The following is a 140,763-nucleotide window of genomic DNA, read 5'->3' on the forward strand; positions in this document are numbered from 1 at the left end:
GACTTAGTGAGGATCTTATTACAATACAGATAATAAAATACTGACTAACACTGTGACCGAACACACAAAAAAATATGTGCTCATATATTTTTTTCCTCTCCACAGTGAAATTCCCAGGAGTTTCCGTGGTAGCATCCAATCAGGTAAATAATCTTAAATTCTACCTACATGCTCTTGCTAACAACCTACTAGATTTCACGCTCATGGTTCAGATAGCTGTGATCTAAAATGAATATTTGTGTGACCATTCTCACAGGGCCGTGATGCAGAGGACCTGAATTACGCTGCTTTACATTTCAATAAGAAGAACACCAAAAGAGTGATAAGAAAGAGAGAAAAACCTGAAGACTGTGTTTATTCTGAAGTCTCATCTGCTACCTAGATAATACTTCTAATTTAATTAGTTTAATTTATTAATTAGTTCTTCTTTTAATGTTTACTTTTCAGAAGTAAAGTTTATTACACTTCTCTGGTCAGTTTTCTCATGTGGAGTGATGGCTGACCATAGAGCTGAGGTTAAAATCGAATATTTATGAAATGTAAATGCAAGTGTGTGATTCTTTCAATGCAAAGTTCTGTACAGCCATTAAAACATTATCTTCATGTGGTTAAACTTTGTTTATGATGAAGTATAGAGATACTTGTACTCAAAAGATATTTTATATGTACCTTGGAACATTTTCTAAGGGCATGTCCTGAAGCTTTAATACCAAAATTATCCACACAGCTACAACATTTCCTGCCCTTGTGGCTAACTGCTCTAACGACGTATGAAACAAATCAACACTATCTTTGTACACATATATTTTGTCAGTCTGACAGTCGAAGGTTTTTGAGCAAAGTGTATTAACATGTTTGGGTTAAACATCAAGAAATAAATTTCTCGAATTAGAAAGTCTAAGGTCTAAGTGAACTATTGTGAATAAATTTTAAGGTAACTTACAGTCTCACAGTAAATGCATCACCATACAAGTGCAGTTAGTTTTAATAAAGCACTTTTTAAGGGTCAGGAAAGACGGTTGCAGTTGAAGGTGAGGCTTATTAAATTCAGGCAAAAATCTAAAATGTGAATCAAGGTCAGAAACAAGCAGAGATTCAGGTGAACCACATAGACAAGGCAAAATCCAGAAACTGTGAAATCAGGTAACAAAGAGAAACAGAAGGGGGGGGGGGGGGGGGGGAGTCAGGCAACGAGACACTGAATGTTACTTTGCAACTGGCTGAATGGCTATGATCTGTTTATATATACAGTATCTCACAAAAAGTGAGTACACCCCTGACATTTTTGTAAATATTTGATGATATCTTTTCATGTGACAACACTGAAGAAAGGACACTTTGCTACAATGTAAAGTAGTGAGTGTACAGCTTGTGTAACAGTGTAAATTTGCCGTCCTCTCAAAATAACTCAACACACAGCCATTAATGTCTAAACCGCTGGCAACAAACGTGAGTACACCCCTAAGTGAAAATGTCCAAATTGGGCCCAATTAGCCATTTTCCCTCCCCGGTGTCATGTGACTTGTTAGTGTTACAAGGTCTCAGGTGTGAATGGGGAGCAGGTGTGTTCAATTTGGTGTCATCACTCTCACACTCCCTCATACTGGTCACTGGAAGTTCAACATGGCACCTCATGGCAAAGAATTCTCTGAGGATCTGAAAAAAAAAAATGTTGCTCTACATAAAGATGGCCTAGGCTATAAGAAGATTGCCAAGACCCTGACACTGAGCTGCAGCACGGTGGCCAAGACCATACAGCAGTTTAACAGGACAGGTTCCACTCAGAACAGGCCTCACCATGGTCGACCAAAGAAGTTGAGTGCAGGTGCTCAGTGTCATATCCAGAGGTTGTCTTTGGGAAATAGACGTATGAGTGCTGCCAGCATTGCTGCAGAGGTTGAAGGGGTGGGGGGTCAGCCTGTCAGTGCTCAGACCATACGCCGCACACTGCATCAAATTGGTCTGCATGGCTGTCGTCCCAGAAGGAAGCCTCTTCTAAAGATGATGCACAAGAAAGCCCGCAAACAGTTTGCTGAAGACAAGCAGACTAAGGACATGGATTACTGGAACCATGTCCTGTGGTCTGATGAGACCAAGATAAACTTATTTGGTTCAGATGGTGTCAAGCGTGTGTGACGGCAACCAGGTGAGGAGTTCAAAGAGAAGTGTGTCTTGCCTACAGTCAATCATGGTGGTGGGAGTGTCATGGTCTGGGGCTGCATGAGTGCTGCCGGCACTGGGGAGCTAGAGTTCATTGAGGGAACCATGAATGCCAACATGTACTGTGACATACTGAAGCAGAGTATGATCCCCTCCCTTTGGAGACTGGGCCGCAGGGCAGTATTCCAGCATGATGACGACCCCAAACACACCTCCAAGAGGACCACTGCCTTGCTAAATAAGCTGAGGGTGAAGGTGATGGACTGGCCAAGCATGTCTCCAGACCTAAACCCTATTGAGCATCTGTGGGGCATCCTCAAACGGAAGTTGGAGGAGCACAAGGTCTCTAACATCCACCAGTTCCGTGATGTCATCATGGAGGAGTGGAAGAGGACTCCAGTGGCAACCTGTGAAGCTCTGGTGAACTCCATGCCCAAGAGGGTTAAGGCAGTGTTGGAAAATCATGGTGGCCACACAAAATATTGACACTTTGGGCCCAGTTTGGACATTTTCACTTAGGGGTGTACTCACTTTTGTTGCCAGCGGTTTAGACATTAATGGCTGTGTGTTGAGTTATTTTGAGGGGACAGCAAATTTACACTGTTACACAAGCTGTACACTCACTACTTTACATTGTAGCAAAGTGTCATTTCTTCAGTGTTGTCACATGAAAAGATATCATCAAATATTTCCAAAAATGTGAGGGGTGTACTCACTTTTTGTGAGATACTGTAGGTGTAGGTGTGATTGGGAACAGGTGTGCATAATTAGAAATCTAATGAGCAAAGGGGAGCAATGGGAATTGTAGTCCGTGGTGGCCATGTTTCTAGGAACTGGAGTTCACAGCCAAAACACTTGCATGTTTTTTTTTTTATATCCATAATATCCTGAACACAGCAGATCAACATAGTTAATCTACGCTGTGCTTCTTCACACCACTCTAGTTATAAAAACGAGCAAATTATATCTTATATTCTGCGTTTATTTGATTTATCTATTCATTTTTCTATTTGAGCTCATTTACATCTTTATTTTTATTTTTTTTTACACTTGTTTATTTTTATTAAAGTCAACATACAGTAGGCGCAATACTAAAGTAATTTTATTCCGTTTTATCACGCGTGTTAATTGTTAATAGAGGTTAACATTTGCACAAAAAAACGAATAAATAAAAAAAAATTCTTTAACCATGTGTACAGAATTAAAAACCTGTAATTATTGATTGTATTGCAGAGAACACAGAGTTTTATTTCACATGAGCGTACACACAATCCTCCGATGAGCCAGTTTTTCTTTTTTCAGCTTCGGCTTTCCTCTTGGTGAACTGCAAGCCTGCATAATTCAGTGTTTCAGCATCAGATTGCTGGAAATTAAAATAAAAATAAAAACACGCTTTGTATGAAGCTGAGCATATTGACTGTATAAAATCATTATACGTAGCAGTATATGACTGTAACAACATTTAACCCTCTGATTATGTTGGAAAAAAGTTACATCCATTATGTTATGGGATAAAATGACTCCCACGGGTCAAATACACACAAAAAACAGCAAAGAACAGCTTCAAACAGTAAACCTTTATTATAGCTCGTCCGAGACAAGCCATACGAAGAAATGTTTGCATATAAGTTCATATGCAAATAAATGAAGAGTATAAGAGAGATTAAACAGGATTTCAGATGTGGAAATGAGTCAAATTGGCCCATAACATAACAGAAGGGTTAAACGGTCAGAAGTGAACAATGATCAGTAGGAAGATGCGTGACTAAGTTAGTATCTACAGAAAATAGAGAGTTACTCAGACAGTATATAACAGTATTAAATAGATATACTATTTTCTTGCACACATACCTGCGTCATTCCTGGAGAACCTTCTATAGAAGTGTTCACTATTAACATAGAAATGCATTTATTTAGTCATTTTAAAAGAACTGAAGTGAAGTACTTTGAAGTAATTATCTGATCACAAAACACTTACTTTTATCACATTTTCTTCTCCTCAGTATGAAATAAATGAGACAGAAAATCAGAAGTGCGCACAAACCCAAAGCCGTTCCCAAACCGAGCACTGTCGAATGTAGAGATCTGGTCATTTCTAAGAATGTTATTTCAGTACACTGTATTTACATTAGTACAAATGATTTTCATAGTGAATTAAGGGTAATTAATTAATGTTGAATAATGAGACATCTTACCTGTCTTCTCGTGTGTGTTCATGTTAGTGTTGTTTCCATGCAGCGTTGGTTCACACACCACTGAATTATCACACAGAGCTGGTTTAGATGTTTCTGATGAAATAACATCATGCCCAGCTATGAAATTTTTTATGATTCACTGACTAAATATCTAAAAAAAAATATCAGTGAAAATTTGCTCCCAGAACAATTCACTTACCAAAAAAAAAACAAAAAAGGTTTAACCTTTGTGATGAATAACACAAAATCACTACATTACACCAGTTGCATAATCAATTTTAGTGGAAATCCTACCTTTAATTTTTAAATAAGTTCCATCTCCAAACACAATGTTTGGAGATCTGCGTGCACAGTAGTACATGGCTTCATCTGACTGAATGGTTTTTAAAATCATCGTATTGAAACAGTTATCATGTGTTTCTATTTGGAAACGAGAGTTTGCGGATTCCGTATAAAACGTTTCTTCACCACTTTTATATACCGTGACTATAGTCTGAGGTTTTTTTCTGTTTGGTTGCTTAAACCAGACAATTATCCCGACTATATTTACAGAAACACAACACCGTAGAGTAGCCGAGTCTCCGATATTCACAGTGAGCTCTTTATCAGGCTGATAAACTGGGGACTCTGTGGGGGATTGTGCAGTAACCCAGCGTCTACCAGGTTGGACTGTATCTAGAAAAAACAAACGCATCAATTAAGTATCAAATGTAATTCAGGTATTATTATATATGAAGAGCTATTAAAGATGCAATTAAGTATTAATGGTGTTAAAGGAATCATATTGGTATGTCCTTCTAAGTGCAATGATAAAAAAAAAATGTGTATAATTTATTTATAGATATATATATATATATTTTTAAATACATCAAACTAGATGGGAATAATTTGCTCATATTACTTACACATGGTGCTGAAGAACAAAACTAAAATCCCGAAACCAGTCATTTTTCATTTCTCAAAAATTCCACAGTGCTTATATCTCACTTATCAACAGAGCAGAACTTGCAGAGCATGGTTTAAATTTACACTTATACTTTAGGTGGTCTGTACTGAGCACGCCCCAGAATATGACGTGATATGCAAGCATATTGCATTCTGACCTACATCAGACCACATTTTTTTTCCATATTGATGTTTCAGTGTTGCACAGTGATACTGTATCATGACAAACGTAAAATGACAGAGTGGAAAAATGATGTTTAATTATATACTCACATGTACCTACAATAACATTTCATGCCTATATATTTCTGGTCATCTGAGCTCAAGTAATGCATTTGAATTTTGGCATTTGACAGGGGAATGTATAACTGAAGGCCTTATAGCAGTGTTCAAGTTACAGGGGAGCCTAAGTTTCTCCCTCAAATAGACATGAGATCCTTTACAATCTGACATTTGGAGGACAGGTATGGGGTTACTGATGATTTATAATTCAAAATGATTATTCTTTTGCAGTGGATTATATACAAGCTATTAATAAAATCAAGACCCCATCTCTACCCCATTTTTCTTTGTAGTTATAGCTTATCTACAAGAGCACAGGGGTCACTGTTCTAAACAGAAAGTTGCTCATTCACTTCTGTATTTTATGCAGAGGTTTGTATAATGATTATATATTTATTGTTCTTACAGGCCTGTTGTATAAAAAGTCCAAACTGCCGACTCTGCTGAAGCTTTAATTTTAGCATTCAAGTGTACAAGAATCGTATTGTACATCAATGCATGTAACGTCATTGATTTGATCTGTTTTTATAGTATTGTTTGTTTGTTTGATATCAGACGGGATCTGTATCCCTGACTACTGTGTTTAATCTGTTTGGCTGCTTTGGTGAACTCATTATCTGGCTACAGCAAGTGTATAAACCACATATGAGAATCTGTCGGATACAGAGGGTTTGCATGGTTTATTATTATGGAGTAATTATATAACTGTTCAAGTAATTATATAACTGTTTCAGTGACTGCAGTGAACTAAATAAGACATCTGTAGTGGCCCATGCAGGTCATCATTGGAAATGCTGAATGAGCTTTCCGGACTTTATACTAAAACGCAACAACAACATTTTAATCATGTAACAGGCCAAATCATGGCACATCCTGGGAGCCCCCCACCCCCATCTCCCCTAAGATACACCAAGATGTCATCTCTGTCAGCTGAGGAAGTTCCACATCTCCTCAGCTGTGTGAAAAAGAAACACTTGAATCTTGAATAATAAATCTTGATATCAGTAGTGTAAACCACTGGTGGAGCATGTCATAGAGCACCTGGTTAACAAATATCTGGAATCCAGTTGGGGCATTTGTCAAACCGTACAGCGTCATCAATTATTCATGGTGTTTAGTTTCTGCAGAGAAGACAGCCTTTCATTCATCCCACTTCCAACTGTGTATGTGGTTGTACTTATTCTATAACTTGAAACAGTGTGGATGGCACCAAATGAAGGATGTGCTGGGGTTTTTCTGTGTGACCTGGTTATTTCCATGGTAATCAATGCATAAACACAGTCGTCTGTCCTTTTTCTCCATGAAGAAGATGAAGCCAGCAGATGCAGGTGAAATAGAACATCAAATGAACCCCAGTCTAAGGCTTTCCTGGATGTAGTCCTCCATAGCAGCAGCCTCTTTGATGGACAATGTTAGATATGGTAACTAGGAGAACTGGCCCCTGGTAGCAGGTTGAGAGCACAATCCCTGGGTCTGTATAGCCAGATGATGGTGCTCTTTAGGCTCAGTCTTAATTTCCTTTGCTTGAAGACAATATGTATGACCAGATAAGTGAACAGCTATCTCAATCCTCTTAATTATTCTTGGGATGACAGTATGTCCATGTGAGTCAACAAGAAAACTGCTAATAGTCTGTGAATTGATAGGGTGAATCTGGACTGTCAGTGGCTGGGTTTAAAATTGAACTCATTGTGAGCCCAGGTATCTACCGTCCACATCCTGGACTTGGAAAGGAGGAGAACAGGGTCTCACATGGATTTTGCAGACTCACACAGATATCCTGCTATAAATCTACCTGTAGTCCTAGAGTTGGTCATATAAGCAACATGTATAGTAACATCATCCCAACTGAATCACATTTTAAATGTTAAATGAGTTAGATTAATCATGTGGAATGTTTCTCCCCAACTGACTCTGAGGACCAGGCCTCTTCAGACAGATAGCACGCTAGCATATATCTAGACTAACCGTATTAAAGACTTTTCCATATTCTTCTGGCATGTCTTCTGAGGGCAGACAGGTTTGGTCCAGTTCCATGGACTCTAGGGTGGTTGCATTTTCAGCCCAAATCTTGGTCATGCTCATCTTTGTCACACAACACTTTTGACTCATGTCAATATGAAATCTGTGCTACCTAATATCACCAGCATGTGTTCTGTCCAACCAGGAACACCAGCATCACAACCCTGCAGGAATTTTATCCTCTCTTGTACTCATAGTACATCCCTGACTGTACTGTCAAATACAGCACCAAAACTATTCTAAAGTTTGATAATGACCTTAATGATAATGAGTCTTTATTGATCACATATACCTTTATAAATTTATACCTTTAATGATGATGAGTCTTTATTGATAACATATACATACATAGTGAAATTCTTTTCTCCACATACCGCAGAATGTCAGTAAGCTGGTGTCAGAGCACAGGGTTAGCCATGATACAGCACCCCTGGAGCAGAATTGATTAAGCACCTTGTGCAAGGGCCCAACAGTATCAGCTGGGCAGTGCTGGGTCTTGAACCCCCAGCCTTCCAATCACTAACCCAAAGCCTTAACCACCAAGCCACCACTGCCCATTTATTACAGCCACCATTATAGTTATAGATCTTATATCAAGTCGCGATGAAACAGCTTAGAAAGAAGAGGTGTTCCCTCTCGCATCTTGGTGCTCATTAGAAATCTGTAAGTGTTAGCAAAACCAAGGAAAGTATTGTTGAATTCAGGTGACAGTAACCAGAAAACACCCAACAAACCATCTGCAGATCTTCTGCTGAAAGCATCCCAAATACAACTTCCTGGAGATGCACACTGCCTTAAACAAACCACCAACACAACCCTCCTTGTCAAGAGAGCCCAGCTACACCTATACTGTCTCAGAAAGCTGAAGAAGTCAAAGCTGTCATAGCTTTGACCCCTTATCAGGAATCTACCTCCAGTATTGGAAAACAAGAGCATGTACAGTAGAATAAACAAAATTTCTATCCATCCCAAGCACAGTCTTTTCTGCCTACTAGCATCTGGTAAGAGGTACTGCAGCATTTGGGCCAGAACCAGCAGACTTGTAAATGTTAGGCCGTCAGGACTCAAAAGCAGATATACCACTTGGCTCATTTACATTATGTACTGTATAACCAGCACTATTTAAAAATGCTCGTTTTATACCTTTAAACATTTTGTGATAAAACAACAAAAACAACAACAACAACAACAACAACAACAAATCCTAGACTGCACAATAAATAATTATGGCTTATTATATACTTTCTTGTTTGATGCTTCAGTTTGTTAAAGTAAAATATGTTTGAAGAATGTTGCTCAATACTCAGTGATAAACAATATTACTTTGCTATTTCTGGGCACCACATCCACAAGACATGATTTTCTCTGTCTTTCACTAGTACCGGAAACACAAGCACAGGCGTGCAGGAATAAAATAAGCCCCGCCCCCAGTTAATAAAGCGGTCACAATCCTTGACTTATGTTTAAGGCCAACATACATCCTTTCTAAAAATGCACCAGTAATAGAATGTAACTGCTGTTTAAACTCAGAAATTTTAGGATAATCTTTAAGGGTCTTTTTTTTATTTCTTTAATTAAATTTGTTGTACATTTATTGTGTAAAAATCAGAGTCATACAGATGATACCACACAATCTCCACAAAGGGCAACACTGTAGTCATATAAAGTTAGCTAACCTTAAAAAGGTATTTAATGTTAATAATAGGACAATAGAAAGAAAATAGATAAAACCTGTAGCATGGATGTTTAGCTACAGTGCTTTAAAAATATCATGAATACGGGCAAATTTACTTATTATGTATTATAATGAGATTAGACTTTTTAAATAAATAAATAAATACTGGCATATGAAGTAATTTTGTTTGTAGAAATGCATTCATCTGTAAGCAGATAAATGATCTCGCAAGCTTGAAATGAACAAAACAGTTGGTTTAATAATCTTTTAATGATTATAAGCCTGTAATGAAAAATATGGAATAAATTTGCATAGTCGATATATTTAACATGCTAAAACATTTTCAAGTGTTTCACTGTGTACACCTTACAGTTTTATTCACATCAGAGTACACACACTCATCTGATGAGCCAGTTTTTCTTTTTGCAGCTTCGGCTTTCCTCTTGGAGAATTGCACAGCTGTGTAATTCAGTGTTTCAGCTTCAGATTCCTGAACAAAGAAATGCCAATACATAATAAGTCCAGCTCAGCGTAAGAACCATACAATATAGGTAACAGTATTATATACAATAACTACACAGTTAGTGTGCATCAACATAAAAGCTTGGGATTGTTGTGCAAATCTTGACTGGATTGAATTGACTGTATACATGATACCTAGAACATTATAAGGAAAAGTATCTGAATGTAGCATTTCACAAGCAGGAACGTTTGTAGTGAGACTCATGCGTAAATAAATGAGATATAGTGGTATCGATAGAAAAAAAACAACAGAATTATCTGTAGAGTATATAATAGTAGAAGAATCTGAATTTTTTTTTTTTTTTTTTTTTTTTTTAATGATTGCACACGTACCTGATTTCTTCCTGGAGAATGTTCTACAGAAGCATTTACTATTAATACAGAAACACACCTATTAATGATTTTGATTGAAATTAAAGTAACTGGAATTATTATCAGAGGACAAAAGCACTTACTTTTATCACATTTTCTTCTCCTCAGTATGAAATAAATGAGACAGAAAATCAGAAGTGCGCACAAACCCAAAGCCGTTCCCAAACCGAGCACTGTCGAATGTAGAGATCTGATCATTTCTGGTTCTGTTATTTCACCATGTTATATTTACATTAGTACACATTATTTTCTGGGTAAATTATGCTTTATGAATTAAGAATAATTAATTAATACTAAATTATACAACATATCACCTGTTTTCTTGTGTGTGTTCATGTTAGTGTTGTTTCCATGCAGTGTTGGTTCACACACTACTGAATTATCACACAGAGCTGGTTTAGATGTTTCTGATACAATGGTAACATGATCACCTGTAAACATTTATCATGCTAATAGTAATAAGGAAAAATATCACTACATTAAACCTGCAGCTTAATCAATTTAACTCAAAATCCTACCTTTAATTTTTAAATAAGTCCCATCTGCAAACACGATGTCGGGTGTTGTCAGTGCACAGTAGTACATGGCTTCATCAGACTGAGTGGTGTTTAAAATGGTCATGTTGAAGCAGTTTAAATGTTTTTCTGTCTGGAAACCAGGACTTTGGAATTCAATGGAAAATGTTCCTCCAACATTTTTAAAGAGTTTGACTATAATCTGAGGCTGTTTTCTGTTTGGTTGCTTAAACCAGGCAATCATCCCAACTACGTTTTCAGAAATACAACACTGCAGAGTAGCCGAGTCTCCGATATCCACACTGAGCTCTTTATCAGGCTGATAAACTGGTGACTCTGTGAGGGATTGTGCAGTAACCCAGCGTCTACCAAGTTGGACTGTATCTAGAAAATTAAATGCATTAATTAGGTAAAGAATGTATTTCAAAATCAATATATGCAAAGAGTTATTAAACATCACATTAATGGAATAATATTGGAGTTCTGTCTACATGCAGCTTACACAAAGTGGTTTAGAGTAATAGTTTCCATAGGTGTTTTTCAAAATACATCAAACTAGATGGGAATAATTTGCTCATATTACTTACACATGGTGCTGAAGATCAAAATTAAAATCCAGAAACCAGTCATTTTTCATTTTCTAGAAATTCTACAGTGTTTGTATCTCATTTATCAGCAGAATATGAATGCACTTGAAGCATGGTTAGAATTTATATTTATACTATAGGCGGTCTGTACTGACCACGCCCCAGAATATGACATGATTGGTTGTAATAAAAAAAAAAAGTCATGATGAGCAAGCACATGGTATTCTGATCTGCCTACATCTACACCACATATTCTTTTCCATATTTGTGGTTTAGTTTTGCACCAAACAAAGATGACAGAATGGAAAATGTGATTTAATTGTACTCTCACGTGTGCTTACACTAACATCTCATTGTTGTTTATTTTAATTGCTCACAAGCTAAATAATATGTACAAAATTCCAAATAAATAGCTGTAAATAATGTAAATGTGAATAAACAGTTACACATGTCCTTGGCCATATACGCACTATAGTCACCATCCTGGAACATGCGAGTGTCAGTGTTGTGTTCTGCTTGAACATGAAGCCAAATATTACCTCAAAGTCTGAACAAAATTGACCATGTGCATTTTTTTTTGCTAAATTAAATCTGTTCATGTGCACAAACTACTGAGTTTGTATTGTATTGTGCTGTGTTGCATTGTACTGTATATTGTACAAATAGGCACTAGTCTTTGTCACTTTGCGGTGAATTCGCAACTACAGTTCCCAGAATGCAGTGCCAACTACAAACATGGCCGGCGAGAACTACACTTCTTGACCATGCATGCGCTCACGTTCACCGGAGTACTGAGTGCTAACACCTGTGCTGCATCATATGTTATAAATGGCCTCATTAACTTCAATGCCTCGTGAAGTAAACGCTCAGCAGCCTCGCCCGATCGCCTGACCTACTGCTGTCTTCCGTGTTTCGTCTTCTGCCTGATCCCCGCACTCTAGTCCTGTTCATCCATGCTTGCCTCCAACAAGGTATCGTAACAGATTACTTCGCCTACTATGGAGGCAGAGGACGTCCCAGAGTAGAAACGCCACATCCTGGAGCAGAATCGAGTGATAGCTGTACAGCGGGACCAGATATCACTTTTAACCGAGCAAGTATCATGCCTGTGCCCTTCCACGTTTCCGACCGTGACCCTGCTTGCTCCACCACGTACATTCCGCCTCTAGCACCAGCGTATGCTCAACCAGTGCCAGCTGCGCACATTCCCACTGCGCCGCCTGCGCACTATCCGCCTCTACCTACACTGGAGAGATATGCTGGAGAGCTGGAACGATGTAAGGGTTTCCTGCTACAGTGCTTGTTGTTTTTTGAGAGCTACCCTGACATGCCGGAAGTCCGTAAAGTCACCTACTTCATGGAGCTCCTCACTGGACGTGCCCTGGCATGGTCTATGAGTGGGAACGGGGGGCGGTACCAGACCCTCGCTAGCGGACTTCCTCTCCCGCTTCCAACGTGCTTTTGTTCATTCCCCTGATGGCTGGGAGACCGACCAGGCTCTCGTGACGCGGTGGAGTATGCTTTGGAGTTCCGCACCATCGCTGCACGGAGTGGGTGGAATGTGCCGGCTCTCAAGACCATGTTTCGTCAGGGTAGCATGTCGGGGCGTTAGCATGTCGGGGCGAACAGCTCACCCTCGACGCCCTCATAGATCTTGCAATACGGCTGGACCGTCTGCCCCGAACCAACCGCCCCACGCTGTGGGGTCCCCTGCCACCAGAGCCAGCACCCCCAGCCAAGCCCATGCAGCTTGGCCAGACCCGGATCTGCGAGGAGGAGAGGGAGAGGCAACGTCGTGAGTCTCGATGCGTTTCTATTGCGGCAAGGGCACCCACCTCATCCATCAGTGCTCCCACAAGTTGCCATGACCAGCCGAGGGGAGCACGGACCGTCAACCTCGTCGCCAAATGGTGAGTTCAATCCGCATACATACTCCACATATATTTGTGTTACCCGTTAAAATAGAGCATTCAGGCCAGCCTTTTGTTCTTTCAGCTCTAATCGACTCAGGAGTGGCCGGGAACTTCATAGATCAGAAGATGGTGCAGAACCTCGGCCTCCGCGTACATCCCCTGCTCCAGCCACATCAAATCCAGTCCATAGACGGGTTCCCCATGGGGGGAAAGTCATATCCCACTGCACACTGCCACTAAGACTGCAAGTTAGTGTCCTCCACCATGAAACCATCGTCCAGTACATCACGGTCTCTGCCCGGCACCCCGTCATCCTCGACCTACCTTGGCTGGAGCTTCACAACCCCCGGGTCTCTTTGATGGACAAGCAGGTTACCCAATGGTCCCCGTACTGCCTGAGCAACTGCCTAAAGGGCCCCGCGGTCCCTTTGGCAGCCACGACAGTGGAGAGCCCCATGTCTCGTGTTCTAGTCATGGTCCCTCCCGAATATCGTGACCTCAGCGAGGTGTTCAGCAAGGAGAAAGCAAGCGGTTTACCACCACACTGACCCTACGACTGCGCCATAGACCTCCTTCCCGGAGCCAGTCCACCTCGGGGTCGTGTGTACTCTCTCTCCCAAGCTGAACACCGAGCCATGGAGGAATGCATTCAGGAGGCCCTCCAACAAGTGTCCATTCGACCCTCCATGTCTCCCGCATCCGCCGGGTTCCTCTTTGTGTAAAAGAAACGACCGTGTATCGACTACCGGGGCCTAAACAAAGTGACAGTCAAGTACCGGTATCCCCTGCCACTAGTTCCGGCAGCCTTGGAACAGTTAAGATCCACGACCATTTTCATGAAGCTGGACCTGCATAGCGCGTACAACCTGGTCCGCATCCAGGAGGGGGATGAGTGGAAGATGGCTTTTAGCACCACCTCCGGGCACTACAAATACTCGGTCATGCCGTATGGGCTCGCTAACGCCCCCTCGGTGTTCCAGAGTCTAATCAATGAAGTCCTGAGGGACATGCTGGGGAGGAGCATCATTGCATACATTGACGACATCCTGGTGTATTCGGCATCCGTAGAAGAGCATATCGACTATGTCCAGCAGGTGTTGCGCTGCCTGCTACAACATCAACTTTATGTAAAAGCTGAGAAGTGTGAGTTCCACCAACACATGATCTCCTTCCTAGGATACATCATTGGCCCACGCCCTGAACCGTCAGGGAGTTGCAACAGTTCCTTGGCTTTGCAAACTTTTACCGATGGTTCATTCGAGACTTCAGTAAGATAGCACAACCCCTGACGTCCCTCCTGCGTGGCAAGACTAGGCGGCTCCTTTGGACCCCAACCGCCCAGGAGGTTCTGGACAAGCTCAAGTGGGCCTTCACCATGGGCTCCATCCTTAGACACCCGGATCTCTCCAGACCTTTCGTCGTGGAGGTTGATGCCTCTGAGGCAGTGGTAGGGGCCATTCTCTCTCAGAGCCTCGGAGATAAACCCAAGCTGCACCCAATAGCGTTCTTCTCCCGCAAGTTGTCACCAGCGGAACGTAATTATGACATGGGGAACCGAGAACTCCTGGCAGTTAAACTGGCCCTTAAGGAGTGGAGGCACTGGTTGGAGGGTGCCACCCACCCGTTCATTATCTATACATATCATAAAAACCTGGAGAACCTGAGGACGGCCAAACGTCTCACGCCCCGCCAGGCCCGGTGGTCCCTGTTCTTCTCCAGGTTCATGGAGACTTCTGTGTTTCGTCTCCTGCCTGATCCCCACACTCTAGTCCTGTTCATCCGCGCTTGCCTCCAACAAGATATCGCAACAGTCTTGGTGACTCATTTTTCTCTGAAGAGCTATATAATATAATTTTTAATATAATTTTATTAACTTCTGAGGTAAACACATGGATCAACAATAAATTTATAAATTAATGCAATTCTCAATTCATTATGAAAGGTGTCTTAAAGTCCCCGTGAGCTTCCTTGAAACGCGTAGCATTATTCGATGTGTTGATGTAATTTACACTGAAACGGGAAGTCAGGGCAGCACGAGTAACTATCAAGTAACTCCTCCCACTTTTTAAATAGACAATAGTGGTTAGCTTACTTCACAGCCAGGAAACCTACAGCTGTTAGTGGCGGGACACTTCAGATTTCTAGAGAGCATTTGATTGAACAGAAAATCTGATGAAAAGCTTAATTGCAGAATGATGTCATCAAAATTGTTGATCCATATTGGTGGAGAGAGAGACTGTAAATGTTGAATGTATATATCTTCTAAATTTATTATTTTGGAACACACTAACTTACAGATAACCTAAAAGTTAACATATTCACACTAAAAGCCACAAAACTTTCATTTTGATTTCATGGGGACTTTAAGTACTGTGATAATGTCACTGACACTAGACACAAGAATGGAAAGAAACAAACAACCAAACAACAACAATAACAAAAATTGAGTACATTTATTGTAAAATATGAACTCATATCAAGAAATATAGTTCTATCTATCTATCTATCTATCTATCTATCTATCTATCTACAATATTTAGACATCATTTCAATGTGAGTTTGACATTTTATTTTATTTTATTTTTCACATTTATTGTACCTTCTGCAAAATACAGACTTAAAATTGGGCCACAAAAAATCTGTACTAAACACAGCAAGGGTATATCACTTTTATTTAATTTGCAAAGTGGTTGAAATCATACATAGATTTGTGTGGTTTTTTTTAATTATTATTTGATTGAAAGTAATAATTTTGAAGGTCTAATAATAATAATAATAATAATAATAATAATAATAATAACAAAAACAACAACAAAACAACAACAACAACAATAATAATAATAATAATAATAATAATAATAATAATAATAATCCGAAGAAGAAGAAGGAGAAGAAGAAGAAGAGGAAGAACCAGTTGCGTAATATATTACAGTTTCTCATACATCACTTCAGTGTACACCAACTTCTCTGATAAGCAAACTTCACTTCCCTTCTTGGAAAATCTCAAGGCAGCATAAGTCAAAGAGTCAACATGAGATTTCTGAAAAAAAAATAAAAATAGATTCAAGATTCAATCATGGAATAAGTGTTAAATTGTACAGAGCAACAGATGCTATTCAGTCTGTAAGGGGTTTGTATAATGTGAGTTAATCTTTAATATACACCATTATAAATAGCAGTACATGAATGTAGCAGCATATACTGTAAAGTGTACGAATAATAATTAGGGAAATGTGATCAGTGGTGAGATTTCCCCATAAAAAAAAGGACATATCCACATCAAACCAGAATAGCCAAAGAGTGTATACATACTATACAACCTATAATCTACAGTACACAAAGTTGACTTATCTGCAGACATACCTCCATCGTTATTGAAGAATCTTCTACTGAAGCATTCACTATTAACATGGAACAAATAAATGATTAGTCATTTTGACATAATCGAACTGAAATAATTATTATCTGATGACAAAATCGCTTACTTTTATCACATTTTCTTCTCCTCAGTATGAAATAAGTGAGACAGAAAATCAGAAGTGCGCACAAACCCAAAGCCGTTCCTAAACCGAGCACTGTCGAATGTAGAGATCTGATCATAGTCAGTTCTGATACAGTTATGAGCACAAAGACAATTATTTATTATGAACTGAGGACAATTCATCAATACAAATGATAAAACATCTTACCTGTCTTCTCTTGTGTGTTCGTGACTTTACCATGCAGTGTTTTATCACACAGAGCTGGTTTAGATGTTTCTGATGCAGTGGTAACATGCTCACCTACAAATATAGGTGACCTAGAACAGTTAACACTTCACTACTTCACATGCTAACAGTAATTAAGAATGAAATTTTACTGCGTTTAACCAGTCACATCGTTCATTTTAATATAACTCCTACCTTTAATTTTTAAATAAGTCCCGTCTGCAAACACGAGTGCACAGTAGTACGTGGCTTCATCAGACATCGTGGTGTTTGAAATGGTCATATTGAAGCAGTTTCCATGTTTTTTTATTCGGAAACGAGGATTTTGGAATTCATTGTAAAACGTTTCCCGAGCAGTTTTAAAGAATCTGACTATAATCTGAGGCTGTTTTCTGTTTTGTTGCTTAAACCAGATCATTTCTTCATCGTCTATCCCGAAAACACAACACTGGAGAGTAGCCGAGTTACCGATATCCACACTGAGCTTTTCATCAGACTGATAAACATCTAGAGCTGGGCATTGTGCAGTAACCCAGAGTCTACCAGACTGGCCTGTATATGGAAAAAAAAAACAACAAACGCATTAATTTGCTGAAGAATGAAATATACAACATTAACATTACTTTTTCATACAATTTGCAGAAGACTGTGTTAAACTCATCATTTTTTAGATATATAATTTGTTAATTAAAAATCATCCTAAGGGATCATTTAACAGAATGGAAAAAAAAAAAAACTTACACATCGTGCTAAAGACCATCACTGAAAACCAGAATCCAGTCATTTTAAATGTATTTATGTGTCTCACTTATCAACAGATTATGAACGTGCCAGAAGCAAGTGTTTAATTTATACTACAGCTGGTCTGGACTGAGCACGCCCCAAAATATATATCATGTGATTTGTTCTAACAAAAGGAAGAAAGCAGACACAGTAAACCACACAGTCTTTTCACCCAACCACATCTCACCCCATTCAGCTAAAGTGGTTTACGTCTACTCTTATATGTAATGCAAAACTTAGTGATGTTCATTTTAAGTCTGTATTAATAACCTGATTTACAACTAACTTGTAATAAACACAATCTAGTGAGTCTACACAGCGTTATGTTATATTATATACTTCCATAGCACTGACCTCTGATGGACCTACTACTGAGATATAAAGGAGTGTAGACACAGACCGCCACTCATTCAGCAGTTAATTAGTAAGGATATAAATACTTGGGGCATGTGTTTATAGGAAAGCAGAGTTACTGCTACCAGACTAAAGTTAATTATTTTCCAACAACAGCTTGTCCTGAAGTGTTTAGTGATTTATTTTTCCTTCCTCTAGTACGTTTAGAGGCGCTGGTAGAGCAGTTTGCCTCTTATAATTCTCACAATTCTTTAAAAAAAAAAAAAAACTACATTGCATTTTTTTTTTTTTTTTTTTTACACTTTTACAGTTATGTGTAATTTTGTGGAACGTCCATGAAACGAGTGAGTTCCTGTTATCACTTAGCATCATAACCCGGCCTTATTTCACCAACTTTCTGTCATGCTACTGAGAAACCACACAGCGTAAACACCTGTGACCTGAAGATCTCAGAAAATGTAAAGTTACAGCTTTACTTAACCCAGATTTTCACATACTATGTAGTGTGCTGGAAGGTGGTTTGGAGCTGAGTCTAAATAACTATAGATTACATAACACACACAAAAAAACAACATTACTTTAACTTTAGATAATTTAAATTGTAATGCATCAGTCATTGCAGACACTCATAATCTATCTATCTATCTATCATGTTGGTAATATATAATGTTGTATGATGTTTAGTTTCTGTTACTAGACATGTATGATATGAATATAAACACAGAAAATGTTAGCATTAAAGGCAGTAAAATTTATTTCTATGTGATTAAAATGGGACATGATCAAGGTAATTAACTCACTTTGTTGCTTCACTTGAGCTTCAACACCATGGACAGCGGCAAAATCCTGACCAAGAGCTAAAATAGAGGCATGTAGTCTGAAGGCTGCGTCACAAACCACATACAACATAGTGTGCTAAGTAGTGTGATAAAAAGTATAGCCTCTGGGAGACTGGGAAACTATACATAAATAAATAAATAAGCTACTACTACTACTACTACTACTACTACTACTAATTATAATAATAATGCTCAATGTTAAAGCAAAGGCAGACTAAATCTGTGTTGATGCCCATTTGGAATGGGCACATATGAGTGTGATGTGTGTAGTGTGTAGTGTGTGTGTGTGTGTGCGTGAGTCAGAGGGGTGATTAGGATTTTCAAGAGGTTTATTAAACACACAATCCAGTAAGCAACATTAATATCATATACAAAATACATATACACTTTGCTTCAGATCCAGAGTATGATCCACAAACATAGTCAGGAAAGCAGGCAAAGGTCAGAACAAAGAACAGGAACAGGGTAAAGAGGGCCAGAGGATAATCCAATTAACCAGCAAAGCAGGAACAAGAGCAATGGGCCATACATGAAATATCTAACAGAGTTCTCAACAGCTCAGTATTCACACAGCTCACAAGTAGTGTGCTTGTCCATGTGATTTATATACATACTGAACAGGAAGTTCAAGTGACAATTAAAGAGGAGCGTATCATTTGGGGGAGGTTGCCCTAAGGTGGTGTGATGGTGAATTTTCCTGGAGACATCAACAAAGATTTAGGGCTCCCTATTTACTCAAACAGAACTGGCCACTGCCTGCAAAATAGGGTGGGGCCGCACTTTTTTGTGGGACTACATGCGTTGCTCCGCCAATAAGAGTGTTATGGGTGGAGCGACAAATGTAGCCCCACCCACACTTTTCAAACTTTAGCCAGGTCCTTTTGTTTTTACTCTGGTAAAGGTCTGTGGTTTATATATATATATATATATATATATATATATATATATATATATATATATATATATATATATATATAAAATCAAAACTGAAAGAGGTCTCTGGCTGCAAATACCGTGTCACTAGGTGGAGCCAGTGTGGTATGTCAGTGCTCATAAAGTAAAAATCTGACATACAAAAAGTTTAAAGGGTGTGAGAACTGAAGTGTTACAGTAACAGAAGAGAATTAGAGATGAAGAAGAAGAATGCACTTACAGAAAACTCTTACAGAACCATTACCTCATATAAGAAAAAAACAGTAAGAGTGTATTTCACCCACATAAACCTCGTGATGATGGAGGTAAATTAGGGGATTGTTTAGGGTTACTCTGGGTTTGGTTTGTGGTTACAGGGCGGTGCTGTGGCTTTAAGTCATGTCAAGACAAATCCATTGTTACTGCTATATAAAACTGTGTTTTCGGTATCTCAATAAGATGAACTGTCATTACTTCAGCACTAGAGTATGTGACAATACGTGTGTTCTGTACATATGGATAACGTTATGAAAACAACTGTTAGACAGGAAGAAATCCACCTCAGTACAGTACACAGTGATGAAGCAGAGTTACTGTTACCACCGTTAATTTGATTCTTTTCCTATAACATCATGTCCCAAAGTGTTTAATGAAATCAGAAAGAATCATCTTTGTGCCCTGAAGTGACTCGGCAACTGACGAGTGAAAAAGTGAACAGTTTTTGATCTGGTGGATTATAAGAAGCTCCGCCCACAAGCCTCTAATCAGGAAGTTCATTGCAAGTTGTTGGGCTGCTGCTGGATCTCGGCCTCTCGGCCTGACACGTGGAGGGGGTGAAGACTTTTACACATAAAAAGACATGTTGGGCATCAGCAGTGGGTTTAATATTAACACCACCTCTCGGCACTACAGCTGATTATGGCTACGGTCTGGTGGGTGGGAATTGACCAAATTGGGGGGAAAAAAGTTGGTAAAAAAAACCTCTGAATATTCTTCGGTGTGTATTTCCCCTTGTTCTGGATTGTTTAGTGTACAGTAGGAAAAACCCACACTTTTACATTTAAACTTTTGGAATTTGTTTTTATTTTATTTTGAACAGTGTAATATTAAAGCACAGGCACATTTGTTCTTTTTGTTCTATTCAAAACCAGGTAACACAAACATTTGCACTCAGCTGTATACAAACTCCGGCCGTGTGATTTTTTTATCACCTCACTGCAGCTTTTCACAGCTCGTGCTCTCATAAGAAGCTTGTTAACCATCACGGCTCCTCAGCAAACGCAGAATGCACACACAGGTCTGGTCTGGAAAGTTAAAGCTGAGAGTGGTGTGGAACATTCAGTGTGGTTTTCACTCGCTGTACCTTCCTGTTTACCCGAGCAGAGCGCTTTATACTGCAGAGAGGACCAATCGAATTATAAAAAAAAAATGTAAAAATAGGTCACTGCCTACCACAAACCACACACACTTTTATATATATATATATATATATATATATATATATATATATATATATATATATATATATATATATGTATTGCTAAATTATTTAACTGTAAATGCATCTTTAATTATGGGCCGAAACGTCACATCTCTTAATATGAGTGAAATAAACACTTCCTTATCATATCAGTGATTATACAGTCTTCTAAAACCTATTTATGTCGAGTAACCACCATGCAAGATCCTGTGTAAATGATGAATATACAGTAGAAACTATAATGTATTAGAACAAGCACATTACTATAAACATTAGCAGCTGTACTACTGTGAGAAATGCAGTTATAGAAAATTTATCAACATCTTCTGACCAATCAGATCAAGAATTCAGTAGTGCTTTGGTATAAATGTACAATATATAATTATTCATACTTAATTACTCTCTCTCTCTCTCTCTCTCTCTCTCTCTCTCTCTCTCTCTCACACACACACACACACACACACACACACTACAAGAGTGATGTACACAACTCCACTTTTATGAGCATGCTCAGGATTAACTGAGTGTTAATCGTGATGAGTGCTAAACGGTGTAAATAACATTACGTCTGACAGCTGTTGTGTGTTTAGACCAGATTAAAGTGCAGGGTGAAATCTGGTGCTTCAGAAGAGAGGTATTATAATATTACACATCTATATGAAGTCTAGAGATGTTTCTAGTTGTGCAAAAAGAAAAGAAAAAATAAGAACAACAGTGTGGCCTGAGAGAAAGAAATATAGCCACACATCCTGTGGAAAGTTTGAGAGGTGAGAAACTGATGGTGTTTCTGAGAAATGCGACTCGGCGGTCAGAGCGGCCTGCAGAGATGAAACTCTCAGAGCTGCAGTGTGTGAAGGGGCAAAGAGACAAACAGAGCTACAAAACCACACACATACCTCACTCACACACACACACACACACACACGAATACACACTCTACTTACTAATCTAAAGGCCAGTTTGTTAATAACTGTAAGAAAACTGAATGTAAAATAACCTGAAAGCATTTAGATTGATTAACATAATTTTATTCCACTAAAATATTAGGAAATAGTACATTTGTGTATGGAAATTTGTCAAATTCTCTTGAGTGATATTTTTTCTTTCTTTGATCATGATTCTTCAAAGCTCATTTCCAGAAAGAGTATGAAACCTGTACCATGTGACAGCGTATGATAAATCATTTAGACTTGTTTTAATGGTATCATGACGTGGCTTGGATGGGTTGGAGAGAGCAAGAGAGCAAGAGAACATGTGTGGGAGAGCAAGAGCGAGAGAGAGAGAGAGAGAGAGAGAGAGAGAGAGAGCAAGGGGGAGGGGAGATAGAGAGAGAGCGAGAGCGAGAGAGAGAGAGAGAGAGAGAGAGAGAGAGAGAATATGATTGGTTAGTTGTGCACAGTGGTGAAGGTGGAGCCACATTGAGGCCTGAATAAACTCCGCCCATATCGACACATGAATCTTGCATATGTTCATGATCATAATTCAGAAAAACGAGTATTAGACGTGCCTAAAGCTTACTTACTCGATTCATGTTTAATAATAATTACTTGAGTATGCAAGTTATGAGTATATTAAATTAGATTATTATAATTTACAGTTTAGTTATTTCAAAGGTCAACATCTATACTTAAGTCTGTATACAGATGATGATATTCCTTATAACATATTTATCACTGGCAGGAAAACACAGAATCAGGTCTGTTCTGTAATCTGTGACTACATACTGAATTATGAAATATCACTTGATTCAGATTGATGCTGTAAGCCTTTTGTTTGGTGCAAGTCTTTTTTTTTTATTGTAGTTTAGAAAATCTGAAGAATAATACTTCTAAGACATTACAATATATCCAGGGAGAATTACACTGCTGGTGAGGGAGAGAGGTTGGTCACGTTCAGCAATCACTCAAGGAAGTGGAAGCTTGTAGGGGCTTGAAGTGAAAAGGGTTTTTTTTGGAGATATTAATAGCTCTTATGTTCATAAAAGGGGTGCTAGTAGGAAATCTTTTCTGATAGAGAAACACCCAGTTGTACATTTCTGCAATGTACACTCTATGGCCAAAAGTATGTGGACACCTGACCATTACACCCACATGTGGGTTTCTCTAAACTGTTGCCATAAGGTTGTGCACACACAATTAATAGAATGCTGTATAGAATGTATAGAATGCTGTACACTGTAACATAAAAATTTCCCTTCACTGGAACTAAGAGGCCCAAACCTGTTCCAGCATGACAATGCTCCTGTGCATGAAGCGAGGTCAGTTAAGGCCAAGGTTAATGTGGAACTCAAGTGACCTGCACAGAGCCCATTGGACACCTTTAGGACTGAAGTCCAGGCCATCTCACTCAACATCACTACCCAAACTCACTGATTCTCTATACGATGTATGAGCATAAATCCCCACAGCCACACTCTGAAATCTAGTGGAAAGCCTTCCCAGAAGACTGGAGACTGTTATAGCATAAAGGGGAACCAACTCCATATTAGTGCCCATGGTTTTGTAGTACATATGAGCGTGATAGTCAGGTGTCCACATACTTTTGGCCATATCGTATAGAAGTGCTTAAAGGTTGTATATTAAATCCTTTTTCTAAGATTGTAGGATAGGAGCAGGAGTTAATTACTCAGGAATTCCAATAAATTGTACCTGCAACTGAAAGAGAAATAGTAAATTATAAATACTGCACAAGTGCACTTTATACATTACATTAATTATTAAAGTGTTACATGATCCAACTTCCCTGAACCTTCATAATCAGTATATTAATTTACATTTAATTGAACTTTTATACAAGACTGCTTACAGGAGAATGCAGCGAGACCAAACTGAAAGACCAAACTTCCATCAGTGAACCAGAAACAACTCTAAGACGTCTACTAGAAAAAAAAGACATAACAATTTACAAATACACACCCACACACACTTACTGTACACACATGTACATACACCTACACACTCCAACACACACAGCCCCAAGTAAACATGATGGTTGGAGTAACTGTTGTTACTCATCAGTGCTCAGTGATTTGTTATGGAGAATGGACCAGAATCACAAAAATATTTTATTTCTACCAAATTCTACCAGTTTTCTACCAATATAACTGGAACAACTTTTAGAATAAAATAATGAAAACTTAAGAATAAACATTTGATTTAAACCTCTAATCTCAGTTTTGAATGAGAAAATCTATACGATTTTACATTAATGCGAGAACAAACATTTCTGTTACAATTAAAATGTTCATATCAGAAATCGGCGTTTAATAACTTCCTCCTCTCTTTTATATTTTACACTGAGTACACAGTTTATTTGGTAAACTGACCTACTAATGACCCAGGTTTGAATCTGATTATTAAATTATTTTATTCTCATCATGAAAAATTAGGCGAACAAATGATAAAAAATTAAATTCTTACAAATTTCAAGCCATTTGTTCAACCCTATTATTCAAATTTTGGAAATATTGTTTAAATGTACAAAATATTTGAACTTGTTAAAGTAATAATATAATGATTAGAATAATTATTACTACATTACAATTAAGATCAATGAGAAAATCTGAGAATACATAGAAATGTCAGATAAAACATGTCTGATATTAATTTGCTCAAAAACCTGACACAAAAAATATCCCAAAATATCAAATTTCCTGTTGTTTTATGTAATTTTGGAAAGTATCACTACCTATTTGAAGAAAGGTTTAGAAAAATGTGAGGAGGGGCCACAGTCTGTTTCCTACTGCTAGCATGCTAGTCTAGCTTGTATGTAAACATAAAATACACTGGAAGTCTGTGATGTCAGAGTTTCCCATCATAAATCTGCCATGCTCTGCTCAGTTCAACCATCTGACAGTGTAGCAAGAGGAGACATGTTATACACAGACCTCAGACTGAAGATGCTGATGCTGATGTGGATTACAGTGATGCTTTTTAATAAAACGGGTAAGTGAGGATTTTTTGATTTATAGTTATGTATTTTACTTTCATAAAGATCCTGACACAAATACAAGAACATTGTCAAGGTTGTCATCATTCTGTATATTGAAAAAAAAAGTGTTTGAAAAGTTTCTTATAGTATTACACACTGAACTGCCATTATTTCTTTATTTCTATTATTCCCTAAATATTGGTACCAGGGAATTATTTGGAGTCGTACAACATTTTATCAATACCCCAATGGAAATCTCTGTGTATTACAGACAGAATAAAGCTTTGATACAGTTGCTCATATTTCATTCTTTGGATTTTGATATTAGATTCTGCACAGACAATTGATGTCAATCAGCCAGATCGAGTGATCACTGCTGATGTTGGTGAGAACGTGACTCTGCACTGCTTTCGACTGGGAGAGAATAACAATGAACCTAACATTTGGTACAAGCAAAAAGTCGGACATGAGCCTTGTTTAATGGTCACAGTTCTAACTGAACCTGATTACGAAGATGAGTTCAAGTCACCAAGATTCAGCATTGAGAAAGAAAAAGGGAGCGTCCATTTAAAAATTGCAAATGTGGAACCGTCAGATGAAGCCATGTATTACTGTGGCGTTGTAAAATTTATGAAAGTGTTTGGAAAAGGAACATTTTTATCTGTGAAAGGTGAGTTTTTATCTACACAGCCATATGTAGTATATCATTATATATATATATATATATATATATATATATATATATATATATATATATATATATAAAATACCACAAACGGATGAAAAAAAAAAACAACAACAACTTTATTTACCTGCTCTTTTTCTCTGTTTCATTAGAGATCTCAAGTAATTAAATGTTGCACTAGGTGATGTTAATCTCCATTTGTAAGGAGTAAGAAGTGAAAAACAGCATACATATATGAACATATGTGCAGCTAATGATGTCTATGTATTTTATTCTTAGCAGATTAAAAAAAATAAATAAACTTTAAAGGTTCAGCGTTCTAGAGTGCCGTGTTGAGCTCAGTTTCTCCAGCAGAGTTAGTCTCTTCATTTATTCATTTGTGCCTGTGTTATTGATTAATTAACCTCATAATGGTTAGATTAATGTGCTAGAACTGACAGAATGCGCTTTATGGACCATATGTGTTATAATCTATAATAATAATCTAATAAAGTATAAACAACTAAGACTTTACAAAGATCTCATGCTGTGTATATCACACTGAACAGGTAAACCAGATTTAAGTGTCTCAGTGTTCCAGAGCGGCGTGTCGGACTCGGTTCCTGCAGGAGCGTCAGTGACTCTGCAGTGCTCGGTTCTCTCTGAGAGCAGATCAGCAGAACTCCAAGTGCTCTGGTTCAGAGCTGCTCCACCACAATCCCATCCTCAAATCATTTACACTCATCACAACAGCAGCCATCAGTGTGAGAGCGGCTCTTCTACACACACCTGTGTGCACAAGTTCTCCAAAAACATCCTCGGCCTCAATGATACTGGAACTTACTATTGCGCTGTGGCTATGTGTGGGAAGATCATTTTTGGGAACGGGACACGAGTACAGTTGGGTAAGAAGTATAATGTTTTACTGATATGCCAGAGTGCAGTACTTGTATTGGGCCATCCAATAAGTTCTGGCATAATTTTCAATGACCTAAAGAAATAAGTTGATTTATCATAGAAGTAAACACTGAGCCTGTATTTAACATTGTGATATTTACTGTGTGACAGAGAGATCTGTGAACCCTGTAGTGATCTACCTCACTGTAGCTTTGGGAGTGTGTGTGGTCGTGATCTTTGCTTTGATCTTTGTCATAACCTGCGGAAGGAGAAACTGTGAACAACGCAGTGGTAAGTCTACATTATGGATATTATTAAAGTTATTAAATTATTATGAAGCAATTATAATTTTATATTATTTACACTGTACACAATGAGTTACCAGTTTATTAATTATCAGATCTTATTTCCAAAAAAAGCCAATATATATATACACACTGTTCCAGTTTATTAAATATAATGGTCTGATACAAAGCAGACTTGCTGTTTTTCGACTATCACATCCTGAAGTGATGTATATTATATATCATTTATGAAAAACAACATTTAACATTTTTTATTCATTTATTTTAACATCCACATCGTATGTTTATTGGAACATTCATTCATGTTATATTGCAGCTATAAACAGTAGTTACATTTTCTTCTCTACAGCGAGTCTAAAACAAGGTTCTGTGACCCACAAGACCCTCAATCAGGTAAATATTCAGGATATCTGAATACATGATGTTATAAACAGACAAGCAGTTAGTTTAAAATGTTTGCTGTAAATGTGTAATGTAAATGTGTAATAATTCTAAAGTCTACTTATTTCATTTCCTTTCCTGCAGGACTGTGACAATGAGCTGAATTATGCTGCCTTACATTTCAATGAGAGGAGAGCCAAACGAGGAAGAGTGAAGAAACAACAACCTCAAGATATTATATATTCTGATGTGCGAGGTCTTTCTGTAACTTAGATTTTACTGTAGATAAGTTTTTTATTTATTTATTTTTTTATTAATGATTGTTCGGTTGAATTTAAACTGATAGCTGAATGATCTAAAAGTCTCAAAATCACTGAAACACTGGAACACTGGTTCTGCCAAGGAGTGACATGAGAAAGTAGTTTACAACAAAACAAAAGACATATTTCCACACATTTACAGCATTTGGCAGACGCTCTTATCCAGAGCGACATACAGTGATCTCATTAATACAGTGCGTAAGACTAGAGTAACTCATGCATGTACTATTGTTGATGTGGTCATGTGATGCAGCGTGATGTCAAGTTCTTGTTACCACCATGAAGCTGATTCCTATAACGGCATATCCTGGTGTTTTATTGTTCACAAAGCAATTTGCAAATTATAACAATGTTTTAATTGTTGCTATTGCGTCCTGTCCTGATTTTTTTTAAATGAGAACGAACATTTTATTTTTTAAAATCATTTGTAACCCTTATCTAGTAGTTAGCATGCTTGCCTTGAATCCCCGTGATTGGATGGATGGATGGATGTAACAGGGTTTAGCATTTTTCTGCACAAAATTAACAAATACACAAAACACAGATACACAAATACAAAAATACACACACACACATATCCACGTTAATGTTTACTGTCACAGTACAAGATTTCGGATGTAGCCTCTGTGTCCAGCTTTTTGTCTTCTGTTGTCAGTGTCATTGTTGTCATTGTATCATGTTCACACTGTTCCCTTGCCTTGCAAATCCTCCTTTTGTTTCCCAGTCTTTGTGTTTTATTCAGGTCAGCAGTGCACACACTACATCGTATTAACTTTATTTCACAGGAATGGTTTATTTCTTTTAAACTATCGAGATATAACTGCATTTATACATATATGTATAGTAACATAACTGATATTGCATCTGTGTGATCTGATTTTACAGAACCAACAATTATTATTTTTCTTTTAACTTTAAACCACCATAAACATGTTTCACAAAATAACATGGAAATTATTTAATTTACTTCTAACCTTACCTTCAAGTTCTGTAAAGTCATGTTAAGAACCCAGTTTAACAAGGTTGTTGGTAAAAACAGTCTGTCTGACTAAAGACCAGGCCCTGTCCGTACATGGATATTTTTAAAAACCTAATTTTCACCACTCAAAAAATAAGTTTTACCAAAAATAAATAAATAAATAAATATTAGAACAAACATCATTTAAAAAAAATATCTCTCTTTTCACAAAAACACAACAAGGATTTGAAAGTGCACACATGAGCAGTTGGTATGCTAACAGTTATGCCAATCAACTCAATAATAGCATTAAAAGATGTGTATTTAAAGTTGCAGTATGAAACTTTTTTTGATTGAAAATGAACAAAAATCAATTATTGAGCAAGTACGTAAAAATCTTAAAATCTTCCTCCTTAGCTTAACCGAATTTGCAACAGTAAGCTTAAAATAACGACCTGTCTGGTCGAATTTTGCAGCAAATGTCAGTTTGATGTAATTTGCATCATTCCATGGTTGCGTCACGTCCGTAAACAGAAAGAAGACCCGGCTAATACATTGCGTGTGTGGGTGCTGAGGATGGTGGAGTGTTTGTAGCTTGTTCTTACAACAGTTGCTTAGAATTTAAACTTGTCATCTAAAGTAGATAGCAGCTTTTAATCTGGATATTTCTGAATGGCAATCATTGTTGACATCTGGGGAATCATCTGTTGTCAAAAGCAATAAACCTTGAACTGCGGAAAGCCTAAAATGAAAAAAAGGGAAAGCGACAGAGCCCGTGCTAAAATGAGAATAAATATCAGCATGGCTTTTGAGAGGTTGTGAAAACTCCAAGATCTGAAGGGATTGAAGACTGACACAGAGACACTTTTTTTTGTGCTGACCAGGTAAGACATTTCAGTGGCTCAATAGATAGCTAGCTAACATTAGCGCACTTGTTCACTTGATTTGATTCAGCTAGGTATAGAGTTTCCTATTATTATTCTTTTTCGTCAATGTGTTAAATTGCACCTATTTATTTTAATTTTTATTGCACGACTCATCTTTACTCCAAGAAAACTGTATCTGCCGCCACCTCCATTGTCAAGTACGAATACCACAAAACATCAGATTCATCCGCGCAGAGGAGCAGTGCCAAAGCACAACCCAAGGAACCAAAAAAATGTAACTTGCAGTTTTATGTTTCAAACTGAGATGGCGATAGAGAGGCAAAAGTTCAGTACTGTAGTGTTAAGCATTAGAAAGTCGAAATGTGTTGGGGAAAAAATTTAAAAAAAACACTAAAATGGGCAAATGCTTGATTATTCATTCAGTAATCTTTGGTAATGTGTTGCTTTATCCTGGCCATGGGTGGGGTTAGCCAAAAGATCGAAAATCAAACATGATAAAAAACAAGGAATCATATGTGTGGCCTGATGATGAGGTGGAAACAATGGATACACTTGGGTCTTATTTGAAATCTCTGTTCACAGTGCGGTTTATACCATTGGATTCAGGGGCAGTACAGTATGTATCAAATGGAGCCTCTGCATGAAGTGTAGTAATAAAACAAAGCAAAATTAAATTGCCAGCCTACTACACACACCAACGATAAATAAGCACATTCACAAGACACACAAAACTGCTATGGGCATGAGCAGGTTGGCGCTGTGGCATTAGCATTTGTCCCCTCAAACAAAAACTTCTCCAAGATCATATTTTTACGTCAGGTTCTAAAAAAAATAGTCACGTGTTGCAGGTTTAATCTAAAATCTCAAATACTCAAGTGCTCTGTGTGGCTTTGTAAATGTTAATCTCTCACCAAACTTTTCTAAATATTCCTATTTTTGTCCTGATTTAGTGATACTTTCCATTGGACACACACAGGTAATAGTAGAGTGTAGATAACACTTAACCGGTTTCTTAGATATCTTTGTTGCTTTCTTTCACCACAGACCCCTGGTGAACTAAATTGTGTTCTAAAAATAGAAATGTAGCTTGGAAGGAAATTTAGCTCATGAGTTAAGCAGCCAATCAGATGAAGTCTCTATCACAAAAGACCTGGTGCTTTCATCATCTGACAACTTTTCAGCAGATCGACCTGAATGTTATTTCCCCTCTGAAGATGACACCAATGTGGATACTTGTCTTATCGTTGAACATAATAAGTAAGTTTTAAAGTTTTTTTTTTTTTATAAAACAGATTTTAGTGATTGTAATTCCTATATTATTATTATTATTATTATTATTATTATTATTATTATTATTATTATTTCATTACTCAAATTTTATTTATTTTCTAGCTCCATCACAATCTGTGGATTTTTCCAGACCATCATTTCTCTCAGTGAAGTCTGGAGAACGTGTTACTCTTAAATGCCACATTGGAGATATTCGTTTCGCGGAAAGTGTGTTTTGGTACAAACAAACATTTGGAGAAATGCCTCAAAAAGTGGGAGACAGATTAGCATATAAGGATGCCAAAATGTCCCCCATGTTCAAGGCGTCAGGATTTATAATGGAGGTGAATGATAACAGCATTTCTCTGACAATTCCACATATAAAAATAGAACATGGAGGACTTTACTCCTGTGCAAAATGTTACATGGACGATGTTACATTATCCAGTGGAACTCTCTTGGTTGTAACAGGTAATTAACTTAATTAAAACTGTTTGTACAGTAAACACTGATAGTCAGAACCTTTTGAACACCCTATCAAAGTTCAACAATTTTTTTAGGGTTCTTTATTTAACCGCTATACTGTAAATTTTTTTTGTGAACCCCAAGCCAGAACTCGGTCATGTATTAGGCATTTTGTTTTCTCATCATTATTCACCATCATGTTTGTCATTCATTATCGTTGAGTAACCAGCAGAGGAACATGGATGGGGAAATTTGACCATTTTTATGTTTTAACTAGTGAAAAAGACTGAAATAGCATGCACACTCTTAATTTTAATGTGACTTGTTTGAACGTGAATCCCAGGAAAATTTCAACTTCTCCAAATTAAAGAAACCTTCAGGCCCCGCTGAAAGTATTGGAACAGCTATCAGACTCCAACTGTCAACACGTCTGTGATGTTCCTGTGCCGCATTCATTAATGAATTATAAAATGTTCTTATTTCACTTACTAAAACTATATTCTCTTTATATGCAAAAGAGAAACACTTTTTAGTTCAGGAAAGTTTGCAGGTTACAGAATCTGACATACATACATACATACATAAATTAAATATATACACACACACACACACACACACACACACATACACACATATATATACATATATATATATATATATATATATATATATAGCTGAAAATGTCACAATTTCATCACTAGCCACAGTATTCTATTGTATTGATTTGACAGATCCAAATTTGATTAATACCAGATGCAGCACTGTTACAGATAATAAAGGTTTAAATGTTGGCTTTATAGGGTGTGGTATAAGATAGCTGATACCAGCGGAGGCTGTTTTTTGTCAAGCATATAAGCAAATCTGACATGTAGACATGTTTCTTTTTGAATGTTTGTCATTTCAACCTGCAGGTTAGAAGTTTGCAAGTTTGGGAACAAGATTTATAATGTTTAATTAATCACAGTCCATAAAATTGTTTATGAAAACAGCCGATATCTTACACTGTCTACATTAAACTCAAAACAGGTGATGAAGATGTAAAAGTGTCAGTGTTCCAGAGCGGCATGTCGGACTCGGTTCCTGCAGGAGCGTCAGTGACTCTGCAGTGCTCGGTTCTCTCTGAGAGCAGATCAGCAGAACTCCAAGTGCTCTGGTTCAGAGCTGCTCCACCACAATCCCATCCTCAAATCATTTACACTCATCACAACAGCAGCCATCAGTGTGAGAGCGGCTCTTCTACACACACCTGTGTGTACAACTTCTCCAAGAACATCCTCAGCCTCAATGATACTGGAACTTACTACTGCGCTGTGGCCATGTGTGGGAAGATCATTTTTGGGAACGGGACACGAGTACAGTTGGGTAAGAACACATTCTCTTATTCAGAGTAAACATATAATACATTAATATTCAATACATTTTAAATACAATATGTTAATTGCTAAAATGATCATCATTATGATCACAGGGAGGTGTAGTTATTCATTTATATCTACATGAATTTGTTTGTGATATAAGGGATAAAATGCAGTATATATCCTTTTTTTAATTTTTTATAAAAAAATCTAGCTACAGGAGAATCTGTGGATCCTGTAGTGATCTGCCTCGCCATAGCTTTGGGAGTGTGTGTGGTTGTGATCGTTGCTCATATCGTAACCTGTAAATGGAGGAACTGTGAATGTTGCATAGGTGAGTCTTCAGTAAATCTGTGTGTACTTATGAACACTAATAGACTTTTTCTGTACTGAAATTTGCTAAAAATTTGCAAAAACTACATCAAATGACTTTCAATGCAATTCCAATAAAATACCACACTGATTTGTCTAAATACCACTGCTATATATTTATTTAATTTGCATTTAATTGAACAAGTAATAAAAAAAAAGTAATAAACATGAACAGAACAATTGTTTATCATTTTATCTGCCTTTATTCATAGCCTACAGTATGTTTGTTAAAATGGCTCCTTTTCAATGTAACAATGTTTACAGAAAGTCAGTAAAAACATTTCCACATCATTTGAGTAAATATAATGTATAATGTTATATTTTCTTAATGTTTCTTAATGAGGTCAATGTACAGTATGCTATAGGCAGAAAAACCCAGGATGTTTTTCAAATTTTTCAGAATTCAGTTCCAGTCATAGATGTTTTTTTCCTCCAGACCTCCACACATTTACTCTCACAATGATTCCTCATTAGACAGAAATATATATTAAATCTGGATCTAAACATGAAAATGAATCTCTTTGCAGTGAGATCTGAAGATACGGTAGTGAAGGAAACACAGAATCAGGTAACTAATGTTGAGCGTACGCACTATAAACCTATAAACCTCATAATAGATTCAGATGAAATCTGTGTTTTAACTTTATCCTGTCCAACTTACATTACATAAATATCTAATCTAGCTCAAATAATGCTAAATGTTGCACTGTGCTAACATTCCCATCACGTACAGTAGATATCTCTCGTTTGAACTGAATCTTTCATATCCATTCCCACAGAGCCGTGATGCAGTGGAGCTGAATTTTGCTGCCTTACACATCAATAAAAGAAGAGGAAAGAGAGAACGAGCTCGTGATAATGTGTATACTGAAGTCATTTACTCTTCTGTTTCTTAGATAATATGTTCACCCCGTGTCCTTATGGGTTTCCTCTAGGTTCTCTGGTTTCCTCCGCCCAGGTGAAGATAAATTGTCCCTAGGTGTAAATGAGTCTGTGTGTTCATGGTGCTTTCTGAATATAATATAATATAATAAAAATTCAATGTTGCATGAAGACATTAAAGTTTGCAGTTGTCAGAGCTCTGTGAGTTTTGCCTTTTATGGACTTTGTAGTCATGACTAAATGTACTAAATGTTATGAGTCCTGGGAACACGCTTGCTATTTATGAGTGATTTAGCATTTAGCAACATACGCACATGACTATGAAGGAAACCTCGCTAAACTTTTTGTAAATCTGGCAGGAGTTTTTAGCTCAGTTCGGCCAATGAAAACATTTTTACACTTTAGTAAAAGACAAATGAGGCCCACTGACTGTTTTGTGGTTTATTGTGATTCTGCAGCACTGTGTGTATTGTCAATGCAGTTATCTCATGCCCAGTGTAACGCTGGTGTAACTGAACACACCACAAGCTGATAGTAGAGTAGGCCAACCACAAGGCCTTGCTAAAAGGAACATCGTTCTCTCTGTTATGATCCTTCAGTATATTGTTTGTGCAGGTCTGTGGAATGAGGTTATGAGCTATATTTTTTTGCTCACCTAAAACTGAGTCATCTGCCTTCAAAGGTACCATGTTTTAAATTGTTTACCGTGTCTAGATTTATATGATATTCTGATCTCTTGTCTTATATTCATCTTTTGATCTCAAACTCAAATGTTGGAGGGATAAAATTCAGAAAATCTAACGTCTTGTACAGTACAATTCATTTAACGAGGTCAATACAATTTATTTTAATGTAATAAAATATATAGGGAAGGATACCCATTCACACTTCAACCCCCTCCCGCCCCTCCCCCATGGTCAAGTGAAATCTATGCCCATGCTCCTATTATGTTAGAAAATAAAGTTACATCCATTATGTTATAGGCCAAAATGACTTCCACAGATTAAATACACACAAATATAACAAACAACAGCTTAAAACTGTAAACCTTTATTAGGGTGTGTCAAGACAAGCCATAAGAAGAAATATTTGAATATATGTGGATATATGACCCAAAATGAGGAAAGTCCAAACATTTCAAAGAGAAAAAGAGAGAATAACCAATATTTCAGATATCTCAAATGTGGAAATGGGTGGAAGTGTAAATTTACAACAGTGTTTCCCAAGGAAGTTTAATGTTAATATTACACTCTTATAACCAATAATTTGGCAATGTTTTATTTATTTATTTATTATTTGTTAAAGAAATGCCATGTTTTATCCGTTTATAGTTACATTTACTATAACATTCTGGAACAGCCACAATACAAGATAGTTCTTGTTATCACTTACCTGACTGACCCCAACTCCTAAGAAGCTGGCATATGTGAAGTGTGTGTGTATATATGACAAATAAAGGCTTTCTTCTTCTTCTCTTTGAAAAATTCCACTGTACTGTAATGTATATGTGAGAGATAAAGGCTTTCTTGGAGCCTATATTAAATCTACTGCATATCAGCCATACCAGTAAAACCACCTGCCAAATATTGTGTATTGTGTGCCACCAAAGACATCTCTGACTCGTCGATACATGGACTGCACAAGACCTCTGAAGGTGTGCTGTGGTAGCTGGCACCAAGATGTTAGCAGCAGATCCTTTAAGTCCTGTAAGTTAAAGGTTAAATCAACACCTTGATCTCTTTGTCATGTTCCTCAAACCACTCCAGAACAGTTTTTGCTGTGTGGTAGGGCACATTATACTGCTGAATGAGGCCACTGCCATCAGGGAATATTGTCACCACTTGGTCTGCAACAATGTTTAGGTAGGTTGTACGTGTCAAATTAACATCCACATGAATGCTAGGAACCAAGGTTTCCCAGCAGAACATTGCCCAGAGCATCACACTGCCTCCGCCAGCTTGCCTTCTTCCCATAGTGCATCCTGGTGCTATCTCTTCCCCAGAAAAGTGATGCACACACTGGGCCATCCACATATGTGTGTGTGTGTGTGTGTGTGTGTGTGTACAGTATCTCACAAAAGTTAGTACACCCCTCACATTTTTGTAAATATTTGATTATATCTTTTCTTGTGACAAAATTGAAGAAATGACACTTTGCTACAATGTAAAGTAGAGAGTGTACAGCTTGTGTAACAGTGTAAATTTGCTGTCCCCTCAAAATAACTCAACACACAGACATTAATGACTAAGCCGCTGGCAACAAAAGTGAGTACACCCCTAAGTCAAAATGTCCAAATTGGGCCCAATTAGCCATTTACCCTCCCCGGTGTCATGTGACTTGTTAGTGTTGCAAGGTCTCAGGTGTGAATGGGGAGCAGGTGTGTTCAATTCGGTGTCATCGCTCTCACACTCCCTCATACTGGTCACTGGAAGTTCAACATGGCACCTTATGGCAAAGAACTCTCTGAGGATCTGAAAAAAAAGAATTGTTGCTCTACATAAAGATGGCCTAGGCTATAAGAAGATTGCCAAGACCCTGACACTGAGCTGCAGCCCGGTGGCCAAGACCATACAGCGGTTTAACAGGACAGGTTCCACTCAAAACAGGCCTCGCCATGGTCGACCAAAGAAGTTGAGTGCAGGTGCTCAGCGTCATATCCAGAGGTTGTCTTTGGGAAATAGACATATGAGTGCTGCCAGCATTGCTGCAGAGGTTGAAGGGGTGGGGGGTCAGCCTGTCAGTGCTCAGACCATATGCCGCACACTGCATCAAATTGGTCTGCATGGCTGTCGTCCCAGAAGGAAGCCTCTTCTAAAGATGATGCACAAGAAAGCCTGCAAACAGTTTGCTGAAGGCAAGCAGACTAAGGACATGGATTACTGTAACCATGTCCTGTGGTCTGATGAGACCAAGATAAACTTATTTGGTTCAGATGGTGTTAAGCGTGTGTGGTGGCAACCAGGTGAGGAGTACAAAGACAAGTGTGTCTTGCATACAGTCAAGCATAGTGGTGGGAGTGTCATGGTCTGGGGCTGCATGAGTGCTCCCGGCACTGGGGAGCTAGAGTTCATTGAGGGAACCATGAATGCCAACATGTACTGTGATACACTGAAGCAGAGCATGATCAGTATGCAGTATTCCAGCATGATAACGATCCCAAACACACCTCCAAGACGACCATTGCCTTGCTAAAGAAGCTGAGGGTGAAGGTGATGGACTGGCCAAGCATGTCTCCAGACCTAAACCCTATTGAGCATCTGTGGGGCATCCTCAAATGGAAGTCGGAGGAGCACAAGGTCTCTAACATCCATCAGCACTGTGATGTCATCATGGAGGAGTGGAAGAGGACTCCAGTGGCAACCTGTGAAGCTCTGGTGAACTCCATACCCAAGAGGGTTAAGGCAGTGCTGGAAAATAATGGTGGCCACACAAAATATTGACACTTTGGGCCCAATTTGGACATTTTCACTTAGGGGTGTACTCACTTTTGTTGCCAGCGGTTTAGACATTAATGGCTGTGTGTTGAGTTATTTTGAGGGGACAGCAAATTTACACTGTTACACAAGCTGTACACTCTCTACTTTATATTGTAACAAAGTGTCATTTCTTCAGTGTTGTCACATTAAAAGATATAATCAAATATTTACAAAAATGTGAGGGGTGTACTCACTTTTGTGAGATACTGTATATATATATACAATATTCATTTCATTTTTAAAGGTATCTCTTGGGTTGCCTGAAGATAAGGCTACATAGACCTCTGGTGTCTAAATTGTGTTACCAAAATAGAAACCCTTAGCTTGAAAGGAAATGCCTATTTAAAGTATATTGAGAACATGTGACGTGTAGCAGCCAATCAAATGAAAGTCACCAGTACTAAATACTTGGTGCTTTTGTCCTTTGACTACTTTGATATGCTGAACATGAGTGTCATTTCATCTCTGAAGATGACTGTAGTCTGGATTCTTGTCTCATATCTTTGCATAATATGTAAGTGGCTAATTGTTTGCATTAGTTATCCATTCATTCATTCATTATTTATAGGTGATGACCTCTTATAAGTTGTGATTTAAATGAGTTTGACATTTTTACATGATATCTTACTTTGATTTTTAATTTTATTTTTTAGCTCCAGCTCAAAGTTTGGATCTTTCCCGACCATCATTTATCTCAGTAAAGTCTGGTGAACGTGTCACTCTTAACTGCCCATTTTACTGGAGTCAAAGTTTATTAAATCTTGTCATTTGGTACAAACAAATATTTGGAGAGATGCCACAAAAAGTGGGAGAAGGATTAGCATATAAGGGTGTGAAAATCAGCCCCGAGTTCAAAACCTCAGGATATAAAATGGAGAAGACTGATAGCAGCAGTTCTTTGACAATTTCACATATAAAAAAAGAACATGGAGGACTTTACTACTGTGTACAGTTTAACTGGGGAAATGTAGCTGTTAATCTATCCAGAGGAACTTTCTTGGATGTAACAGGTAATTAACTAAATGTTTCTACATGTATATATTTAACCCATTTATGGTCACTGCGGAATAAGGAATGTCCTTTAATACGGCTGTTTAAGAGTCTGTTTGAGCCCAAATAAAAAAAAAGAAAAAGAATTCTGGTAAAACAATTTGGCTACAGCATGAACTTTTAAATGTGAACAAAGATTACTTTTTTGTGGAGTGTACATGTTTTAATTTTAAAATTTTTAATGTTGAAAAAACTATAACATGAAAATAGCTCTCATATCAAAAGTTCAAGCTGATGACATAGACTACAATAATATAATAACAAAATTGTGATATTTTGGTGAGATGTTATTTTAGAATTTTTTTTTTATATATAATGAATATTTATCAAATCATTATTGGATTTAAATTGATAAATTATATGTTACTGTTACTGTTAGATAAACTGTTACATAGTGCGCCATTTACCCTTTACATGAACTAGTTTATGTAACTGTTTTATTACTTAATATTTTATGTTCCGGAGAACAGAACACAATTATATTACATACATGATTATCCATTTTTGATCTAAGTGTGATTTTCTCATGATTTAATCAAGTTGTTGTATAGTTACATGCTGCACTGAAACAGATTCAAGCCTAATCTCTCTATTTTGTGACGAGATACTGTCTATCAAAATGTCTGCAATTCACAATCACATTAAAACAATGAAGAGTGCTTATACACGCTGTACACTAACATTCACAAAAGATTTACTAACAGAACTGACTAATTTTATCAGTAATTATTTTCACATTGATTTCAGCATGAACAGACGAATAAATGTTTTATTTCTAACACTGTCTATATTATCCTGACTAGATGAGAGAGATATAAACGTCTCAGTGTTCCAGAGCGGCGTGTCGGACTCGGTTCCTGCAGGAGCGTCAGTGACTCTGCAGTGCTCGGTTCTCTCTGAGAGCAGATCAGCAGAACTCCAAGTGCTCTGGTTCAGAGCTGCTCCACCACAATCCCATCCTCAAATCATTTACACTCATCACAACAGCAGCCATCAGTGTGAGAGCGGCTCTTCTACACACACCTGTGTGTACAACTTCTCCAAGAACATCCTCAGCCTCAGTGATACTGGAACTTACTACTGTGCTGTGGCCGTGTGTGGGAAGATCATTTTTGGGAACGGGACACGAGTACAACTGAGTATAAACACATTTGTTTAATTGCTCAGATTGCTGTTTGTAAATATTTATAACATTGCTATAATCACAGAAATATATAGGTATTATTTAATATCTACATGAAACTTTGCAGTATATTGTATAATGTAGATATTCATAATGTTCATTATTATTTTTGTGCTACGGTAGAATCTGTGGATCCTGCGGTGATCTGTCTCGCTGTAGCTTTGGTTGTGTGCGTGGTTGTGATCTCTATTCAAGCTCTGTTATCCTGTAAGTGGAGAACCCATGAACAACACACAAGTAAGTGTTCTATTTTTACACCAACTAATCACCAAATTATTGTGCTAAATTCATACATTGGGCTTTCTACAATTACATTCAAATAAGATTAGGTCAGATCTCTTTACATGAAGAGACCGGCTGCCTACAGGAGGGACATTAATGTTAAATGATGTTAAATGTTATAAATAAAATAGATGTTACATATATGTATATTTTTAACAGACAAACAAAGCACTGAGAGAAGACCTAAGAAAACAAGCACTCAGGTAAAAAATATCTATAACCCTAACTTTTATTTCATTTTATTTATTTTTTTTAATATATAACTTAGTTGTATTTTCATATTCATTCCACAGGACCGTGACTCTGTGGAGCTGAATTATGCTGCCTTACATTTTAAAGAAAAGAAAACCAAAACAGGGAGAGAAAAGAGAAAACAGCCTCAAGACAGTGTGTACTCTGAAGTCAGATCTCTCGCCACTACCTAGATTATTATGTCTTCATTATTTTTTTTTTTTGTTGTTTTATAATTTTTGTTTGTTTTTTTAAAGTTTGTTCAGGAATAAAGTTTAAACTGGTGGTTTGCTCATCTCATTTTGATTTAACTGACCTAAAAACGTATTGTGAGCAGATATTAACTGTAATGTTTCTATGTTTATCAATTTGAAAAAGCCTGATAAAATAAAAAAAAAATTTTAAAAAGTTTGCTCTGATCTATCATGTTTCACCATGCGGCAAAAAAGACAAATCAGTATGTGCTTAATGCAATGTCACTATGTGTATCTGTTCATGTTTAATGCTCCAAATGTATTTATTTTTATTCAGATTTAAACCCAAAGCGGGAGTGACTAAAAACTTTTTTTTTTTTTTTTTTGTCTTTTTAAATGACATATGAATTAAATGTGAACCGTTCCACTTTGCCCTTGGACACACTGGAAAACATGTCAGCAGTGTCAGCATGGATTGTGAATTCTGGCTCTGACAGTTCCTTTACTGCAGCTACATCACTCCAGATCATAATTGGTCTCAACTAGAGCTCAGTGTCAGGGTCTTGGCAATCTTCCTATAGCCTAGGCCATCTTTATGTAGAGCAACAATTCTTTTTTTCAGATCCTCAGAGAGTTCTTTGCCATGTGGTGCCATGTTGAACTTCCAGTGACCAGTATGAGGGAGTGTGAGAGCGATGACACCAAATTTAACACACCTGCTCCCCATTCACACCTGAGACCTTGTAACACTAACAAGTCACATGACACCGGGGAGGGAAAATGGCTAATTGGGCCCAATTTGGGCATTTTCACTTAGGGGTGTACTCACTTTTGTTGCCAGCGGTTTAGACATTAATGGCTGTGTGTTGAGTTATTTTGAGGGGACAGCAAATTTACACTGTTACATAAGCTGTACACTCACTACTTTACATTGTAGCAAAGTGTCATTTCTTCAGTGTTGTCACATGAAAAGATATAATCAAATATTTACAAAAATATACTCACTTTTGTGAGATACTGTATCTTTCGTAAGAACAATGAACCAGTACGGTATGTATTTTGGGCAGATTGTCATGATGTTGCAAGAGGACAGTTCCAATTTCTCTTTTGAAGGCATCCACTTTGGGTGATGAAGAATGGGAGCACTGGGTAATTGTTCCTCTAGGTTTTTGAATGCTTGACTGGCTTCTTCAGTTCTTCTCATGGTTCTCAGTGTGCCTCTTAGGTGTGAAGTCAAAGGGTTGGCCACTGAAATGAAGCCCCTATTGCATTGCCAATAGTAATTGGTAAATCATAGGAATTGCAGAAGTTCTGTTTGGCATGGTGGGTTGTGGCCAAGATTTTACAGCATCTACTTTTGATCTTTCCATCTCCACTCCATTCTACTGAAAATACAGCAGAGGAACTTTTCAAAGGATGATAAAACTCAGATTTCTCTAGCTAAAGAGATAATTATCCATCAGTTTCTGGAGTATAAGACATACATGATGGATATATTCCTTTTCTGAGGACAACAAGAGAATGCCAACAGTGTATATAATATTACAAACATATTAAAGAATTCTCTCAGAACTTCGTTTACAAATGCCTGGAAGAATTAAGGAGCATTTAATTCAAGTTTAGTATATACTGATGCTCCTTTTAGCTGTTACAGAGGATCTAGAACAGGTAAGACCAGTGAAAAATGGAACCTGAGACGGATGATTTGTTGAAAATGGATGTTTAGTCTTGTGATTTGCCTTACAACTGAAACTAATGTCAGAGCCGCAGTTTTAGGAAATTAATCAACACCTCTTGACTAATAAGAACTGAGACACAATAATGCTGTGGTTTAAAGGAACACAATTTGATTTATTAGCAACTTTTTAAAATTTGCTTAAAGATGTTTTCTTATTTTACACAAAACCTGTTTGTGTACACATATGACCTACTTCCTAGCAAGCACCCATAGCTAACAATACAGCTACGTTCTCTGTGATGTCAATTTCCCTTGTTTTACCACAGACCTCTGGTAAACAAAATGTGTTACAAAAAAGGAAACAGAACAGGAAAGGAAATTTGACTCGTGCCTTGAAGCAGCCAATGAAATGACTGTATGAAGAACAAAACACTTTTACTTTCATCATTTAACCTCTTTTCAGCAGCTCAACCTGTGTGCTATTGTATCAGTGAAGATGGCTCCACTGTGGATATTTGTCTTATTTCTATACATGATATGTAAGTTTTAACGTAATTTTAAAAATGTATATATTATATTCACATAGTATTATTTATAATATAGTATTTATATTACAAAAGCTATACACATTCAGCATAATAATTGCTATTATTATAATTCTTTATTTTTCTTTTTAGTTAGTAATTTTTTTATTATTATTTTGCAATACTACATTTAAATTTAACACTGAAATTATGCACCTTACAAGGCAGACCAATAGAATTAATGATATCATATTAAGACATGGCTTTTGTTTTAGACAGTGCTTTCTTTTCTCTTCAATCATCACACAGAACAAAAACACTAAAGTGACAAAACACTAAAGTTAAAATGGGAACAGTACTTGTTTTTCCCAACATGTTAAAGCATATTAAAAATGTTAAAAGTTAAATAAACACCTTGATCTCTTTGTCATTTTCCTCAAACCACTCCAGAACATTTTTTTCTGTGTGGTAGGGCGCATTATCCTGCTGAATGAGACCACTGCCATTAGGGAATATCATTGCCACATGGTCTGCAACAATGTTTAGGTAGGTTGTACGTGTCAAATTAACATCCACATGAATTCCAGGACCCAAGGTTTCCCAGCAGAACATTGCCCAGAGCATCACACTCCCTCTGTAGCTTGCCTTGTTCCCATAGTGCATCCTGATGCCATCTCTTCCCCAGGAAAGTGATGCACAAATCAGGCCGTCCATATAAATCTATCTATCTATCTATCTATCTATCTATCTATATATATATATATATATATATATATATATATATATATATATATATATATATATATATATATATATATATGTATATATATATATATATATATATATATATATATATATATATATATATATATATATATAGATAGATAGATAGATAGATAGATAGATAGATAGATATAATGTTTATTATTAGAAATGTCTGTTCCCTGAGAAGGCAACGAAACGCTGCGTTTAGCATAACACTATGGGAGCTCCTCTCACGCGCGACCGGCATCTGAAGCTTGTGTAAAATCATGGCAACATTCTCTAATTTCGAGGTGTCTGGTGGTTGAGGCCCATCTGCAGGCCGCGCATACCTTCCTGGGACCTTTCTGTGGTCCTGGAAGGTCTGTCAGGTGCCCCATTTGAGCCCCTGAGGGGCACCTGCTCATAGATTCTGGTCTCACAACTGAGGTAGTAGAGACCATGTTGAACCCTAGAGCACCATCCACGAGGAAATTGTATGCGCTCAAGTGGCGGCTTTTTGTTTTGTGGTGTAAGGTTCGCCAGCTAGACCCAATGAACTGCGCAATAGCTACAGTCCTGGAGTTCTTACAAGAACGTTTCTCAGCGGGGTGAGCTCCTTCTACAATCAGGGTTTACGTGCCTGCCATTTCGGCCAGCCATGCACCTATTGATGGAGCCTCTGTGGGGCAACATCCTCTAACTTCGAGGGTTATGCGTGGTGTCACGCATAAACTGAGGCCCATCTGCAGACCGGGCATACCTTCCTGGGACCATCTGTGGGCCTGGAAGGTCTGTCAGGTGCTCGATTTGAGCCCTTAGAGTCAGCCTCTGAGAAGCTTCTGACTCTAAAGGTAGTTCTTCTGCTGGCCCTGACATCTCTCAAGCAATGAGTAGGTCTACAAGCTCTCTCAGTTGCCCCTTCCTGCCTTGCATTTACCCCTGGGTTAGCCAAGGCCTTCCTGTATCCTAGGCCGGATTGTATTCATAAGGTGCCTACATCCGCTACCCAGCCTGTGGTGTTGCAGGCTTTCTGCCCTCCTCCGTTCCCCACATAGGAACAAAAGAAATTGTACCTACTGTGTCCAGTAAGGCCTCTCTGTACTTACGTCCACCGCTCCGGCCAGTGGCATAAGTCGGAGGAGCTGCTAATCTGCTTGGCGGCGACAGTAGAGGTGATGCTGTGTCAAAGCATTGAATCTCTAATTGAATAGAGAAGCAATCTCTATCACTTATGAGGCACGCGGTCTCGCTACGCCTCTGGGCATAAGGGCTCATTCCACTGGGGGGGGTCACCTCCTTGAAGGCTTTGTCCAACGGGGTATCCTTACAGGATGTGTGTGCTGCTGCATGGTGGTCTACGCCACACACGTTCATTCGATATTACAGCCTGGATATTGATTCCGCCCCGGGCTCAAGTGTCTTGCAATGACCCTCAGCTAGGATCATTTGAACAGGCCATACCCTTGGTATGACGGAGTGGGTGTTCCCGTTCCCATAGTGTTATGCTAAAAGCAAAGTGGAGTTCCCTTTGAAAGGGAACATCTGGGTTACGCATGTAACCCTGTTCCCTGAGAAGGGAACGAGACCTTGCATAGCTTTGTCATACCAGAGTAGGCCTTTGAATTGCGTCTTCGCTTCAGATAATAGAGGCTGATGGCGCGGTTCACAGATGCCATATATATATCACACGACGCGCTTAATTGCCACGTCACCTGATCATGGCAGGCATGATTTTACACAAGCCTCAGATGCTGTTCGCGCGAGAGGCGCTCCCATAGTGTTATGCTAAACGTGCTAAATATGTGTGTGTATATATATATATATATATATATATATATATATATATATATATATATATATAGTATCTCATGAAAGTGAGTACACCCCTCACATTTTTGTAAATATTTGATTATATCTTTTCATGTGGCAACACTGAAGAAATGACACTTTGCTACAATGTAAAGTAGTGAGTGTACAGCTTGTGTAACAGTGTAAATTTGCTGTCCCCTCAAAATAACTCAACACACAGCCATTAATGTCTAAACAGCTGGCAACAAAAGTGAGTACACCCTTAAGTCAAAATGTCCAAATTGGGCCGAAAGTGTCAATATTTTGTGTGGCCACCATTATTTTCCAGCACTGCCTTAACCCTCTTGGGCATGGAGTTCACCAGAGCTTCACAGGTTGTCACTGGAGTCCTCTTCCACTCCTCCATGACGACATCACGGAGCTGGTGGATGTTAGAGACCTTGTGAGATCTCCACCTTCCATTTGAGGATGCCCCACAGATGCTCAATAGGGTTTAGGTCTGGAGTGACCAGTGACCAGTATGAGGGAGTGTGAGAGCGATGACACCAAATTGAACACACCTGCTCCCCATTCACACCTGAGACTAACACCTAACACTAACAAGTCACATGACACCAGGGAGGGAAAATGGCTAATTGGGCCCAATATGGACATTTTCACTTAGGGGTGTACTCACTTTTGTTGCCAGCGGTTTAGATATTAATGGCTGTGTGTTGAGTTATTTTGAGGGGACAGCAAATTTACACTGTTACACAAGCTGTACACTCACTACTTTACATTGTAGCAAAGTGTCCTTTCTTCAGTGTTGTCACATGAAAAGATATAATCAAATATTTACAAAAATGTGAGGGGTGTACTCACTTTTGTGAGATACTGTATATATATATATATATATATATATATATATATATATATATATATATATATATATATATATATATATATATTCAATATTAATTTAATTTTTAAAAGTATTTCTTGTATTGCCTGATAAAATTGAAAGGGTACATCGACCTCTGGTGACCAGACTGAGTTACCAAAATAGAAACCGGTAGCTAGAAAGGAAATGCCTATTTAAAGTATATAGAGAACATGTGACTTGTAGCAGCCAATCAGATGAAAGTCACCAGTACAAAATACTTGGTGCTTTTGTCCTTTGACTACTTTGATTTTCTGAACCTGAGTGTCATTTCATCTCTGAAGATGTCTGTAGTCTGGATTCTTGTCTCATCTCTCTGCATAATATGTAAGTGTCTAATGGTTTGCGTTACTTATTCATTCATTCATTCCTTATAGGTGATGAACTCTTATTAGTTGTGATTTCAATGAGTTTGTCATTTTTGCATGATATCTTACTTTGATTTTTTTTTTTTTTTAGCAGCTCCAGCCCAAAGTTTGGATCTTTCCCGACCATCATTTATCTCAGTAAGGTCTGGTGAATGTGTCACTCTTAACTGCACATTGATTGGGAGTTCATTAGATCTTGTCATTTGGTACAAACAAATATTTGGAGAGATGCCTCAAAAAGTGGGAGAAGGATTAGCATATAAGGATGTCAAAATCAGCCCCGAGTTCAAAACATCTGGATATAAAATGGAGACGACTGATAGCGGCATTTCTCTGACAATTTCACATATAAAAAAAGAACATGGAGGACTTTACTACTGTGGACAATTGAGCTGGGAAAATGTAGCTGTTAATCTATCCAGAGGAACTTTCTTGGAGGTAACAGGTAATTAACTAAATGTTCCTACATGTATATATTTAACCCATTTATGGTCACTGTGGAATAAGGAATGTCCTTTAATACGGCTGTTTAAGAGTCTGTTTGAGCCCAAATATGAAAAGAAAATTGAATTCAGGTAAAACGTTACATTTTTTATGTTGAATAAACTATAACATGAAAATGGCTCTCATGTCAAAAGTTCAAGCAGATGACATAGACTACAATAATATAATATCAAAATTGCAATATTTTGGTGAGATGTTATTTTAGATTTTTTTTTTTTTTAAATATAATGAACATTTATCAAATCAATATTAGGTTTAAATTGTCCCTTGGGTAGACAGTAAAAAGTGGTTATACACTAAATTTAAGCTATTTTTTTACCGAAGAAAGGGAAAACTTTTTGTATGCTGGCGATAAGCAAAAATGGGTTAAAGTAACTGTAATGATTAAATATCATTCATTAAAAAATAAATTACATGTTTATAATAATTATTATAATAATTAAATTACATTACATGCACACTACATGACTGTAGGTTAGGTCCAGTTTAGTTGTGTATAGTACAGTATAGTATAGTACAGTACAGCATACAGTATTTTATTGCATTTTGCATGTGATGTCATTTTAAGAGTCTTGTGTGTTATGTTTTATTACTTAACATTTTATGAGGAGAACAGAACACAATTATATTACATACATGATTATCCATTTTTGATCTAAGTGTGATTTTCTCATGATTTTATCAAGTTGTTGTATAGTTACATGCTGTACTGGAACAGATTCAAGCCTAATCACTTTATTTTGTGACGAGATACTGTCTATCAAAATGTCTGCAATTTACAATCACATTAAAACAATGAAGAGTGCTTATACACGCTGTACACTAACATTCACAAAAGATTTACTAACAGAACTGACTAATTTTATCAGTAATTATTTTCACATTGATTTCAGCATGAACAGACGAATAAATGTTTTATTTCTAACAGTCTATATTATCCTGACTAGATGAGAGAGATATAAACGTCTCAGTGTTCCAGAACGGCGTGTCGGACTCGGTTCCTGCAGGAGCGTCAGTGACTCTGCAGTGCTCGGTTCTCTCTGAGAGCAGATCAGCAGAACTCCAAGTGCTCTGGTTCAGAGCTGCTCCACCACAATCCCGTCCTCAAATCATTTACACTCATCACAACAGCAGCCATCAGTGTGAGAGCGGCTCTTCTACACACCCCTGTGTGTACAACTTCTCCAAGAACATCCTCAGCCTCAATGATACTGGAACTTACTACTGCGCTGTGGCCGTGTGTGGGAAGATCATTTTTGGGAACGGGACACAAGTACAATTGAGTATAAACACATTTGTTTAATTGCTCAGATTGCTGTTTGTAAATATTTATAACATTGCTATAATCACAGAAATATATAGGTATTATTTAATATCTACATGAAATTTTGCAGTATATTGTATAATGTAGATATTCATAATGTTCATTATTAATTTTGTGCTACCGTAGAATCTGTGGATCCTGTAGTGATCTGCCTCGCTGTAGCTTTGGTTGTGTGCGTGGTTGTGATCTCTATTCAAGCTCTGTTATTCTGTAAGTGGAGAACTCATGAACAACACACAAGTAAGTGTTCTATTTTTACATCAACTAATCACCAAATTATTGTGCTAAATTCATACACTGGGCTTTCTACAATTACATTCAAATAAGATAAGGTCAGATCTCTTTACATGAGACCGGCTGCCTACAGGAGGGACATTAATGTTAAATGATGTTAAATGTTATAAATAAAATAGATGTTACATATATGTATATTTTTAACAGACAAACAAAACACTAAGAGAAGACCTAAGAAAACAAGCACTCAGGTAAAAAATAACTATAACCCTAACTTTTATTTCAATTTTTAAAAAAATATGTATAACTTAGTTCTAAATTCATATTCATTCCACAGGACCGTGACTCTGTGGAGCTGAATTATGCTGCCTTACATTTTAAAGAAAAGAAAACCAAAACAGGGTCTGAAGTCAGATCTCTCACCACTACCTAGATTATGTCTTCAGTAATTTTTTTGGTTTCATCATTTTTTTTTTTTTTCTGTCTGTTCAGGAATAAAGTTTAAACTGGTGGTTTACTCATCTCATTTTAATTTGACTGACATAAAAAACGTATTGTGATCAGATATTAATTGTAATCTTTCTGTGTTTACCAATTTGAAAAAGCCTGATAAAATGAAATAAAAAAGGTTTCTTCTGATCTATTATGTTTTAGCATTTCGGCAAAAAAGACATATCAGTATGTGCGTAATGCAACTTTACTATGTGTATCTGTATATGTTTAGTGCTCTAAACGTCTGTATTTTTGGACCTCAATTCCACATGGACGTTCTCACTGTGGTTGCTGGGACTACAGTTGCTGCAATGGCCTTAGGACTGCAATTACCACATACAGTTTTGCACTCAGGTCTCTTTTAGTGAACAGTGGACTAGTTCAACAAACAGACTTCATATAAAAACCATAATGAATTTTCTTTTACTTTCACACTATCCGTTGTTACCCAGATGAGGACGGGTTCCCTTCTGAGTCTGGTTCCTCTCAAGTGTCACAAATCGGAGTTGAGCCAGAAGCAGGTGCAGATAAAGACATTTATTTAACCAAACGTACTATGAAACAAATACACTAAGACAACTTGGAAAACCACTACGGCAATAAACAAAACACAGAGACATGAACAACGGGAGTCTAAGACAACGAAAGACAAACAAACCGTGCAGACACTTGACTATATATACTCACAGGAGTGCTCATTAACCAAAACGTGAATCAGGTGCAGGTGGTCATGTGACAACTAGTGCAGTGCAGTGGCTGATGGGAAATGGAGTCCAGAGTTTCTTGATACGTGACATCAAGGTTTCTTCCTCAGATCATCTTAGGGAGTTTTTCCTCACCACAGTCACCACCGGCTCGCTCAATAGGGATAAATTCACACACTTAAAATCTCTATCCTGTGTTTACATATTTCTGTAAAGCTGCTTTGAGACAATGTCCATTGTTAAAAGCGCTATACAAATAAAATTGAATTGAATTATTTTTATTCAGATTTTATACCCAAAGTCGGAGTGACTGTTTATATTTGTCTTTTTAAATGACATATGAATTAAATGTGAACCATTCCACTTTGCCCTTGGAAACTCTGGAAAACACGTCAGCAGTGTCAGCATGGTTTGTGTTCCCTTTCAAAGGGAACTTCGACGTTGCATTTAGCATAACAGTATGTCTTTTGTTTATGTGACAAAAAGACGCTTCATTTCTAAGCTATATTTTCTCAAATTTTCAAAACTTTTCGATCCCTTTTTAAAAAGAAAAGAAAAGAGAAAGAAAGAATGAGTGAGAAAGAATTCAGAAAGTGTGTTATGCCTTGCTCCCGTTTCATCATGGAAGGAGACGGACATGTTTTCTGTGGGAAGTGTTTGGGCGTGGAGCATGCGACGGCAGCCCTCGAGGGGTCTGACTGTCAGCACTGTGAACATTTCATGATTAGGCAACTCCGCTTGCGTCTCGCTCTCTTCTTTTCCAAAGGGAGTTGGGTTTCAGAGCCTTGCCAGATCTGGGCCGGCCGCTGCCGTGGCAGCCAGCCGGCTCAGGACCTGGGGATCTCGTATGCATTTGGAAGAGGAGCCGGAGAGGAGCGCTGCTCTATCTCTTGCTCTGTCTTCCAGGTTCGGCTCTCTGCTTGACTTTGGAGCTTGCGTTGCGGCGACCCCTTCCACTATGGAAAGCCAAAACACCCTCGCTGACTCCGAGGAGTTGGTAGAGGGTACCACTGCACCAAAAACCAAGAGCAGCTATCAAGCATATAAAGAGCTGCTTGAGCTGATTACTAGGGCAGTTGAAAAGTTGAATATAGACTGGCCCGGGGAAGAGGAAGTGGCTCGTAGTTGGCTAGATGAGCACTTACTCTCCAGTGAAGATAAATATAAATCTCCCTCACACCACAGAAAACTGCCCTTTTTTCCAGAAGTGCATGATGAGATATCATGCTTCTGGAGAAAACCATACACTTGCCGTGTTCATAACCCTGCAACATCTGATTACTCAGTCATCATGGGGAGTGAGCAGCATGGCTATTTAGTGATGCTGAAGGTGGAGAAGGCGCTTGCGAGCCACCTCTCTCCATCAAAGGCAGGTAATTTAGGAAGGCCAACTTTACCTTCCAAGCCATGTATTGGTGGGCAAAGCCTATGCGGCAGCGGGTCTTGCTTGTGGGTCACTGCATACAATGGCAGTGTTGCAGGCCTACCAAGCAGAACTGCTGACTGAGCTCGATACTGGGGAGGGAATTGGGCCCGAGGCAGTCGCAGAGCTGCGCCTCGCCACAGATTTATCTTTCCAGGTGACAAACAAACGGCCCGTCATATTGGCCGTTCAATGGGTAGCTTGGTCGTGGCGGAGACGCACCTATGGCTCAATCTCTCAGGAATGGGGGACAAAGATAAGGTGTCCTTGCGGGAGACTGTTAAACCTTCCAGCCTGTTTGGCGGCACGGTTAATGCCATCGCTGACAGGTTTCGCGAGGCAAAACAGCAAACAGCGGCGTTCAGCCAGTTCCTTCCCAGTCGTGTCAAGTTCGCCCGGGCATCCATGAGTGGAGCCTGGGCCAGCGCTACTGCGAGGGAGGCACAGAAGGCGAATGTGGCGGCCTGCCTCCCCCTGCGGAGAGCCAGGGGGACCGGGCGGCCACAGCCGCAGCCTGCTAGCAGGACTGATCTAAGAATGATCATAAAAGCAAAGCAGGCAAAGAAGGAAGGGTCCTGATGGGCCATGGAGGGATGTATCAGGGGACATAAGGTTTTAGGGCAGATAGCCCCCAGTGCTACTGTAGGACCTGCCCTAGCCAAGGCCATCCCACGTTTTCAGCCTTCTCTGGTCAGCGAGCTGTCACAGGGCAATGGAAATCTGATGCTTTCCCTCTAACAGAATGTGGAAAAGCTAGCATCGCTGAAAGACCATCTGGCAGTGTGGAAACTACTGCCAAATATGTCTCCATGGGTTCTGTCTACCATAGAAAAGGGTTACTCAATGTTAGCACAGGAAGAAAGTTCCCTTTTGGACAAAAGGGCCATAGAACATGTACCCCACTCCCTAAGGGATGGTGATTTTTACAGCTGTTATTTCCTGGTCCGCAAAAAAGATGGGAGTATGCGGTCAATTTTAGATCTGTGTCATCTGAACCGTACTCTTTGGACATACAGGTTCAAGATGCTGACGCTCAAACTTTTCATGCCACAGATTCAGTTCGAGGACTGGTTTGTGACGATAGAACTGAAAGACGCATATTTCCACATAGGAATATCGCCCAGTCACAGGAAGTTCCTGAGGTTTGCGTTTGGATACAACGCATACCAATTTTGGGTTCATCCCTTCGGGCTATCTTTATCTCCTTGCACCTTCACAAAGTGCATGGATGCTGCTCTGGCTCCCTTGCGACTCCAGGGCATCCGTGTACTAAACTATCTGGACAACTGGTTAATTCTAGCATGATCCAGGGAACTGGCACTTCAACATCGAAATGTTGTTCTCGCCCACATGAGGAGCTTGGGGCTCAGGTTGAACTTCAAAAAAAGTATGCTTTTTACAGTGCAGAGGTCAACTTTTCTAGGGGTTATATGGGATTCTACTAGAATGAGGGTGTTTCTATCCCCAACATGCGTAGGATCTATCCTATCAACTTTGAGAATGATAAAGCTGGGTCTGGGCATCTCCTCCAGTCTCTACGAGAGACTGTTGGGCCTTATGGCAGCAGCAGCCAACGTCATACCATGGGGCCTATTGCACATGAGACCGTTTCAGTGGTGGCTGAAACATCGGGGATTTCATCTGAGGATGAAAGCTCTGAGAGTAACCAGTATCATGCGGCAATACCTACGTGCTCTGAGTATTTGGAGGTGTCCGCAGTTTCTAGCCTCGGGTCACACTCTAGGGGCGTCTCATTATCGCAAGATGGTAATAACAGATGCCTCTCTCATGGGCAGGGGTGTGGTCTTAGATGGCTGTCTCCTCCCTCACCACTGGGGCTGGATGCCATGGTGCACACGTGGCCGAGGTCATGTCTATATGCTTTCCCCCCGATTGCTCTGCTCCCACAAGTTCTAGCGAGAGTTCGCCAAGACATTCTATGTCTGCTGTTAGTAGCACCTTATTGGCCAGCTCAAATATGTTTTCAGAGATAATTTCCCTGCTTGACAGTACTCCTTGGTAGATTCCCATCTGCAGGGATCTCCTGTCTCAAGCTGGAGGGATGATTTATCACCCTCGGCCAGAACTATGGAAACTGTGAGTCTGGCCGCTGAGGGGCACCAGCTCATTGATTCTGGTCTCACAACTGAGGTTGTAAAGACCATGTTAAATGCTAGAGCACCATCGACAAGGAAGTTGAATGCGCTCAAGTGGCGGCTTTTTGTCTTGTGGTGTTTGGTTCGCCAGCTAGACCCAGTGAACTGCACAATAGCTACAGTACTGGAGTTCTTACAAGCACGTTTCTCAACAGGGTTGGCTCCTTCTACAATCAGGGTTTACGTGGCCGCCATTTCAGCCAGCCACGCCCCTGTTGATGGAGTCTCTGTTGGGCAACATCCTCTAACTTTGAGGTTCATGCGTGGAGTCAGGTAGCTGAGGCTCATCTGCAGGCCATGCATACCTTCCTGGGACCTTTCTGTGGTCTTGGAAGGTCTGTCAGGGGCCCTATTTGAGCCCTTAGAGTCAGCCTCTGAGAAGCTTCTAACTCTAAAAGTAGCGCTTCTGCTGGCCCTGACATCTCTCAAGCGAGTGAGAGATCTACAAGCTCTCGCTGTTGCCCCTTCCTGCCTTGACTTTGCCCCTGGATTAGCTAAAGCCTTCCTGCATCCTAGGCCAGATTATATTCCTAAAGTGCCTACATCGGCTGCCCACCTTGTGGTGTTGCAGGCTTTCTGCCCTCCTCCGTTTCTCACACCAGAACAAGAGAGGATGCAACTGCTGTGTCCAGTAAGGGCTCTCTGTTATTACGTCCACCGCTCCAGCCAGTGGCATAAGTCGGAGGAGCTGCCGGTCTGCATTGGCGGCGACAGTAGAGGTGATGTTGTGTCAAAGCAGTGCATCTCTAATTGGATAGTGGAAGCAATCTCTACTGTTCCCTGAATAAGGAACGAGAATGTTGCGTAGCTTTGTCATGCCAGGGCAGGCCTGTGAATTGCATCTTCACTTCAGGTAATAGAGGCTGGCGGCATGGTTCACAGATACCATATATATATATATATATCATGCGACGTGCTTAATTGCCACGTCACCTGATCATAGCAGGCCTATAAGTAGAGGCATGATTTTACACAAGCTTCAGATACCGGTCACATGTGCAAGGGCACTCCCATACTGTTATGCTAAACGCAACGTCTCGTTCCCTTCTCAGGGAACATTGTTACATACATAACCCAGACGAATTCTGGCTCTGACAGTTCCTTTACCGCAGCTACATCACTCCAGATCATAATTGGTCTCAACTACAGATGTGCATGGGTTTTATTTATTTAATTATCTATTTATTTAATTAATTATTTAACATTAAACTCTTGTCACAGTTATTATTTTTCTTTTTACTTGCTTATGAATGTGTTTGATTAATTTAGTTGGTCTGTGACCCCCCCCCCCCCCCACACACACACACACACAGACACACTCAATAAATAAAAGAGTGTGGCAAATGCATCACATAATGCCACATTTTCACATTTATTTGTCTCATGAGCATTCTGTATTTGACTCTTGATGAAAAAAAACAGCAATGTGGAAGCTCCCACTTTGCTTGTTGTGCTGAACCACCTCTGACTAAAACAAAAGTGGCACAGAGAACTCAGGAACCATATCCAGAAAGAAATAAAAAGCCAGGCTCAGGTCAAAAACCATAAAACATCAACAGGTAACCAAAAAATATAATGGGTGATCAAAATGGGAGAGTGAAAACAATGTAAGATCAAATACAGAGAACAAGGGAGGATACAGCAGCTCAGAACTTACATGATTGAGAACAAACAGTAAGACTTTGTGGTGTATGTAAGTATCTACCTGCTTTAAATATCTAACTGACAGGAAATGAGCCTGGCAATAACCAAAGACCAAAGAATCAGGCCTGCATCCCACATTTGCTCAATTCTCTTTATCCACTGTTTGATGCAGGGCACGTCTGAGCTTTTTCCTGACCATGGAAATAATGGTGGTTTGTAGTACACTACAAACTGAAACTGGGTAAGACCAGTGGAGATATAAAATCAGTGAATTTTGTTTGTATTCAGCTCCAGTCAAGCCAGTTTTTCCTCCCTATGTCCTTAGGAGCCTCTGTATTTCTATGTTTAAACCTTCCACCTGTATATTGCATTCGGGTTGGATCCTCGGGATAAATTAATGTTAAGATTCAACTGCTTCCAAAATTCTTGCCATACCCATGAGGTGAATTGTACTCCCCAGTCTGACACAATATCCTCTGGGAGTCCATAATGCCTAAACACTTCCCAGAAGATTACTTATGTGGTTTACATGGCTGGTGGGACTGGGTCTTCTTGTTGGGAGTGTTGGATATCTTTCATGATGTGCCAGCAGAAGGGACCAACTATGTATGGTGATGGATGGATGACTTCAAGGGAACGTTCTGCTTGTTAACCCTCATTTAAATTAGAAAGTGCATCAGCTTTGGTGTTCTTACTCCCTCGCCTATAAGTAAAGGTCAACTTAAAGCAAGTAAAAAAGAGGGACCACCTGGCATTGTGGATTCAGTCTTTTGGTGCATTTGACATATTCCAGATTTCTGTGATGGGTAAGAATGAGGAAGGGGTGTTCTGTCCGTTTCAACCAGTGTCACCATTCTCCAGAGACTGCTTTGATTGCTAGGATATCTCTATTGCACACATCATAATTGAATTCTGTGGGACTTATCTTTCATAAGAACAATGAACCAGTATGTATTTTGGACAAATTGTCATGATGTTGCAAGAGAATAGCTCCAAATCCTCTTTTGAAGGCATCCACTTTGGGTGATGAAGAATGGGAGCACTGGGTAATTGTTCCTCTAGGTTTTTGAATGCCTGACTGGCTTCTTCAGTTCTTCTCATGGTTCTCAGTGTGCCTCTTAGGTGTGAAGTCAAAGGGTTGGCCACTGAAATGAAGCCCCTATTGCATTGCCAATAGTAATTGGTAAAACATAGGAATTGCAGAAGTTCTGTTTGGCATGGTGGGTTGTGGCCAAGATTTTACAGCATCTACTTTTGATCTATCCATCTCCACTCCATTCTACTGAAAATACAGTAGAGGAACTTTTCAAAGGATGATAAAACTCAGATTCTCTAGCTAAAGAGATAATTATCCATCAGTTTCTGGAGTATAAGACATACATGATGAATATATTCCTTTTCTGAGGACAACAAGCGAATGCCAACAGTGTATATAATATTACAAACATATTGAAGAATTCTCTCAGAACTTCGTTTACAAATGCCTGGAAGAATTAAGGAGCATTTACGAGTCCATATGGCATAACCAAATATTCAAATACAGACTCTGTGATTAAAGGGGTCTTCCATTCATCACCTTTTCTAATGTGGACTAATTCAAGTTTAGTATATACTGATGCTCCTTTTAGCTGTTACAGAGGATCTAGAACAGGTAAGACCAGTGAAAAATGGAACCTGAGAAGGCTGATTTGTTGAAAATGGATGTTTAGCCTTGTGATTTGCCTTACAACTGAAACTAATGTCAGAGCTGCAGTTTTAGGAAATTAATCAACACCTCTTGACTAATAAGAACTGAGACACAATAATGCTGTGGTTTAAAGGAACACAATTTGTTTTATTAGCAACTTTTTAAAGTTTGCTTAAAAATGTTTTCTTATTTTACACAAAACCTGTTTGTGTACACATATGACCTACATCCTAGTAAGAAAATAATAACCTCTGATTAAATATAAAATGGATAAAAATGAGACAATTTTTTAAATTTTATTTTTGTCTATAAATACATTGAACTATTTAAAAGTTTTTATTTAGTTTTTTAGTCCTGATTTTGTTAAATGTCATTGGGCACCCATAGCTAACAATACAGCTACGTTCTCTGTGATGTAATTTTCCTTTGTTTTACCACAGACCTCTGGTAAACAAAATGTGTTACAAAAAAGGAAACATAACTGGAAAGGAAATTTGACTCGTGCCTTGAAGCAGCCAATGAGATGACTGTATGAAGAACAAAACCCTCGGTACTTTCATCATTTGACCACTTTTCAGCAGCTCAACCTGTGTGCTATTGCATCACTGAAGATGGCTCCACCGTGGATATTTGTCTTATTTCTATACATGATATGTAAGTTTTAACGTCTTTTTAAATGCATTTTTAATTATATTCATATAGTATTATTCATAATGTAGTATTTATATTACAAAAGCTATACACATTCAGCATAATAATTGCTATTATCATCATTTTTTATTTTCTTTTTGCTTAGATAAAATTTTATTTTGAAATATTACATTTAAATTTACATTTACATTTAATACTGAAATTATGCACCTTACCAATAGAGGCAGACCAACAGAATTGATGCCATCATATTAATACATGGCTTTTGTTTTAGACATTGCTTTCTTTTCTCTTCAATCATCACATAGAACAAATGACAAAACACTAAAGTTAAAATGGGAACCGTACTTGTTTTTCCCAACATGTTAAAGCATGTTAAAAATGTTAAGCAACCTTTTTACCCAATTTAAACGATGGTTATGGATATTATGGATATCTACATGCATATTTTTCAAAAACAGCTTTGAAATCACTGAATTCTGTATATGCTTCAGTTTTAAGCTTCATGTGAAATGCCAGTAGCAGTTCGCATCAGTGTGAGCTTTATCAAATTAATTTTTGAAGAGAATTTTTGGCATTTCTTGGTAAACCTCCTTTTATTTATCACTGTAGTCGCAAAAACAAACAAACAAAAAATGACACAGTTTATGTTATTTTAGTCATATTTATTGTCATTAGTTATAGTTTTATACATTAGTTTTAAGTTTGATTTAGTTATGTTGCCATCAGGATTATTTTTAAGAGAATTGTTTCAATATAAATGCTATTGTTTTGACGTTATTTGTTATGTCCTGTGAATACTTTGCTGAATTCTTGGCCAGGGTTTACTTGAAAGTAGATTTTCATCTCAATGTGATTACCCAGGTTAAATAGCAATAAAAATCTATATTTTTTCTAGGTCCAGCCCAATCTGTGGATTTTTTACAACCACAATTTGTCTCAGTAAAGTCTGGAGAACGTGTTAGTCTTAACTGCCCATTTGGAGACAATCATAGGACCGAAAGTGTGATTTGGTACAAACAGAGATTTGGAGAGATGCCTCGAAAAGTTGGAGAAAGATTGGCATATAAGAAAGTAAAATTTTCCCCGGAGTTCAAAACATCTGAATTCCAAATGGAGACGACTGACAGTGGCATTTCTCTGATAATTCTACATATAAATAAAGATCATGGAGGACTTTACTACTGCGTAAAATCATTTAACTTGGAGAATGTTACACTATCCAATGGAACAGTCTTGGCTGTAACAGGTAATTCACTACATCTGAACTGTTTGTACAATACACTCTTCCAGTCAAAACACTTTGTATTTAAATGACATCATTTTAAATACTAAATGAATATGTTCCACAGAGATTTAGTCTCTGGACTTAATTGCTGTTCTGGAACATTTTCTTTGGTGTGTGGTAATAATAGTGATTAAACTGTAATGAAACCGTCAGTGTATATACAGTATATAACCAATTTTAATTCATAGTGAAAGTTTAAATTGGTTAATTTGATTAATTATTTTCAAATTATTTTTAAGTTAAAAGAATAAATGCCAGAATATGTGGGCATAAACAAATCAGTTTCTATACAGACACCATAGACAAAAGTCAATTTTGGAATTTTGTGTTACACGCTAGGTAAAATAACTATATATTGTATTTAAAAAAAAAATCTCGTCATGGGAATGAGTTTCCTGGTTGGCTAGTGTCCGTGAACAGAATATGACCGTACTTGATTTCTATATTCCACTGAACAGGTGATGGAGATGTAAAAGTGTCAGTGTTCCAGAGCGGCGTGTCGGACTCGGTTCCTGCAGGAGCGTCAGTGACTCTGCAGTGCTCGGTTCTCTCTGAGAGCAGATCAGCAGAACTCCAAGTGCTCTGGTTCAGAGCTGCTCCACCACAATCCCATCCTCAAATCATTTACACTCATCACAAGAGCAGAAATCAGTGTGAGAGCGGTTCTTCTACACACACTTGTGTGTACAACTTCTCCAAGAACATCCTCAGCCTCAATGATACTGGAACTTACTACTGCGCTGTGGCCGTGTGTGGGAAGATCATTTTTGGAAACGGGACACGAGTACAATTGGAGAACTTTGGTTGGTGAACAATTTGTGAATATTATTTGGGTTTTATAGGTTCTGAAAAAAAAAAAATCTATATGTGTTAATGTTGTTATGTAACATGCTATGTTTTATTTTTCCTTTGTGATCATATTACACGTTGATATGCAGACAGTAAGTTAATTATTTCTTGTCTCTCAAAGAAACAGATTTTAATCCTGTCGTGATCTGCCTGGGAGCAGTGTTAGTAATGTGCGGGATTCTGATCTCTGTTCAAGCTGTTTTACTCTGTAAAAGGAAAAACTATCAACAATACACAGGTAACTGTTTAATATGGCAGTGTAAATTCATTTTTAACTATGTCTTGCATTAAAATGACCTCAGCAGTTATTTACAAGTTAATATAAATATTAGATTGTTTTGATTTGTTTAAAATTTCTTAGTGTTAAAATACAATAAGGAAAATATTAGCAGTGTCAGGTCTTCATACATAATGAGTCGGGCTCGTCATAGAAGAAAATCTCTGTTATATGTTCTCATATTTTTATTTATTTATTTATTTATTTTACCAGAGAGATTTCAGCGTGACGCTGTGATAAACACTGAGAAGATGAACACACAGGTACTTATTCAGTTGTAAAGGAAATGACTCAGGATTATAATCATAATCATGATTTCCATTTAAATTCAGAATAAAATCAGACATGTTTAACTCGATCGATTCAAAGTTATTGGGTTTTTACATTTTGTTAGACATACTCTTCACGATTTGTAATTATTCTCATAAATGTTATAATTCATTGGTTACTGATTGTAGATTGGACAATGCGTATTTTCATAATTCATTTAAAATGACATCCTAATTTTGAAAAAGTGCTTTATCAATTAAGAAAATTTATTCATATTTGTGATATTTAGTTCTGATTTTATGTTCATTTCCACAGGACCATGATGCTGTAGAACTGAATTACGCTGCCTTACATTTTAATGAAAGGAAAACTAAAAGAGCAAGAGAACATCGAGGTCGATCTCAAGACAGCGTGTACTCTGAAGTGAAATCTTCCAGCGTTACTCACTAAAATATACTTTAACATTATTCTGTTTCTGAAATTGTTAGTATTTATTTAAAATTTTTATTGATATTCAATACAGATGGGTGGCTGTGTTGTGCTGTGGGGGGCATTTATTTATATTTCAAACTTGCTGATCACATTTATCATGTGATGAAACATTTCTATCCTTATGGCCATGGTGTCTTTTAGACTCATCTCACAGCGAGACAATTTTGTATTAAAACTGTGTTTAAGATTAATTAACATCACACTGGTGCCAAGGAGGATCTCATTAAAGCCTTAGATCAGACATTATTCTTCTCAATGCTCTTATGTTAGTAATATCTGTCTTTTATGGGTTTTTTGTTGTTTTTTTTTTTTTTTGCATACAATGATAATAAATCAACAGTAATCCTTGCATGTACTTGTGTCTTTTTTGCATCTGTAAGTGGGAGGAGTCTGTGGTTTAATCATGAGAAGAAGGAAGTCTTAAGTAACTCACTTTCCGCTTCTGGGTGACCAGAAACAAGCACAACACGCAAATAAAAGAAACCACAACAAGAGTCCTCAGCTCTCGTTTCTTTTGTTAATGGTCAGAAACTACACAGATGTTCTGCGTAAAGTAACAACACTTCTACCTGAAGGCTTTTGTAGGGTTATTTTTCTACTTTTTTCCACCACGTGCTTCAGATGGTCAAAGTGTATTACAAAAATAGAAACATGTAGATGGAAAGGAAATATAAAGAGGCCTTGAAACTTGTAACTCAGCCAATCAGATGGACGTCTCTAGTACAAAATACTTGGTGTGTTCCTTATTTTATATTTTTTTTTGTAATGTGCAATGGTGCAATGAGGCCTGTTTTACTGTTCCCTCCCTGAAGTTTATTATATTTCTACATGTGAATGTGTGAATGTGAAAGTTTTATTTAAGTGTTTTATTTCTTGTATAACCCAACAATTTGCCCATTTGCCCAATGCCAACTATTTAATTGGTGCTTCATTGCATTATTCTACTACTTAAACCATCTAAAAGAAAGACATTTAGGTGACTTAGTGGTTAGCATGTTTGCATTGCCTCTCCAGGGTTGGGGGTTCAATTCCTGCTGCAGTCCTGTGTGTGTGTGTATATATATATATATATATATATTTGATAGGATGAGCAGTTAGCATCTCATCATTGAAATATTCTATCAAATATATATATATATATATATATATATATATATATATATATATATATATATATATATATATATATATATATTTGATAGGATATTTCAATGATGAGATGCTAAATGGATTCACACACTAATATAAAAATAATATTTTTGGAGTATGTTAAAGATTCAGTTTGAAGATAAAGTGTAGTTTTAATAGGCTGGGAAAGGCAATAATGCTGTTTTCTAAGTGCTGTAAAGCATTTATGAATGTTTTAACCATTTATTTATCTAAAATATGTGTACAGATTGCTGTGTAGGACACTGTATACTTCTTCTGTATGAAATGTCCTTTAGGTTCACATACATATATTTGTAAATGTAATTTAAGTCGAACAAAAATGGAATACCAGTTGCATCAGCTGTTGGAGAAGTCAACAGTGCACATTCTACACTGTATTAAATTTATTTTACAGTTTTTTATTTTTATTTTTTTTATTTATTTTTTTTTTACACATATAAAAGTAGATGCACAGTACACTTGTAATTATGTGACTGTTTGTGTGTGAAATAAATATCACCAGATTAGCCCATGGAGAGGAGAGGAACGATTAAAATTAGGACCGAGTGAGGAAAAAGAAAACACAAGGAAGGGAGAAGGAGTATAGAGATAAAGATAGAGGTAGCAAAGACAGATGGTGGATTACGACTTAGATACAAACTGTATACATACACACATAGATACAGTATATAAACCTTACCAGTAGAGTTTTTTTTTAGACTGATAGTGTTCTTCAGTAATCGGATGTATTTATTGATAGACATGCCCTGGATAAATGCTGTTAATGTAAATGAGATTATTAATATTTTTTACTGATTTATTCCAGTGATTACATAATTGTGTTTCAATGATTTCTTCCATGTAGACAACACCCTTGGGTGCACATACAGAGGTTTGAGGTCAGGGGGCTGAGCCTCCAAATGTCAAACCCTCAGTAACGCCCCTCGTGCTCAGTTTGACTATAAGACAGTTTGTTGAAAGTATATGCTCATGCACAGAGCTGGGGTTTAAGATGGTGATGCTGATGTGGATAACAGCGCTGCTTTTTAGTCATACAGGTGAGTGATCATGGGTTTGTAATATTATATTGCAACATGCAGGTTTTTAAGAATCAAAACAAAAACCAAGGCACACCTGCTTAAATAATTCCATGTTTCATCGAAGTATATTTTACTCATTTACCCCCTATTTCTACGTTTAGTATTTTAAACTAAAGTAATTACTAAAGTAATTTTAGAATATGCATTTAAATAAAAAATACATTATGCAGCTTCAAGATTTGGATTAGTGTTCCTTTTTAGTAATATCAGTAAGTGCACATGCTCTTTTATTTATACGCTCTTGTATAGGTTTTCATAAGAATTACAATTAAATCATTAACATTACTTTCATAATTGAGTCACGTGTCCAGTATAGATATATTTCTTTTTTAGTTAATTAAAATCTCATTTAGCTAATTTGATGTTTTTGAAAGTACTCACACAGTATCTGATTGTAGTCCAATATAAATCAAATGGCTAAATGCATCATCACTGAAGCCAGACACAAATTTTTAATGATATTCTAAAAAGTTTTGTGGTATTTCTGCATGACCTTTTTTGTTCTGTGATGCCTAACATTAGATTTTGCACAAATGAACATCGTCAATCAGCCAAACCCAGTGATCACTGCAGCTTCTGGAGATAACGTGACTCTACATTGCCTTTGAGTGGAAGAAGGAGACACTGAAACCATCACTTGGTACAAACAAGCAGTAGGACACGAGCCTCGTGCAATGGTCACAGTTTATAAACTAGCACGGAATCCCATTTTTGAAGATCAGTTCAACTCGCCAAGGTTTTCTGTTGAGAATTTAAAAGAAGGCTGCATTTTGAAAATAAATAACGTGGAACCATCAGACGAAGCCGTGTATTACTGTGGATTAAAAAAGATTATAATATTGTTTGGAAAAGGAACATTTTTATCAGTAAAAGGTGAGAATTTTCCAATAACCATCACGTTCATTACTCGCTATCATGTTATTTTTTTTCTTAGCACTGTAATGATACTATTGCGCTGTGGCCGTGTGTGGGAAGATCATTTTTGGGAATGGGACACGAGTACAACTGAGTAAGAACACCCCTGTGTAATTGCTATGATTGCAAATATTTATAACATTGCTATCATCACAGGAATATATTAGGTATTGTTTAATAACATTTTCGAGAACGGGACAAGAGTACAATTAAGAAAACCTTCACCCAGTAAGAATATAATATTTTATTAATAAAGAAAATGTAGTTTACTTATTGTCTAACTAAAGTGTAATGTTTGTAAATATTTAAACATTGCTATGATCACAATGTGTATAGTTATTTTACATATAGAAATAAGTTTATTAATGTATTTTAAAATAAAATATATTTTCATTGTCTTATCATTATTTTTGTGCTACAGAAGAATCTGTGGATCCTGTAGTGATCTGCCTCGCTGTAGCATTAGGAGTGTGTGTGGTTGTGATCTTTGCTCATGTCGTAAGCTCTAAAGGGAGAAACTGTGAACGTTGTCATGGTGAGTCTTTATTAAGGTTGTGTATCTGAATAGTATATCATATACTGTATACGTACACTTATATAATATGTATTAAATCCTGATGGAATCATATATTTTTCCTCTACAGTGAGATCTCATCACGGTTCTACAGTAGAGAAAACACTCAATCAGGTAAATGACTTTAAAATGTAATTAAAACATTATTATTAGACTCAGTGCTATCAGGGATCACAATGAAAAATATTACACTAATAGTGATTTAATTCTGATAGCTGTAATTTACAGTGAACGCTTTATGTTATTTCCCACAGGGCCGTTCTGCTCTCGAGGTCAATTTCTCTGCTTTACATTTCAAAGAGAGGAAAATCAAACCCAATGATAGAGTGTACACTGAAGTGGTTTACTCCTCTTTTACTTAGAATATATTTCAGTAATGCTTTATATTACACATGATATTACTGCACGTGTCTCTTACTGTTTCATGAATGCATTGATCAATAGTAAATCTACAGCAAGCCTTACATGTATTATTGTCTTTTGTTGTTGTTGTAAATGTAAGAATCTGTGGTTTGAAGTAAAAGTAAAGATCAGATGAAAGCTCATACCATCTGAAATCATTTTAAACTGTTAGTGTTGTTACAGTTCCATGCCAAATGAAGAGACACATAAGGTGCACTCTACAGAATTTCTGTAATTTCTACAATAAAATGCTGTGTTTAATCAAGTGTGGTCATTTTACTGTGTTTTATGTTTTCAACCTGGAGAAATACTGTTAATATCAAGTATAAATACTGTATAACTACTGTAACATTCCTGTGATTATATTGTAACAATGAAGTAAATCATAAGTGAATACATTAACATTAACTTTACTGTAAAACTATGACCCAAAAGCATTTACCTGAAGAAGGAAAGGCCCTTACGTTAAAAAATGTAGAATGTGATAGAAAATAATTGTTTAGGCAACAGCATTAAATAATTAAAAGGTCTGAGTTTGAACTGAATTTGCTGTGACGGTCACTCCTGGAAACCATCTTGAAGGCTGCTGTCTCATAGTCATATTTTAATCTCAAACCCCAATGTAAATTCATTGTATAGTAAAACCGGATAAGTTCATTTAACGTTAACAAATGAATTACCTCAAAATTTTTAAGTTGATAAATCAATTTCTTTAAGCGAAATACACTTAAATATAACAAAAATTTAACTCAAACTTGTTATATTTAAGTGTTTTTAGCTTAAATATATTGATTTATCAACATTAAAATTTTGAGGTAATTAGTTTCCTCAGATTTTTTGAGTTAAGTGAACTTATCTGGTTTTACAGTGCAGTAGACTTCAGGAGACTAGAAACTCAATGTGCTCCAAGTGTCCTCATTACATCCTCCTGTTCGTGCACATTTCTAAAGGCTGCAGATGAATCACCAACACATCCTTCCTGTTTATGAAATCTCATCGATGCCTATGTCGTCTCAGGAGGCTGACTTAGTCAAAGGGATATTTAAAACATGAAAATAAACACATCCAGAGCATCACTGGTCCATCACTAACCCCCTTATCAGAAATCTACCTCCAGCAAAACAAGAGCATGCAGAAAAACCAATATTTACATCCATCTTAATCACAGTCTCTTCTTCCTACAAACATCTGATATGACAAACCGCAGCATTTGAGCCACAACTAAGAGACTCTCTAACAACTGTGTGTGTGTGTGTGTGTGTGTGTGTGTGTGTGTGTGTGTGTGTGTGCATAGAATATTTAGCTTTTTATCTACTGCTTCATTAGAAAAACAACAATAAAGAACCTGAATCCGAATCGATCTTTTAATTTGGTTCCAACATTTTCTTTTCTTTTTCGTGCTGTGACCTCTACAAAACTTAACAGCAGCAGTATTTTTGGCCATTAGCTGTATAACACAGCCTGTGTTGTTTCTTCCCTACATTAATTTTTGCTTGATGTATAAATTTGAAGTGATGGTGCACTGTAATGCGGTGTAATTTACTGAAATTATTGAATTATTAGAACGGGCACCACATAAAAACGGCCCTTTCTAAATCATTGCATTAAAATAGCTTTACACACGATTTGTTGTATACATAAAATCGATTGAAAGTTTACAGTGGTATTATATGTTTATAATAATCTGATGATCAGAAATCTGCATGATATAGTATTTTATCATACGTAGCTATAAGGAAACAAAAATAAAAATAATAATCATTCTGGTTACCACATTCAAAGTAAATTAAAACAGAAAAAAAAAAAAGTCCTTAAAGATTTTGGAAGCCAGTTATGCGACTGGTTCTGTATTAAGTATTCAGTAATATTACTGCTGATATATTAATCTCCACTGCATTCACTGTTTTCTCACTTATACTTCTGAACCTCCCACCACTACCTGACCCTCTAAAATAATCCATTATAAATATTACAATAATAATTGAATTTACAGTTGCAAAAATACATTATTACATGGTATGATTTCTGTGTGCTTTCACTATAGCACAGAGATACATGAATAAATCAAGCCCCGCCCCCAGTCCTTAACTTGCAGTTAAGGCCAACCCACAACCTCACTGTAAAACCGGATAAGTTCATTTAACACAAAAAATTAAAGGAAACTAATGACCTCAAAATTTTTTAATCAATTTCTTTAAGCCAAATACACTTAAGTATAACAAGTTTGAGTTATTTTTTTGTTATATTTAAGTGTTTTTGGCTTAAAGAAATTGATTTGTCAGCTTAAAAATTTTGAGGTAATTAGTTTCCTCTAATTTTTTGAGTTAAATGAACTTATCCGGTTTTACAGTGCATTTTGAAACTTTACTAGTAATAAAACATTCCTGTTTTACTTTCAGAATAATTCTAAGGATCGTGTATTTGTTACGCCTTTAATGAAATTGCTCTTTAAATTTCTTGTGTCTTCAACAAAAGTTAGAACAATACAAATGAGGCCATGAAATCTGTACAAAGTTCAATTCAATTCAATTCAATTTTATTTGTATAGCGCTTTTTACAATAGACATTGTCTCAAAGCAGCTTTACAGAAATATCAACATGGTATACAGATATTAAAGGTGCGAATTTATCCCAACTGAGCAAGCCACTGAGTGGCGACGGTGGCGAGAAAAAAGTGCGAAATTGTCCCAAATGAGCGAGCCGGTGGCAAGGAAAAACTCCCTAAGATGTTTTAAGAGGAAGAAACCTTGAGAGGAACCCGACTCAGAAGGGAACCCGTCCTCATCTGGATAATAACAGTTAGTGTGAAAAAGTTCATTATGGATTTATATGAAGTCTGTATGGCGTTAGGAGCAGCCGTAGTCCCAGCAGTCTGGAATTAGAGAAGATTTGAGCTCCATCCAGGGGCAGAAAGGATCTGGATCTCTAGTATCTCCATAAATTCGTGTGGGGCTCGGCGAAAGGAGAGAGGGAGAAAAAAGATAATTATGACTGCGAAGTAGTGGAACAGAATCTAGTCAGGGTAGGCTTGAGTAAACAAATACGTTTTAAGCCTAGACTTAAACACTGAGACTGTGTCTGAGTCCCGGACACTAATAGGAAGACTGTTCCATAACTGTGGGGCTCTATAAGAGAAAGCTCTCCCCCCTGCTGTAGCCTTCACTATTCGAGGTACCGTCAAATAGCCTGCATCTTTTGATCTAAGTAGGCGTGGCGGATCATATAAAAACAAAAGGTCGCTTAGATATTGTGGCGCGAGACCGTTTAGTGCTTTATAGGTTAATAAAAGTATTTTATAGTTAATGCGAGATTTTACTGGGAGCCAATGCAGTACTGATAATATCGGTGTGATATGGTCGTATCTTCTAGTTCTAGTTAGGACTCTAGCAGCTGCATTCTGGACTAACTGGAGCTTATTTATATTCCTACTGGAACATCCAGACAGTAAGCATTACAGTAATCTAATCTAGAGGTGACGAATGCATGAACTAGTATTTCCGCATCATGTAGTGACAATATATTTCTTAGTTTAGAAATATTTCTGAGATGAAAGAAGGCTATCCTAGTAATATTATCTACATGAGCATCAAATGATAGGCTGGAGTCAATAATCACTCCAAGGTCTTTAACTTCTGTACATGATGAAACAGAAAGACCATCCAGAGTAACCATGTGATCAGAAAGATTACTTCTAGCTACACGTGGGCCTAATAAAAGTATTTCTGTTTTATCAGAATTAAGTAGAAGGAAGTTAATTAACATCCAATGTCTAATGTCCTTTACACAATCCTCAACTTTACTAAGCTTCTGTCTGTCCTCTGGCTTCGCTGAAACATACAGCTGTGTATCATCAGCATAACAGTGGAAGATAATTCCATGTTTACGAATAATTTGACCTAGGGGTAGCATATATAAAGTAAAGAGCAGTGGGCCTAAAACAGAACCCTGTGGAACTCCAAAAGTAACCTCAGTACGCATGGAGAAATCACCATTTACATCTACGAACTGATAACGATCGATCAGATAAGACCTGAGCCAGGAGAGGACTGTTCCCTTAATACCAACAACATTTTCTAATCTATCAAGGAGAATAGTGTGATCTATAGTATCAAAAGCTGCACTAAGGTCGAGTAACACAAGCAGCGAGACACAACCCTGATCGTAGGTCAGTAGAAGGTCATTTACTACTTTAACTAACGCTGTCTCTGTGCTATGATGAGGTCTAAACCCTGACTGATACATTTCATGAATGTTATTCCTATCTAAGTACGAGCATAACTGCTTTGCTACAACCTTTTCTAAAATCTTAGAGATGAAGGGGAGATTTGATATAGGTCTATAGCTGGACAATTGAGACGGGTCAAGATCAGGTTTTTTAATCAAGGGTTTAATAACTGCTAATTTAAGTGATTTAGGTACATAGCCAGTGCTTAGGGAAGAATTGATTATATTTAGAAGTGATTCAATTACTCGTGGACAAATCTGTTTAAACAAACATGTAGGTGCAACACAGGTGCCACACTGAAGTCATACAAAAATGCATCTTTAATATTAATAATAAGACACTTTCAAGAAAAACAAAATAAATCTTGAATATAGGCAAACGTATTTCATATTTCTTTTTTTATGTGATTATTGTAAACAAATATAAGATTACAGCATGTCTAGGCTTTTTTTGCTACTATAAAAAAATATACAGTATGCAAATGTAAAACGTAAAAATATGGGATATATTTGTCTATAGTCAAGATATTTTCTTTCCATAAGAATTCTTTGTGCTATGAATAATTTATGTTACATTTTAAAGTTATATTTCACATCGGAGTACACACACTCATATGATGAGCCAGTTTTCCTTTTTTCAGCTCTGGCTTTCCTCTTGGGGAATTTCAAAGCTGCATAATTGAGTGTTTCTGCTTCAGATTCCTGAAAAATAAAATTATAGTGCAAAACATTTCGACCTCAAAGTAAAAACCACGCGAGATGGGTAACTGAACTATACACACTAACTACAGACAAGGACAGCATCACAATAAAAGCTTGGGATTGTTGTGCAAATTTGACTGTATACATTATATCTAGAACAGTATAATAAACAGCATGTGAATGTAACAACTTTGCACATACATGAGTTGGACATTTAGTAGTGCGATTCATGTGTGACTAAACGAGTATCTACAGTAAATAGTGGTATCTATAGAACAAAGAAAACCCAAATCTAAAAAAAAACAACCTACAGTATAATAGTATAAAATCGACACGTACCTGCCTCATTCCTGAACAATCTTCTATAGAAGCGTTTACTATTAATACAGAAATACACTTACTAGTGATTTTTGACAACGATAAAAGTAAGTGGAATTATTATCTGATGAGAAAATCACTTACTTTTATCACATTTTCTTCTCCTCAGTATGAAATAAATGAGACAGAAAATCAGAAGTGCGCACAAACCCAAAGCCGTTCCCAAACCGAGCACTGTCGAATGTAGAGAGCTGATCATTTCTGGTTCTGTTATTATAAAACATTACATTTATATCAGTACAATTTATTTTCTGGCCGAATTATACTGTACAGATTAAGGATAATTAATTAACACTGAATTATATGACATGTTACCTGTTTTCTCGTGTGTGTTCATGTTAGTGCTGTTTCCATGCAGTGTTGGTTCACACACCACTGAATTATCACACAGAGCTGGTTTAGATGTTTCTGATGCAATAGTAACATGATCACCTATAAACATTTATCATAATTCACTAAAACTCTGTAACTCAGTGTTGTTGAAGAAAACACAGTTACCATTTCACTACTTCATTATTATTTGTCTTTCAGGTTAAATATGTTAATCGTAATAAGGAAAAAAATCACTACATTAAACCAGGAGCTTAATCAATTTAACCCCAAATCCTACCTTTAATTTTTAAATAAGTTCCATCTGCAAACACAGGGTTGGGTGTTGTCAGTGCACAGTAGTACATGGCTTCATCAGACTGAACGATGTTTAAAATGGTCATATTGAAGCAGTTTGAAGATCTTTCTATTTCAAAACGAGACTCTTGGAATCCATTGTAAAATGTTTCTCCAGCAGTTTTATAGAACTTTACTATAAGCTGTGGATTTTTTCTGTTAGGTTGCTTAAACAAATATATCATCCCATATACGTTTTCAGAAACACAACACTGCAGAGTAGCCGAGTCTCCGATATTCACACTGAGCTCTTTATCAGGCTGATAAACTGGTGCCTCTGTGAGGGATTGTGCAGTAACCCAGCGTCTACCAGGTTGGACTGTATCTAGAAAAGTAAACACATTGATTAGGTAATGAATGTACTTCAGATATTAAAATACACAAAACGCTATTTAAAATTGACCTTGAAGGAATAATATTGGAGTTACTTTTACAGACAATTGCATACAAAATACGTGATTTAAAGAAAAAGCTTCCAAAGATAAAAAAAAAAAAAATACTTCATACATGAGATTGATGGGAATAATTTGCTCATATTACTTACACATGGTGCTGAAGATCAAAATTAAATTCCAGAATCCAGTCATTTTTCATTTCTCAGAGATTCTGCAATGTTTCTATCTCATTTATCAACAGAATATGAATGCACTTGAAGCATGGTTTGGATTTTTGTTTATACTATAGGCGGTCTGTACTGACCACGCCCCAGAATATGACGTGATTGGCTGTAATTAAAAAAAAAAAAGACATGATAAACAACATGATCTGATCTGCCTACATCTACACCACATTTGTGCCATAATTGTGTTTTGGTGTTGCACAGAGGTGTCAGGACTAAGATGTTAAGACAGAATGGAAAAATGTGGTTAACTTGTACATTCACTTGTGCCTACACTATAACATCTCACTGTTGTTTATTTTAATTGCTCTCTGAATTCAGCCTGTGTGTCCAAAACTTTGCTTATGTAGAAATTGGCCAAATGAATCTGTACCAAATGAACATGTAATGAATTTGAATTTTGGCATTTGACAGTGGTCTGTGTACTTTTGCTTTCATTCATCATTATTTATTTATTTATTTATTTATTTATTTATTTATAAATGTATTTATGTATTTATTAACGTTTTTCTTTAACTTTGAGCTATGCTGTTGTGTGTAGCCTGGAAATAATTTAGGCCTGATGTAAAGTCCAGATCAAAGTAATATCCATACAGAATGCACTATACACCCACACAGTATACAGAGGAAAACCTAGAAAATAAATGCGTAGGGCCTTTCTAACATGCGATTCATCAGACATCAATGTGTAATATATCACACAATTTGACAAGTGCCTTTGTAATGAGATAATCAAGTGGTTTTAAAGTTATGGTTAATTGGTGTATAATACATACTATACTTTGTTTAAACTATGTTTTGGTGTTGTACAGGTGTGACAAAGGTGAGAAAATGGAAAATGTGGTTTACTTCTACCTTCACATGTCGTTCATTGTAGTTTATTGTAAATTCTTTCTTAATTCACCTTCTTACTAATATCTGTGTCTGCATGTATACAGTACATTGAGGCCTAAAATCTGAGACAACTAGTGACACTGCATTTATTTTTCATGGTTTTCAGAGTTAATGTAAAGTTTTCATTACAAATGATATTTTCAGAATTAACTTGAGTGAAAAGTAAAATCTTAGAAATATTAACATGGGTTTCAGAATTTCTTTCCTTTTTTTGCATCCACTTTTGCTTTAATGACAGCGCGCCCTCTAGCTGGCATGGACTCCACAAGTGTTTGTAAAACCTGACGACCCATGTTACTTCACATCCATCAGTCTGCTGTGAAGATACTGTATGAAACATTTCTCCTCATTCTTTTACATTTTTCAAAATTCTAAAACTCTTTACATTTCATGTTTTAAATAAATAAATAAATAAATAAAAAACATTGTGGAATATATGAGAAAAATCTCACATGTAGAATATTTCATATAATAACACACAGTACAAGACATGATAATGATATTGAGTCTTTACTGATCACATATACATTCAGCACAGTGAAATAATTTTCTCCAGCTTGTCAGGAAGTTGGGGTCAGAGCGCAGGGTCAGCCAAGATACAGCGCCCCCTGGAGCAGAGAGGGTTAAGGGCCTTGCTCAAGGGCCCAACAGGGGCAGCTTGGCAGTGCTGGGGCTTGAAACCCGTGACCTTCTGATCAGTAACCCACAGCATTAACCACAAGCCACCACTGCCCTCTAAGACAATAATAAATGAGTGGTATAGATAAAATCCAGGAACCAGATATTTACAATTTCTTAGAAATTCTATAGTATTTGTATCTCATTCATAAACATGTATGAATACATGTATGAATATGAATGCGCTTGAAGCATGGTTTGAATTTATACTTACACTATACTTATACTATACTTTATACTTATACATGTCTGAGCAGCTTGGTGAACAGTTATCTCCACCCTCTTTACAAGATTATCTTTGGGATGTCTGGAATGCTTTTTTTGGATGGCAGAATGTCTGATTGAGTCAGTGACAAAAATTGTTATGGTCTTTGAATGGATACGTGCACACTGTAATGTTAGTAGCTGGGTTTGAAACAGAACTCATACTGAGCCCAGATGTCTACCATCCAGAAGGGGGCATGGTGGCTTAGTGGTTAGCACTTTTGCCTTACATCTCCAGGTTTGGGTGTTTGGATCTTACCTCCATCCTGTGTGTGCAGAGCTTTCATGTTTATCCGGCTGACTGGCATTTCCAAATTGTCCATAGTGTGTGAATGCTTGCGTGAAAATGCGTGTGTGAATGATTGTGTCCTCCAATGGATTAGCACACCATCTAGGGTGTCCCCAGCTTGTGCCCTGAGTTCCCTGGGATAGGCTCCAGGCTCCCATGCAACCCTATATAGGATAAGTGGTATGGAAATTGGATGGATGGATGGATGGATGTCTACCATCCACAGCCTGGTCTCAGAATAGAGAAACAGGGTCTCTGCTATAAAGTTGCACTTTGCCCCAGAGTCAATCATATCTGCAATGTCATGTTAATAGATTTACATTTATTCATTTAGCAGACACTTTTATCCAAAGGGAAATATTTCTCCCAAATTAAGAACCAGGTCTCTTCAAGCTGCTTACAATCTGGCATGTGTCCAGACCCTCTGCAACAAAGATCTAGACAGTCTCATTTTGTTCTGGCACATTTCTCTGGGGACAATTTGGGTTCAGTCCCGACTCTGGGAGGGTTGAATTTCTTAATTCTTGGTCACTAGACTGAGTGATTGCCTACACTGCAACCTCTTCGGCATGCACATTGCTGAAGGCCTCAAATGAACTGGCAACACAGCCTTCTTGGCCAAGAAAGCCCAGCAAGTCCTATCCTGTCTCAGATGGCTAGAAAAAAGTCAAATCTGCCACCTGGATTTTTTTTTTTTTAAATAAACAAACAAACCCATCTATAGTGTCACTGACACACCACTAACCCCCTTATCAGGAATCTACCTACAGCTTTGTAAAACAAGAACGTGCAGAGAAACCAAAGTTTCTATCCCTGCTAAGCACAGTCTCTTCTGCCTACTAGCATCTGGTAAGAGGTACTGCAGTATTTGAGCCACAATTAGCAGACTCTCTAACAGCTTCTTCTTTTACCAGGATGTAAAAACAGATATACCACTTGACCACTTTACATTATATACTGTACTTACATTTATTATTTCAGATATTATTTAATTTATGCATTTTCACTTTTATTCATTTTTCATAGTCAATGTCTCTCTCTCTCTCTCTCTCTCTCTCTCTCTCTCTCTCTCTCTCTCTCTCTCTCTCTCTGTGTGTGTGTGTGTGTGTGTGTGTGTGTTTTGTCCTACACCAAGTATTTTGGCATTATAACCAGCACCATGGTTTTTAATGCTTCTTTTAAACCTGTGTGTGGAATAGATTTACACACACTAAGCTTGTTTTTTTCAGTAATTAAACTTTATTTGATGGTCTCCATTGGTAACATATGTTTATAATAATCTGATGGGCAAAAGAAAAGTGCAAGATCATAGTGTTTACTTATAGTGAGAAACAAACCACATTCCAGGAAAACAAAGAAAAACTATAGAATTATAGAAGAAAGAAAACAACAACAACAGCAACAACAACAACAACAAATCAACCTCAAAAGTGGTTGGAAGGCAGTTTTCCTACAGGTTGTGTATTAGTATCGATAAATCAGTTACTTCTGTTGTACTTTTACTGCTGATTTAATAATCTCCACAACATTCACTGGTTTCCCTCATATACTGGTAAACCTCCCACTACTGTCTGACCCTCTAAAATAATCCATTTATAAGTCATGATTATCAATGTCCTTTCACTAGTGCTGTAAATGTGAGTGCAGAGGTGGGTGAATAAAACAAGCCCCGCCCCCAGTCAATGTGGATGTCACAGTGCTTGGCTTATGTTAAATGCCAACGCACAACCTTTTCGAAAATACACCAGAAATGGAAAATTGCTTTGATTTAAACTCAGATTTTTTAGTTAGATTTTTAAATGAAATTGCTCTTTCCATTAATTGTGTCTTCAGCAAATGTCAGAGTCATATAAATGAGGCCAAAAAATCGGAAGTCATACAAAAATGTATTTTTCACAAGTTCATTTTAAATCAAAGTTAGGAATATGACTTGAAAGAAATAATGGTAGAAACAAACATCAGGAGTGACTTTAAACACGTGTAAATAAATAATTACCTGTGGCATAGAAGTTTAACTACACTGCAAAAAAACAATATCTTGAATAGAAAACATTTTTAAAAAAATAATTCTTATTGTGAGATTAATCCATTCGTCTTCTATACTGCTAATCCTTCAGGGTTGTGGGGAACCTGGAGCCTATCCCAGGGAGCATGGGGCACATGGCGGTGTACACCATGGATGGTGTATCAGTCCATCGCAGGGTACAATCACATACACATTCACACACTATGGACACTTTGGAAATGCCAATCAGCCTACCATACGTGTCTTTGGACTGGGGGAGGAAACCAGAGTACCTGGAGGAAACCCCCGCAGCACGGGGAGAACATGCAAACTCCGCATACACAGGACCGTGCCAAGAATCGAACCCTGGCAGTGCGAGGCAAACGTTTGAACCACTAAGCCACCATGCACCCTATTGTGAGTTTAATGTAAAAAATGCATCCATCATTTAATAATATTTTCATCTCGTAATGAAAAAGATGGAATAAATTGGCATATAGTCAAGATATTTTCACTGTTTTTACTGTTTTTGCAGTGTAATAGCACCATGTGTTATAAATTATTTCTGTTACATCTTACAGTTTTATTTACATCGGAGTACACACACTCATCTGCTGAGCCAGTTTTCTTTTTTTCAGCTTTGGCTTTCCTCTTGGTAAACTGCACAGCTGCGTAATTCAGTGGTTCCGCTTCAGATCCCTGAATAATAATAATAATAATAATAATAATAATAATAATAATAATAATAATAATAATAATAATAATACTATAATTAAATAAATAAATAATACAGCAAAAACATAATAACAAGTCCAATTCAATGTAATAACAATACAATAATAACAATATAATATGGGTAGCTGCACTATACACACTAACTACACAGAACAAGAGCAGCATTATAAAAAAAAGCTTGAAACTGTTGTGCAAATCTCATCAAATTCATTGTATAAATTATATCCAGAACATTATAACAAGTAGCATATGAATGTAGCATTTCACATTTCACATATATATGAAGCAAAATTAGTAGTCAGACTCATCTACAGAAACAAACACAATTACCCATACAGTATATAATAATATAGAATGTTCCTGCACACGTACCTGCCTCGTTCCTGGAGAGTTTTCTATACACGTATTTACTATGAATATAGAAAACACCTATTAGTTCTGTCTTTTTGATAGACATAATGGTAAATGAGTTTATTCATTTTAATTAACCTGATCACAAAAGCACTTACTTTTATCACATTTTCTTCTCCTCAGTATGAAATAAATGAGACCGAAAATCAGAAGTGCGCACAAACCCAAAGCCGTTCCCAAACCGAGCACTGTCGAATGTAGAGATCTGATCATTCCTATTTCTGTTATTTCACCACACTACATTACATTTACATTAGTGCAAATAATTTTCAAGATGAATTATGCTTTATGAATGCATAAATAATAATTGTTTAATTATGAATGACATCTTACCAGTTTTCTCGTGTGTGTTCATGTTAGTGTTGTTTCCATGCAGTGTTGGTTCACACACCACTGAATTATCACACAGAGCTGGTTTAGATGTTTCTGATGCAATAGTAACATGATCACCTATAAACATTTATCATAATTCACTAAAAGTCTGTAACTCAGTGTTGTTGAAGAAAATACAGTTAGTATTTCACTACTTCATTATTTGTATATTTGTCCTCCAGTTTAAACATGCAAATAGTAATGCAGGAAAGAATAAAACTACATTAAACCTGTAGCTTAATCAAATGTAGTGGAAATCCTACCTTTAATTTTTAAATAAGTTCCATCTGCAAACACAGGGTTGGGTGTTGTCAGTGCACAGTAGTACATGGCTTCATCAGACTGAGTGATGTTTAAAATGATCATATTGAAGCAGTTTGAAGATCTTTCTATTTGAAAATGAGACTTTTGGGATTCATTGTAAAATGTTTCTCCACCACTTTTATATACTGTGACTATAATCTGAGGTTTTTTCCTGTTTGGTTGCTTAAACCAGTCAATTATCCCAAGTTCTTTTTCAGAAATACAACACCGCAGAGTAGCCGAGTCTCCAATATTCACACTGAGCTCTTTATCAGGCTGATAAACTGGTGGCTTTGTGAGGGATTGTGCAGTAACACAGCGTCTATCAGGTTGGACTGTATCTAGAAAAAAACAAATACACCAATGAAGTAAATAATTTATTTCTGATATTATTATTATATATATAAGGGGTTATTAAAGATAACCTTAGAGGAATAACGCTGGAGATTCTTCTACATACAACTCCATACAATATGCTTTAAAGTAAGTCTCCATAGCTTTTTTTTAAAAAAAAAATATATCAAACTAGATGGAAATAATTTGCTCATATTACTTACACATGATGCTGGAGATCAAAATTAAAATCCAGAAACCAGTCATTTTTCATTTCTCAGAAATTCTACAGTGTTTGTATCTCATTTATCAACAGAATTTGAATGCGCTTGAAGCTTGGTTTGAATTTGTATTTATACTATAGGCGGTCTGTACTGACCACGCCCCAGAATATGACGTGATTGGTTGTAATTTAAAAAAGTCATGATAAGCAAGCACACAGTATTCTGATCTGCCTACATCTACACCACATATTTCCGTATTTGTGTTTTGGTGTTGCACAGAGATATTGTGACAAAGGTGTTATGACAGAATGGAAAATGTGGTTTACTTGTACATTTATGTGTGCCTACACAAACATCTCATTCTTAATTTTAATTTCCATCTGGAGTCAAAATCTTGCCTATATAATAATGCTCATTTGGGCCAAACTTAATGCATTTGACTTTTATTATTGAAGAACCCGACAGCATTGTTGAAATTACAGTGGGGCCAGATAGAGCTTAGCTCCCCAAAAGATACATGAATTCCTTTTTGTCACGTAATCCACATAATGGAAGTTAAGACAGATGCAAGTGCCATTAAAGACTTTTATTTGAGAGAGACAGGCAGACAAATCCAAAACACGAGACAATAGCGAGGTCAAGAAACAGGCAAAGGGTCAGGCAATTGGCAAACAGGCATAAACAAGGCAAGGCTAGAATCGAGAACGAAAAACGAAAACAAGATCAAGAACCATGAAACAAAAAGAGGAACAGGGTATAATCGCTTGGTAGAGTGATAACACTAATATTTCGCAGAGACATTGTTAGAAAACAGTCTCTTTATACTATGGAGTGAGTGTGTGAAATTGGATGCAGGTGTGCATAATTAGAATGAATGAATGTTCTGGGAATTGCAGTCCATGGTGGCCATGTTTGTAGTGCAGGATGGGAAATCCTCCCCTGGCAGTCCTGGCCCTCTGGGCAAAATGTCTTCATGTGACCCGGGAGACTGAGCAGTATCCTCAGCTGAGCAGGAAGGCAGAACGACGTCCTCAGCAGAGCAGAAAAGCGAAGTGTTGTCCTCCTTCAGCTCTGCAGGCTGAACTTGGTTGGCTGTGTAAACAGAATTGGGCGTTAGCAGAACGTGGTTATTCATGTCAGCAGACTTGGGCTTAGTCAGAACTTGGTTGTCTGTGTCAGCAGACTCGGGCGTGAGCAGTACTTAGCTGTCCATGTCAGCAGACCTTGGCATGAGCGTTACTTGGTTGGTCGTGACGTTGACTTCAGGTGTGAGCAGAACCTGGTTGGTCGTGACGTCGGTTTCAGGCATAAGAAGAACTTGGTTGGTCATATCAACAGACTCTGGCGTGAGCATAACTTGGTTGGTCCTGACGTCGACTTCAGGTGTGAGCAGAACCTGGTCGAATGTGACGTCGGTTTCAGATATGAGGAGAACTTGGTTGGTCATGTCAACAGACTCTGGCGTCAGCATAACTTGGTTGTTCATGACGTTGGTTTCAGGCATAAGGAGAATGTGGTTGGTCATATCAGCAGACTCGGGTGTGATCAGAACTTGGTTTGGTCGTGACGTCGGCTTCAGGCGTGATCAGGAAGTGGTTGTTCATGACGTCAGCTTCAGGCGTGATCAGGACCTGGTTGGTCATGACGTCGGCTTCAGGTGTGAGCAGAACCTGGTTGGTATTGATGTTGACTTCAACCTGGGACAGGAACTTGGGGTGAGCTGAACTTGGGTTGGCCATCTTTCGACCTGGAACAGGAACTTGGGGTGAGCTGAACTTGGGTTGGCCATCTCTTCAACCTGGGACAGGAACTTGGCGTGAGCAAAACTTGGGTTGGCCATCTTTCGACCTGGAACAGGATATAATATACATGTCTATACATGTAAGCAAAAATGAAATGAAATGAAACAATTTCATCCTAACTCAATCACATTTTGATGTTAAATGAGTTAGCTGTATCATGTTTAGAGATGTTACTACCCAGTTGACTCAGAGGACCAGGTCTTTCCAGGCAGCTAGGAAGCTAGCACGTGTCCAGACACTCTGCAACAGACATAGACAAATTTCTGTATTTGTCTGGCATGTTCCTATGGTGACGGATGGGTTCAGTCCACTACCCTGGACTCTGGGGTGGTGGAATTTCTTCAATTTTCAGTCGGTGAAGTGAATGATTGTGACACACATACTCTTACTGTAGGAGATTATCACACAACAGTCATAAAGATTACATCAGATCAGGAGAAACAGGGATCCAAGGGAGATTTAAATCACTAAAACAAAGAAAAATACCCATAGTTTCATTGGTTCATCACTAAATGCCCTTACCGTGAATCTACTTCAAGCATTTCAAACCAAGAGCATGCAGAATAATCTAATTTTCTATCCACTCTAACCACAGTCTCTTCTGCCTACTAGCATCCAGTAAGAGGTACTGCAGCATTTGAGCCGCAAGCAAGTGACTCTTTAACAGCTTCTTTTTCCAGGAGGTAAAGGTCATAAATGCTCAGCTCTCTGGACTCAAAAACAGATACAACACTTGACCACGTCATATAATGTCCTAACAGTTATTAATACAATTAATAGATAGATAGATAGATAGAGCACTTTATTGATCCCTGGGGAAATTGTTTTGTTGCAGCTGTACAATAAATAACAGAAATTACAAGGTCACAGACTATGCACAGAGAACACAAATTATAGTACCCATACTTAGTAAACGAAATTAAGTAAGAATAAAATAAAATACCAAGTAGCAATAGGGGCAGCTGTGGATCAGGTGGTACAGCGGGTTGTTCACTAATCGTAGGGTTAGTGGTTCGATTCCCAGCCCACGTGACTCCACATACCGAAGTGTCCTTGGGCAAGACGCTGAACCCCAAGTTGCTCCTGACGGCAAGTTAGCGCCTTGCATGGCAGCTCTCCTATCATTGGTGTGTGAGTGTGTGTGTGAATGGGTGAATGAGATACAGTGTAAAGCACTTTGGATAAAAGCGCTATATAAGTGTGCCATTTAGTAACAAATGTATTATTGCACTGATGCATTTTTATTTACTTATATTACTTATTTTTTAATAATTATTGCCCATCCATATGTTTGTTGTCCTGCACAAACCATAAGTAATGTATTTTGCTTTTGTTTTACATCTTTATTAGAAAATCAACTATTTTAAAAAATCTAAATCTGACATTTTTTCATATAATGACTAGTTCCAGTGGTATCACAAACTAAGCATATTTTTTTGGCTACATAAACTTTATTTCATAGAGTTTCATTTATTTCATTGGTAGCATTTGCATATAATAATCTGAAAAAAATTGGGGCGGCTGTGGTTCAGGTGGTAGAGCGGGTTGTCCACTAATCGTAGGATTCGATTCCCGGTCCACATGACTCCACTTGCTGAAGTGTCCTTGGGCAAGTTTCTCCCGATGGCAAGTTAGCGCCTTGCATGGCAGCTCTGCTACCATTGGTGTGTGTGTGAATGGGTGAATGAGAACCAGTGTAAAGCGCTTTGTAGAACCACTAAGGTTAAAAATGCACTATATAAATACACACTCAGTAAGTGAATGATGGTTGTAAGTTGCATGCAGTGTGAGGTGAAAATCCCGGACTTCATAATAAATAATTATGGCTCCATGTCTGGAAGGATTTATCTTTGTGTTTGATGCTTCAATTTGGTTAATGTAAAATGTATTTGAAAAAGTTTTACTTGACACTTAATGGTGAAGAAATCTACTTCCAGGTTCTGAGCACCACGATCAGGAAAACAAATGCAGCTTAAGTAAACCTACAAATTCTCTAAAAGATAAAAAAAATAATGTAAAAAAAAAAAAAAAAACTGCATTGAAACAGATTGGAAGCCAGTTCTGCAACAGGGTCTGTATGAAGATCAATACATCAGTTACCTTTGTTGTATTTTTACTGCTGATTTAATCATCCTGACTGCATTCACTGGTGTCTAACTTATACTGGTAAACCTCCCACCATTCTCTGACCCACTAAAATAATCCATTTGTAAGTCATGATTTTCAGTGTCCTTTCGCTACTGCCAGAAAGATGAGCACAGAGATTAGTGAACAAAACAAACTCATATAAATCATGACAAGATCATGTTTTTTGTTACTTTTTTAATGGAATTGCTTCTTATATTTATTGTGAAAAAATAAATTACTGAAACCAAAAACAAACAAAAAACATACAAGTTGGATTTTTTTAAAAGTTCAGTGTTACTGAAGTTAATACATCCGTAGTTACTTCACACGTGTGCACAGAAATAAAACCTGTAGCATAGGAGATTATCCACACTGCAAATAAAACAATATCTTAAAGACAGGCAACTTTAATATAATTATTATTATGAGATTAGTGTAAACAAATATAAAATTATTTCAAGGTTTTTCTGTTTTGTTTTGAATGTTTTTTTTTTGTTAGCGCATCATATGTCATACCATTGAAATGAAAAATATGGATTACATTTGTCTAGTCAATATATTTTCACTTGGTAAAATATTTTCACTGTTGTTGCAGTGTAATAGTATCATGTGTTATGAATTATTTCTGTTACATCTTACAGTTTTTTTCACATCGGAGTACACACACTCATCTGCTGAGCCAGTTTTCTTTTTTTCAGCTTTGGCTTTCCTCTTGGTAAATTGCACAGCTGCGTAATTCAGTGTTTCAGCTTCAGATTCCTGAATAATAATAATAATAATAATAATAATAATAATAATAATAGTCCAGATGAAAGTAATAACAATACAATATGGGTAAATGAACAATACACACTAACTACACAGAACAAGAGCAGCATCAAAATAAAAAGCTTGGGATTGTTCTGCAAATCTGAGTAAACTGACTGTTTATATTAAATCTAAAACATTATAATGAGTAACATATTAATGTAGCAATATTTTACATACAGAAGTAACACACGTACCTGCTTCATTCCTGGAGAATCTTCTATACAAGCTTTCACTATTAATACAGAAACACACCTATTAGTCTTTTTGATAAAACTAAAGTTAACTGTACTTATAAAGTTTTTAATTATTGTGATGACAAAAGCACTTACTTTTATCACATTTTCTTCTCCTCAGTATGAAATAAATGAGACAGAAAATCAGAAGTGCACACAAACCCAAAGCCGTTCCCAAACCAAGCACTGTCAAGTGTAGAGATCTAATCTTTTCCGGTTCTGTTATTGATAACATTACATTTACATTAGTGCAAATTATTTTCTGGCCAAATTTTGCTTGATGAATTAAGGATAATTAATTAATGTTGAATTATGAGACATCTTACCTGTTTTCTCGTGTGTGTTCATGTTAGTGCTGTTTCCATGCAGTGTTGGTTCACACACCACTGAATTATCATGCAGAGCTGGTGTAGATGTTTCTGATGCAATAGTAACATGATCACCTATAAACATTTATCATAATTCAATAAAACTCTGTAACTCAGTGTTGTTGAAGAAAACACAGTTAGCATTTCACTTCATTATTATTTATCTTCCAGGTTGAACATGTTAATGGTAATAAGGAAAAAAAATCACTACATTAAACCTGTAGCTTAATCAATTTTAGTGGAAATCCTACCTTTAATTTTTAAATAAGTTCCATCTGCAAACATCATGTTGGATTTCTTCAGTGCACAGTAGTACATGGCTTCATCAGACTGAATGATGTTTAAAATGATCATATTGAAGCAGTTTGAAGATCTTTCTATTTGGAAATGAGACTTTTGGAATCCATTGTAAAATGTTTCTTCACCACTTTTATATACCATGACTACAGTCTGAGGTTTTTTTCTGTTTGGTTGCTTAAACCAGGCAATTATCCTGGCTTCATTTTCAGAAACACAACACCGTAGAGTAGCCGAGTCTCCGATATCCACACTGAGCTCTTTATCAGGCTGATAAACTGGTGACTCTGTGAGGGATTGTGCAGTAACCCAGCGTCTACCAGGTTGGACTGTATCTAGAAAAACAAATACACCAATGAAGTAAATAATTTATTTCAGATATTATTATATATAAGGGGTTATTAAAGATAACCTTAAAGGAATAACGCTGGAGATTCTTCTACATACAACTCCATACAAAATTTTACAAAAAATCCTTACAAAAGTAATAGTCTCCATAACTTTTTAAAAAATTATATCAAACTAGATGGGAATAATTTGCTCATATTACTTACACATGGTGCTGAAGATCAAAATTAAAATCCAGAAACCAGTCATTTTTCATTTCTCAGAAATTCTACAGTGTTTGTATCTCATTTATCAACAGAATATGAATGCACTTGAAGCATGGTTAGAATTTATATTTATACTATAGGGGGTCTGTACTGACCACGCCCCAGAATATGATGTGATTGGTTGAATTAAAAAAAAAAGTCATGATAAGCAAGCACATGGTATTCTGATCTGCCTACATCTACACCACATATTATTTTCCATATTAGTGTTTTGATGTTGCACAGATATACAGTATCATGAGAAAGGTGTTAAGACAGAATGGAAAATGTGGTTTAATTTTACACTCACGTGTGCCCACACTAATGTCTTACAGTGTTATCACCCAACCACATCTCAACCGGTTCATTCAAAATGGTTTACAGGTACTCTCATGTGTTATTGTAAGCTTTCTGAAATGTATTTTAAGGCCCTACTAATAGCGTGGTTTAAAGAAAATGATGCTTTAATAGTTTGATATACGTTGTTTTTATTTACAAAGCAGATTACAGTTAAAGTACAGATCTGTTAAAGAAGCTTACAAACACGACAGTTTGAGTAAGTGGTGTTACTCAGGAGAACTACAAACACTACGTTCATAATATAATTGATGCATTTTAAATAATTCTATTAAAATTTAATAATAATAATAATAATAATAATAATAATAATAATAATAATAATAAAATCCAGTGAGTCTACACAGTATTATGTTATAGTTTTATAGAGTTTCATGAGTCTGGTGTCACGTCTCGAGATGTAACAAAGATAAGACGGATGCAAATGCAGTTTAACAGTTTATTTAATGTGAGACACAGGCAGGTAAATCCAAATCGTGATCAGAAATGTAATCCACAAACAAGCAAAGGTCAGGCGATTGGCAAACAGGCATACACAGGGCAAAGCATGAATCAAGGTCACGGTCACGGAATACAGGGTCGATATACAAAACAAGAAACATAAACTATAGCAAGGAACTGGGAGCGGAGAAACCAGTGTGGACTAACTGAACTAATCTAACAATGAAACATAACATGGACAATAACTAAGACTATGACTGTGAATAACTATCGTATGGAATCTAAACGAATCGAATCTATCTAATGTATAGTATCTTATCTATTCTAATCTAATATTCCGCGCCTTGTGCTGGGAAGCGCTCTCTCTCTCTCTCTCTCTATATATATATATACAAACATAATCAGCGTCAATTGCTGACAGCTGACACCAATCTAGACACACGTGAAATAACAGCCAATAACAGAACAGGGAGGAGACATAACAGAAACATAACAAAAGCACGTGTCCAATGTACACAATGTCACGATTGCCAACATACGAAAAATAGGTGCTCTCACACCTTGCTGGTGCACGCACACCCACATGCTCTCCAGTGCGCTGCTTAAAGGGTAAACCGTGACATCTGGTCTCTAACCGACCTATCACAGACTACAGAGAACTTTTTAATCAATAAATATGTAAATGTGTTTGTGAATATGCAAATATGGAATCTACTGAAATTATGAAGAGGATCAGTGTTTTTTTAAGGACTTAGACAAGAATGAGTCTTACCTCTGACTGTGACAACACACTGACACTGACGACTCCTTTCATAAACATTCAATAAAATATCCAGATCATATATTTAATTTATTATTTAATAAAATGTGTAAATCAGGATAAAAAAAAAAAAAAAACAAATCCTGAAATAAATCAGTTATTAGAGGGACTAGGATAAAGTTGAAAAGCAGGACCTGAATATGCTGAAATGTAAAATAAATAATATCAAATACACATGAATAAATAACGGTCACTGAATGTATGTAAAATAAATTACAATAAATAAACTGTATTTTCATCAGTTGTGTAATTTAACTAAATTATTTGCACATATAGATTTCACTATAAGAGCTGCACACTGCCACCTAGTGGCTACAACTGGTGAATATTTATATTATCATTCATTTGTGTAAACAGCTGTTTGGAAGTTAAAATGTAATTTAACGTCATCCAACTTTCAGAACTCTGGTCTGGTGCTATAGGATCGCCTTGTCTGAGAAGGATACGTGCCATGCTGACAAAAATGCGGTTACATAAGACTCTGCCTTCTGATTTGTACACAATGCTGAACTATTTATTTACTTATTTATTTGTTTGTTTGTTTTTTTACAAATTTGTATTTAAATTTAATATCTTCTTTCCATTCAGTTATTCAGCAGAAAGCTTGCTGAGGTTACAAATACATTAACACTGTATTTGTAGTTGACTGATGTTCTGTAAGCTATGTTGCTATGGTAACCAAACTGCATTGTTTCCTCCCAAGACTTTTAACACCATGGACAGCAACAAACTTTCCCTTTCACTCCTCAGATGTGGCAGGAAACATCTTTATTTCCTTTACGAAAGCGCTATTCAAATTTTTATTTTTATTTTTTAAAAAGGTTATTAAATGAATTGAAGTAATTATTTTAAAGAATAAATTAAATATCGTTCTCCTATTTTAATTTGTACTTTATTGTGACATTTCTTGGTGTATTTTTAAGTGACGTGATCAATACAGTGAACTCGCTTTGTTACTTCACTTGAGTTTCATCACCATGGACAGCGACAAAATCCTAAACAGAAGCTGATATAGAGGCATGTAGACAAAAGGCTGTGTCTCAAACCAGATAAATACTAGTGTACTAAGTAGAGCAGTTAAAAAAAATAAAAATAAAAAATTACACCCTCTATGATAGTAGACATTTTAACTTTGAGAACTAATTGTAAGATATTATATACATCTGTGTGGCCACCTGACCATCACACCCATATTTAGTGTCGTCTGAACTGTTACCATGAAGAAGCAAGTAGAAAACTGTACAGAATGTCTATGTATGCTGTAGCATTACAATTTCCCTTCAGAACCGAGGACCAGATAATAGAAAACCAGGAACAACAGCAGATCAACAGCTCAGCACTCACAAAGATCACACGAGTACTTTGTCCATGTCCATGTGCTTCATATACAATAGGAGGTTTCAGTGACAACTAAAGAACAACATATAATATGGGGGAGGTTGTCCCCTGGTGGCCCTCTATTCTGTGATTTAAAAATAATAATAATAAAAAAAAAAATAATAAAATAAAATAAATAAAGATAAAAGAGGTCTCTGGCTGCAAAAAGTAACAACTAACAATGCACAAAACAGATCCTGTGTCAGTAGATGGAGCCAGTGCGGTGTGACAGGTCACACAGAGTAAAAGTCTGAAGAGTTAAAGTGAATTAGAGATGAAGATGAAGAATGCACTTACAGAAAACTCACACAAAACCATTACCTCATATCAGAAGACAGCAGAAGAAAAAAAGAAACACTGAGGCTGTATTTTACCCACATAGACCTCATGATGATGGAGATAAATTAGGGGATTATTTAGGGTCACTCTGGTCTGCGGTTACAGGGCGGTGCTGTGGCTTTAAGTTAAGTGGCTTTTATTTCAGTAAGATGAAGTGTCATGCCTTCAGGACTACAGAACAAGACAATACATGTGTTCTGTACATATAGATAACAATGTGAAAACAAGTTCAAGACAAGAAGAAATACAGCTCAGTACAGAACACAGTGATGAAGCAGAGTCACTGTTACCACCCTGAAGTTGATTATTGTCCTATAACAGCAAGTCCCATAGTGTTTTATTCCTCTTTTTTACACCACAGCAACTTTCCAACATGAACAAACTTAATGATAGTCCAGTTCTCCATTAATACATTTTACAAAATATAAATAAAGAAGAGATGGAGGTCACAAACATAAATCTTTGTGAGAAATGGCACCTGAAGATGTTTGATGAGATCAGGACAAATGAAGAATGATCTTTGTGCCCTGCAGCGATTCGGCAGCTGACGAGAGAAAAAGTGAAAATCTTTTGATCTGGTGGATTATAAGAAGCTCCGCCCACAAGCCTCTAATCAGGAAGTTCACTGTTTACGCTGTTGAGCTGCTGCTGGATCTCGGCCTGATATGTGGAGGGGGTGAAGATTTTAGTGCATGTTTTTCACTTATACATGAACAGGCATGTTGAGCATCAGCGTTTAATATTAACACCACCTCTCGACACTGATTATGGCTGCTGGCCGGTGGGTGAATTGGCAGGTGGCCAAATTGTGGAGGAAATCATTTTTTTCATTTTAATATCAGTTCAAAAGTTTGTATTTGCCTTTCATCATGTGATATAAATATTCTCTAATAACTGAAACGCCAGCATTTGCATTTATTCTATAATCTCTGAGTTACGCTCTGAACCATTTTTAGATGAGATCAGTTGTAATATTCGTTGCAGTTCTTTTCTTTTATCATTGTCTTTAAGTAAGATGAATCCAAATTTAATTTTGGAATTTATTTTACTTTGAAAAGTAATTGTATATCTGTATATACTTGTTAAAATAGAGATACCTTTCATATATTTTTTCAAATACCATGGGGCATGCAAACTTTTGCTTGCTTTTGGTTATATACACAAGTGGGCCATGTGACTTTTCACAGCTCTTAGTAACATAAGAAGCTCTTTAACTGTCACGGCTTCTCAGCAGATGCAGAATGCACACACAGGTCTGGTCTGGAAAGTTAAAGCTGAGATCTGGAACATTCAGTGTGGTTTTTACTCGCTGTACCTTCCTGTTTACCCGAGCAGAGAGATTTATACCCCAGAGCAGACCAATCAAAGTAGCAGGAATAAAGTAAACAAATGTTATTGTCTACACACACACACACACACACACACACACACACACACACACACACACACACATAAAAGCTATATAATGTTGAAATATACAAGAGCCATGTACAAACTCCATTATCGTGAGCATCATCAGGATGATCTAAAGCTGAGTAACTGACTGTGTAAATAACATTATATCTGACGGGTTACACAATAAGCGAATATGCTGTTGTGTGTTTAGACCAGATTAAAGTGCAGGGTGAAATCTGGGGATTTAAATGAGAGGTGTTATAATATTACACATCTATATGAAGTCTAGAGATGTTTCAAATTGTGCATCGAACCTGAAAAAGAAAAAAAACAGCAATAACGGTGTGGCCTGAGAAAAACAAATATAGCCACACATCCTGTGGAAAGTTTGAGAGGTGAGAAACTGATGGTGTTTCTGAGAAAAGCGACTCGGCGGTCAGAGCGGCCTGCAGAGATGAAACTCTCAGAGCTGCAGTGTGTGAAGGGGCAAAGAGATAAACAGAGATACAAAACCACACACACACACAAACACACACACACACACACACACACACACACACACACACACACAAACACACACAAACACACACACACACACACACACACACATTTTAATACACACTCTGTTAATAGAAATAAAGACCAGTTTGCTGATGATTATAAGAAAAATAAATGTCAAATTTTCTGCATGCAGCGCGGTGTGTTTATTTACCCTGAATGCTTTTAGATTAATTAGCATAATTCTATTCAGCTAAAATAATAGGATATAAATATTTGTGTATCAAACACTCATTTCCAGAAAAAAAAAAAAAAGATTTGAAACCTGCAGCATGTGTTGTAGCTGATGACAGATCATTGTGATTGGTCAGGTTTGAGTCTTTGGTATCATAGTGCTGCTTAGATGGGAGAGAGAGTGAGAAATACACAGAGAGAGAGAGAGAGAGAGAGAGAGAGAGAGAGAGAGATCCATGTGATTGGTTAAAGTTACACAGTGGTGAAGGAGGAGCCGCAATAAGGCCTGAATAAAACTCCACCCATATCGACACAGACATCTTACATATGTTCACGATCATAATTCATAAAACATGTATTAGACGCGCCTAAAACTTAAATGCTGAGTCATTTTTTTAAGGAAAAGCTGAATAATACTACTTCTAATAGATTATATGCACTTGGTTCAGTTTTCCTAATAAACATTATCAAAACATTTAAATAAAATGAAAATAAAAAGACTGCTATGAAAGAAATAATGTGGGAGAATGATATTGTTGGTGAAGGAGAGAAGCTCAAGGATGAGAGGATGTGTAGAGGCTTGTAGTGTAAGGTTTCTTTAAGGCTTGTTAGGACTATTCATGGCTTTTAAGTTGCTAAAATGGAAGCTACTAGGAACCCTATAGTACAGTCAAGAGTACTGTATGTGTATACCTGACCATCACACCCATATGTGGTTCTTCCCCAAACTGTTACCACAAAGTTTGAAGCACACAATTGTCTGCAGTCTTAGTCTGAACTAAGAGAACAAACCTGTTCTAGCATGACAATGCCCCTGTGCATAAAGCGAGATCTATAAAGGCCGAGATTGGTGTGAAAGAACTCGAGTCCATTGAACGTCTTTATGATGAACTGGAATGATGAATGCTAACTAATGCTCTTGTAGCTGAAATAAGAGCAGGAGCTTGTGCAAGGCAGGATGGGAGGAGGATGAGTGCAGAGGCTTATGGGTCTCAGGTTGACCTCAAGGTCATACACTATATGGAAATATGTGACTAATATGAAGTCATTTTTCTATTCAGGGATGTGTTTAATTACCCAGGAAGTCTGATGAATTTTACCTGTGACTGAAATAGTCTGAAGAGAAATAGAAATACACACTCTACATACTCATACTGTATTCATTTTATTAATTGTTTAAGCATTAAATGATTCAACTTCCTCCATCATTAATAACCATTATATGTATTTACGGTGCTGCTAGAAAGTTTTTGAACCCGTGTTTCTGCATAAATTTGATATGAAATGTGATCAGATCTTCATCGAAGGCCTAAAACCAGATAAAGAGAACGCAATCTCTTTATCTCTTTATTGCAAAAAAAAAAAAATGATGCAAAAACATCATAGTTATTACATTTATTTATTTAGCAAAATGATCCAATATTAAATATCTATGTCAGAAAAAGAATGTGAATGATTGCTTTCAGTAACTGGTGTGACCTTCAATCAAACATTTCCAGTAACTGGCGATCAATCTTACACAACAGGTTGGAGGAATTTTGGTCCATCCCTCCTTACAAAACTGCTTCAGCTCAGTGATGTTGGTGGGCTTCCTATCATGAACTGTTGTTTTTAGGTCCTTTCACACCATTTCTAGACTTTGACTTGGCCATTCCAAAAATACTGGATTGCTCCTGCTTTAACCATTTCTCTGTAGACTTACGTGTGTGCTTAGACTCATTGTCTTGCTGCATGACCCACTTATGGTTAACCTTCAGTTCACGGACAGATACCCTGACATTCTCCTGTATAAACTTCTGGTTATATTATGGTTTTCCAAACATACAGCTTTTCAAATAAACCAAAAGTTCTATTTTGGATTCATCTGTCCACAGAACCATGTGTTCCAATAGGCTTCTGGCTTATCCACATGGTCTTGAGCAATCTTGGACAGCAGTGTTCTTTTTGGAGAGTAGTGGCTTCCTCCTTGCTATCATGCACACCATTGTTGTTCAGTGTTTGCCTGATGGTGGACTGAATGAACATTAGCATTACTCAATGCAAGAGTGGTCTGTAGGTCCTTAGATTTTTCTTTGTGACTTCCCGTAATATTATTGGCTGTGCCCTTGGTGTGCCTTGGAGTGATTGTTGCTGGATGTCCACTCCATGATTGAGTAACAGTGGTGCTGAATTTCCTCCATCATCTGCCTCACAGTGGAATGGTGGAGGTCAAACAATTTAGAAATGTTTTTCTTATCTTTTCCCAAATGGTGAGCATTGATAACTATTTTTCTGAGGTCCTCAGGACTGGTTATGTTGGATAATTTTGCTCAATAAATGTAAAAACTATAATAGTTTTGCATCATTTGTTTAATTGGGTTTTCTTTTTGTACTTTTCGGACTTAGATGAATATCTAATCACATTTCAGGTGAAATTTACAGAAAATGTTCAAGTACATTTATTAATTTGGCAGATAATTTTATCCAAACAGCTTTCAGGAGGCAGGTTGCAGAGATCTGGCAACACTGAAAGACCACCACTGAACCAGATACAAGTGTAAGACATCTAATGGAAAAACAGAGAGCTGTAAAATTGACAAATACACACCCACACACACACACCTACACACACTGACACACATCTACACACACCACCACACACAGCCCCAAGTTAACATGAGGGATGTAGTAAGTGCAGGAACTGATCAGTGCTCACTGACACACAATGTCATGGAGAATGGAGCAGAATTGGCACAACTTTTAGAATAAAATAATTAAAACTTTCTCATCTAAAAAGAAAATGTGATTTAGATTTATAATTTTTAAATGAGAATATCTACTGTATATTATGTATTTACATTATTATTAGTAATAATACATGCCTATTAGAATTAAAATAGTCATGTTAAAGACCATATGACTGTCTCTCCTTTTTATTTTGTAAACTAATAAACTGAATAATAATGTGGAAAAAGAATGTTCTTGTTGCTGAAACATATATGATTACTCATATTTTTACTAAAAAAACAAAACAAAACAATTATTAATATTAAATATTCTTGAGATTTAATATGAAAAGGTTACAACCTTATTATTCATCTCCAAAAGTATCAAATGCTTCACCATTAAATAATGTTCATCACTGGACTCATTTGTTAAAATTATTAATACATGATTATTCAAAATATATTATTGTGAAGGCAAAAAAAAACAAAACAAAGTATGCTAAATATATTTGTAGTTTGAATAGCTTTATAATATTATTCACATAACTGCTGGTTTATTAGGCACAATGATCCTATATATATATATATATATATATATATATATATATATATATATATATATATATATATATATAGATAGATAGATAGATAGATAGATAGATAGATAGATAGATATAAATGTATAGCAGATTTGCGTGAACATTTGTCACAGGGTTGCAGAAAATTAAATGTTGGATAACACAGGTCGGATATAAATTTGCCCAATAACTTGACAAGAAAAAGAAAAACAAATAACTCAGTGAAAAGGGGTTATCCATCTCATTCCCTTCTTTTTTTGTTTTCAATGTTATTTTTTGAATAATTGAAATTCCTCTCTGAGGAAAGGTTAAAAAAAGTGAGAGGAGGGACCACAGTCAGTTATCTACTGCTGCTTACTTGTTAGTCTAGATTGTATGAGGGAAATCACGTGATGTCAGAACCTCATGTCATGAACCTTTTGAACAAAGTGAGATGTGCTCAGTTTGACCATCTATACAGTAGTAAGAGGAGACATGCTACTACACGCAGACCTCAGACTGAAGATGCTGATGATGTGGATTACAGTGATGCTTTTTAATAAAATTGGTAAGTGTCCATGGTTTTGATTGTTTCTATTCAAAGGCACTTAATGCTCTAATGAGAGTCTCTGTGTATTACAGATACAATAAAGTTTGTTATTTAACTCCTAACAGCAGATTCTGCACAGACAAACGATGTCAGTCAGCCGAACCCACTGATCACTGCTGATGTTGGTGATAATGTGACTCTGCACTGCTTTAGACTGGGAGAAGATAGCTCTAGAGTCATCTTTTGGTACAAGCAAAAAGCAGGACATGAGCCACGTGTAATGGTCACAGTTCATCAAGAGCCAAATTACGAAGATGAGTTCAAGTCACCAAGATTCAGTATCAAGAAAGAACAAACGAATTACCATTTAAATATTGCTAATGTGGAACCATCAGATGAAGCCATGTATTACTGTGGACTGAGAGACTTTTTAATAAGGTTTGGAAATGGAACATTTTTATCAGTGAAAGGTAAGAATTTTAAAATGTACACAGTTAGGTTAATACATATGTAATTAGTTAATATTTTCTTAAATATGACATTTATGATTAACAAAGGGAAGCCCTGAACCTAAAGTTGGCAATCTCATTATTTTTTACTTACTGTGATGTAATAATCTATTATTCAGTTAAAGAACGCATTATTTTGAGTTGCTATCTTGTTATTTTATGTTAATAACTTTTAACCAAGACATCATTATTTCCACACTAAAGGTCCATAATGGTCACAGCGGTTATTTTGACTGTTTGAATTTAATGCTCAGGTACTATCTGGGAACCAGCATATGCAAATAAATGATTATATACAAGTATTTTACAGCAAAACACCTTAAATTTCTAATGCTGGATTTGATCTTGAGTGTCAGTACATTTACAACTCCAATTCCAAAAAAGTTGGGACACTAGGTAAAATGTAAATAAAAACAGAATGCAATGATTTGCAAATCTCATAAACCCGTATGTTATTCACAATAGAACATACAAAACATATAAAATGTTTAAACTTAGGAAATGTACCATTTTAAGGAAAAAATAAGGTCATTTTTACATTGATTGCCACAACACATCTAAAAAAAAAAGAAGCTGGGACAGGGCAACAAAATGCTGGAAAAGTAAGTTTTATTAAAATGAAACAGCTGGAGGAAAATTTTGCAACTAATTAGGTTAATTGGCAACAGGTCAGTAACATGATTGGGTTTTTAAAAGAGGATCTTAGAGAGGCAATGTCTCTCAGAAGTAAAGATGGGATGGAATCTGGATGGAAGCATGTTACTCTAAAACCTGTATATACCTTTCAGCATTGAAATATACCTTGTATATACCTTTCAGTATGGGGCACTAATGCACCCCATACAATCAGAGATGCAGGCTTTTAAACTGAGCGCTGATAAAAAAAGACGGATGGTCCCTCTCCTCTTTAGTCCTCTTTAGTTTAGTTCATCCAGGGTTTCCAAAAAGAATTTCAAAGTTCGATTCGTCTGACCACAGAACAGTTTTCCACTTTGACTCAGTTCATTTTAAATGAGCTCTGGCCCAGAGAAGACGGCGGTGTTTCTGGATCATGTTCACATACGGCCTCTTCTTTGCATGAAAGGGCTTTAACTAATGTTTGCGGATGGCACGGAGAACTGTGTTCACCGACAGTGAATTTTGTGAATTTTGAGAAATTGTATGATGATGTCTTGTCACAACAATTCTATTTATATTTGGGTGTATGAAAAAAGTTCTGTATTTGATTGCTTTAATTAAAAAAAAAAGTAATATAAACATTATGTACCAGCTCTCTAGATTACCTTGTTGGAATTTATACTTCCAGCGGAGTCACTGTCTCTTCGTGCATATGCTATAATTAACTGCATCTGCTTTATGGGCCATATTTATTTACAAAGGTCTGCTTTGCACTGAACAGGTGATGGAGATGTAAAAGTGTCAGTGTTCCAGAGCGGCGTGTCGGACTCGGTTCCTGCAGGAGCGTCAGTGACTCTGCAGTGCTCGGTTCTCTCTGAGAGCAGATCAGCAGAACTCCAAGTGCTCTGGTTCAGAGCTGCTCCACCACAATCCCATCCTCAAATCATTTACACTCACCACAACAGCAGCCATCAGTGTGAGAGCGGCTCTTCTACACACACCTGTGTGTACAACTTCTCCAAGAACATCCTCAGCCTCAATGATACTGGAACTTACTACTGCGCTGTGGCCGTGTGTGGGAAGATCATTTTTGGGAACGGGACACGAATGCAGTTGGGTAAGAAGTATAATGTTTTAGTGATATGCCAGAGCACAGATGCCACTATTGTCTATCTACTCTACGTCTATTTACTTGTATTTGACGAGCCAAGTTGTCTAATTATAAATATTTCTATTGTTATCAAACCCCACATCTCAAATCATTTTTCTTGCTCATTTTCAATGACCTAAAGAAATAAGTTGATTTATCATAGAAGTAAACACTGAGCCTATATTTAACACTGTGATATTTACTGTGTGACAGAGGTTGATATTGTTTGTTGATATTGTTTGATATTGTCTGTGTGACAGAGATTGATATTGTGATATTTACTGTGTGACAGAGAGATCTGTGGACCCTGTAGTGATCTACCTCGCTGTAGCTTTGGGAGTGTGTGTGGTTGTGATCTTTGCTTTGATCTTTCTCATAACCTGTAAAGGACGAAACAGAGGTAAGTCTGCATGGCTATTATTAACATTATTAGATTATTATAAAGTTATTTTAAAATTACATTATTTTCATTATGTACAATGAATCACCAGTTTATTAGTTATTATACTGTTATATATATATATATATATATATATATATATATATATATATATATATATATATATATATATATATATATATATATATAAATGCAATATATACACAAAGTTACACTTTATTAAATACACTGATCTGGTACAAAGCAGAGTTACTGTTACCACCCCATATTTTCCCACTAATATCACACCCTGATGGGTTTTATTAGCAATTTGCCAACAATTACATTTTTATTTCATTAAAAGCAACATGTCATGCTTTTTCCATTTATTATAGCTACATTTAATGCTGTGGAACATCCACAGAAACAAAGTAGCTCATGTTATATAGCAGCTTTAAAGAGTTGTTGCTTTTTCTTCTCTACAGTGAGACTAAAACAAGGTTCTGTGACCGACAAGACCCCCAATCAGGTAAATTTTCAGGATATGTGAACACATGATGTTATAAACAGACAAGCAAGTAGTTTACAATTTTTGCATCAAAGTATAATAATTCTAAAGTCTAATTCTAATAATCTAATATCCATTCCTACAGGACTGTGACACTGTGGAGGTGAATTACGCTGCCTTACATTTCAATGAGAGGAGAGCCAAAAGAGGACGAATGAAGAAACAACAACCTCAAGATATTATATATTCTGATGTGCGAGGTCTTTCTGTAACTAAGATTTGATCTCTAATCTGATTCAATGTAATTAGTTCTGTTATCAGGTTTCATTTGTACTGTAGACGTGTTTTTGTTAATGATTGTTTGGACTGAATGTAAACTGAAAGTAGTACTTTTAGCCCTTTCTTGATTTCTTCACAGACTTAATTGTTTCAGATCTCCAAAACAAAACCTTTTCATCAATGCTAGGTAGACTAAATGTCTCGGAAAACAGCACACTATGCTACCATCACTAGAAACTCCAGAAAAGTTGGGTATTGAAATACAGCCGTATATATTTATTAGGATCATTTCTTACTCCAAATTGAGAAAACTTGGAACAATGGTGAATCATCCCAGAAGTGGCCGGCCTACCAACATTCCTCAATGAGTGCCTCGACTTTTCTGAGAAGTCACAAAATAATCCAGATAAACATATAAGAAACCACAGGTCTCACTCGTCTCGGATATGTTCACCCTTCGTAGAAAGACACTGAGCAAAAATTGTATCCATTTGAGAGTTGCAAGGCAATAACCACTGCAAACCAGAGGAACTTAAATGGTTGCCTAATATTTGCTAAAAAAACACTGTATGACCCTCAAGCATTTTGGGATTATGTCTGGTGGCATGATGAGTCGAATTTGTTTAATTACTTCAAAAACATTAAGAACATCATAACAACTGTCAAACATTGTGGTGGTAATGCGATGGTGTGGGGATGCTTTGCTGATTCAGGGCTTAGGTGAATTGCCTTAATTGACAGAGCCAGATTTTCTTGATCTTTTTAAAACATTATCTACCTCAATTAACCAATTTTTTTATGCCCATTTTCAAGATTGTATTGACATCTGGTGTTTCCATCCAGAGTTTCTTTTTTATGCAATATCACAACATTTGCATAAACATACATGGATGAAACATCTGGGTTACGCATTTAACCCTGTTCCCTGAGAAGGGAACGAGATGTTGCGTTAAACATTACAGTATAGGAGCGCCCTTGCGCACGCGACCGGTATCTGAAGCTTGTGTAATATCATGCCTCTACAGTGAGGGAAAAAAGTATTTGTTCCCTGCTGATTTTGTACGTTTGCCCACTGACAAAGAAATGATCAGTCTATAATTTTAATGGTAGGTTTATTTGAACAGTGAGAGACAGAATAACAACAAGAAAATCCAGAAAAACGCATGTCAAAAATGTTATAAATTGATTTGCATTTTAATGAGGGAAATATGTATTTGACCCCCTCTCAATCAGAAAGATTTCTGGCCCCCAGGTGTCTTTTATACAGGTAACGAGCTGAGATTAGGACCACACTCTTAAAGGGGGTGCTCCTAATCTCAGCTTGTTACCTGTATAAAAGACACCTGTCCACAGAAGCAATCAATCAATCAGATTCCAAACTCTCCACCATGGCCAAGACCAAAGAGCTCTCCAAGGATGTCAGGGACAAGATTGTAGACCTACACAAGTCTGGAATGGGCTACAAGACCATTGCCAAGCAGCTTGGTGAGAAGGTGACAACAGTTGGTGCGATTATTCGCAAATGGAAGAAACACAAAAGAACTTTCAATCTCCCTCGGCCTGGGGCTCCATGCAAGATCTCACCTCGTGGAGTTGCAATGATCATGAGAACAGTGGGGAATCAGCCCAGAACTACACGGGAGGATCTTGTCAATGATCTCAAGGCAGCTGGGACCATAGTCACCAAGAAAACAATTGGTAACACACTACGCCGTGAAGGACTGAAATCCTGCAGCGCCCGCAAGGTCCCCCTGCTCAAGAAGGCACATATACATGCCCGTCTGAAGTTTGCCAATGAACATCTGAATGATTCAGAGGACAACTGGGTGAAAGTGTTGTGGTCAGATGAGACCAAAATGGAGCTCTTTGGCATCAACTCAACTCGCCGTGTTTGGAGGAGGAGGAATGCTGCCTATGACCCCAAGAACACCATCCCCACCATCAAACATGGAGGTGGAAACATTATGCTTTGGGGGTGTTTTTCTACTAAGGGGACAGGACAACTTCACCGCATCAAAGGGACGATGGACGGGGCCATGTACCGTCAAATCTTGGGTGAGAACCTCCTTCCCTCAGCCAGGGCATTGAAAATGGGTCGTGGATGGGTATTCCAGCATGACAATGACCCAAAACACACGGCCAAGGCAACAAAGGAGTGGCTCAAGAAGAAGCACATTAGGGTCCTGGAGTGGCCTAGCCAGTCTCCAGACCTTAATCCCATACAAAATCTGTGGAGGGAGCTGAAGGTTCGAGTTGCCAAACGTCAGCCTCGAAACCTTAATGACTTGGAGAAGAGCTGCAAAGAGGAGTGGGACAAAATCCCTCCTGAGATGTGTGCAAACCTGGTGGCCAACTACAAGAAACGTCTGACCTCTGTGATTGCCAACAAGGATTTTGCCACCAAGTACTAAGTCATGTTTTGCAGAGGGGTCAAATACTTATTTCCCTCATTAAAATGCAAATCAATTTATAACATTTTTGACATGCGTTTTTCTGGATTTTTTTTTGTTGTTATTCTGTCTCTCACTGTTCAAATAAATCTACCATTAAAATTATAGACTGATCATTTCTTTGTCAGTGGGCAAACGTATAAAATCAGCAGGGATCAAATACTTTTTTCCCTCACTGTGTTTATAGGCCTGTCATGATCAGGTGACGTGGCAATTAAGTGCGTCGCGTGATATATGTATGGCACCTGTGAACCCCACAGTGAGCCTCTATTTTCTGAAGCGAAGACGCAATTCACAGGCCTGCCCTGGTATGACAAAGCTGCCCAATGTCTTGTTTCCTTCTCAGGGAACAGGTTTACATGCGTAACCCAGACGTTCCCTTTCAAAGGGAACTCCACATTGCGTTTAGCATAACACTATGGGAACGAGAATTACCACTCCGTCATACTGAGGGTACGGCCTGTTCAAAAAGACCCAAGCCTGAGGGTCACTGCAAGGCACTTGAGCCCGGGGCGGAATGAATATCCAGGCTGTAATAACGAATGAATGTGTGTGGCGTAGACCACCATGCAGCAGCACACACATCCTGTAAGGATACCACATTGGACAAAGCCTTCGAGGAGGCGACCCCCCTAGTGGAATGAGCCCTTATGCCCAGAGGCATAGTGAGACTGCACACAGATTGCTTCCACTACCCATTTAGAGATGCGCTGCTTTGACACAGCATCACCTCTACTGTCACCACCAAAGCAGACCAGCAGCTGCTCTGACTTACACCCCTGGCCGGAGCAGTGGACGTAAGTACAGAGAGCCCTTACTGGACACAGCAGGTGCATCCTCTCTTGTTCCGGTGTGAGGAACAGAGGAGGGGAGAAAGCCTGCAACACCACAGGCTGGGCAGCCAATGTAGGCACTTTAGGAATATAATTTGGCCTAGTATACAGGAAGGCCTTGGCTAATTCAGGGGCAAAGTCAAGGCAGGAAGGGGAAACAGAGAAAGCTTGTAGATCTACTTACTCACTTGAGAGATGTCAGGGCCAACAGAAGAGCTACCTTTAGAGTCAGAAGCTTCTCAGAGGCTGACTCTAAGGGCTCAAATGGGGCCCCTGACAGACCTTCCGAGACCATAGAAAGGTCCCAGGAAGGTATGCGTGGCCTGCAGATGGGCTTCAGCCACCTGACACCACGCATGAACCTCAAAGTTAGAGGATGTTGCCCCACAGAGGCTCCATAATGCAGTGGAGAGCCGACCCCGGAAGACAGAGCAAGAGATAGAGCAGAGCTCATCTCCGGCTTCTCTTCCGCATCCATAAGAGATCCCCCAGACCTGAGACAGCTGGCAGCCTTGGCAGCGGCCGGCCCAGATCCGCGAGGCTCTGAGACCTGACTTGCTTCGGCTTCCGAGAAGAAAGTGAGTCACGAGCTGAGCTGCCTGATATAGGAGTTAAAATGCGCAGCCTCTCAAGGCTGCCATCGCATGCTGCACTCCTAGACACCTCACACAGAAAGTGTGCACTATTCCCTGTGATGAAACGGGAGCAAACTGTAACACACTTCCTGAATTCTCTCACTCATATTTTTCTTTCTCGCTCATTCCTTTTTTTCTTCTCTTTTTTCTTTTTAAAGGGATAGAAAAGTCCAGAGATTTTGAGAAAAGATAGGGAGGAAATTAAGTGTATTTTGTTTGTTTACACAAACAACTGACATGCAGTCTCGCTGAAGATAATAAGGCTGACGGCAGGGTTCACAGGTGCCATATATATCACGCGACGCGCTTAATTGCCACGTCACCTGATCATAGCAGGCCTATAAATAGATGCATGATTTTACATAAACTTCAGATACCGGTCGCGCTCAAGGGCGCTCCCATAGTGTTATGCTACATACAACGTGAAGTTCCCTTTGAAAGGGAACATAACTAATGTTCAGCACAAGAGGAAATACACCTCTGAATGGCTCAAAAGAAACAAAATGAAGTTTTTGTAGCAGCCTAGTCAACGTCCTGACTTTGTTATTATATATACTGTATGTAATGGCCTTCACACTCACAACATCTCAACCTGAACACCTATGGGATATTTTAAAGTCATGTGTTAGAGAGCGCTCTCACCTGACTACAAAGAAGTACAATTAAGAAAACCTTCACTCAGTAAGAATATAATATTTTATTTTATTAATTATTAATTATTATGTATTAATTTATTAATTATTAATTAATTTTATTAATAAAGAAAATGTAGTTTACTTATTGTCTAACTAAAGTGTAATGCTTGTAAATATTTAAACATTGCTATGATCACAATGTGTATAGTTATTTTACATATAGAAATAAGTTTATTAATGTATTTTAAAATAAAATATATTTTCATTGTCTTATTATTATTTTTGTGCTACAGAAGAATATGTGGATCCTGTAGTGATCTGCCTCGCTGTAGCATTAGGAGTGTGTGTGGTTGTGATCTTTGCTCATGTCGTAAGCTCTAAAGGGAGAAACTGTGAACGTTGTCATGGTGAGTCTTTATTAAGGTTGTGTATCTGAATAGTATATCTTATACTGTACGTACACTTATATAATATGTATAAAATCCTCATGGAATCATATATTTTTCCTCTACAGTGAGATCTCATCACGGTTCTGTAGTAGAGAAAACACTCAATCAGGTAAATGACTTTAAAATGTAATAAAAACATTATTATTAGACTCAGTGCTATCAGGGATCACAATGAAAAATATTACACTAATAGTGATTTAATTCTGATAGCTGTCATTTACAGTGAACGCTTTATGTTATTTCCCACAGGGCCGTTCTGCTCTCGAGGTCAATTTCTCTGCTTTACATTTCAAAGAGAGGAAAATCAAACCCAATGATAGAGTGTACACTGAAGTGGTTTACTCCTCTTTTACTTAGAATATATTTCAGTAATGCTTTATATTACACATGATATTACTGCACGTCTCTTACTGTTTCATGAATGCATTGATCAATAGTAAATCTACAGCAAGCCTTACATGTATTATTGTCTTTTGTTGTTTTTGTAAATGTAAGAATCTGTGGTTTGAAGTAAAAGTAAAGATCAGATGAAAGCTCATATCGTCCGAAATCATTTTAAACTGTTATTATCGTTACAGTCCCATGCCAACTGAAGAGACACATAAGGGGCACTCTACATAAGTTCTGTAATTTCTACAATAAAATACTGTGTTTAATCAAGTGTGGTCATTTTACTGTGTTTTATGTTTCAATACAGCAACCTGGAGAAATACTGTCAGTATCAACATATAAATACTGTATGAGGTAACATTCCTGTGATTATATTGTAATAATAAAGTAAATCATAAGTGAATACATTAACATTAACTTTACTGTAAAACTATGACCCAAAAGCATTTACCTGAAGAAGCAAAGGCCCTTACTGTTACGTTTCAAGGTGGATGCGGAAGCAATTGCAGATTTTCAAACAGTTTAATAAACGAACAAACAACAAAACAAATACACTAAGACAACTTGGCAAAATACTGTGGCAAAAACTAAACATGGAAGCGTGGACAATAGCATAGAAGACAATTACGTGAGACAAGGGAGCAGTGCAAACAGTGGCTATATATAGGAGTGCTCGTTAACAGAAACGTGATTCAGGTGGTCATGTGACATATTGTAGTACAGTGCAGTGGCTGATGGGAACTGAAGTCCAGAGCTTCCTCCTTGATATATGACACTTGCATTAAAAAATGTAGAAGATGTTAGAAAATAATTGTTTAAGCAACAGCATTAAAATAATTAAAAGGTCTGAGTTTGAAATTAATTTGCTGTGACCGTCACTCCTGGAAACCGTCTTGAAGGCTACTGTCTCATAGTCATATTTTTATCTCAAACCCCAATGTAAATTCAGTGTATAGTAAAAACAAAAAAACAAAAGGATGTAATTGTCACACTGTAAAACCGGATAAGTTCACTTAACTCAAAAAATTTGAGGAAACTAATTACCTCTAAATTTTTAACACTTTCGTGCTGTGACCTCTACAAAACTTAACAGCAGCAGTATTTTTGGCCATTAGCTGTATAACACAGCCTGTGTTGTTTCTTCCCTACATTAATTTTTGCTTGATGTATAAATTTGAAGTGATGGTGCACTGTAATGCGGTGTAATTTACTGAAGTTATTGAATTATTATAACAGGCACCACATAAAAACAGCCCTTTCTAAATCACTGCATTAAAATAGCTTTACACACGATTTGTTGTATACATAAAATCGATTGAAGTTTACAGTGGTATTATATGTTTATAATAATCTGATGATCACAAATCTGCATGATATAGTATCATAGCTATAAGGCAAAAAAACCAAACAAACAAACAACAAAAAAAAACAACAAAAACAAAAACCAAACAAATCCACACTCACTGAATGAATAATGGATGAAAGTTGAGTGAATTCAAAAGTCGAGAGTAAATACTATTTATAATACCGTGTTCGGGTCACCACATTCAAAGTAAATCAAAAAAAAGAAAAGAAAAAAGATTTTGGAAGCCAGTTTTGCCACAGGTTGTATATTAAGACCAATACATGACCCTCTAAAATAATCCATTATAAATATTACAATAATAATTAAATTTATAGTTACAAAAATACAGTATTACACGGTATGATTTTTATGTGCTTTCACTATAACACAGAGATACATGAATAAATCAAGCCCCGCCCCTATCCTTAACTTGCATTTAAGGCACAATCACATACACACCTGTTCATACACTACAGACACACCAATCATGCATGTCTTTGGACTGTGGGAGGAAACCAGAGTACCCGGAGGAAACCCCCGCAGCACGGGAAGAACATGCAAACTCCACACACACAGCACCACGGTGGGAATCGAACACCTGACCCTGGAGGTGTGAGGCCAACGTGCTAACCACTAAGCCACCGTGCCCCCCGGATAAGTTCATTTAACTCAAAAAATTTGAGGAAACTAATGACCTCAATTTTTAAATCAATTTCTTTAAGCCAAATACACTTAAATATAACAAGTATGAGATAAATTTTTGTTCTATTTAAGTATTTTTGGCTTAAAGAAATTGATTTATCAACTTAAAAATTTAAAGGTAATTAGTTTCCTCTAATGTTTTGAGTTAAATGAACTTATCCGGTTTTACAGTGCATTTTGAAACTTTACTAGTAATAAAACATTCCTGTTTTACTTTCAGTATAATTCTAAGGATGGTGTATTTGTTACGCCTTTAATGAAATTGCTCTTTAAATTTCTTGTGTCTTCAACAGAAGTTAGAACAATACAAATGAGGCCATGAAATCTGTACAAAGTGCAACCAGGTGCCACACTGAAGTCATACAAAAATGCATATTATTTAATATTATTAATTAATTAATTAATTAATTAATTAGACACTTGCAAGAAAAACTAAATAAATCTTGAATATAGGCAATCGTATTTCATATTTCTTTTTTATGTGATTATTGTAAACAAATATAAGATTATGTCAAGGCTTTTTTTTGCTACTAAAAAAATATACAGTATGCAAATGTAAAAAAAAAAAAAAAATATGGAATATATTTGTCTATAGTCAAGATATTTTATTTCTATAAGAATTCTTTGTGCTATGAATAATTTATGTTACATTTTAAAGTTATATTTCACATTGGAGTACACGCACTCATATGATGAGCCAGTTTTCCTTTTTTCAGCTCTGGCTTTCTGTCACGAGCCGCGACGGAGCAGAGATAGGGCGGATGCAAGTGCAGGATGAACAGTTGTTTATTTGAAAGAGAGACAGGCAGACAAATCCAAAACGTGATCCAAAACGTAATCCACAAACATGCAAGAGGTCAGGCGATTGGCAAACAGGCATACACGGGGCAAGGCAGGAATCTAGGTCGTGGTCTCGGAAAACAGGGTCGATAAACAAAACGAGAAACGAACTATGACGAGGGACTGGAAGCGGATAATCCAGCACGAACTAACTTTAAACATGGACTGTGACTATGACTACGATACGAACTAAACTAACTCTAAACATGTACCGTGACTATGACTATGACTATGACTACGAACTGAACTGAACTAAACTAACTCTAAGATAATCTTCCGCCTTGTGTGCTGGGAGGCGCGCGGTATATATGCGGACATAATCAGCGTCTAAACTGCTAGCAGCTGAGAGCAATACAGACCCACGTGAAATCCCAGCCAATGACAGAACAGGGAGGAGACATGACAGAAACATAAACAAAACACACGTGTCCAGATGTCATTAGGGTCAACAACGGAAAAGCAGGTGCTCGCGCATTCGCGCTTAGAGCACGCTGCTTCAAGGGGGAATCATCACAGAACCCCCCCCAGAGGCACTCCTCCCGGAGTGCCATGAGTCATCCCATTTAATTGGCGGACCCGGCCCCCTGGACTGAATGTCCCAGGCAGAGCCAGGAAACTGCACGGTGTTCTTGGCGGCGCAGGGAAGCGGAGCGACGTCCTCGGTGTAGCAGGGAAGCAGAGCGACATCCACAGCCGGGCAGGCAGGCTGAGCAAAGTCCTCGGCGGAGCATGAAGGCAGAGCGACGACCTCGGCGGAGCATGAAGACTGAGCGACGACCTCGGCGTAGCAGGGAAGCAGAGCGACATCCACAGCCGGGCATGAAGGCAGAGCGACGTCCTCGGCGGAGCATGAAGGCAGAGCGACGACCTCAGCTGAACAGGGAGGCTGAGCGACGACCTCAGCTGAACAGGGAGGCTGAGCGACGACCTCAGCTGAACAGGCGGGCTGAGCGACGACCTCAGCTGAACAGGCGGGCTGAGCGACGACTACAGCTGAACAGGGAGGCTGAGGCTCTGAGGTCACCAGGTGAACCTTGGGCATGGGCGGAGCTTGGCTGGCCGTGTCAGCAGACTCGGGTGCGGGCGGAGCTTGGCTGGCCGTGTCAGCAGACTCGGGCGCGGGCGGAGCTTGGCTGGCCGTGTCAGCAGACTGTGGCGTGAGCCGAACTTGGCTGTACGTGTCAGCAGACTGGGGCGTGAGCAGAACTTGGCTGTGCGTGTCAGTAGTCCTGGGCTTGGGCTGAACTTGGGCGACCGGGTTGGTAGACTTGGGCGTGAGCAGCATTTCGTCATTAGGCTGAGATATTAGCAGAGCTTGGTCAACTGGATCAGCAGGCTTGGACGTGACCTCAGGGACGGGAGGCTTGGCTCGGACCTCAGGGACGGGAGGCTTGGCTTGGACCTCAGGGACGGGAGGCTTGGCTCGGACCTCAGGGACTGGAGGCTTGGCTCGGACCTCAGGGACTGGAGGCTTGGCTCGGACCTCAGGGACTGGAGACTTGGCTCGGACCTCAGGGACTGGAGGCTTGGCTCGGACGTCAGGGACTGGAGGCTTGGCTCGGGCTTCAGAGCCTGGAGGCTTGACTTGGGCTTCAGAGCCTGGAGGCTTGACTTGGGCTTCAGAGCCTGGAGGCTTGACTTGGGCTTGGACCTTAGGGACTTGAGACTTGACTTGGATTTCAGAGTTGAGCTCTGCATGAAGTTGCCTGTAGTAGTGGGTATACGGCAGGGCAGGTTTGCCTGCCAGACTTACCCCCCCTGAGAAGTTGTTCTAGCTCGTCCTTCGCCTCCGGACTACCGAATCACATCATGAATTCCCCCACAAACTGTTCTACACTGTCCAGGTTCCTACAGTGCTTATCCAGTTTGAGCTGCACCCATTGACGGGCCGGTCCAAAGAACCGGGACCACATGAATTGGAGCCAGTGCTTCTCCTCTGGCTTAGGGTCTGACAGGCTGGAGATATAGAATTGACAATCTACCAGGAAATATTCTGGGGCACCGAAAAATCCGTCAAATGGATCAGGAAGCTCCATAAATGTCCATTGTGGGAAGTGGACTGAGTCCATAGCGGGGACGGTTGGCGTCGACTTCCGGGTTCTGCGTCTCCTCCGTTCTCCTGCTGCATCCATGTTTCGGCGGAAGATTCTGTCACGAGCCGCGACGGAGCAGAGATAGGACGGATGCAAGTGCAGGATGAACAGTTGTTTATTTGAAAGAGAGACAGGCAGACAAATCCAAAACGTGATCCAAAACGTAATCCACAAACATGCAAGAGGTCAGGCGATTGGCAAACAGGCATACACAGGGCAAGGCAGGAATCTAGGTCGTGGTCTCGGAAAACAGGGTCGGTAAACAAAACGAGAAACGAACTATGACGAGGGACTGGAAGCGGATAATCCAGCGCGAACTAACTTTAAACATGGACTGTGACTATGACTATGACTACGATACGAACTAAACTAACTCTAAACATGGACCGTGACTATGGCTACGCTACGAACTGAACTGAACTGAACTGAACTGAACTGACTCTAAGATAATCTTCCGCCTTGTGTGCTGGGAGGCGCGCGGTATATATGCGGACATAATCAGCGTCTAAACTGCTAGCAGCTGAGAGCAATACAGACCCACGTGAAATCCCAGCCAATGACAGAACAGGGAGGAGACATGACAGAAACATAAACAAAACACACGTGTCCAGATGTCATTAGGGTCAACAACGGAAAAGCAGGTGCTCGCGCATTCGCGCTTAGAGCACGCTGCTTCAAGGGGGAATCATGACACTTTCCTCTTGGGGAATTTCAAAGCTGCATAATTGAGTGTTTCTGCTTCAGATTCCTGAAAAATAAAATAATAGTGCAAAACCTTTTGACCTCAAAGTAAAAACCACGCGAGATGGGTAACTGAACTATACACACTAACTACAGACAAGGACAGCATCACAATAAAAGCTTGGGATTGTTGTGCAAATTTGGGCTTAAATCTGTCAGTTTGGTGCTGTAATGTTGTGGAGCCTGATGGCTGATGGCACAAATGAGCCTCCAAAGTGCTTTGAGGCTCGGGGCTGTAATTTTCAGTAATTAAACTTTATTTGATGGTCTCCATTGGTAACATATGTTTATAATAATCTGATGGTCAAAAGAAAAAGTGCAAGATCCTAGTGTTTACATATAGTGAGAAACAAACCACATTTAGGAAAACAAAGAAAAACTATAGAATTATAGAAGAAAGAAAACAACAACAACAACAACAACAACAACAACAACAAATCAGCCTCAAAAGTGGTTGGAAGGCAGTTTTCCTACATGTGTATTAGTATCGATACATCAGTTGCCCTTGTTGTACTTTTACTGCTGATTTAATAATCTCCACTACATTCACTGGTTTCCCTCATATACTGGTAAACCTCCCACTACTGTCTGACCCTCTAAAATAATCCATTTATACTGTATCATTTAATAATCTTTTCATCTCGTAATGAAAAAGATGGAATAAATTGGCATATAGTCAAGATATTTTCACTGTTTTTACTGTTTTTGCAGTGTAATAGTACCATGTGTTATGAATTATTTCCATCACATCTTACAGTTTTATTCACATCGGAGTACACACACTCATCTGCTGAGCCAGTTTTCCTTTTTTCAGCTTTGGCTTTCCTCTTGGTAAACTGCACAGCTGCGTAATTCAGTGGTTCCGCTTCAGATTCCTGAATAATAATAATAATAATAATAATAATAATAATAATAATACATAAATAAATAAATAGATAGATAGATAGATAGATAGATAGATAGATAGATAGATAAATAAATAATACACATTAACTACACAGAACAAGAGCAGCATCAAAATAAAAAGCTTGGAACTGTTGTGCAAATCTCATCAAATTCATTGTATAAATTATATCCAGAACATTATAACAAGTAGCATATGAATGTAGCATTTCACATTTCACATATATGAAGCAAAATTAGTAGTCAGACTCATCTACAGAAACAAACACAATTACCCATACAGTATATAATAATATAGAATGTTCCTGCACACGTACCTGCCTCGTTCCTGGAGAGTTTTCTATAGTCGTATTTACTATGAATACAGAAAAACACCTATGAGTTCAGTCTTTTTGATAGACATAATGGTGAATGACTTTATTCAATTTAATTAACCTGATCACAAAAGCACTTACTTTTATCACATTTTCTTCTCCTCAGTATGAAATAAATGAGGCAGAAAATCAGAAGTGCGCACAAACCCAAAGCCGTTCCCAAACCGAGCACTGTCGAATGTAGAGATCTGATCATTTCTGATACTGTTATTTCACCACATTACATTTACATTAGTGCAAATTATTTTCTAGGTGAATTATGCTTTATGAATTAATTATGAATTACATCTTACCTGTTTTCTCGTGTGTGTTCATGTTAGTGTTGTTTCCATGCAGTGTTGGTTCACACACCACTGAATTATCACACAGAGCTGGTTTAGATGTTTCTGATGCAATAGTAACATGATCACCTATAAACATTTATCATAATTCACTAAAACTCTGTAACTCTGTAACTCTCTGTTGTTGAAGAAAACACAGTTAGTATTTCACTACTTCATTATTATTTGTCTTCCAGGTTGAACATGTTAATGGTAATAAGGAAAAAAATCACTACATTAAACCTGTAGCTTAATCAATTTTCGTGGAAATCCTACCTTTAATTTTTAAATAAGTTCCATCTGCAAACACAGTGTTTGGGTATGTGAGTGCACAGTAGTACATGGCTTCATCAGACTGAATGATGTTTAAAATGATCATATTGAAACAGTTTGAAGATCTTTCTATTTGGAAATGAGACTTTTGGAATCCATTGAAAAATGGCTCCCCACCACTTTTATATACCATGACTATAATCTGAGGTTTTTTTCTGTTTGGTTGCTTAAACCAGGCAATTATCCCAACTTCATTTTCAGAAATACAACACCGCAGAGTAGCCGAGTCTCCGATATTCACACTGAGCTCTTTATCAGGCTGATAAACTGGTGACTCTGTGAGGGATTGTGCAGTAACCCAGCGTCTACCAGGTTGGACTGTATCTAGAAAAACAAATACACCAAATGAAGTAAATAATTTATTTCAGATATTATTATATATAAGGGGTTATTAAAGATAACCTTAAAGGAATAACGCTGGAGATTCTTCTACATACAAATCCATACAAATTTTTTACAAAAAATCCTTACAAAAGTAATAGTCTCCATAACTTTTATTAAAAATTATATCAAACTAGATGGGAATAATTTGCTCATATTACTTACACATGGTGCTGAAGATCAAAATTAAAATCCAGAAACCAGTCATTTTTCATTTCTCAGAAATTCTACAGTGTTTGTATCTCATTTATCAGCAGAATATGAATGCACTTGAAGCATGGTTAGAATTTATATTTATACTATAGGCGGTCTGTACTGACCACGCCCCAGAATATGATGTGATTGGTTGAATTAAAAAAAAAAAGTCATGATAAGCAAGCACATGGTATTCTGATCTGCCTACATCTACACCACATATTATTTTCCAGTGTTTTGATGTTGCACAGATATACAGTATCATGAGTAAGATGTTATGACAGAATGGAAAATGTGGTTTAATTTTACACTCGCGTGTGCCCACACTAATATCTTATTGTTCTTTAATTTAATTGCTCTCTTAATTCAACATGTTTGTGCAAAACGCGAAAGAAGTTGCTTGGTTTAGTGAGTCTGCCAAATGATGTAAATATATAAATGAACCAGTTACACACAGACTTGGCCCTATACACACTATAGTCACCATCCTGGAACGTGCGAGTGTCAGTGTTGTGTTCTGCTTGGACATGAACATGGACAAATTGGCTTTTATGAGTGATGTACAGTATCAGGAATATTAATTTGTTATTAATGCATGTTGGAAAATGACCATGAAGTCCATTATAAACTGCTGAACTGTGAATTGTATTGAATATAACTGAACTTCTTCATATATATTTGTATATAATGATCAACAAGTAGCCTGTAAAGTCAAGGCCTGCTCTGTGACCTGAAACAGATCAGTTTTACTAACAGAGCTTTAAGGGTGAGGATTTACTGCCACCTAGTGGGAGATAGTGTTATTAGTTCTTAATCCTAAAATGTTCAAATCTACACACTAATACTCATTGGTAGATAGTGTTTGTAGTGAAGTTGGAGAAAAACATACAGAGTGTGTGATGATGACCGTGTGAGAAAGAGACTGAGAGTGGGAATGTGAGAGTTTGAGATCGGAGTGAAGCGCAATGAGGAGTGAAAGTCCGTCGCTGTCCGTGGTGTTGAAACTCTTGTGACGAAACAGTGCACCTCTGTTACCATAGCAACATGAATAAAGTGTTAATGCACCTCAATAACCATGAGAAATATTTGTACATATATTATTATTATAGCAGATAATAAAATCCCAGATGTACTGACTTGTCGCTGTGAGAAACCAGCTTTTCTTTTCACGTTTCTTAATTTTCATTAGTGTTTAAAGAGGGAACCTCTACAGTTAAGGAACAAGTTTAATGTTGTTCAGGGGAGGGTGAAAAGGTAGCACACAGGAAGTGATGTAATAACTGTAAAGCTGAGTCTACATGGTTATAGGAGAGGCTCCTCCAAAACTGTTTATCAGGTGATCCAGTTCTGTTTTGTATGTATGGTTGTAGTTTTATATTACAGACGACATCTTACAGAATGATCATTAATAAAAGATACTAATAAAATTAATTAAAATATGGATTTTATGAAGACCAGAGCAGTGACGTAAACCAACGTAGTGATGAAGATCAGGGCAGTGACCGGACTGTAAAGGGTATGACAGATGTATGTTTATAACAAAATGATACCAGATAATGAATTCGTAGAGTAAACTGCGTATAATATGAAAAATAAATAATATAATTAACACCACTTAATGCACAGTGATTACTTGGAGAAACGATCTTAGACGTTATATCTGACCCTGAGCCTAGAAAATCTAACAGTAAATTTTATGTTAATAGGTTCTAACTTGTTTAAATCAATAGATATGATATTTTGAAAGAAATTCTGTGTGTGTGAAAGACAGCATGAGAGACTGGAGATGCTGAACACACTTCACAGTCGGTCAGAGCTGTTGTTGAGTGTCAGTTGTGGTCAGACTTTACTCATGAGCTACAGTTAGTCTTCCTGTATAAGCGCAGCAATGTGCCAACAGACACTTGTGCAAAACGCTGTGACTGCAACGAACAGGATGTAATAATACACATCAAAGTGAGCATGAGTGTCTTTCGTTAAATAGATCAAGTGATTCTCACACGACTGTCTGGTTGATGCTGAAGTCTCCAGTGTTAGTTCTCTCAGAGCCGAGATCTACTGTTAAACAATCTGGATTTTCTGTTCAATGATCAAGAGATTCAAGATTCAAGAGATTCAAGATTATTTGTTACATACACAATTATATACAGTATATAACTTTCAGTGGAATGAAAACGATCAACATCTTCCATGAAACTCAGAGAGTTCAGGTTAAACATATGACTTTTTTTTTTTTTATAAAGAAGTGTTTGGGATAGGTGTACTGTAGAACACCGAGCAATGACTTGTTAAATATACAACATCGGCGAAATGATATACACTCAGATGTATTTCACATATTTTACATGTTTATTTATACATTAGATTATATTCTAGAAGGAGAAGAAGAAGAAGAAGAAGATTAACAGTGACTCTCTCTCTCTCTCTCTCTCTCTCTCTCTCTCTCTCTCTCTCTCTCTCTCTCTATATATATATATATATATATATATATATATATATATATACATGCATGATTTAAAAAAAGATAACAACAACTAAACTTTAGTATAGCAGAAGTTCAGCTAATATTAACGTGTGTTCTGGGTCGTTTATGTTATATATTACAGTGTCACATACATCACATCAGAGTACACCAAATCATCCCTTCCTCCAGGTTTGACTTTATTCATGAAGAATTGCAAAGTTTCATAATTCAAGGTGTTGAAATGAGATTCCTGAAAAAAAGAATTAAAAGATTGATTTATGAAATGAGTTTATAGTGTAAATGTATATAGGATCGCTTTAGGACCAACACTGAGCAGATATATTATATATTATATTATAAGTAATCAAATGTAATAGTGAACTGGTGAGATTTCTCCATGACTAAAGGAGACAGAGTAACATATCTTTTTCTTCTATAAATTACAATTTAAAAACAAAGTGTTTACGTATCTGCACACTTACCTGTCTCATTCCGTGAGAGTCGTCTATAGAGGCGTTCACTATTAATACAGAAATACACTTATTTAGTCACGCAGATAGAAGTTAACTGACATAATTATTATCTGATGACAAAAACACTTACTTTTATCACATTTTCTTCTCCTCAGTGTGAAATAAATGAGACAGAAAATCAGAAGTGCGCACAAACCCAAAGCCGTTCCCAAACCGAGCACTGTCGAATGTAGAGATCTAATCTTTTCCGGTTCTGTTATTGATAACATTACATTTACATTAGTGCAAATTATTTTCTAGGAACATTTTGCTTGATGAATTATGGATAATTAATATTGAATTCTGAATTATAAGACATATCACCTGTTTTCTTGTGTGTGTTCATGTTAGTGCTGTTTCCATGCAGTGTTGGTTCACACACCACTGAATTATCACACAGAGCTGGTTTAGATGTTTCTGATGCAACAGTAACATGATCACCTATAAACATTTATCATAATTCACTAAAAGTCTGTAACTCAGTGTTGTTGAAGAAAACACAGTTAGCATTTCACTGCTTCATTATTATTTGTCTTCCAGGTTGAACATGTTAATGGTAATAAGGAAAAAATCACTACATTAAACCTGTAGCTTAATCAATTTTAGTGGAAATCCTACCTTTAATTTTTAAATAAGTTCCATCTCCAAACACAGTGTTGGATCTCGTCAGTGCACAGTAGTACATGGCTTCATCAGACTGAATGATGTTTAAAATGATCAAATTCAAACAGTTTGAAGATCTTTCTATTTGAAAATGAGACTTTTGGAATTGATTGTAAAATATTTCTCCACCATTTTTATATAACTGGACTATAGTCTGAGGTTTTTTTCTGTTTAGTTGCTTAAACCAGGTAATTATCCTGACTTCTTTTTCTAAAATACAACACTGTAGAGTAGCCGAGTCTCCGATATTCACACTGAGCTCTTTATCAGGCTGATAAACTTGTGACTCTGTGAGGGATTGTGCAGTAACCCAGCGTCTACCAGGTTGGACTGTATCTAGAAAAGTAAATGCATTAATAAGGTAATGAATTCAGGTCAGATATTATTATACATAACGTGTAATTAAAGATCATCTTAAAGGAATAATAGAAACTTGCAAAAAGTGTCTTTAGAGTAATAATACTAATCATACATCAAACTAGATGGGAATAATTTGCTCATATTACTTACACATTGTGCTGAAGATCAAAATTAAAATCCAGAAACCAGTCATTTTTCATTTCTCAGAAATTCTACAGTGTTTGTATCTCATTTATCAGCAGAATATGAATGATCTTGAAGCTTGGTTTGAATTTATATTTATACTATAGGGGGTCTGTACTGACCACGCCCCAGAATATGATGTGATTGGGTGTATTAAAAAAAAAAAAAGTCATGATAAGCAAGCACATGGTATTCTGATCTGCCTACATCTACACCACGTATTATTTTCCATATTAGTGTTTTGATGTTGCACAGATATACAGTATCATGAGAAAGGTGTTAAGACAGAATGGAAAATGTGGTTTAATTTTACACTCGCGTGTGCCCACACTAATGTCTTATTGTTCTTTAATTTAATTGCTCTCTTGATTCAACATGTTTGTTCAAAACGCCAAATAAGTTGCTTGGTTTAGTGAGTCTGCCAAATGATGTAAATATATAAATGAACCAGTTACACACAGACTTGGCCCTATACACACTATAGTCACCATCCTGGAACGTGCGAGTGTCAGAGTTGTGTTCTGCTTAGACATGAACATGGACAAATTGGCTTTTATGAGTGATGTACAGTATCAGGAATATTAATTTGTTATTAATGCATGTTGGAAAATGACCATGAAGTCCATTATAAACTGCTGAACTGTGAATTGTATTGAATATAACTGAACTTCTTCATATATATTTGTATATAATGATCAACAAGTAGCCGGTAAAGCCAAGGCCTGCTCTGTGACCGGAAACAGATCAGTTTTACTAACAGAGCTTTAAGGGTGAGGATTTACTGCCACCTAGTGGGAGATAGTGTTATTAGTTCTTAATCCTAAAATGTTCAAATCTACACACTAATACTGATTGGTAGATAGTGTTTGTAGTGAAGTTCGAGAAAAACATACACAGTGTGTGATGATGACCGTGTGAGAAAGAGACTGAGAGTGGGAATGTGAGAGTTTGAGATCGGAGAGGAGCGCGATGAGGAGTGAAAGTCCGTCGCTGTCCGTGGTGTTGAAACTCTTGTGACGAAACACTGCACCTCGGTTACCATAGCAACATGAATAAAGTGTTAATGCACCTCAATAACCATGAGAAATATTTGTACATATATTATTATTATAGCAGATAATGAAATCCCAGATGTACTGACTTGTCTCTGTGAGAAACCAGCTTTTCTTTTCACGTTTCTTAATTTTCATTAGTGTTTAAAGAGGGAACCTCTACAGTTAAGGAACAAGTTTAATGTTGTTCAGGGGAGGGTGAAAAGGTAGCACACAGGAAGTGATGTAATAACTGTAAAGCTGAGTCTACATGGTTATAGGAGAGGCTCCTCCAAAACTGTTTATCAGGTGATCCAATTCTGTTTTGTTTGTATGGTTGTAGTTTGATATTACAGACGACATCTTACAGAATGATCATTAATAAAATATACTAATAAAATGAAATAAAATATGAATTTTATAAAGTCTAAAGCAGTGACATAAACCAATGTAGTGATGAAGATCAGGGCAGTGACCGGACTGTAAAGGGTATGACAGATGTATGTTTATAACAAAATGATACCAGATAATGAATTCGTAGAGTAAACTGCGTATAATATGAAAAATAAATAATATAATTAACACCACTTAATGCACAGTGATTACTTGGAGAAACGATCTTAGACATTATATCTGACCCTGAGCCTAGAAAATCTAACAGTAAATTTTATGTTAATAGTTTCTAACTTGTTTAAATCAATAGATATGACATTTTGAAAGAAATTCTGTGTGTGTGAAAGACAGCATGAGAGACTGGAGATGCTGAACACACTTCACAGTCGGTCAGAGCTGTTGTTGAGTGTCAGTTGTGGTCAGACTTTACTCATGAGCTACAGTTAGTCTTCCTGTATAAGCGCAGCAATGTGCCAACAGACACTTGTGCAAAACGCTGTGACTGCAACGAACAGGATGTAATAATACACATCAAAGTGAGCATGAGTGTCTTTCGTTAAATAGATCAAGTGATTCTCACACGACTGTCTGGTTGATGCTGAAGTCTCCAGTGTTAGTTCTCTCAGAGCCGAGATCTACTGTTAAACAATCTGGATTTTCTGTTCAATGATCAAGAGATTCAAGATTCAAGAGATTCAAGATTATTTGTTACATACACAATTATATACAGTATATAACTTTCAGTGGAATGAAAACGATCAACATCTTCCATGAAACTCAGAGAGTTCAGGTTAAACATATGACTTTTTTTTTTTTTTATAAAGAAGTGTTTGGGATAGGTGTACTGTAGAACACCGAGTAATGACTTGTTAAATATACAACATCGGCGGAAATGATATACACTCAGATGTATTTCACATATTTTACATGTTTATTTATACATTAGATTATATTCTAGAAGGAGAAGAAGAAGAAGAAGAAGAAGAAGAAGAAGAAGAAGAAGAAGAAGAAGAAAAAGAGAACATTGACCAGGCCCTGCCCAATATATATATATATATATATATATATGTACAGTATCTCACAAAAGTCAGTAAGCCCCTCACATATCTTTTCATGTGACAACACTGAAGAAAGGACACTTTGCTAATTAATTATTAATTAATTTTATTAATAAAGAAAATGTAGTTTACTTATTGTCTAACTAAAGTGTAATGCTTGTAAATATTTAAACATTGCTATGATCACAATGTGTATAGTTATTTTACATATAGAAATAAGTTTATTAATGTATTTTAAAATAAAATATATTTTCATTGCATTATTATTATTTTTGTGCTACAGAAGAATCTGTGGATCCTGTAGTGATCTGCCTCGCTGTAGCATTAGGAGTGTGTGTGGTTGTGATCTTTGCTCATGTCGTAAGCTCTAAAGGGAGAAACTGTGAACGTTGTCATGGTGAGTCTTTATTAAGGTTGTGTATCTGAATAGTATATCATATACTGTACATACACTTATAATATGTATTAAGTCCTGATGGAATCATATATTTTTCCTCTACAGTGAGATCTCATCACGGTTCTGTAGTAGAGAAAACACTCAATCAGGTAAATGACTTTAAAATGTAATTAAAACATTATTATTAGACTCAGTGCTATCAGGGATCACAATGATAAATATTACACTAATAGTGATTTAATTCTGATAGCTGTCATTTACAGTGAACGCTTTATGTTATTTCCCACAGGGCCGTTCTGCTCTCGAGGTCAATTTCTCTGCTTTACATTTCAAAGAGAGGAAAATCAAACCCAGTGATAGAGTGTACACTGAAGTGGTTTACTCCTCTTTTACTTAGAATATATTTCAGTAATGCTTTATATTACACATGATATTACTGCACATGTCTCTTACTGTTTCATGAATGCATTGATCAATAGTAAATCTACAGCAAGCCTTACATGTATTATTGTCTTTTGTTGTTGTTGTAAATGTAAGAATCTGTGGTTTGAAGTAAAAGTAAAGATCAGATGAAAGCTCATATCGTCCGAAATCATTTTAAACTGTTAGTGTTGTTACAGTTCCATGCCAACTGAAGAGAAACATAAGGTGCACTCTACAGAATTTCTGTAATTTCTACAATAAAATACTGTGTTTAATCAAGTGTGGTCATTTTACTGTGTTTTATGTTTTCAACCTGGAGAAATACTGTCAATATCAAGTATAAATACTGTATAACTACTGTAACATTCCTGTGATTATATTGTAATAATGAAGTAAATCATAAGTGAATACATTAACATTAACTTCAGTATAAAACTATGACCCAAAAGCATTTACCTGAAGAAGCAAAAGCCCTTACGTTAAGGGCTATGTTACGTTATTTTCTAACATAAGAATATGTTAGAAAATAATTGTTTAGGCAACAGCATTACGACATTAAGATAATTAAAAGGTAAGATAATTAAATATATATATATATATATATATATATATATATATATATATATATATATATATATATATATATATTCCATTAGGAACGATCTTTAACAAAATATACATCTTTTACTATATATATATATATATATATATATATATATATATATATATATATATATATATATATATATATATATATATATTCTTTTTTTTTTTTAAAAAAAAAAAGGTCATTCAATTCATGTAAGTACTTATTTTAAAGAACAAATAAAAGAAAATTCATACTTTTTTGTGACATTTCTTGGTGTATTTTGAGTGACATGATCAATACAGTGAACTCGCTTTGTTACTTCACTCGAATTTCATCACCATGGACAGCAACAAAATCCTGAACAGAAGCTGATATAGAGGCATGTAGTCAAAAGGCTGTGTCTCAAACCAGATAAATACTAGTGTACTAAGTAGTGCAGTTAAACAGAAAGAAAAAAGTACACCCCCTAGACATTAGACTATAGTAGACATTTTAACTTTCTATTTAGCATGCAGGTTTGTAGTTTATAACTTATGCTAAGAAATTATATACAATATCAAATAAAATAATGTTTGTGTATGAGAGAGTGTGTGTGTGTGTGTGTGTGTGTGTGTGTGTGTGTGTGTGTGCATGGCCACCTGACCATCACACCCATACGCGGTGTTGTCTGAATTGTTACCATGAAGATGTAAGCAGAAAACTGTGTAGAATATCTATGTATGCTGTAGCATTACAATTTCCCTTCAGAACTGAGGACCAGATGATAGAAAACCAGGAACAACAGCAGATCAACAGCTCAGAACTCACAAAGATCACATGAGTACTTTGTCCATGTGCTTTATTACAATAGGAGGTTTCAGTGACAACTAAAGAAGAGAATATAATATGGGGGAGGTTGTCCCCTGGAGGCCCTCTATTCTGTGAGTAAATTAATAAATAAGTGAGTAAATAAATGAATAAATAATCAAATAAATAAAGATAAAAGAGGTCTCTGGCTGCCAAAAGTAACAACTAACAAGGCACAAAACAGATCCTGTGTCAGTAGATGGAGCCAGTGCGGTGTGACAGGTCACACAGAGTAAAACTCTGAAGAGTTAAAGTGAATTAGAGATGAAGATGAAGAATGCACTTACAGAAAACTCACACAAAACCATTACCTCATATCAGAAGACAGCAGAAGAAAAAAAGAAACACTGAGGCTGTATTTTACCCACATAGACCTCATGATGATGGAGATAAATTAGGGGATTATTTAGGGTCACTCTGGTCTGCGGTTACAGGGCGGTGCTGTGGCTTTAAGTTAAGTGGCTTTTATTTCAGTAAGATGAAGTGTCATGCCTTCAGGACTACAGAACAAGACAATACGTGTGTTCTGTACATATAGATAACAATGTGAAAACAAGTTCAAGACAAGAAGAAATACAGCTCAGTACAGAACACAGTGATGAAGCAGAGTCACTGTTACCACCCTGAAGTTGATTATTGTCCTATAACAGCAAGTCCCATAGTGTTTTATTCCTCTTTTTTACACCACAGCAACTTTCCAACATGAACAAACTTAATGACAGTCCAGTTCTCCATTAATACATTTTACAAAATATAAATAAAGAAGAGATGGAGGTCACAAACACAAATCTTTGTGAGAAATGGCACCTGAAGATGTTTGATGAGATCAGGACAAATGAAGAATGATCTTTGTGCCCTGCAGCGATTCGACAGCTGATGAGAGAAAAAGTGAAAATCTTTTGATCTGGTGGATTATAAGAAGCTCCGCCCACAAGCCTCTAATCAGGAAGTTCACTGTTTACGCTGTTGAGCTGCTGCTGGATCTCGGCCTGATATGTGGAGGGGGTGAAGATTTTAGTGCATGTTTTTCACTTACACAAGAACAGGCATGTTGAGCATCAGCATTTAATATTAACACCACCTCTCGACACTGATTATGGCTGCTGGCCGGTGGGTGAATTGGCAGGTGGCCAAGTTGTGGAGGAAATCATTTTTTCATTTTAGTACCAGTTCAAAAGTTTGTATTTCCCTTCATTATGTGATATAAATATTCTCTAATAACTGAAATGCCAGCATTTGCATTTACTCTACAACCTCTGAGTTACGCTCTGAACCGTTTTTAGATGAGATCAGTTGTAATATTCATTGCAGTTCTTTTCTTTTACCATTGTCTTTATGTAAGATGAATCCAAATTTAATTTTGGAATTTATTTTACTTTGAAAAGTAATTGTATATCTTTATATACTTGTTAAATTAGAGATACCTTTTACATATTTTTTCAAATACCATGGGGCATGCAAACTTTTGCTTGCTTTTGGTTATATACACAAGTGGGCTATGTGACTTTTCACAGCTCTTAGTAACATAAGAAGCTCTTTAACTGTCACGGCTTCTCAGCAGATGCAGAATGCACACACAGGTCTGGTCTGGAAAGTTAAAGCTGAGATCTGGAACATTCAGTGTGGTTTTTACTCGCTGTACCTTCCTGTTTACCCGAGCAGAGAGATTTATACCGCAGAGCAGACCAATCAAATTAGCAGGAATAAAGTAAACAAATGTTATTGTCTACACACACACACACACACACACACACACACACACACACACACACACACACACACACACACATAAAAGCTATATAATGTTGAAATATACAAGAGCCATGTACAAACTCCATTATCATGAGCATCATCAGGAGAATCTAAAGCTGAGTAACTGACTGTGTAAATAACATTATATCTGACGGGTTACACAATAAGCGAATATGCTGTTGTGTGTTTAGACCAGATTAAAGTGCAGGGTGAAATCTGGGGATTTAAATGAGAGGTGTTATAATATTACACATCTATATGAAGTCTAGAGATGTTTCAAATTGTGCATCGAGCCTGAAAAAGAAAAAAAAACAGCAATAACGGTGTGGCCTGAGAGAAATAAATATAGCCACACATCCTGTGGAAAGTTTGAGAGGTGAGAAACTGATGGTGTTTCTGAGAAAAGCAACTCGGCGGTCAGAGCGGCCTGCAGAGATGAAACTCTCAGAGCTGCAGTGTGTGAAGGGGCAAAGAGATAAACAGAGATACAAAACCACACACACACACACCTTAAAATCTTACTCACACACACACACACACACACACACACACACACACACACACACACACATTTTAATACACACTCTTTTAATAGAAATAAAGACCAGTTTGCTGATGATTACGAGAAAAATAAATGTAAAATTTTCTGCATGCAGTGCGGTGTGTTTATTTACCCTGAATGCTTTTAGATTAATTAGCATAATTTTATTCATAGGATATAAATATTTGTGTATCAAACACTCATTTCCAGAAAAAAAAAAAGATTTGAAACCTGCAGCATGTGTTGTAGCTGATGACAGATCATTTTGATTTGTCAGTTTTGAGTCTTTGGTGTCATAGTGTTGCTTAGATGGGAGAGAGAGTGAGAATTACACAGAGAGATACATACAGTGAGCGAGAGGGAGAGAAAGAGAGAGAGAGAGCTAGAGATAGAGAGAGAGAGAGAGAGAGAGAGAGAGAGAGAGAGAGAGAGAGAGAGAGAGAGAGAGAGAGAATGTGATTGGTTAAAGTTACACAGTGGTGAAGGAGGAGCCGCAATAAGGCCTGAATAAAACTCCTCCCATATCGACACAGACATCTTACATATGTTCACGATCATAATTCATAAAACATGTATTAGACGCGCTTAAAACTTAAATGCTGAGTCATTTTTTTAAGGAAAAGCTGAATACTACTACTTCTAATACGAGATTATTTGCGCTTGGTTCAGTTTTCCTAATAAACATTATCAAAAAATTCAAATAAAATGAAAATAAAAAGACTGCTATGAAAGAAATAATGTGGGAGAATGATATTGTTGGTGAAGGAGAGAAGCTCAAGGATGAGAGGATGTGTAGAGGCTTGTAGTGTAAGGTTTCTTTAAGGCTTGTTAGGACTATTCATGGCTTTTAACTTGCTAAAATGGAAGCTACTAGGAACCCTATAGTACAGTCAAGAGTACTGTATGTGTATACCTGACCATCACACCCATATGTGGTTCTTCCCCAAACTGTTACCACAAAGTTTGAAGCACACAATTGTCTGCAGTCTTAGTCTGAACTAAGAGAACAAACCTGTTCTAGCATGACAATGCCCCTGTGCATAAAGCGAGATCTATAAAGGCCGAGATTGGTGTGGAAGAACTCGAGTCCATTGAACGTCTTTATGATGAACTGGAATGATGAATGCTAACTAATGCTCTTGTAGCTGAAATAAGAGCAGGAGCTTGTGCAAGGCAGGATGGGAGGAGGATGAGTGCAGAGGCTTATGGGTCTCAGGTTGACCTCAAGGTCAAACACTATAAGGAAATATGTGACTAATATGAAGTCATTTTTATATTCAGGGATGTGTTTAATTACCCAGGAAGTCTGATGAATTTTACCTGTGACTGAAATAGTCTGAAGAGAAATAGAAATACACACTCTACATACTCATACTGTATTCATTTTATTAATTGTTTAAGCATTAAATGATTCAACTTCCTCCATCATTAATAACCATTATATGTATTTACGGTGCTGCTAGAAAGTTTTTGAACCCGTGTTTCTGCATAAATTTGATATGAAATGTGATCATATCTTCATCGAAGGCCTAAAACCAGATAAAGAGAACGCAATGTCTTTACCTTTTTATCGCAAAAAAAAAAAAAAAAATGATGCAAAAACATCATAGTTATTACATTTATTTATTTAGCAAAATGATCCAATATTAAATATCTATGTCAGAAAAAGTATGTGAATGATTGCTTTCAGTAACTGGTGTAACCTTCAATCAAACATTTCCAGTAACTGGCGATCAATCTTACACAACAGGTTGGAGGAATTTTGGTCCATTCCTCCTTACAAAACTGCTTCAGCTCAGTGATGTTGGTGGGCTTCCTATCATGAACTGTTGTTTTTAGGTCCTTTCACACCATTTCTAGACTTTGACTTGGCCATTCCAAAAAATACTGGATTGCTTCTGCTTTAACCATTTCTCTATAGACTTACGTGTGTGCTTAGACTCATTGTCTTGCTGCATGACCCACTTATGGTTAACCTTCAGTTCATGGACAGATACCCTGACATTCTCCTGTATAAACTTCTGGTTATATTATGGTTTTCCAAACATACAGCTTTTCAAATAAACCAAAAGTTCTATTTTGGATTCATCTGTCCACAGAACCATGTGTTCCAATAGGCTTCTGGCTTATCCACATGGTCTTGAGCAATCTTGGACAGCAGTGTTCTTTTTGGAGAGTAGTGGCTTCCTCCTTGCTATCATGCACACCATTGTTGTTCAGTGTTTGCCTGATGGTGGACTGAATGAACATTGACATTACTCAATGCAAGAGTGGTCTGTAGGTCCTTAGATTTTTCTTTGTGACTTCCCGTAATATTATTGGCTGTGCCCTTGGTGTGCCTTGGAGTGATTGTTGCTGGATGTCCACTCCATGATTGAGTAACAGTGGTGCTGAATTTCCTCCATCATCTGCCTCACAGTGGAATGGTGGAGGTCAAACAATTTAGAAATGTTTTTCTTATCTTTTCCCAAATGGTGAGCATTGATAACTATTTTTCTGAGGTCCTCAGGACTGGTTATGTTGGATAATTTTGCTCAATAAATGTAAAAACTATAATAGTTTTGCATCATTTGTTTAATTGGGTTTTCTTTTTGTACTTTTCGGACTTAGATGAATATCTAATCACATTTCAGGTGAAATTTACAGAAAATGTTCAAGTACATTTATTAATTTGGCAGATAATTTTATCCAAACAGCTTTCAGGAGGCAGGTTGCAGAGATCTGGCAACACTGAAAGACCACCACTGAACCAGATACAAGTGTACCACATCTAATGGAAAAACAGAGAGCTGTAAAATTGACAAATACACACCCACACACACACACCTACACACACTGACACACATCTACACACACCACCACACACAGCCCCAAGTTAACATGAGGGATGTAGTAAGTGCAGGAACTGATCAGTGCTCACTGACACACAATGTCATGGAGAATGGAGCAGAATTGGCACAACTTTTAGAATAAAATAATTAAAACTTTCTCATCTAAAAAGAAAATGTGATTTAGATTTATAATTTTTAAATGAGAATATCTACTGTATATTATGTATTTACATTATTATTAGTAATAATACATGCCTATTAGAATTAAAATAGTCATGTTAAAGACCATATGACTGTCTCTCCTTTTTATTTTGTAAACTAATAAACTGAATAATAATGTGGAAAAAGAATGTTCTTGTTGCTGAAACATATATGATTACTCATATTTTTACTAAAAAAACAAAACAAAACAATTATTAATATTAAATATTCTTGAGATTTAATATGAAAAGGTTACAACCTTATTATTCATCTCCAAAAGTATCAAATGCTTCACCATTAAATAATGTTCATCACTGGACTCATTTGTTAAAATTATTAATACATGATTATTCAAAATATATTATTGTGAAGGCAAAAAAAAACAAAACAAAGTATGCTAAATATATTTGTAGTTTGAATAGCTTTATAATATTATTCACATAACTGCTGGTTTATTAGGCACAATGATCCTATATATATATATATATATATATATATATATATATATATATATATATATATATATATATATATATATATATATATAGATAGATAGATAGATAGATAGATAGATAGATAGATATAAATGTATAGCAGATTTGCGTGAACATTTGTCACAGGGTTGCAGAAAATTAAATGTTGGATAACACAGGTCGGATATAAATTTGCCCAATAACTTGACAAGAAAAAGAAAAACAAATAACTCAGTGAAAAGGGGTTATCCATCTCATTCCCTTCTTTTTTTGTTTTCAATGTTATTTTTTGAATAATTGAAATTCCTCTCTGAGGAAAGGTTAAAAAAAGTGAGAGGAGGGACCACAGTCAGTTATCTACTGCTGCTTACTTGTTAGTCTAGATTGTATGAGGGAAATCACGTGATGTCAGAACCTCATGTCATGAACCTTTTGAACAAAGTGAGATGTATTCAGTACACTGATCTATACAAAGCAGAGGAGACTGCTACTACACCATATTTCCCACTAATATCTGATGATGGGATTAGCAATTTGCTTTTTAATTAAAATTGCAAGTGTCCATGGTTTTGATTGTTTCTATTTAAAGCACTTAATGCTCAGAAACAAAGTAGCTCATGTTATATAGCAGCTTTAAAGAGTTGTTGCTTTTTCTTCTCTACAGTGAGACTAAAAACAAGTTCTGTGACCGACAAGACCCCCAATCAGGTAAATTTTCAGGATATGTGAACACATGATGTTATAAACAGACAAGCAAGTAGTTTACAATTTTTGCATCAAAGTATAATAATTCTAAAGTCTAATTCTAATAATCTAATATCCATTCCTACAGGACTGTGACACTGTGGAGGTGAATTACGCTGCCTTACATTTCAATGAGAGGAGAGCCAAAAGAGGACGAATGAAGAAACAACAACCTCAAGATATTATATATTCTGATGTGCGAGGTCTTTCTGTAACTAAGATTTGATCTCTAATCTGATTCAATGTAATTAGTTCTGTTATCAGGTTTCATTTGTACTGTAGACGTGTTTTTGTTAATGATTGTTTGGACTGAATGTAAACTGAAAGTAGTAGTTTTAGCCCTTTCTTGATTTCTTCACAGACTTAATTGTTTCAGATCTCCAAAACAAAACCTTTTCATCAATGCTAGGTAGACTAAATGTCTCGGAAAACAGCACACTATGCTACCATCACTAGAAACTCCAGAAAAGTTGGGTATTGAAATACAGCCGTATATATTTATTAGGATCATTTCTCACTCCAAATTGAGAAAACTTGGAACAATGGTGAATCATCCCAGAAGTGGCCGGCCTACCAACATTCCTCAATGAGTGCCTCGACTTTTCTGAGAAGTCACAAAATAATCCAGATAAACATATAAGAAACCACAGGTCTCACTCGTCTCGGATATGTTCACCCTTCGTAGAAAGACACTGAGCAAAAATTGTATCCATTTGAGAGTTGCAAGGCAATAACCACTGCAAACCAGAGGAACTTAAATGGTTGCCTAATATTTGCTAAAAAAACACTGTATGACCCTCAAGCATTTTGGGATTATGTCTGGTGGCATGATGAGTCGAATTTGTTTAATTACTTCAAAAACATTAAGAACATCATAACAGCTGTCAAACATTGTGGTGGTAATGCGATGGTGTGGGGATGCTTTGCTGATTCAGGGCTTAGGTGAATTGCCTTAATTGACAGAGCCAGATTTTCTTGATCTTTTTAAAACATTATCTACCTCAATTAACCAATTTTTTTATGCCCATTTTCAAGATTGTATTGACATCTGGTGTTTCCATCCAGAGTTTCTTTTTTATGCAATATCACAACATTTGCATAAACATACATGGATGAAACATCTGGGTTACGCATTTAACCCTGTTCCCTGAGAAGGGAACGAGATGTTGCGTTAAACATTACAGTATAGGAGCGCCCTTGCGCACGCGACCGGTATCTGAAGCTTGTGTAATATCATGCCTCTACAGTGAGGGAAAAAAGTATTTGTTCCCTGCTGATTTTGTACGTTTGCCCACTGACAAAGAAATGATCAGTCTATAATTTTAATGGTAGGTTTATTTGAACAGTGAGAGACAGAATAACAACAAGAAAATCCAGAAAAACGCATGTCAAAAATGTTATAAATTGATTTGCATTTTAATGAGGGAAATATGTATTTGACCCCCTCTCAATCAGAAAGATTTCTGGCCCCCAGGTGTCTTTTATACAGGTAACGAGCTGAGATTAGGACCACACTCTTAAAGGGGGTGCTCCTAATCTCAGCTTGTTACCTGTATAAAAGACACCTGTCCACAGAAGCAATCAATCAATCAGATTCCAAACTCTCCACCATGGCCAAGACCAAAGAGCTCTCCAAGGATGTCAGGGACAAGATTGTAGACCTACACAAGTCTGGAATGGGCTACAAGACCATTGCCAAGCAGCTTGGTGAGAAGGTGACAACAGTTGGTGCGATTATTCGCAAATGGAAGAAACACAAAAGAACTTTCAATCTCCCTCGGCCTGGGGCTCCATGCAAGATCTCACCTCGTGGAGTTGCAATGATCATGAGAACAGTGGGGAATCAGCCCAGAACTACACGGGAGGATCTTGTCAATGATCTCAAGGCAGCTGGGACCATAGTCACCAAGAAAACAATTGGTAACACACTACGCCGTGAAGGACTGAAATCCTGCAGCGCCCGCAAGGTCCCCCTGCTCAAGAAGGCACATATACATGCCCGTCTGAAGTTTGCCAATGAACATCTGAATGATTCAGAGGACAACTGGGTGAAAGTGTTGTGGTCAGATGAGACCAAAATGGAGCTCTTTGGCATCAACTCAACTCGCCGTGTTTGGAGGAGGAGGAATGCTGCCTATGACCCCAAGAACACCATCCCCACCATCAAACATGGAGGTGGAAACATTATGCTTTGGGGGTGTTTTTCTACTAAGGGGACAGGACAACTTCACCGCATCAAAGGGACGATGGACGGGGCCATGTACCGTCAAATCTTGGGTGAGAACCTCCTTCCCTCAGCCAGGGCATTGAAAATGGGTCGTGGATGGGTATTCCAGCATGACAATGACCCAAAACACACGGCCAAGGCAACAAAGGAGTGGCTCAAGAAGAAGCACATTAGGGTCCTGGAGTGGCCTAGCCAGTCTCCAGACCTTAATCCCATACAAAATCTGTGGAGGGAGCTGAAGGTTCGAGTTGCCAAACGTCAGCCTCGAAACCTTAATGACTTGGAGAAGAGCTGCAAAGAGGAGTGGGACAAAATCCCTCCTGAGATGTGTGCAAACCTGGTGGCCAACTACAAGAAACGTCTGACCTCTGTGATTGCCAACAAGGATTTTGCCACCAAGTACTAAGTCATGTTTTGCAGAGGGGTCAAATACTTATTTCCCTCATTAAAATGCAAATCAATTTATAACATTTTTGACATGCGTTTTTCTGGATTTTTTTTTGTTGTTATTCTGTCTCTCACTGTTCAAATAAATCTACCATTAAAATTATAGACTGATCATTTCTTTGTCAGTGGGCAAACGTATAAAATCAGCAGGGATCAAATACTTTTTTCCCTCACTGTGTTTATAGGCCTGTCATGATCAGGTGACGTGGCAATTAAGTGCGTCGCGTGATATATGTATGGCACCTGTGAACCCCACAGTGAGCCTCTATTTTCTGAAGCGAAGACGCAATTCACAGGCCTGCCCTGGTATGACAAAGCTGCCCAATGTCTTGTTTCCTTCTCAGGGAACAGGTTTACATGCGTAACCCAGACGTTCCCTTTCAAAGGGAACTCCACATTGCGTTTAGCATAACACTATGGGAACGAGAATTACCACTCCGTCATACTGAGGGTACGGCCTGTTCAAAAAGACCCAAGCCTGAGGGTCACTGCAAGGCACTTGAGCCCGGGGCGGAATGAATATCCAGGCTGTAATAACGAATGAATGTGTGTGGCGTAGACCACCATGCAGCAGCACACACATCCTGTAAGGATACCACATTGGACAAAGCCTTCGAGGAGGCGACCCCCCTAGTGGAATGAGCCCTTATGCCCAGAGGCATAGTGAGACTGCACACAGATTGCTTCCACTACCCATTTAGAGATGCGCTGCTTTGACACAGCATCACCTCTACTGTCACCACCAAAGCAGACCAGCAGCTGCTCTGACTTACACCCCTGGCCGGAGCAGTGGACGTAAGTACAGAGAGCCCTTACTGGACACAGCAGGTGCATCCTCTCTTGTTCCGGTGTGAGGAACAGAGGAGGGGAGAAAGCCTGCAACACCACAGGCTGGGCAGCCAATGTAGGCACTTTAGGAATATAATTTGGCCGAGTATACAGGAAGGCCTTGGCTAATTCAGGGGCAAAGTCAAGGCAGGAAGGGGAAACAGAGAAAGCTTGTAGATCTACTTACTCACTTGAGAGATGTCAGGGCCAACAGAAGAGCTACCTTTAGAGTCAGAAGCTTCTCAGAGGCTGACTCTAAGGGCTCAAATGGGGCCCCTGACAGACCTTCCGAGACCATAGAAAGGTCCCAGGAAGGTATGCGTGGCCTGCAGATGGGCTTCAGCCACCTGACACCACGCATGAACCTCAAAGTTAGAGGATGTTGCCCCACAGAGGCTCCATAATGCAGTGGAGAGCCGACCCCGGAAGACAGAGCAAGAGATAGAGCAGAGCTCATCTCCGGCTTCTCTTCCGCATCCATAAGAGATCCCCCAGACCTGAGACAGCTGGCAGCCTTGGCAGCGGCCGGCCCAGATCCGCGAGGCTCTGAGACCTGACTTGCTTCGGCTTCCGAGAAGAAAGTGAGTCATGAGCTGAGCTGCCTGATATAGGAGTTAAAATGCGCAGCCTCTCAAGGCTGCCATCGCATGCTGCACTCCTAGACACCTCACACAGAAAGTGTGCACTATTCCCTGTGATGAAACGGGAGCAAACTGTAACACACTTCCTGAATTCTCTCACTCATATTTTTCTTTCTCGCTCATTCCTTTTTTTCTTCTCTTTTTTCTTTTTAAAGGGATAGAAAAGTCCAGAGATTTTGAGAAAAGATAGGGAGGAAATTAAGCGTATTTTGTTTGTTTACACAAACAACTGACATGCTGTCTCGCTTAAGATAATAAGGCTGACGGCAGGGTTCACAGGTGCCATATATATCACGCGACGCGCTTAATTGCCACGTCACCTGATCATAGCGGGCCTATAAATAGATGCATGATTTTACATAAACTTGAGATACCGGTCGCGCTCAAGGGCGCTCCCATAGTGTTATGCTACATGCAACGTGGAGTTCCCTTTGAAAGGGAACATAACTAATGTTCAGCACAAGAGGAAATACACCTCTGAATGCCTCAAAAGAAACAAAATGAAGTTTTTGTAGCAGCCTAGTCAACGTCCTGACTTTGTTATTATATATACTGTATGTAATGTATGTAAACTTCACACTCACAACATCTCAACCTGAACACCTATGGGATATTTTAAAGTCATGTGTTAGAGAGCGCTCTCACCTGTCTGAAGAGATGTGGTTTCTGTAATAATCAAGTCACCGTGAAATAATGTAGTGTTAATACTGTTTTTAAGATACAGAAATGCCACACTGCTGCCAAGGAGGAGCTCAGAAAAGCTTTTTTTTTTTTTTCATTTACCAATAATATGTCTAGAGTAAAACCTGCATTTACTGGTATCTACTTTGCATCTGTAAGTGGGACGAGTCTGTGGTTTAATCGTGAGAAGAAGGAAGTCTTAAGTAACCTACATTCCGCTTCTGGGTGACCAGAAACAAGCACAACATGCATATAAAAGAAACCACGACAAGAGTCATCAGCTATTCAGCTCTCTTATAGTACTTATTTATGGTCAGAAATAGGCAACATGGAAAATGCAGTTTATCCTCTGTCCTGAAAAGTAAAATTTACAGTTTTACCTCTGCATAAAGCATTTACTGAAAACAAATGGATGAATAAACCTTTTTTTCAGATCTAAAATACATGTACTGTGCAATTATTGAAGTGAAATGATAAAAATTCAAAACTGATGTTTTACTTTACTTTCTTTTTATTATAAGCTTTCTTTGAACATATTTATTTTTTAATTTTTTTAATCCCCACCTCATTTTGTTTAAAATGTTTACCTGAATGTGTATTTGATTTTACTTGAATAATAATAATAATTATATATATATATATATATATATATATATATATATATATATATATATATATATATATATATATATATATATATAAACAAACATTTTATTTAAGTTCAAAGAATAAGCAACTTTTCTGTGTGCAATACTTCTACTTTAACTTCTACTTGGTTTTGTACTTTGTTCTACTTCTTCTTCCCCTACAGACTTCTGGTGGTCAAAGTGTGTAACAAAAATAGAGACATGTAGATGGAAAGGATATAGAACTTGTGACTTGTAACTCAGCCAATCAGGTGAAAGTCTCCAGTACAAAATACTTGGTGCTTTCCTCGCTTATTTATTTATTTTGTTCTCGAAGAGCTCGATCTGAATATTATTTCACCTCTGAAGATGGCTCCAGTATGGACAATTATTTTATTTCTCAACACAATATGTAAGTTTTAAAGACACTGAATGTAAACTGGCTATAGATACACTTATTAGCTCTTTGATTTAATATATTTTCATCCATTGTTTATTTCTCTTGGTCAATTCTATCTAATGTAAATTATTTTCTAGCTCCAGCTCTATCTGTGGATTTGTCCAGACCATCATTTCTCTCAGTGAAGTCTGGAGAACGTGTTACTCTTAAATGCCCATTTGGAGATATTCCTAAGGCTGAAAGTGTGGTCTGGTACAAACAAATATTTGGAGAAATGCCTCAAAAAGTGGGAGAAAAATTATCATTTAAAGGTATCAAAATTTCCCCTGAGTTCAGAACTTCAGGATTTACAATGGAGGCGACTGATAACGGCATCTCTCTGATAATTCCACATATAATAAAGGATGATGGAGGACTTTACTACTGTGGAAGATTTAGCTGGGAGAATTTTACATTATCTAATGGAACTTTCTTGGATGTAACAGGTAATAAACTAAATCAAATCTGTCTGAAGCTGTGCATATATTTAATACATTTATGCTCCTTTTGGAATTTCTAAATGACCAAAGTATTCATTTGTAAATTGAATATATACCATATTTCATTAACAAAATGTTTTTTTGAAATTATGGATATTGGAGAATGTTAGTGGAGAAAATGTACACTTATAAAGAATTATAGTATTTATTTCTTTTTAGAAAAAATTAAATAGTACTGGAAATGTATTAATATTGGTTAGAATTAGCTTTAAAGTGTTGGTTGGGCAGACTGTGGTACAAAGTGGCCTGATACTAAATTTGGTGTTGAAAAAAAAAAAGATTATATAGAAACTTTTTTATTCTGCTTTCTTAGGTCTTTAAATAGAAATATTTTGAAATGTAAAGAGTAAATATATTTTACCTGCTCAGACATCTGTCCAACAAGCATCACAACCTCGACATAGACTAGACAGCTAAACATTTTATGTAAGTTTAATTCAAGGTCGCGTTTTTACATGTAGTGCATGAGGTTTTACTTTTCACTTGTGATTTTCTCACATTTCCCATTAATTTTCACATGTTCATTAAGTACATGTAGGTGATATAGCTTTCCACATATTGTTCACATGATGTCACGTGTTTGAATTCACGTGCAATTTCAGGGCAGAACATGGTGAGATGCACTATTTGCTTTTCAAATATGATCGCATATCCCTCGCATCATGAAAAAAAACCCCCCAAAAACAAACTAACATTTTATTACATGTGAAATGTAAAGTAACTGTTCTATACGGGAACCTGTGCTCACTAAAAGTGTCATGCTTAGTGTTGGGGAGACCTTACACTAACTTACACACATTACACTTATATAACAGACACTTGCCTCTCAAGTCCTGATTGGTTAGAATTAATTCAATTAAACTATAATATAAACAATGTGTAATAAAAATAATGTGTACAATGAAAAATATGTAAAATATAATTAACATAAAATGTCATTTTAAAATAGTTATTTGTTTGTTTTAGTTAACTTACTGATTCAACATATGAAGAGCCTTGAACTGATGAAATTATTGTTTGGTTTTGTCCCAACCGCTAACTAGTACAAATTTATAAAGAGAGCCATGGTCTTACACTCTCTATATTACACTGAACAGGTGATGGAGATGTAAAAGTGTCAGTGTTCCAGAGCGACGTGTCGGACTCGGTTCCTGCAGGAGCGTCAGTGACTCTGCAGTGCTCGGTTCTCTCTGAGAGCAGATCAGCAGAACTCCAAGTGCTCTGGTTCAGAGCTGCTCCACCACAATCCCATCCTCAAATCATTTACACTCATCACAACAGCAGCCATCAGTGTGAGAGCGGCTCTTCTACACACACCTGTGTGTACAACTTCTCCAAGAACATCCTCAGCCTCAGTGATACTGGAACTTACTACTGCGCTGTGGCCGTGTGTGGGAAGATCATTTTTGGGAACGGGACAAGAGTACAATTAAGAAAACCTTCACTCAGTAAGAATATAATATTTTATTAATAAAGAAAATGTAGTTTACTTATTGTCTAACTAAAGTGTAATGCTTGTAAATATTTAAACATTGCTATGATCACAATGTGTATAGTTATTTTACATATAGAAATAAGTTTATTAATGTATTTTAAAATAAAATATATTTTCATTGTCTTATTATTATTTTTGTGCTACAGAAGAATCTGTGGATCCTGTAGTGATCTGCCTCGCTGTAGCATTAGGAGTGTGTGTGGTTGTGATCTTTGCTCATGTCGTAAGCTCTAAAGGGAGAAACTGTGAACGTTGTCATGGTGAGTCTTTATTAAGGTTGTGTATCTGAATAGTATATCATATACTGTATGTACACTTATATAATATGTATTAAATCCTGATGGAATCATATATTTTTCCTCTACAGTGAGATCTCATCACGGTTCTGCAGTAGAGAAAACACTCAATCAGGTAAATGACTTTAAAATGTAATTAAAACATTATTATTAGACTCAGTGCTATCAGGGATCACAATGAAAAATATTACACTAATAGTGATTTAATTCTGATAGCTGTCATTTACAGTGAACGCTTTATGTTATTTCCCACAGGGCCGTTCTGCTCTCGAGGTCAATTTTTCTGCTTTACATTTCAAAGAGAGGAAAATCAAACCCAATGATAGAATGTACACTGAAGTGGTTTACTCCTCTTTTACTTAGAATATATTTCAGTAATGCTTTATATTACACATGATATTACTGCACATGTCTCTTACTGTTTCATGAATGCATTGATCAATAGTAAATCTACAGCAAGCCTTACATGTATTATTGTCTTTTGTTGTTGTTGTAAATGTAAGAATCTGTGGTTTGAAGTAAAAGTAAAGATCAGATGAAAGCTCATATCGTCCGAAATCATTTTAAACTGTTAGTGTCGTTACAGTCCCATGCCAACTGAAGAGACACATAAGGGGCACTCTACATAAGTTCTGTAATTTCTACAATAAAATACTGTGTTTAATCAAGTGTGGTCATTTTACTGTGTTTTATGTTTTCAACCTGGAGAAATACTGTCAATATCAAGTATAAATACTGCATAACTACTGTAACATTCCTGTGATTATATTGTAATAATAAAGTAAATCATAAGTGAATACATTAACATTAACTTTACTGTAAAACTATGACCCAAAAGCATTTACCAGAAGAAGCAAAGGCCCTTACTGTTACGTTTCAAGGTGGATGCGGAAGCAATCGCAGATTTTCAAACAGTTTAATAAACGAACAAACAACAAAACAAATACACTAAGACAACTTGGCAAAATACTGTGGCAAAAACTAAACATGGAAGCGTGGACAATAGCATAGAAGACAATTACATGAGACAAGGGAGCAGTGCAAACAGTGGCTATATATAGGAGTGCTCGTTAACAGAAACGTCATTCAGGTGCAGGTGGTCATGTGACATATTGTAGTACAGTGCAGTGGCTGATGGGAACTGAAGTCCAGAGCTTCCTCCTTGATATATGACACTTGCATTAAAAAATGTAGAATATGTTAGAAAATAATTCTTTAGGCAACAGCATTAAGATAATTAAAAGGTCTGAGTTTGAACTGAATTTGCTGTAACCGTCACTCCTGGAAACCGTCTTGAAGGCTGCTGTCTCATAGTCATATTTTGATCTTAAACCCCAATGTAAATTCAGTGTATAGTAAAAACAAAAAAAACAAAAACAAAAGGATGTACAGCAATTGTCACACTGTAAAACCGGATAAGTTCACTTAACTCAAAAAATTTGAGGAAACTAATTACCTCTACTAATTACTAATTTTTAAGTTGATAAATCAAATTCTTTAACACAAATGCACTTAAATATAGAAAAAAAATAACTCAAACTTGTTATATTTAAGTTTTTTAGCTTAAATATATTGATTTATCAACATTAAAATTTTGAGGTAATTAGTTTCCTCAGATTTTTTGAGTTAAGTGAACTTATCCGGTTTTACAGTGTAGTAGACTTCAGGAGACTAGAAACGCAATGTGCTCCAAGTGTCCTCATTACATCCTCCTGTTCGTGCACATTTCTAAAGGCTGCAGATGAACCACCAACACATCCTTCCTGTTTATGAAATCTCATCGATGCCTATGTTGTCTCAGGAGGCTGACTTAGTCAAAGGGATATTTAAAACATGAAAATGTGTGTGTGTGTGTGTGTGTGTGTGAGTGTGTGTGTGTGAGAGAGAGTGCGTAGAATATTTTGCTTTTTATCTACTGCTTCATTAGAAAGACAACAATAAAGAACCTGAATCTGAATCTATCTTTCGATTTGGTTCCAACATTTTCTTTTCTTTTTCGTGCTGTGACCTCTACAAAACTTAACAGCAGCAGTATTTTTGGCCATTAGCTGCATAACACGGCCTGTGTTGTTTCTTCCCTACATTAATTTTTGCTTGATGTATAAATTTGAAGTGATGGTGCACTGTAATGAGGTGTAATTTAATGAAGTTATTGAATTATTATAACGGGCACCACATAAAAATGGCCCTTTCTAAATGATTGCATTAAAATAGCTTTACACACGATTTGTTGTATACATAAAATCGATTGAAAGTTTACAGTGGTATTATATGTTTATAATAATCTGATGATCACAAATCTGCATGATATAGTATCATATCTATAAGGCAAAAAAAAACAAACAAAAACAAAAACCAAACAAATCACTGAATGAATAATGGATGAAAGTTGAGTGAATTCAAAAGTCGAGATTAAATACTATTTATAATACTGTGTTCGGGTCACCACATTCAAAGTAAATCAAAAAAAGAAAAAAAAAAAGCCCTTAAAGATTTTGGAAGCCAGTTTTGCAACAGGTTGTATATTAAGACCAATACATGACCCTCTAAAATAATCCATTATAAATATTACAATAATAATTCATTTTATAGTTACAAAAATACATTATTACATGGTATGATTTCTGTGTGCTTTTACTATAACACAGAGATACATGAATAAATCAAGCCCCGCCCCTATCCTTAACTTGCATTTAAGGCCAACCCACAACCTCACTGTAAAACTGAATAAGTTCATCCATCCATCTTCTATACCATTTACTCCTTTTCAGGGTCACAGGGAACCTGGATCCTATCTCAGGGAGCATCGGGCACAAGGAGCCAGGAGCCAATCTATCACAGGGCACAATCACATACACACCCATCCATACACTACGGACACTTTAGACATGCCAATCAGCCTACCATGCATGTCTTTGGACTGGTTGGAGGAAACCGGAGTACCCAGAGGAATCCCCTGCAGCATGGGGAAAACATGCAAACACCGCACACACAGGGCCATGGTGGGAATCGAACACCCAACCCTAGAGGTGTGAGGCCAACGTGCTAACCACTAAGCCACCGGGCGCCCCAGATAAGTTCATTTAACTCAAAAAATTTGAGGAAACTAATGACCTCAAAATTTTTAAATCAATTTCTTTAAGCCAAATACACTTAAATATAACAAGTATGAGATGAATTTTTGTTATATTTAAGTGTTTTTGGCTTAAATAAATTGATTTATCAACTTAAAATTTTGAGGTAATTAGTTTTCTCAAATTTTTTTGAGTTAAATGAACGTATCCGGTTTTACAGTGCATTTTGAAACTTTACTAGTAATAAAACATTCCTGTTTTACTTTCAGAATAATTCTAAGGATGGTGTATTTGTTACGCCTTTAATGAAATTGCTCTTTAAATTTCTTGTGTCTTCAACAAAAGTTAGAACAATACAAATGAGGCCATGAAATCTGTACAAAGTGCAACACAGGTGCCGCACTGAAGTCATACAAAAATGCATCTTTAATATTAATAATAAGACACTTGCAAGAAAAACAACATAAATCTTGAATATAGGCAAACCTATTTCATATTTCTTTTTTATGTGATTATTGTAAACAAATATAAGATTATGTCTAGGCTTTTTTTTTGCTACTAGAAAAAAATATACAGTATGTAAATGTAAAAAAATGTAAAAATATGGAATATATTTGTCTATAGTCAAGATATTTTCTTTCTATAAGAATTCTTTGTGCTATGAATAATTTATGTTACATTTTAAAGTTATATTTCAAATCGGACTACACGCACTCATATGATGAGCCAGTTTTCCTTTTTTCAGCTCTGGCTTTCCTCTTGGGGAATTTCAAAGCTGTATCATTGAGTGTTTCTGCTTCAGATTCCTGAAAAATAAAATGAAAATAAAATAATATTGCAAAACATTTCGACCTCAAAGTAAAAACCATGCGAGATGGGTAACTGAACTATACACACTAACTACAGACAAGGACAGCATCACAATAAAAGCTTGGGATTGTTGTGCAAATTTGAGCAAAGTGACTGTATACATTATATCTAGAACAGTATAACAAACAGCATATGAATGTAACAACTTTGCACATACATGAGTTGGACATTTAGTGGTGCGATTCATGTGTGACTAAAGGAGTATCTACAGTACATAGTGGTATCTATAGAACAAAGAAAACCCAAATCTAAAAAAAAAAACAAAAAAACAACCTACAGTATTATAGTATAAAATCGACACGTACCTGCCTCATTCCTGAACAATCTTCTATAGAAGCGTTTACTATTAATACAGAAATACACTTACTAGTGATTTTTAACAAGGATAAAAGTAAGTGGAATTATTATCTGATGAGAAAATCACTTACTTTTATCACATTTTCTTCTCTCAGTATGAAATAAATGAGGCAGAAAATCAGAAATGCGCACAAACCCAAAGACGTTCCCAAACCGAGCACTGTCGAATGTAGAGATCTAATCATTTCTGGTTCAGTTATTATAAAACATTACATTCATATTAGTACAAATGCTGTACAGATTAAGGATAATTAATGAATTTTGAATTATAAGACATATCACCTGTTTTCTCGTGTGTGTTCATGTTAGTGTTGTTTCCATGCAGTGTTGGTTCACACACCACTGAATTATCACACAGAGCTGGTTTAGATGTTTCTGATGAAATAGTAACATGATCACCTATAAACATTTATCATAATTCACTAAAAGTCTGTAACTCAGTGTTGAAGAAAACACAGTTAGTATTTCACTGCTTCATTATTATTTGTCTTTCAGGTTGAACATGTTAATGGTAATAAGGAAAAATATCACTACATTAAACCTGTAGCTTAATCAAATTTAACCCAAAATCCTACCTTTAATTTTTAAATAAGTTCCATCTGCAAACACAAGGTTGGGTGTTGTCAGTGCACAGTAGTACATGGCTTCATCAGACTGAACGATGTTTAAAATGGTCATGTTGAAGCAGTTTGAAGATCTCTCTATTTCAAAACGAGACTCTTGGAATCCATTGTAAAATGTTTCTCCAGCATTTTTATAGAACTTTACTATAAGCTGTGGATTTTTTCTGTTAGGTTGCTTAAACAAATATATCATCCCATATACGTTTTCAGAAATACAACACCGCAGAGTAGCCGAGTCTCCGATATTCACACTGAGCTGTTTATCAGGCTGATAAACTGGTGCCTCTGTGGGGGATTGTGCAGTAACCCAGCGTCTACCAGGTTGGACTGTATCTAGAAAAGTAAACACATTGATTTGGTAATGAATGTACTTCAGATATTAAAAAACGCTATTTAAATTTGACCTTAAAGGAATAATATGGAGTTACTTTTACAGACAATTGCATACAAAATACGTGATTTACAGAAACAGCTTCCAAAGATTAAAAAAAAATTACTTCATACATGAGATTGATGGGAATAATTTGCTCATATTACTTACACATGGTGCTGAAGATCAAAATTAAAATCCAGAAACCAGTCATTTTTCATTTCTCAGAAATTCTGCAGTGTTTGTCTCTCATTTATCAACAGAATATGAATGCACTTGAAGCTTGGTTTGGATTTTTATTTATTCTATAGGCGGTCTGTACTGACCACGCCCCAAAATATGACGTGATTGGCTGTAATTAAATAAAAAGAAATACATGATAAACAACATGATCTGATCTGCCTACATCTACACCACATTTGTGCCATAATTGTGTTTTGGTGTTGCACAGAGGTGTCATGACCTAAGATGCTAAGACAGAATGGAAAATGTGGTTAACTTGTACATTCACTTGTGCCTACACTATATCATCTCACTGTTGTTTATTTTAATTGCTCTCTGAATTCAGCCTGTGTGTCCAAAACTTTGCTTATGTAGAAATTGGCATCTGTACCAAATGAACATGTAATGAATTTGAATTTTGGCATTTGACAGTGGTCTGTGTACTTTTGTTTTCATTCGTTCTTCTTCTTTTTTTTTTTAATGTATTTATTTATTTATTTTTAACTATTTTTTTTTTTTTTTTTTTTTTTTTTTTTAAACTTTGAGCTATGCTATTGTGTGTAGCCTGGAAATAATTTAGGCCTGATGTAAATAAAGTCCAGATCAAAGTAATATCCATACAGAATGCACTAAAGACACTAACTACACACAACAAGAGCAGCATTAAAATAAAATCTGGTTGATCTGAAAGTATAAATTATACCTAGAACATTATAACGAGCAGCATATGAACATAACAGCATGAAGTAAACAGGTATGGAAATCACTAATAAGGCTTAATGTGACAAAGATACATAGTGGTATGTATAGAAAAACATAATTACCCACACAGTACACAGAAGAAAACCTAGAAAATAAATGTGTGGGGCCCTTCTAACATGCGATTCATCAGACCAGGCCAGCTTCTTCCATTGCTCGATTGCTCCATGGTCCAGTTCTGATGCTCATGTGCTCATTGTAGGTGCTTTCCGTGATGGACAGGGGTCAGCATGGACACTCTGACCTGTAGTATGTGGCTACGCAGCTCCATATGCAGCAAACTACGATGCACTCGCTGTGTGTTCTGACATCTTTCTATCATAGCCAGCATTAACTTTATCAGCAATTTGTGCTACAGTAGCTCTTCTATGGGATTGGACCAGACGGGCTAGCCTTTGCTCCTCACACGCATCAATGAGCTTTGGGCGCCCACGACCCTGTTGCCAGTTCACCAGTTCTCCTTCCCATGAACATTTTTGGTAGGTACCAACCCGAGTTTCTACTAAGAAATGTTGGTGTTAGCCAAGGTGTAATATATCCCACCCTTTGACAAGTGCCTTCGTAATGAGATAATCAAGTGGTTTTAAACTTATGGTTAATTGGTGTATAATACATACTATACTTTGTTTAATCTATGTTTTGGT

At 37.2% G+C, this 140,763-nt stretch overlaps 9 protein-coding genes and 3 long non-coding RNA genes across 13 annotated transcripts in view; 9 read left to right on the forward strand and 3 right to left on the reverse strand.

Annotated features, from left to right (window-relative positions):
* Positions 1-382, forward strand: part of LOC128612048 (uncharacterized) — a 3,706-nt gene extending 3,324 nt beyond the window's left edge. The window contains exons 4-5 of the mRNA XM_053631952.1: positions 106-143; positions 257-382. Of these exons, the coding sequence (XP_053487927.1) occupies positions 106-143; positions 257-382 (164 nt within the window). The remainder of the gene's footprint in view (positions 1-105; positions 144-256) is intronic.
* A 14,843-nt stretch (positions 383-15,225) lies between these two features.
* LOC128611328 (uncharacterized) lies at positions 15,226-18,267 on the reverse strand. The gene is made up of 6 exons (XM_053630725.1): positions 17,637-18,267; positions 17,091-17,447; positions 16,878-16,970; positions 16,674-16,763; positions 16,552-16,589; positions 15,226-16,228 (listed from the first exon to the last, which is right to left on the reverse strand). The coding sequence occupies exons 1-6, from the start codon at positions 17,677-17,679 to the stop codon at positions 16,115-16,117; spliced, it is 735 nt and encodes a 244-aa protein (XP_053486700.1). The 5' UTR covers positions 17,680-18,267; the 3' UTR covers positions 15,226-16,114.
* A 6,639-nt stretch (positions 18,268-24,906) lies between these two features.
* LOC128611440 (signal-regulatory protein beta-1-like) lies at positions 24,907-28,510 on the forward strand. The gene is made up of 6 exons (XM_053630948.1): positions 24,907-25,207; positions 25,522-25,863; positions 26,427-26,762; positions 26,926-27,045; positions 27,409-27,452; positions 27,585-28,510. The coding sequence occupies exons 1-6, from the start codon at positions 25,090-25,092 to the stop codon at positions 27,711-27,713; spliced, it is 1,089 nt and encodes a 362-aa protein (XP_053486923.1). The 5' UTR covers positions 24,907-25,089; the 3' UTR covers positions 27,714-28,510.
* A 1,728-nt stretch (positions 28,511-30,238) lies between these two features.
* Positions 30,239-35,408, forward strand: LOC128612075 (uncharacterized). Its single transcript, XM_053631982.1, has 6 exons — positions 30,239-30,862; positions 30,998-31,345; positions 32,366-32,701; positions 32,909-33,028; positions 33,594-33,634; positions 33,846-35,408. Exons 1-6 carry the CDS (start codon positions 30,733-30,735, stop codon positions 33,960-33,962), a joined length of 1,092 nt encoding a protein of 363 aa, XP_053487957.1. The 5' UTR covers positions 30,239-30,732; the 3' UTR covers positions 33,963-35,408.
* A 2,429-nt stretch (positions 35,409-37,837) lies between these two features.
* LOC128611414 (uncharacterized) lies at positions 37,838-39,788 on the forward strand. Its single transcript, XM_053630898.1, has 3 exons — positions 37,838-37,938; positions 38,078-38,434; positions 39,278-39,788. Exons 1-3 carry the CDS (start codon positions 37,863-37,865, stop codon positions 39,631-39,633), a joined length of 789 nt encoding a protein of 262 aa, XP_053486873.1. The 5' UTR covers positions 37,838-37,862; the 3' UTR covers positions 39,634-39,788.
* Positions 39,789-46,110: 6,322 nt separating this feature from the next.
* LOC128612049 (uncharacterized) lies at positions 46,111-48,213 on the forward strand. The gene is made up of 3 exons (XM_053631953.1): positions 46,111-46,365; positions 46,498-46,851; positions 47,858-48,213. Exons 1-3 carry the CDS (start codon positions 46,236-46,238, stop codon positions 48,211-48,213), a joined length of 840 nt encoding a protein of 279 aa, XP_053487928.1. The 5' UTR covers positions 46,111-46,235.
* Positions 48,214-59,232: 11,019 nt separating this feature from the next.
* LOC128611430 (uncharacterized) lies at positions 59,233-61,429 on the forward strand. The gene is made up of 4 exons (XR_008386561.1): positions 59,233-59,316; positions 59,484-59,600; positions 59,853-59,902; positions 60,225-61,429. It is a non-coding gene; the product is annotated as an uncharacterized LOC128611430 (long non-coding RNA).
* A 253-nt stretch (positions 61,430-61,682) lies between these two features.
* On the forward strand, positions 61,683-64,607 carry LOC128611984 (uncharacterized). Its single transcript, XR_008386652.1, has 3 exons — positions 61,683-62,608; positions 63,173-63,659; positions 63,987-64,607. It is a non-coding gene; the product is annotated as an uncharacterized LOC128611984 (long non-coding RNA).
* A 28,389-nt stretch (positions 64,608-92,996) lies between these two features.
* Positions 92,997-97,210, forward strand: LOC128611983 (uncharacterized). Its single transcript, XM_053631884.1, has 6 exons — positions 92,997-93,159; positions 93,267-93,611; positions 95,050-95,385; positions 95,711-95,818; positions 96,283-96,326; positions 96,451-97,210. The coding sequence occupies exons 1-6, from the start codon at positions 93,087-93,089 to the stop codon at positions 96,586-96,588; spliced, it is 1,044 nt and encodes a 347-aa protein (XP_053487859.1). The 5' UTR covers positions 92,997-93,086; the 3' UTR covers positions 96,589-97,210.
* An 11,215-nt stretch (positions 97,211-108,425) lies between these two features.
* On the reverse strand, positions 108,426-111,679 carry LOC128612050 (uncharacterized). Its single transcript, XM_053631954.1, has 6 exons — positions 110,174-111,679; positions 109,571-109,951; positions 109,268-109,384; positions 109,065-109,145; positions 108,912-108,955; positions 108,426-108,572 (listed from the first exon to the last, which is right to left on the reverse strand). Exons 1-6 carry the CDS (start codon positions 110,214-110,216, stop codon positions 108,426-108,428), a joined length of 813 nt encoding a protein of 270 aa, XP_053487929.1. The 5' UTR covers positions 110,217-111,679.
* Positions 111,680-125,643: 13,964 nt separating this feature from the next.
* On the forward strand, positions 125,644-134,475 carry LOC128611985 (uncharacterized). 2 transcript variants are annotated; one of them, XM_053631885.1, is made up of 6 exons: positions 131,330-131,526; positions 131,652-131,999; positions 133,151-133,501; positions 133,695-133,808; positions 133,916-133,959; positions 134,100-134,475. In XM_053631885.1, the coding sequence occupies exons 1-6, from the start codon at positions 131,484-131,486 to the stop codon at positions 134,205-134,207; spliced, it is 1,008 nt and encodes a 335-aa protein (XP_053487860.1). In that variant the 5' UTR covers positions 131,330-131,483; the 3' UTR covers positions 134,208-134,475. The 2 variants fall into 2 exon arrangements, 1 of the variants encoding a protein (XP_053487860.1); XR_008386653.1 differs by lacking the exons at positions 131,330-131,526; positions 131,652-131,999; positions 133,151-133,501; positions 133,916-133,959; positions 134,100-134,475 and adding an exon at positions 125,644-125,860.
* Positions 134,476-137,137: 2,662 nt separating this feature from the next.
* Positions 137,138-138,708, reverse strand: LOC128611986 (uncharacterized). The gene is made up of 3 exons (XR_008386654.1): positions 138,217-138,708; positions 138,094-138,131; positions 137,138-137,724 (listed from the first exon to the last, which is right to left on the reverse strand). It is a non-coding gene; the product is annotated as an uncharacterized LOC128611986 (long non-coding RNA).
* Between the last annotated feature and the right edge of the window lie 2,055 nt (positions 138,709-140,763).

The sequence above is a fragment of the Ictalurus furcatus genome, chromosome 8, assembly GCF_023375685.1.
Source record: "Ictalurus furcatus strain D&B chromosome 8, Billie_1.0, whole genome shotgun sequence".
NCBI classification, from domain to species: domain Eukaryota; kingdom Metazoa; phylum Chordata; class Actinopteri; order Siluriformes; family Ictaluridae; genus Ictalurus; species Ictalurus furcatus.

What these genes read in the sequence shown, in the direction of transcription:
- LOC128611328 (XM_053630725.1), bottom strand. Translation starts at nt 17,679, where the DNA reads ATGACTGGATTCTGGTTTTCAGTGATGGTCTTTAGCACGATGT. An exon ending in GATGGTCTTTAGCACGATGT is followed by an intron (nt 17,448 to 17,636) that starts GTAAGTTTTTTT and finishes TTCCATATACAG; the next exon opens with GCCAGTCTGGTAGACTCTGG. An exon ending in GAACACACAAGAGAAGACAG is followed by an intron (nt 16,764 to 16,877) that starts GTAAGATGTTTT and finishes TACATTCGACAG; the next exon opens with TGCTCGGTTTAGGAACGGCT.
- LOC128611440 (XM_053630948.1), top strand. Translation starts at nt 25,090, where the DNA reads ATGCTCTGCTCAGTTCAACCATCTGACAGTGTAGCAAGAGGAGACATG. An exon ending in CGGGACACGAGTACAGTTGG is followed by an intron (nt 26,763 to 26,925) that starts GTAAGAAGTATA and finishes ACTGTGTGACAG; the next exon opens with AGAGATCTGTGAACCCTGTA. An exon ending in CCCACAAGACCCTCAATCAG is followed by an intron (nt 27,453 to 27,584) that starts GTAAATATTCAG and finishes CCTTTCCTGCAG; the next exon opens with GACTGTGACAATGAGCTGAA.
- LOC128612075 (XM_053631982.1), top strand. Translation starts at nt 30,733, where the DNA reads ATGAAGTCTCTATCACAAAAGACCTGGTGCTTTCATCATCTGACAACT. An exon ending in AACTCTCTTGGTTGTAACAG is followed by an intron (nt 31,346 to 32,365) that starts GTAATTAACTTA and finishes AACTCAAAACAG; the next exon opens with GTGATGAAGATGTAAAAGTG. An exon ending in GAACTGTGAATGTTGCATAG is followed by an intron (nt 33,029 to 33,593) that starts GTGAGTCTTCAG and finishes ATCTCTTTGCAG; the next exon opens with TGAGATCTGAAGATACGGTA.
- LOC128611414 (XM_053630898.1), top strand. Translation starts at nt 37,863, where the DNA reads ATGCTGAACATGAGTGTCATTTCATCTCTGAAGATGACTGTAGTCTGG. An exon ending in CTCATATCTTTGCATAATAT is followed by an intron (nt 37,939 to 38,077) that starts GTAAGTGGCTAA and finishes TTTATTTTTTAG; the next exon opens with CTCCAGCTCAAAGTTTGGAT. An exon ending in AACTTTCTTGGATGTAACAG is followed by an intron (nt 38,435 to 39,277) that starts GTAATTAACTAA and finishes TATCCTGACTAG; the next exon opens with ATGAGAGAGATATAAACGTC.
- LOC128612049 (XM_053631953.1), top strand. Translation starts at nt 46,236, where the DNA reads ATGAAAGTCACCAGTACAAAATACTTGGTGCTTTTGTCCTTTGACTAC. An exon ending in CTCATCTCTCTGCATAATAT is followed by an intron (nt 46,366 to 46,497) that starts GTAAGTGTCTAA and finishes TTTTTTTTTTAG; the next exon opens with CAGCTCCAGCCCAAAGTTTG. An exon ending in AACTTTCTTGGAGGTAACAG is followed by an intron (nt 46,852 to 47,857) that starts GTAATTAACTAA and finishes TATCCTGACTAG; the next exon opens with ATGAGAGAGATATAAACGTC.
- LOC128611983 (XM_053631884.1), top strand. Translation starts at nt 93,087, where the DNA reads ATGCTACTACACGCAGACCTCAGACTGAAGATGCTGATGATGTGGATT. An exon ending in AACATTTTTATCAGTGAAAG is followed by an intron (nt 93,612 to 95,049) that starts GTAAGAATTTTA and finishes TGCACTGAACAG; the next exon opens with GTGATGGAGATGTAAAAGTG. An exon ending in CCGACAAGACCCCCAATCAG is followed by an intron (nt 96,327 to 96,450) that starts GTAAATTTTCAG and finishes CCATTCCTACAG; the next exon opens with GACTGTGACACTGTGGAGGT.
- LOC128612050 (XM_053631954.1), bottom strand. Translation starts at nt 110,216, where the DNA reads ATGACTGGTTTCTGGATTTTAATTTTGATCTTCAGCACCATGT. An exon ending in AACTTATTTAAAAATTAAAG is followed by an intron (nt 109,385 to 109,570) that starts GTAGGATTTCCA and finishes AAATGTTTATAG; the next exon opens with GTGATCATGTTACTATTGCA. An exon ending in GAACACACACGAGAAAACAG is followed by an intron (nt 109,146 to 109,267) that starts GTAAGATGTAAT and finishes TACATTCGACAG; the next exon opens with TGCTCGGTTTGGGAACGGCT.
- LOC128611985 (XM_053631885.1), top strand. Translation starts at nt 131,484, where the DNA reads ATGGCTCCAGTATGGACAATTATTTTATTTCTCAACACAATAT. An exon ending in AACTTTCTTGGATGTAACAG is followed by an intron (nt 132,000 to 133,150) that starts GTAATAAACTAA and finishes TACACTGAACAG; the next exon opens with GTGATGGAGATGTAAAAGTG. An exon ending in AAACTGTGAACGTTGTCATG is followed by an intron (nt 133,809 to 133,915) that starts GTGAGTCTTTAT and finishes TTTCCTCTACAG; the next exon opens with TGAGATCTCATCACGGTTCT.